At 45.1% G+C, this 144,179-nt stretch overlaps 1 protein-coding gene across 3 annotated transcripts; it reads left to right on the top strand.

Moving 5' to 3' along the window:
• Positions 1-44,568: 44,568 nt before the first annotated feature.
• On the top strand, positions 44,569-143,133 carry EEF1A1 (eukaryotic translation elongation factor 1 alpha 1). Of its 3 annotated transcripts, none has more exons than XM_078648057.1 (8): positions 44,569-44,691; positions 45,250-45,418; positions 88,642-88,821; positions 88,912-89,208; positions 93,323-93,473; positions 93,664-93,920; positions 94,857-95,091; positions 142,461-143,133. In XM_078648057.1, exons 2-8 carry the CDS (start codon positions 45,275-45,277, stop codon positions 142,583-142,585), a joined length of 1,389 nt encoding a protein of 462 aa, XP_078504183.1. In that variant the 5' UTR covers positions 44,569-44,691; positions 45,250-45,274; the 3' UTR covers positions 142,586-143,133. The 3 variants fall into 3 exon arrangements, with proteins under 3 accessions (XP_078504183.1, XP_078504185.1, XP_078504184.1); XM_078648059.1 differs by lacking the exon at positions 44,569-44,691 and adding an exon at positions 44,949-45,025; XM_078648058.1 differs by lacking the exon at positions 44,569-44,691 and adding an exon at positions 44,987-45,070.
• The last annotated feature ends 1,046 nt before the right edge of the window (positions 143,134-144,179 follow it).

Raw genomic sequence — 144,179 nt, 5'->3', positions numbered from 1 at the left:
AACTGAAGCGATTATGGGTTGGAACTGTTTTATTTTCTCCCGCTTCTCACAAAAAGAATGGGGTAGCCATTTTGATTCATAAACGCCTTCAATGTAAAGTACTTCTAGAGGAAAAGGATGATGAGGGGCGATGGGTTTTGGCTAAACTACGAATTAACAATATCCCAATTACCGTATTCAATGTTTATGGCCCTACATGTTTTGACCCCTCTTTTTGGCCCTCCGTTACAGCAAAATGTATCCAATATAAACATGACTCTTTCCTACTAGGTGGAGACTGTAATCAGATCGTTGACCCATTTTTAGACCGTAGATCCTCAGTTCGTTTTTCCCCTCACAAACCACATAAGCAATTCCTTGACACTATCACTCAAACTCATCTTGTGGACTCATGGAGACTCACACACCCAGATGTTATGGATTTCTCCTTTTTCTCTCCTCCTCATACCTCTTTCTCTCGTTTGGACTACATTTTTCTCTCTTCATCTCTCTCTCAACACCTTATTTCCTCCTCAATTGAACCTATAGTTATTTCTGATCATGCCCCTATTGTTACTGTTTTTGATCTCCTTCCTCCTACTCCTAAATCTTCTCGCTGGCGTTTTAACCCTTCTCTTCTTACTGATCCTCTTTTTTCTTCCTCTTTTCGTTCTTTTGCCTCTGAATTTTTTCATCTCAACTATACTCCTGATACCCCCCCTCATGTTCTTTGGGACTCTTTCAAGGCCACGGCCCGAGGTTTCATTATTGATTTTGTCTCTAGGAAAAAGAAACGATTCCTTCAAAAACGTACAATTACCCTTGCACATATTAAATCTCTGGAACATCAATTCTATACTTCTTCTACTAAGATTATGTCTCCTGAATTACTTAAGGCTAAGATTGATTTTAATAAGCTCACTACAGACTCTGCTTCCTCTTTTCTCCTTCGGAGCAGTGCCCGTTACTACGGAGGTCGCAATAAATCAGGCAAATTATTAGCCAACTATTTAAAGTCCCGTAAAGAACGCACTAACATTGATTCAATTTATTCTCCCTCTAATACTCTTCTTCATACCGACGCGGAAATTTTAGACCAATTTCATTCCTTTTATAAGAATTTATATACTCCGGAAAATCCTCCCACTCCGGAACTAATTCAATCTTATTTTGATAATTTACCTCAACCAGGTACCTCTCACCTTAATTTTTCAAAGGTCGATTCTGATCTCACTCTTTCGGAGCTTTCTTCTGCCCTATCCTCCCTCACTAAAGGCAAGACTCCAGGACCCGACGGCTTTCCGGTTGAATTTTATTTACACTTTTCAGACCTCCTCTTACCTAAACTTCTATCTCTCTTTCAGTCTTTTTGTTCTACTGGATCAGCCCAAGGTTCATTCCAGGACGCTACCATATGCCTTATTCCTAAAGATGGTAGAGACCCTAAGTTCTGTAAAAACTACCGACCTATATCCCTAGTCAATGTGGACTATAAAATTTTTGCAAAATTACTAGCGCTTCGCCTTGACCCGCTCCTTCCACATCTCATAGGGAAAGAACAATGTGGCTTCGTTAAGGGTCGCTTGACATCGGATAACTCTAGGCTCTTCCTTAATGTCTTAAGTAAAGCCCCTTCCCTATCAATCCCCCTTGCGGCCATTTCAGTAGACGCTGAGAAGGCCTTTGACCGGGTTGACTGGTCCTTTCTCATGGCCTCCCTAAAATGGCATGGCTTTCATCCTAAATTTATCTCTTTTGTTTCCTTGATTTATTCTATGCCCAAAGCCTCTGTTCTTGTTAATGGTCAACTCACTCCCCCATTCATACTTCAACGTGGTGTCCGTCAGGGCTGTCCTTTATCACCTCTTTTATTTATTTTGGCGCTTGAACCCTTCCTTACTTCCATACGTAACAATCCATCCATCTCGGGTTTCCCATATGGTACACAACATCTTAAACTTTCTGCATATGCAGATGATATTCTTTTATTTATTTCAGATCCAATCACCTCTGTCCCTTCTTTATTAAATGAATTTGAGAATTTTTCTTTGGTTTCGGGTTACAAAATAAATTCTGACAAAACAGAGATCCTTCCCTTAACTAAATTTTGCCTTCCCCACTTCTTCACGACCACTGGCTTTGCTTGGAATTCTACAAAAATTAAATATCTGGGTGTTCTTTTCTCTAACTCTATTTCTTCCTCTGTTCAACTCAATATGAATGCAGTTATATCCAGAATTGACTCCTTACTCAATTCATGGAACCCACTATTTCTCTCTTGGTGGGGCCGTCTCGACTCCATTAGGATGATGATTGCCCCCATTTTAATCTACTTATTATCCATGCTTCCCATTCGCATCCCACTCTCTTATTTCCGTCGCATTGACTCTGTTTTGTCCAAATTCCTTTGGAAACAGAAAAAAGCCCGCATATCTCTTTTACACCTACGTAAATCTAAACTTACTGGTGGCACCAACTTTCCAGACTTTCGCCTTTACCACACCTCCTTCTCACTTCGACAAGCCTCCCGCTGGTTATCTCAGGAACCCTCCCCTTTTTCTCCCCTCTGGCTTTCTGTGGAGCAGGAGTTATTGCTTCCATATTCTTTACAAGAAGTAATTCACTTTACTTCCAAAGCCCCATGCCTTAACCCTCTTCTATTCAAACATACTTCCTCTCTTCTCCGACCTTTAGTCTCCCCTACCTCGATGACACAGGACTCCTTCCTTCTATCGCCTATATGGTACAACTCACTTATATTGATCAATAACAGACCTATTGCTTGGCCCTCATGGAGAGCAAAGGGTATCATTTGGGTATATCATCTTTTTGATGGTTCATCCCCTCGCACCTTTCCTGAATTTCGCTCTCACTTCCATTGCCCTCCTACTTTTGCAAAGAAATTCCTTATCCTCATGGAAGCTATTCTGGATCGTTATTATTCTCTTCCTTCTGATGGACTTGCAGCTTCATCTTCACCTTTACTCGCCGTCCTGTCTACTATTCCTAAAGCTTCCCTCATTTACCGGTACTTCTCAGCCCCCAATCCAGATCGTCCCAAATCGAAATTGGAATTGTCCTGGGAAACAGACTTACACTCTTCATGGTCGACTACTCTCTGGGACAAAGTCTGGGCCAGATCCCTGAAGGTTTCCCGTACTGCCTCTCTTACTCAATCCCTCTTTTTCTTTTACCACAGACTATACCTTTCTCCTCTTTCTATTTCTCGCTTTCAATCTACTGCTGCATCTAATTGTTGGACCTGTAATGCCCCTTCTGCAGATCTTTTACACCTCTTCTTTTTCTGTCCCTCAACTCGTATTTTTTGGTCTCAGATATTCTCTCGCCTTTCTCGTATTTTTAACATTTCTATTCACTTTTCTACCTCCTTTGTATTTCTTGGTAGCCTTTCAGAAGATTTGGACCTCCCACCACATTCCCACGGTCTTTTTGATCTTATGCTCGCTCTTGCATTGCAACATATTGTCTCTAATTGGAAATCCTTGAACAAATTGTCCCTCAATTGCTGGTGGAATTTTGTATGTCAATCACATAGACTTGATGTTGCCTTTGCCTCCTCTTGCAAACCCTCCCGCAATGTTGAACTTTACTGGCTACCTCTTACTCTATACTTGGATCATTCTGCCAAAAAGACTTACTCTCCACTTTCTTCAGAGAATTTCAAACCCCCCTGAACGCATATACTCTTGCCTATGGTTTTTATGATGTTTTTTATGATATTTTCACTTTTACTATTGTGATTTAGCTTTATATTGGTTTCCAATATTACTTGTTCTTCATTCTAGTAAGTACTCCATATGATGTTTTCTACTGTACTTTTTATTGCTATCCATTGTATTTTTATCATTTTTCTTTCTCCATCCTCAAAGATAATAATATGTTTTCTCTCCCTCCCCCCTCCCCCTCTCCCCCCCCACATAATTCAAAATGCTTTGTTTTTTATTGTGATATTGGCTGCTTTTATTTAACTTTATCCCATCATATACTCCTTTTCTCCTATTTTGCTGATGTCACCTTTTTGTACTACTTGTTTTTCTTTAATAAAGCTTTCAAACTGAAAAAAAGAAATACTACTAGGGGTGATTATGTCATCCAACAGCGCTTTAAACACATAAGGACTCTGTAATGTTTCGTAGTACCAAAAATATCCAATGGGACATTATCCCAAGCAATTCAATCAGGGACAAGAAATGCAGAAATGTTCACAAGGGATATGTCTCGTCACACTTGTTGTGAAGAAGAATGAAGCTTCAGTACCTCAGCTACCAGTTCCACAACAGAGCATTCTGGGAGATCATGTCTATTTAGGAGCAAAAAGAAAACTGTGACAAATCCAATCCAAAGGAATAGGAAAAGTATTGAAATCGAAGTTCAAATATAGGACATGGAATCAGGTAATACTTTTTCAGCCAGAAAAGTGTGTGACGAATCTGAAGACAAATCTTCAATGTCGGAAAAGTAGCGAGAAGCAGTCAACAAAAACAGGAACCTTATGTGGTAAAGTAGAACTGGTAGACATCTCCAAAAGTGGTTGATATTAAACAACTACGTCAGACTGTAAACTCACAGTTGGTGTACATTCTGTGTTTGTAGTAGTAGTAACAGGAAGTAGTAAAACTTCAGAATCTAATGTCCCTAGACAGGGAGTGGCAATTCCTGTATTATTTAATGCCTGTAGAGGGATTGTCTACATGGTTGTGTACGGAGACATTATTCCAGGATTACTTGTGGCCTATTGTGTAGGATTAGTCACATGGTGTGGTTTGATGAGATCTATGGAAACAAACTGTTTGTTTTTATAACCAGCAAAATCACAGTTCTGGTACCTTGAATGCCAAGGTCTGCCACTGGTGATCTGTATGATCAGCCAAACTCCTGCTTGTCAGTAATCTTCTCTCAAACTAGATCCCCAAGTTTAGGAATCAAGCCAGGGGTTACTGGTTGCACCTTAATTTCTTCAGTGGCAGAACGTTTAGTAGTTTAATTTGAGCGCTCATCTCAGAAGTCTTGTAGTTCCTGAAAGACAGCGAAATGTTCATTGATGTCAACACTGAGCCAGGATTATAGAAATCTTAAATGTGCATCTGGAGGACAAGCAGGACCTGATAGGGGGTCCAGCCACCCAAGGATCTTCTAGGCAGATTATTTAAAGCTCTCTGGACTCCATACAAGTGATGGACCCAACTATGACATGCACTTAATACTCTACCTGTTACGGGCTGCTTTAAGTAATGGTTTTCCCTTTCCATTACCAAATTTCCCTTAGGATGATGGCTGAGGTTACCACGATATCCCAGTAAGCCTTAGAGGCAAACACTGTGCCCTGGTCCGAGTGGAATGCAGCTACTGCATATGTCCTGATAAAGGCTTGGAAATATTTGATAACAGTTTGAATGTCAGCGGATCATTGTGGCCACACCCACAGAAATCAAGAACATGAATCAACTGCCAATAAAATCCATTTAACCAAACCTTCTAAATTTAGAGTTCCGAAGTGAACCAGATAGACACAATTTAGAGGTTTGTTTGAGACTAAGAGATGTATCTGTGGGAGAGAGCTGTGTGGAACTTTGAATTTGCTGACAAAACACACAGATAAGCGCATGGCGTTCATTGTAGTAATGAATCTGTAGCCGCTACTCCTGCATGGGCTGCCGCGAATTCCGCCTGAGCAGCTATGATTAATTCTAGCCTGCGGTCTTGGTTTGGCATCACCCGATCCCCCACTCTAGGAATGCGAGCAAAACATATGTTTTGGGCAGTCAATAGATAGGAGTATTTTGCAGGATATGTGTGATTGAGTAATTGCAGCTACTACAGCAGTCTAAACTGCAGCCTTTGTGGCTTCATCAGCCAGTGAATTCCTGCAATGTGTATTTCAATATGCTGGTGACTCAGTGTATGAATTAGATGAGCCCATGACAAGCATTCTTTACAATGTGCCGCCCTTCCCCAAAGCAATATATGCTTGATTACATTTCCTTTAAAATCTCTGAATACATTCAAGCACCAATAATGTAAGTGCTCAATAAAAGACTGGGCATTGTATTACGAATCAAACACAATGAGTATGGGGAATTCGGGATTGGTATTCTCTAGTGCCAGAAATAAAGCTATGAGTTCAGCCAGCCCAGCTGTACAATCCCATAGGGATTGTGTAAAGGTTTTTTGAGGGTAGAATTCTCCATTCCTCATGACAATGTGTACTGCTGCACCTGTGTCGGAATATTTCTGTTTAGTTCAAACAGTGACCTGAGCTAAACCATTAGTATATACAATATAGACTGATCAAGAGGCAAAATGTTCCCTGGGCACGGGGTATTCTTATTTATATTGGAGAAATTCTTGCGTTTGTAAAGTGGTGTAAAAGACATAGTCAAGATCAATAGCTGTTAAGGGGGTGGCCTACTGAATGCATCTAGGATGTAAGGCTTTTGCATTAGGAATGCTGGACTTTGTTGCAGCCTCTGAAGGCTGTAATGGGAGTAACCACAATTATGCATTTGTCCTGAGCCAATGGTCTTTCCATTAGAACAGCTGTTTGAACTGCAGTCACTATTTTTTCGGTCGATGCAAAATGCATTTCAGCATTTGAATATAAATACAATTTATAAGCAATTGGTACAGTATTACCTTCATTAAAAGTGACATCTGTGTAGCCAGTGGATCCTACAATTATGTAGATCACCAAGTTTGTTGTGTTGACACGAGTGTGTAAGTGTCTGGATGCAAGCATGTCAGTTTGCAGTGCTCTCAGAATCTGTGTATGTTCTGATGTCCAGTGTGTACTGGAAAAGTCAGGATGGTTTCAATCATAAAACAGTTGCATAGTCTGGTATGTACGTTGTGCCATAATTCAGAAACCCTAAAAGTGATTATAGCTGTTTTATGATGTTTGGTGATTGTAAGAGGGCACATTCATCCAAGAAATGTTGTTTAAGGCTTTTGCCTTCATTTGACAACTGGTATCCCAAGAATAGGACACTGAGATAGGCAATTGTTGTTTTTTGGAAGTCTACCTCGTAGCCATGTTCAGCAAATCCCAAAACAATGCCATCTACTCTGCCTAGATAAATGTTTGTCATCGTCTGTGAGATATATGTCATCAACATAGGACAATGCTTCTGAGTCAATTTCATGTAACACTTATGTTACTCAGGCAGAAACAGACCTGGGCTGTTCTTATCCGCCTGAGGAAGTCAGCAGAATGTTTTCTGGACCACTAAAGTGGTGAACGCAGTTAAGTCCCTGCTTTCAGGTGCTATGTTTTGGCAAAAAAAAACTATAGTGGCTTTGTATTTTTTGTGCACTATGATCAATATTGCTGCGCTGTTTGGAATTTTGAATCGCAAAGGAGCATGTATGACTGTTTAAATGCCTGTAGTCTAAGACTGGGAGATAGGAATGATCTGGTTTCGCTATCGGAAACAAAGGAATGTTCATTGGAGAAATACAAGGCTTAGTTACACCTTGATATTATTTTTGTGTTAGAATTTCTCGTACTGGGCATTTAGCTTCATGCTTAATTGGGTATTGTGGTTGCACTTGCGGGCTGGACCTTATAGGTAGAATATGATAAGGTGAGTTTTATCCACGCTTACATGACTGTGGTATAATGCCAGGGCTTCTGCAAGAGCCCACTCTGGCATACGCTTGTTTGACAACTTCAGGAATAAGAACGGAGAAGGACGGTACTATTATATCTTCCCCTTGAGGGACTTTGCTAACCAATTCAGGTCGCCAAACCACTTCAGCCAAGAAAATATCATAAGCGCTGGTTACATTTTCCCAGAAAATTACTTTAATAGTATGCAGTATGTCATCCTCAATTTAGATTTCCAAATCATACACTCTGTTGGGTGGGCTAACCGGCTGATCTGGTGTTTGAACTAGAATACATTAATTAGTTGCACTTGCAGGAAGAGACTCTTGAAGATTCTGGTGAACTATCATTACCTCTACTGCGCTGTCTAGTAGTGTCAATGCCTACGTCTTGTTCAGAAGTAGCGTTCTCGATATGTGTGGCATATTTAGGGGAAATACCTGCCTCTTTCTTCTTTTGGAATTGGGGTTTTTGTTGTGGAAGATACTCTTCCATTTTTATGATGATATCAGACAAACATTGTTAGTCTTTTCTCAGTTTCACATACTCATCTTGTCTGCCCTCCAATTGTCCCCCCTCTCTAAGCGTTTGTCAGGTTCATCCTAAATGTGACAAGAAGTACGGGTCTATCTGGCTGTTTAATTGAATCACAGTTAAGAAAATGATACTGTTTTTCCATTGAACTCCATTTGTAGAGATCCACCCTGTGTTTTTATTTTTTCTTTCTTTATCTGTTTGGCCCAGAGTTTTTAAGGCTGTGATGTCTGTTTGGTGTTATCTTTTTCAGATTTACCCTTCAGCTGTGGCTTATTTGGTTTCGCTTCTAAATTAACTGAACCTATTGATGTATAGGTTTCATTAATGATTTTGGTAGTTTGCGCTCTTGGCTCACAGTGGGAATCTGTGTGAGACGCTGGCGTATTACCAATGCTACTGCCTCTTCTTTAATAGTACTTAACATAATTGAGACGACTGTGGCATAATTGCTAATTTTATCCCCAAATGCAGGGGCAGCCCAGCATTCATTTTGAATTTGTTTTAGCACTTTAGGCAAAACAGCAATTGAAGTAATACCGTGCGTTATGGTATAAATGGCAGCAAAGACAGTGCCCCACGTGGCACAGTTACTTACTGGGGGAACCATACCAAGTGGTAGGCACATTGTGAAAGTTTTATGGTTGTCTCGGGGTCGGGTATAGGGAAACACTGCTTCAAGCTGGTTTGTATTTTGTGCAATCCAGAACCAAATTTCCTCCCTTCTGGCAGGGATTTTACCCATAATTGCATTATAGTTACTGGTCTAATTGGATACAGCTAACTGTGGCTGCACGGCTTGAACAGCCCTCACTGGGGTTGCTGTTAGTGTTCCATAACAATCTGTGTTTAGCATCTGTTAAGTCTAACTAGACCTGTGTAAAGAGCAAGTAAGTTTGCAGCATTTAGTGGTGCTAATGTTGGGTAAGATGTATAGCTGGCTAGGACTGGACATTTTGCTCCCTCATTGCTGCTGAGGGGACCCAGTCTTACACTGTTTAGTGCATGTGGGAGAATATCTTATAACAAATGTTGATGTTCATGATATGTTAATGGTATTTCTAATTCTTCATAAGGCATATATTGGGCTGGTATTGCTGCTGGATTGTAGTTGTGAAATGTTTGTGTATTGTAGTCTGTTGCAGGAAAAGTGACCCATGAATAGAATACCTCTCTTTTGTACACTTCGTGGGCCTCAACCATGAAGGTAACATCTATCCCTGTAAGAGGGAGCACTTGTTGTTATACTAATGCTGTTAAAGCATGTCTGCAATTAATAGGAATTATTGCTGCTACCACCATATTCAATGACTTGAATAAAAAGAAGGGACAATACTATAGTGGGGTGATCCTTTTATAAAGATTCAAGCTTGCACAACCTATAGACAAAAATAGGTTTTCCTATCAAGCTAACCAGGATTAATCCCGAACACCACAGACATCTCCGCTTAAAGTGCAAAGGAGCCTTGGGCACATGCATGAACTATTCAAGATACCCATTAAATAAATACCTGGCCTAGAAAGTTGGTGGCAGTATGTCATACGGTTCCTATGAATTAAGGAGTCACATGCAGTGGAGGAGGAGGGTGTGATCCCAGAATTGGAGCTTCCTGCCAGAGCATGGAGCAGTGTTTCTTCCCATGGCCTGTTTCCAGAGGAAGTGGCGGAGAGGAGGGAAGAGAGAGAATTTAAGCTGCAGATGGTTAAATTGAGAAAGGAGGAAGCAGAAGAAAATCGCCTTTGGGGAAAGGAAAATCTTAACTGGCTCATGAACTGACGAACAGTGATGGTGGCAGCATACTCAAAGTACCTGAAAAAGAGAAAGAGGTTTGCATACCCAAGGATTTGGTGCCCCCTTATGTGGGGGGAGATTACTTGGAAAAATGTTTTTCTGCCTATGAGGTTGCACTGAGGGTTCACAAGGTACCTGAGGAACACTGGGGAGGGTGGGGATCTGTAGAAACACATGCCTACTGTGGGGAGTGACACACTTCTGACACTAGAGGTTGGGGACCAAACCAAGAATACCTCCATGAAAGCTACTTTACTGAGAAGTCCTACATAAGGTTCAGGGAAAGCAAGAAGCTCCCCAGCCAATCCTAGGTAGATTTTGTGGACTACTCCAGCAAGGCACTGAATGTTTGGGTGTGGGGCAAAAAGTTAATAATTATGTTGGGTTGTACAATTTAATTGTGAGAGAGCACATGCTCAGAATCTGTTTTACATAGTTGCAATAAGCACCTAGTTGACAGTAAGCTTACTGACCCCAGGAAGCTTGCTGAGGAGGCGGGCCTCTAGTCCAGTACCAGTGTGTTCAAGAAGGTACCTGGGAGGAACCCCAAGAAGGGTGGTTCAGGTTACATAGCAACAGGGTGAGGGGAAGGTTAAAGATGACCCACACTAATCCCATAGTAAGGGGGAGGAAAGAGTTCCCATGCCCATCTGAGAAACAGGGGATGGTTCTAGTGGCTGGTGGCCCAGGACGCCCACTTCCAACCCCACTGATTTGGGTTCTCCCAGTTAAGACACAATCAGGGGGACTCTGTGTCGGTCTAAAGAAATCACTCACAGGTGGGACCTCTACAGGGGTGACCAAAATATCCTTAGAGGTAAGTAGTCCGCAGGAGCAGGTCATGCCAAGATCTCCCTCCGTTGGGAGATACACTCAGAGGGTGAGTTGAAAATCCCTGAGGTTAGGTGTTATTTCCACCAGATGAAAGTGAATGGGGTCCCAGTCACTGCTCTGAGGGACACCAGGGCTAGCCAGACCATGGTAGTGAAAAAGCTAGTTACCCCAGAGCAGTACACCGACCAGGTGTGTAGGGTACACAGGCCCAAGGGCAGAGTTTCTGCCCTGTGGCCCTGGTATTCCTGAAACGGGGGAGGTGAACCAGAGGAGTGCATAGTTAGTCCCCACATGCCCATAGACTGTATTCTGGGAAATGAGTTGCCCCAGTGTCAAGAGAACTGAGAGGGGTGGCTACCAAGGGTGCATTGACAGTTCAGTTTTCTGGGGTTACCACTCCCAAGCAGACGATACGGGAGTCCAGGTGGAGGGGCAGAGTGAGAGAAGACTCAACCCTGTCTCCTGTTCAGCCTCAGGGTACAGACTTTGGGTTGATTGGTCAGTGTAAGGAACCCATCTAATGAACATGCAAACGAAAAGAATTACGGGCAATTTCCTCCAATCACAATGTTTAGAGTCACCGCAAAGGCTCATAATTCGATAAATGGGTCACCACCCACCCCTGAAACATTGCCAGCAAACCTAGCTAAAGATATCGAGGATGAGATGACCAGTGGATTCCCCCTCTCTGAAATAATGACCGCTGACATCCACCTCGTAAGCCCTAACAACTACAGCCTGGTCCTGAAGAGAACTATCAAACCAAACCAGTGGGACCTCTGGCGCCACAAAAGTGCAATGGTCTCAAGAGCCCACCCTGAGAGATCCCAGAAACAAAAGACCACATCATAACCTTGTTCCAACCACTTTACTGTTCAATAGGAAACAATTATATCCTCAATCTAGGCAACATTATAACGCTGCAGAAACAGATTTCAGACCTAGCCCGGGCAACCTCAGTCAACATCGAATACGTCAAATTTCTAAACATAAGCCATGGGCCCCAGAGAGACTCTACAATGGTCATCTGGAGCACAATGGACTTGGTAGACAAGATACAATGGGAAAGTAACCAGTTCCTCGCCGTGGTATAATCATGGAAAATATTTAGAACCAGGCTACCCACATCCACTTAGAAGGAAAGAAAGCAGCATGCCAGGAAAAGCAAACAGCCTGCCAAAGCCAAAACCATTCTCCATGCTGAAAAATTACCAAGGGGCATGTCCATCGAGTAAGGCAATAGCGAGTGCCTTGGAACCAGACTTACCTCATGAGCCAGCGCAGGAAAGGGCAGACGACCTGCAAGTCGAAGTGGATTGCAAGGCCACTTAATAAGCCACAACCAGCAAGGTAACCAGTGATAGCCAACGAGATGTCTTGGAACTAGTAACACCAACTCTCCAACTCTGCTCTTGGAACATTCACGGTCTAGACAGCAAACTCAAAGACCATGACCTTGTATCCTACCTTCAAACCTTCTCATTGGTTGCCCTACAGGAGACCTGGGTCCACAAACCAACCTATATCCCATGCTACTCACATTATGGAACTTCTGTGACTAAAAAATCAAAATATGAAATATGGACGCAACAAAGGGGGTCTAGCAATTTATCTGCCCACATCAATTAAGGTCAGCATAAAAAAGCAAACAGACTTTAACAACATCCAAATACTGCACTTAGCAATAAAAAAGGTGTGCAACAACCATAGGCTTCTCAATAACATTAGTAAATCATATACACCGCCAAACCGTAAAGATCACGAAGACATGCTCCTTAGCCTAAGGGCATCCCCTTCACACTCCCAGATCATATTCACAGGTGGCTTTAACACTTATCTACTAGGCTCTTCACCAATTAGTGCGATAATCAGACACACCTTCACCAACTAGTGAGATCCTTCAGGCACAAGAGCGCCAATAGGACATACCAACGCAGGCAGACACTGAGCTAGGGTGGACCAAAGGGGCTGACCCCTGCTTGCCAAACTGGAACATCTGGGCCTACCGTCCCTGAGCGGTCATTTGCAAGATGATTCTCCACCCACCATGTCTTTCTACTCCAGCTGAAGCAATTCCCTGATTGATTACACTTTCGGCTCTCTGCTGTTTTTGCAAGAAGTACAGTCCTTCAAATGGGGGAAAGATCAGAGAGTGACTACCTGCCCAAGGAGGTGGAACTTGCCCGTGAATACACCCTCTGCAGAGCCTCTGGGATCAACCTACACCCATGACCTAAGGAGGGTAAAAGGGTCAACAACCAACATAGACTATCTAGAACAGGAAGCTGAAAACCACTTTAAGTAGGCTCACAGTGATAGGAACTCTCTGTTACAAATGTGGGAAACATTTACAACATCCTTCTCCCAAGAATATGCCTCAAAAGCCAAACCCCACACAGCTAAAACACTAACAAGTCCCCCAGCACAAAGCCGGGACAAGTGTGCAAGCAGAGATGTACAAATTCTCAAAAGGGAGGTCAACGGGGCCCAGAGAGCAGAAAGACGGTTCCCTCTATTTGAAACTTTGACATCTGATCTCAGACGCAAGAAAATGGACCTAAAAAGGGCTGTTTGGTCCCAAAAGAGGGAAATTGCAGACAGCTTCTAGGCCATGCTCATCTGGAATGTAAAGCACCACAACGCAAATGCCTTCTGTCAATCTGTTAACACTCTGAAATACAAATCACCGTCACACCCAGGATCAAACCTGTCCAAACCAGCCTGGCCCTCCTGTCTCATCGCTCACTTTAACAACTACACAAATGCAGTTTATACATCTGGCTACCAAGGGGTAGCCTCAGGAGGTGAGCAAGGTCCCCCGACCCTTCACCCATCACCTAGGAGGAGGAGAAAACCCTAGATGAGGATATGGTGAACAGACATATAACTAAAGGCTGACTTGCAGGTTCTTCAGGCCCAAATGGAATTCCCCAGGCCATCTATAAGTCCAACCCAGAAAAGTGGGACGGATACGTGGCCCCTCTTTTCTTCCAGGCTCTGTCAGGTGCTACAATCCCAGCCTCCTGGAAAGGGTCTATCATTTTACCAACCTGTAAGGGCGGCAACAAGTCAAAACTTGAATACTACAGATTAATAGCCCTTATCAATAACAAGGCAAAATACCATGTTGGTGTTTTACTAGAACAACTCCTTGATTGGGCTAAAGCCACTTCAATCATCCTGATCAATCAGACAGGGGTCACAAATAAAAAACTGGAACTCAGACAAACATCATGACACTGATCCTGTTGCTTGAGGTCTCAAAATCAACCAATCAATCAATTTATCTACGTTTCATAGATTACAAAGCTACCTTTGATTTTGTTTTACGAATCCTGCTCTGGAGCAAGGTAAAGAACTGGGGTGCACCGCATCTAAGAGTACTTGAAAACCTATATACGGACTCTTTGGTAAAAATAAAACGGGGCAACTGGGATAATCTTTCTAGAGCTGTCTCGACATCCCAGGGACTTAAGCTGGGGTGTGTCTTGGCCTTGATGCTTTTTAATCTATTCCTGGCAGACCTCTCCCCAGCCCTACCATTGGTTAATTCTCATGCCCGAAACTCAGCATTATTCCTCTCTCAAACTTGCTGTATATTGATGACTTGGTTTTGTTGAACCGTACCACGGTGGGGATGCAGCACCTTCTGAATGCCACCCATAACTACTCATCTTAAAGAGGGTCTGACAATCAACACCAAGAAAACCAATATCATCAATTACTGCAGAAGAATAGGCAGTAAAATCAGCTGGTTCCTCGATTCCACAAAGGTCGAAGAAGTCACTGAATGCAAATACATCGATCTAACACTCTTTTTTTTTTATTGGATAATTTTCTCATTTTATGCAGACAAGTAGGAAGCAGAGCAGCTTATGACAAGATATAGCAAAAGCAAAGTAGCATATTATACAGTAATACAAAAAAAGGAAATATATACACATACTATGGAATAATAAGAAAAAAGCCATGACCAAAGACCATAAGATAACAAAGAAAGAAAAGAGAAACAAGAGAACAATGCCAAGCATTACACTTTGCTCCATTCCATTGCAGGTGCCCACATTTTCATTCCCATTCTCTTTTTCCTGCGACCCTTAGTCCTATATATAGCCAATTCTAAATTGTACTTGGCAAGTATCCCCGAGCGTCAAGTCTCGAAAGAGGGGGGGGGGGCAGCACTGATCCATTCGCGCGTGATACAAGAACGTGTAAGCACCATACAAATGAACAAAAAATTTTTCCTCTCTTCAGGAGCTACATCTGATGTTACCCCAATCAGTACCATTTCCCCGGTTATACACACTGTCGACTGCAACAAGATGGTCAAGAATTGTTGAATAGAGGAGAATAAATCTTTCAGCTTTGGACATGAGAAAAACATGTGTACGGCATCAGCTGCATATTCCCCACATCTGCTGCAAGTTGTACCCACCGTTGTCCCCCATTTTGAAATCTTACCGGGGGTATAATAAAGATCAAATAATGCCATATAATGTTGTGATCGTGATCTTCCTGTGAATAAAATTTCATTAGCTAGTCTGATTGATTCCTCTAGATTGACTGAATCCCGATCTAATTTTGCTGCCCATTTACTCTGATATACTCCCATATCGTCCGAACATGATGCCATCAGAGTTTTATAATATACTCCAATTGACGTTTTCCTAAACATACAATCAATAATAGAAATTCTCTTTAGGTGTGATTCTAATTTATTAATATAACTATGGATTTGCAAATGCTTGAAGTAATCAGAACTGGATAAATTATACTTTTCTTGAAGATCAGAAAAGGAGAGAAGAGATCCATCGCTGATTATATCACCTAACCATTGGATACCCTTCATACGTCATCGATACATCACATGATCGTAACAAAGTGATGGTAAAATGCCTGGTGTATTAAAAGGTGTATACGGCGTTACTTTTGGAATTCCTAAATGCCGCTTAATTAATCTCCATGCCGCATACGCTGATTTTAATATCTTAAATCTATTTTTTTTTTAAAGTAACTAGGCTCAATTGTTTTAATCAGGCAGCCCCTACAATCCACTCCCAGAGCAATTTCATAAATAGAGGGCGAGTGACTCTGGAATAGCCTTGCCTTTTCACCAATCACTAAAGGGGAGATATATTGTAGTACGGAGGCCAGATAGTAATACAAAAAATAAGGTATGCCCCAACCTCCTCTTTCCTTAGGCAAAATCATTTTTTTATACGCACGTCTATGTCGCTTGTAACTCCATAAGAACCTTGCAGACATTCTATCTAGCTGTTTAAAGTAGCTAGGAGGAAATTCAAGCGGTATAACGCGGAACATATATAAAAACTTGGGGAGAACCACCATTTTTAAAACATTGGCCCGACCTAATAGTGACAAATGGAAATGATCTATTCTTTCCAACATTGAGTTTGTCTTTTTCAGAACCGCTTTAAAATTTAATTCCGGAATATTAGATAATGGGAGTGCAATTTTACTGCCTAAATATGTGGCCTCTGTCACCGTTGTTATTTGTGAAGGAGGAGGAAGATCTTGCGCTAAGTATAATGTTTGTGTTTTTGAGATATTAAATTTATAGCCTGAAAAAATCCAAACTGAGTTGCTAAATCTTCTATTACTGGGATTGCCCTATGGATATCTGTCATTACTACTACAATGTCATCGGCATATGCCAATGCTCTATAGTTCATCTGGGAAACTTGAACTGGTTCTATGTTATCAGCGCTATTCAGTTTATTTAGGAATATATCAATATAAAGGGCAAGTAATAGCGGGGAACATGGACAACCTTGCCGTGTTCCCCGAAGAATCGGAAAAGAGACGGACTCCTGCCCTGCCAGTTTAATAGATGCTGTTGGAGAGACATATAACGCTTTCAACGCCAAAATCATCTTTGGACCAAAACCCTTCTTACCCAACACATCCCAAAGGTATGGCCATGCTACCCTGTCGAATGCCTTTTAGGCATCCAACAGGGTAATTCCCATAGCCGTCTTGGTTGCCTGGGCCCAGTCCAAGAGAGCAATAAACCGAGGAATATGATCTGTAGTGCCCCTATTAGGAATAAATCCATGCTGGAAATTTGAAACAATAGATGATATTATCCCAGATATCCTAGAGGCTAGGATCTTCAAATAGATCTTACTATCGCCATTAATTAAAGATATTGGCCTGTAAGAAGCCGGTAGAGTAGGTGACTTATCTCTCTTCAGAAAGGCCATAATTATTGAATGTCTCAATGACTTAGGTGCTATACCTTTCTGTGCTTCTAAGAATGTGAGTAGAAGATCTCGCTTCAATATATGTCGGAACATCCTGTAAAACTCTAATGGGATACCATCAGGTCCCGTGGCCTTTCCTAATGCGAGGGAGAGAATTGCAGCTTCTGTTTCCTCCGAGGTTATATCTTTCTCAAGAGATATAATCTGCTCTGCTACTAATTTAGTCATGGTTCTATTATCGATAAAGTCCAAGAAACTTTCTGATGAGTAATTGGTTATTTCCTCCTTATATATTTTACTATAGTACTGCCTAAAGACCTCCAAGATCTCATCTAGTTTTTCAAAACTTTGTCATGCCTGATCCTGAATACATTTTATCGAATTTGTAGCCTCCTTTTGACGGATTTTTTTAGCTAAAATTCGGCCTGTATTTTCTCCCACCTCGTAAACTTTCATCTGATTGACGGCTATCTGTTCTCCTAGTTTCTTTGCAAAATTCTCATATAACCTTGATTTATAGATAGCAAGATCTGATATTATATTTTCTGTGTCTTGGGAAAGCCTCATAGCTGTTATAAGCTTAAGTTCACATTCCTGCAACATCTTAAATTGTACTGCTATATGATCACAGGATTGTCTTTGCTTATTAATGGAATATGACAGCGTCTCCCCCCGTACCCCTGACTTAAACGCATCCCAAACCATTTGTGGTGAGGTGGATCCACGATTACATTCTAAAAAATCCTTGATCCATTTCCCCATATGTTCTATATAGCACGTATCCGCCAATAATTTCCGTTCGAACGTCCATGAATTTCGTGCAGGAACGCCTGTACATTCTGCCACGAATTCTATCATAATCGGGTTATGATCCGATATTATTTTAGGATAGATATAATAGTTGAGGTCCAGACTAGCTCTAAAAGTTATGAAGAAATATTCTAACGTACAAATTTCTGAGGAGGAGCTGAGAAGAACGTATATCCAGGGGCACCCATACTTTTAGCATGACCAACATCTACCAGGCCAAATTCCCTAACCAATCTTCTCAAAGCTTTAAAAACTTTGACTTTCCTGCCTGAGTATGCTGAATCACTAGTTATGTCAAACTGTCCCTCCAGATGAATATTTAAGTCTCCACATAATATAAACGGAGCAGGCCATCCGGCGTGCTCGATACTGAGAGAATTTTATATTTCTGGATCGTCCAAGTTTGGGCCATAAATAGCACAAATAGTCCAAAACTTATCCCCTATCCAAAATTCCGTAATCACCCACCTTCCAGTATTTAACCCACCTTCAGTATTTAACCGTTTGCAGCTTCCACTCCCCCTCTTCTTCAATATTGCTACTCCTCTAGTTGTAGAACCTTGTCTCGTGCAACCTACCACCTCCATACCCAGGTCCATGAGCAGATGTCTATTAATCCACGGTAAATGGGTATTTTGTAGACAAAGTATATCACATTTCATGGCCTGTATAATTTGTGCCGCCATTCCTCTTTTCTTTCTGTCATTTAATCCACAGATGTTCCATGAACAAATCCTAAGTTTAACCATTATCAAAGGTCAAATAATTTGACAAAAATGATCCATAACATGTTAAGTTTCCTCTATAAATCACACTGCTAATCTTCAAAATGCATATATGTTTATTCATCATCTTAATACGTCTACTTATTTTTATAAATTCTTCTCTGCTCTTGTTCTTGCCTGCCCCCCTCCCTCGTCCCACAACCCACCCTCGCCCACCCAAACTCTCACCCACAAAAGCCAAAGGGTCAGAATAGTCCCTCTATGTGATGGATAGAGAAGCATGGTGTGTCTCTCTATACGCATCCAGTCCCCCCGACGGCACAAAAAACAAACCAAAAAAGCAAGAGAAAAAGAGAGTAGAAGCGATTGCTCTAATCAGACACATACATTTTACATTCCTATTCTATACATACCCAATTCCCCTGTGTCATGTCATGAAAACAAAAACAGTCAATTAGAAAAGAGAGAGAAAAAAAACGATTAGAACGCCTCCCTGGATAATAAGAGCCTATCCCAACAGAGAAAGAAGATGATGTATAGGGAATAGTTCTGTATGATTATATTATATTCATAACTGTATTAAACTATCGATTACATAGAAGCCAGGTGCTCCTTAGCCCTACTCTCAGAAGTTAGAAATTGGGTTTTCTCCTTATAGATGACCTTGAGCTTGGCAGGATTAAGCAAAAATGCCTGTGCTCCATTGGCCTGGAAGAGAGGTATAAGCTGGCACAGTTGCCACCTTTGCTGTACTGTCACCTGACAATAGTCAGGTCTCACAAAAAATTCTATCCCTTTCCCCTTCCGCTTTCGATCAGGCCTAGCTAGGTCATACAGTGCTTCACGTGCAAGAACGTTATTCAAGCATATCAATATAGCTCTTGGCTTAGCATTCAAAGTTCCTCTAGTGTCTTTCTGATGAAATGGAAATCTATGAGCCCTTTGGACTTCTACGTCCCACTGCCACTGGGTTAACTCGGGGAATGCTTCTTTGAAGAGATCCGTAATATACTAGCGGATATTTTTCCCCTTGCTTACCTCCGGAATACCCAGGACACGTAAGTTGTTTCTTCTGGATCTGTTCTCCAAGTCAACCAGTTTCCAATCTATATCCTCCCGTAAAGTAATTAGAGAAGAAATCTGCGTCTTATGCCGAGTCATTTCATCTTCAATTGACGAAATTCTTCCTTCTGCCTTTACCACTCTAGAAACTGGTTCATTACATGTTTTTGCTACTCTTCGCACCGTATTTTGAAGCCTGCGAACCGCCCCTTGTCTTAGCAGATTTTCCACCTTAGTATCTTCACGATGCTGTAACATTGCTCGATAGATGGTTTCTAAAGTGACTTCAGAGACTGAGAGATCCTCAGCCAAATTTTTAGTGACTTCTGCAGTGTGATTCAGCATTGGTGATCCTGCATTTCCGGCACTGTCGAGCAACATAGGACGAAGATTATCACTCACAATTTTACACACTGTGCCTTCCTCAGGGGACCATTCCTCCTCTCTCCTTGATGGTGTAATGTCCTCATCATCATCATCTTCCTGCATAGAGCCTGTTGCGCTTACCAAGCTTCTATCATCCCTCCATTCTTCTTCACCCTCTATACTCTCAATCTCTAAAGCATTAGAGAGGTCTGACATTGAGTAAAAGTTGCCAGCAGAATCAATAGATTCTGTGTCTCCCATACCTTCTACCATATTAGTCATAGCTGAGGATCCTGCCTCTTCTAAGATTTCTACGGGAGTTATCTGCTCCTGAGATCCAACAAAACGCAGATTTCCAGGTTGATGATCTGGGGTGTCCCGTATATTTCTACTATGTAACGCCATTTCCAAGCCTGAGGATTCTACAGCTCTAGGATGTATTTGAGGAGCTGGAGCTGCATCATTATGCATCATGTTAGCACTTTCCCCCCCCCCCATTTAAGTTCTGAGTCATAGTTAAGTTATCAGGCATTTGTTGCTTACCTTTGGGTACGTTTTTCTTTTTGAACATCCCTGGGATTTTCGGGGTGGCCCCTGATCCCGTTCCCATTCTTCTGGGGTCTGTCTCAGGCATTGGCAACTTTGTTTAAGGGTCAATAGTCTCCGTAGCCGCTCCAGTGGTTTCATGCTGTATGGTGTTTTGCGCGGAAATGTTTCCCCCAGCAATGTCCGTGGCGGCCGCAACCGCTCGCGTCTGCGGTCTTGCCCCTTTAAACTGTGCGTTTGGATTAATATTATTTGGCGGCATCTCTGATTTCTCTCCCCGCCGACCAACACGCCAGTTAATCTGTTTCTCCGCGTTCACGGCACTCCCAGTACTCTCGGCGTTCACACCGTCCGAGCAGGGCGCCGCCTCCACCAAGCCGTATGATCCGGAAACAGCCCGCCTCGATCCTCCGCTAACCACACCTGTTGAGCTCCTGAAGGTGAGACCCGGGTAACACCAAATGCTGCGGGGGAGTCAATGGTGAAAACGAATCCAATCCGAGATCATCCCCGGTTACTAAGCCACGCTGACAAAAAGCGATGTCTTTCACGTTTAATTCTCAGGAGAAAACAAACTCGCCGTCAGGTAGGAGAGGAGCGAACAGAGGTAAGACATTCCACAGGCTGCTCACTCGAATGCGCACGCATCCGCCATCTTGCTTTCCGACATCGATCTAACATTCGACGAAAAAGGAAACTTCAAATCATACAGGGAGGAAATAAAGAGGAAAGTGTTTGCTCTGGCAGCGGACCCCAGTGTACTTTTCAGGAACCTGAATGGACTATAATTCAGCCCCATTTTGGAAGTAGCTAGGGCAAAGATTGTTCCCACTATGGCATATGGAAGCAAAGCCGTCATAGGGAGGGACTCAATTACTCTGGACCATACTGAATTAAAATCTACAGAGATATTTTTCAACTACACAGATACACTTCTGCCGCCCAGATCATGCTAGAACTCGGTCTAGCTAAACACACGATAGCCAGAAGCAAAGCATTCGTCAACATGTGCTATAGGATCCAGTCAGCCGAAAGGGACACCATATACCACAACATCTGGCTGGAAATCAATAACCCCTGTTCAGCAGCTGGAAAATATCTCAAAGATTGCATTGATCCGCTGCTCAGGCTAGTTCAGCTAGGGTCTGTGATGCCCACCATCGAGTCCTTTTGAAGGACAGCCAGAAAAATGTTGATACAAATTTCATCCCTAGAGGATCAGGCTTCTCTGGAGAGCAGCACCCCTGCATGGATGGGTCTAAATAGTTACACACTGCTCAAACCACAACCATACTTGGGGGGCAGCCATCAGCAGCCGGAACAAAGGAACCTTCTTAAAACATTGCCTTGGCGTCCTCCCTACAAATGTGCATGCAGCACCCTGGCTAAGGGCATCATGAGCAGTTCCCTGTAGGCTGTGTGGCCAACTAAAGGAAGACGCGATCCAAACACTTTCTGCCTCTGCAAGTCTACTTTAAATTTGTGCCGCCGCTGGTTCAAGGCCTGCTGGAACCAGGCTGGGGTCCGCTCCTGCAGGCAAGCAATAGTAGCATGTTTAAACTCTGTGGATCCTCGAGGAATATACTGAACAGTAAAATACCTAGAGGGAGTAGACCAGGCCTTAAAGAAAGTGCTTTACTAGTCTGCACAGCCAAGCCGCTGTGACCTCTGGTCTCCAACAGGGACTGGGCTAAAGCATCTTGCCCTTTAAACACTGCATTGGACCTGAATCTCCGGCTTACTCACATTCACCATTTGCACAGGTCTTCCCTTTGCACAATGCGCTTTTTCCACCCAAACAATTTTAATCCTAATTACCTGAAGTAGAGCTGTCAAAATGTCTCTTACATGTTATGGTGCCTCTTCTCGAATTGCATAAAACAGGATTCAATTTTATAGCAGGGACGCTGATTCATGAGCCTGGGGAAGTTCTTATTTTTTTATTTTATCAAACTCTGTGTCACTGTATTTCATATTGTAACAATTTTAATTAATCTAACAATAAAGCTTGTTAATTACTTACTGTGTAAGGGCACCAACCCTGAAATAGTGGGAGGTAGAGTGGAAGTAGAGTACAAAACACTCAGGGCTACTGCCCCTCACTCTGAGACAGCTCAGAGGTCAGAGAACTCTTAGGAGCCATAGGAAACTCCTTGCAAGCCTCAAAGGCTGGAAGAGAGGCCTACCCAATATCCCTGTTTAGGGGCCCCACCTACCCGTGGATGGCTCAGGCCTGGGTCCTCAAAAAAAGGAGAACCCCCCTAAATCCGGATATAAAGGAAGACAATTGCTCTAATCTATAATTCAAAACATCATCATTGTCCCACACAAGACCATTTATTTGAAAATCATATGTAAGTTTATTTTCAGAATAAGTTTCTTTTCATCAAATTCAATAATAATAAAGACAATACGGTATCTACAGACTATATTTACATTTAAGAACACACATCTACAGCCTACCCACTCGCCACTTCAGAAAAATCATCAATCACACTCAGTCAGACCATCATCAGTCATACCACTCCACACTATTTACAAAATCATGCACACACCACAAAAAGGAAAACCATTCCTATATACATATCATGATACAGTTGATATACAAAAGAAGGAGAGAAATACAGCCAAACAAAACAAAAAGCGCAGACGCGCGTTTCGGAACAGGACCGATATTATCCAATCCTTCTTCAGGGCGCAAATACATACATAGACATTTTTCAATAATATTTCAACATTTCATAATAATTATTTTCAATGCTTAGGTTAAAGTAATCATATGGAAGATGGAATCCAGGCTGCAGATTCACGTCACATCATTTGGTCAACTCCCATGTCCAAGGTCGGGATACACACAGAGGATGTACAACTATAACGGTATGCTTCTCCGGAAGCCACAGTGTCCGATCCAAAAGATAGAAGATCTAATTCCAAACAACGTTCCCCTCGAAAAATACGGTCTGTAATGGTGGAACAAAAACTCCCTACAGCTATTCTCCAATGGCGCCGGGCCTCAGGATCTGCCCTGGCAGGGCTGCTGGCCGGAACAGACTTTGGTCTGTAGAACTGTAGTTTAATCAACAACCTCCGAGGGGGAAGCCACGGGGAAGACGTTCCCGACGCGAGAATATTTGGCGCATCTCATCACACAATATCGTAGCGAAGCTCCGTTTCAACCGCCGATAAGGTCGAAGGCCTGGGTCCTGACACTGACAGCTGTCAGTGGCCTCTGTTGGTTACTGTCCTTATGGGCAGAATTTTCCTTGGTTTGGGGATAGAAGTTGAATCCAAGGGGTGGAATTTGCTACATCATTTTATTGACCATGGTCGTGCTGTCTGCCTACTGGGAAGCATTTGTGAGCAAGTTAAGGCTCGGTGTTGCACAGATAAGGGCCTCAGATGAGGAGATGGGTTCCCGGTGGGTCAGTTCAGTGGCTCAAGAAGAATAGACAAAGGGATCCAACTGAGTTCAGAGAGGCATAGAATTGACTGCAGAGGAGGGCCATTGTCCATGTTTTATCACGTGAGCAGGGATGTGCATCAAGGTATTGATTAGTCTCCTCTGGCTTAAGGCTGGAGAGGAGTCGTGTTGGAAATGACCCTTTCTGCAGGGTCACCCCCAGACTTTTTGCCTTCCTCCACCTTATTTTCTGAATTCGTTTTTTTGGCCTTAGGACTCTGAGCACTTTACCACTGCTACCCAGTGCTGAAGTGCATGTGCTGTAGTTGGTAGTATTGGCTCATACCCAATTGGGATACCAAATGTACTTGTAAGTCTCTAGTAAAGTGCACTACATGTGCCCAGGGCCTGTAAATTAAATGCTAATAGTGGGCCTGCAGCACTAAGACAGGGTGCACTAAACTACATGTATGGACATACTTGCATAAGCAGATATGCCCCTGTTCTGGCCAGTTCAATTACTGCCAGTACAAGTGACCATGAAAGCCATTTTAAGTACATGTGATGGACACTGGTCAAAAACGTGTTCCCAAGCTAAAAGATGGCTCCACTGAAACCGAAGATGTTTGGTATCAAACATCTTGTATTAATAAACTCACACTGATTCCAGTAATGATTTATTAATACATGCACCCAGAGGTCTCCTTAGAGGTGCCCCTGAAAACCTACCAACTACTAGCGTGCTGGCTGACTAGTACGGACAAGCCTGCAGCCACAGACGGTTTTCTAAACCCCAAGGGTGAGAGCCCATGCTCTCAGGAGGTCAGGAAAAACTCCTGCTCTGGTAGAGGGTGTTTTACACCCCCTCCAGCAGGATGACCTGTACATTAGCATTCTAAGGCAGGGAGCTTCAAAGAGCCCACCATCTTTGGTATGCAAATCTGGCTACCCTTAGAGATGAGAGGACGCCAACTCCCCAGACCAGGGCCCATTTGGTGCCTGGACGGCCAGTAAAATTAGTAGTCAGAGAGATGTGTTCACTCTCGGGCTAGTTTCACCCCGAAGCAGGACTACCTGATGTGGATACGAAAATTAAGACTGCCATCTTGGTGCTGTCTGAATTAAGAACAATGGGACAGGGTTATGCCCACTTTCCCCAGCAAGTGGTCATATAGGGGGCATAGTGACCCCTAGGGCTAAGTAGCCAATTGTCTACTACCCTACGCTCCACTAACACCCCTAAATCTTGTATTAAAGGGTACCACTGGTACCAGGATATCCGATCCTGTCAACCTGAAAGAAGATGGACACTGAAGAGCCACAAAAGCAAGAAAAGAGGAGCTGACTTGGGGACCTCATTTTGCTTTCCTGTTGGGACTGGACCCTCGCTGCTGTCAGTGTGCTGTTGCCATCCTGTGCGCTGCTCCTCCTGAAGCGCTACACCTCGCCGGACCCGCTTCGCTGTGCTCGCTCACTGCGGGAGTAGGTGCGAAGGAAGGGTTGGGTCTTGCAAGACTGTTGTGGGTGTGCTGTGAAGTCTCAGGGTTGCGAGCGGTTGGTACAGGGACTCCATCTCCCAGGAGTCCCTGTTAGCCAGACCCGAGACACCTGGGCCGCTCTCCCTGATTGACACGCCCCCACCAACGCTGCTAAAGACTCCGGACCTCCTAACCTGCGTGGGACCTCATTTTGCTTTCCTGTTGGGACTGTACCCTCGCTGCCGTCAGTGTGCTGTTGCCATCCTGTGCGCTGCTCCCCCGAAGCTCTACACCTCGCCGGAACCGCTTTGCGGGTCCCGCTTCGCTGTGCTCGCTCACTGCGGGAGTAGGTGCGAAGGAAGGGTTGGGTCCTGCAAGACTGTTGTGGGTGTGCTGTGAAGTCTCAGGGCTGCGAGCGGTTGGTACAGGGACTCCATCTCCCAGGAGTCCCTGTTAGCCAGACCCGAGACACCTGGGCAGCTCTCCCTGATTGACATGCCCCCACCAACGCTGCTAAAGACTCCGGACCTCCTAACCTGCGTGGGACCTCATTTTGCTTTCCTGTTGGGACTTAACCCTTGCTGCCGTCAGTGTGCTGTTGCCATCCTGTGCGCTGCTCCCCCTGAAGCGCTACACCTCGCCGGACCCGCTTCGCAGGTCCCGCTTCGCTGTGCTCGCTCACTGCGGGAGTAGGTGCGAAGGAAGGGTTGGGTCCTGCAAGACTGTTTTGGGTGTGCTGTGAAGTCTCAGGGCTGCGAGCGGTTGGTACAGGGACTCCATCTCCCAGGAGTCCCTGTTAGCCAGACCCGAGACACCTGGGCCGCTCTCCCTGATTGACACGCCCCCACCAACGCTGCTAAAGACTCCGGACCTCCTAACCTGCGTGGGACCTCATTTTGCTTTCCTGTTGGGACTGGACCCTCGCTGCCGTCAGTGTGCTGTTGCCATCCTATGCGCTGCTCCCCCTGAAGCGCTACACCTCACCGGACCCGCTTCGCAGGTCCCGCTTCGCTGTGCTCGCTCACTGCGGGAGTAGGTGCGAAGGAAGGGTTGGGTCCTGCAAGACTGTTGTGGGTGTGCTGTGAAGTCTCAGGGCTGCGAGCGGTTGGTACAGGGACTCCATCTCCCAGGAGTCCCTGTTAGCCAGACCCGAGACACCTGGGCCGCTCTCCCTGATTGACTCGCCCCCACCAACTAATTTCCCTATAACATCAAACCTCGTCACCGCTGCGCGGGAGCGTCCCGGGAGAAGCCCGGGACAAGGGCGGGGCCGCCTGCGGCCGTCAGAGGCCGGAAGAGACTGGACTGGGCCTAAGCTCTTGGTCGTTCGAGACTGTGGTGCACTTATCCGTATTGTGAGCCTACCCTGTCTGCCTTTGTTTCTATGTTAGTTGTTGGGGTACCTTTAGCTGATCAGCTGCCACCCATCTGTACACCCTATAAGAGTCTAGTGTTCGCGGTTTTCTCTATTTCCTCTCTCTGTCCCCGGTGAGGACGATGGAGTGCCGCGAAACTAGAAGCATGGCGGCGGCGGGTGGTAAAAAGCTGACCGGAACGTTAGATGATTTTATTGTTCGTACCAATTCCCTGATCGATCAGGGTATCGTCCTTATGGAAAGAAGGGTTTCCCAGGACCTCGCATCAGCCAGAAGATCGTCTTTGGGTCTCATTGGTTCTGCACGTGATGGAGCGAGATTCAGAAATGAATTACATTTCAGCTCGTGAAGTTACACTTCCATAATTAATTAATAATATTAATGATCTGTGCTGTATGTGTATTATTTCAACCTAGTTTTAAGTTACATACACGAGAAATTACATAAAGGGCTACTAACATGTGTGCTCATGAATGTGCATTATGTTGCATTTCCTTGTTTGTGAAAATAATAAATTAATCGTGTCTATTGTCATGTCAAAAATTAACTGCAGCTGTTTTAGAATAAATGGCATGTGCTTATTTTGCTTCCCTGTCTATGTGGTGTCACTCTATTCTCTATAGGTGCATAAAGAACCTTGCTGGATAATAAGAAGAATGGTAGATATAAAATGCTGCTTTAATTGTGCATTATAGCTAGGTAACTTAGACTAATAGGCTAATCATTAGCAATAGAGGGTGACAACAGAACAAACTGTATTTCTTTCATTGATTTCTCTTTTATGTTTGTTTATATAATAGTTATACTAATGAAGCTTAGAGATGGCTGCGGAAAAATAATCACTTTTTAAAAAAGTGACGCAAGCAAAGGTGGCGCAGAAAAATGACGCTTTTTGAAAAGAGGCCTATTGATGAAACCACCACAAGAGAAAATAATTCTGAAAAGGGTGAAAAGCCTAAGAGCTTTTATTTTGAAAGGTTTTGGAAAGAACTGCTAACAGATGACTCTGTGGAGAAATTTGCTAACGTGCCACGGAGCTCAGAACGGACAGGCTCAAGGTTGGAAGGAAGAGACGTGATAGATTTTCATTGCTTGAACTCCTTTCGCTACAAATTGTAGCAGCCTGAGGAAATGTTGCCAAGACTTCTGCATGAACAATGAACTAGTGAATTTGCCCGGACATGTGGAAAGGAGATGTCACAATTTACTGTGGCACGAGGTGGCTCAGCCAATGGAGAGCTAGTATTCATCTGCTGGAATGTGAAAAATAGTTAGCTCAGCTTATTTTAGGGTATAAGAATCAGACCAAACAGCAGACATTTGGCTTGCGCTCGAGATCCTAGAGGGACGTGTTATGCTGATGGACAACATATGTAAGGACAGGAGCTTTTTATTAAATACTTTATTTCTAGGTGATGAGGGTAGAGACAGTGAGATAGTTAGGATTTGGAAATGCTTAATTTTACTTATTTCTGTTAATGAATAATATTTCTAGAATTTTGCTCTCTTTATTGAACCCGGTAGGGAATCTGTTGGGCTGAAATCTGGGGCAGAAGTAGTTCAATCTGAGACCGCAAGATTACCCTTGAACATTCTTGATGATACCATGCTGGATAACCCTTTGGCCGATATCCTTGAAGACAGCATTATAACCGACAAGTCGGGAGTTGATAGAATTGAAGTTACAGATGGGGAGGAGGAGCTCATAGGTGGTATTATAACAAAAATTATTAAGACACTACTCGCTCCCTTAGAAGCTAGGCTTCATGGTATTGAAAAACTGCTTCATGATATACACAAGGATATAAGGTTTCAAGATAGCCTTTACGCCAACAGGGCAACTCATGCAACTGCTCCAGCTAGTAAACCCTGGTCTGCTGGTAAAAGTTCAGTAGTGGTCAAAAACAAGATACCCAAGAATCCGGTGTTGAACCGCCCTAACCTTGTGAGTAACAAAGAGAGCACTCAAACCCCAACATTAAATTAGCCCACTGACCAAGGTAACCCAAAAGGCCCTGTTACCCTTACCCCAAAACCCGACCCGGTCCCCTCCGATAAAACCATGACTCGGTTAAACATTCATCTACCACCGGATGCCTGTCCTTACGTGATCATTTTGACAGGGGTTACGGAATTAACCCCTCCAAATTCAGAAACTTTCCAGGCACTTAAAAATAAGGTATGCCACTGGTTGGCTAATAATTATCCCCTACCCTCAAATCTCTGTGGCAATATCTTAATGGTTGAGAGAACCCCCTGGGTGGGACATAACAGGAAAAGATTACAGGGGGATTGTTTAGTAGTGACTTTTGAAGATTCCCGCATTGTGGAATACATTTGTCGAGGGAATCCTCGTAATAATGGTACCCTAGTCACGGCCAGGCCTTTGTCCTATTTTTATATGCCCATTGAGCAACGGGACAATAGATGGAGTTGGCTAAAAGACCCCAATCATCACAGAGGAGTGAGGAGGCAAGAGGGGCCCAGGGACATGAATCCCTATAGTTGGGGTGGGGGCGGGGAGGAGGGGTGGAATCTAGTTCAGAGAAGAGGAGGAAGGCATAACTATGGCAATAGACATCACGCAGATAGTTTTTGGGGTAATGGTATGATCGTTGGTCATCCAAATAACTATACTCAAGCTCCCCATGCACCAGATTACCTCTGTAACATCCCAATGACGAACCAGTATGACTGCCTGTCCGACTTAGGTTGGGTGGATTGACAACAGGTGAGCACAGTATCGGGATATGATAACGGATGCAGGATTATCCCCGTTCCACCTGCAAAAGTGGCCCCGGAGATAGGGGTCCCGAGTGTGGACACTAGGGTATTAGCTCCGCTTGCCCGGGAGCTTGGTAAAGGCAGGGATTTAGTAATTAGCACAAATAGTCAATTAGTAGATAGGGAAGCTCCCAGAGGCATTAGAGACATAAAAGTGATAACCTGGAATATTGCTGGGCTTAGGAACAAAGTTGATGATCCTATTTGGAGGGAATTTATAGGTACTGGAGACATCATTGGCCTACAGGAGACCTGGGACACAAAGAACATATTTACCTTGGATGGCTATACAACCTATTCTCTCCCAGCAGTTACTACCACTAGGGGAAGAGCTAGGGGCGGGTTGGTAACCCTTGTGGCGGCTAACATTCTTGGAACACACACGATGATTGACTCAGGTTCCCCCTACTGTTTTGCAGTTCAAATCGCCTGTAAACGGGCATATAATGTTCTAATTGTACATTTTTATAACTCCTTTGATAGAGCCACCTCAACCAGCAACTTGACAGCGTTAAATTCCTTCTTTGCAGAATATAAGGAGCTGACGGAGTCTCAATGCTTTATAATATTACTGGGGGACTTTAATATTCATGGATGTCCAGATAACTGTCTGTCAAATGTTCTACTTGCCCCCATTGAACAAGGTGATATTCATTTTGAGCATACGGACCAGGGGATCCTATTAGAAAATACCCTGGCTGAAAATGGTTTGATGTTACCCACGGGGGATGAAGTGGATATACCCACTTTTAAGGGAAATGGCAGTGGGTCAACTATAGATTTTATTTTTATAAGCTCAACCCTGGGGAATAACATAGTAGGCTATCTTCCTGTTTGGTCTCACTTTAGCGATCACAACCCTGTCTTTCTCTGTGTTAGAGGCGTCCTTAGCACATCTGAGAGCTCACTGAACAGGGTTGATGAACAAGATATTCGGGAAACAGACCAGGCACGAAGGATTAAATGGTGTCAAATTGTACCTGAGGATTTTTTAAGTAACCTCTCCAATATTAGAGGGGAGGAGTTGCGAATATGTATGGATGAGGAAGCTGGGGACACAGAGGTAGTGGAGGCATATCAAAAGGTCTGTCACCAGGTTATGTGCGATTTAACGTGTTCTGGCAAAGTTAAAGACTCAGGGACAGTCGGCTGGTTTGATCATAACTGTTCAGTAGCCAATCGTAAACTGAAGGAGGCTTTAAAAAGCAAGCCAGTCGACAGACAAGGTGTGGCCCTCTTAAGGAAAGCATATAAAGTAGCAGTAGAACAGAGGAGACGGGAGATCAGGGAAGAAGCCTGGGCAGAATTAACCTCTATAGACGTGATAAAAAACAATGCCAAATTGTGGGCAGTGGTCAACCAACCGTATTTTGTTGACTCAAGTAACAATGTTTTAGACTGTGGCATTCAGGAAGACAAGTGGCTCATCCATTTTAAGTCAGTTTATGAACAGGTTGATGGTCCAACTCCGTTGACTAGTCATCCATATACCTTAGTGGTGAATGAGGGAGAGGTGGCTGAAGCCATCAGCAAAATGACAAGCAACAAGGCCCCTGGCCCTGATAGCGTACCAGCCGATCTTTTTAAATCTAACATAGCAATATGGTCTAAAGTTTTATCTAATGTATTCAATTGAATTTGTAAATTCGGTATCCCAACGACCTGGTCGCAATCGGTCATCGTACCTATTTTTTAAAAAGGTAATACAGGAGACCCGGGTAATTACCGCCCAATTTCCTTTATAGATTCTGCAGTGAAGGTTTTAGGCAGAGTGGTTCTGTGTAAATTAACTGATTGGCTTGAGGAAACGAATTCTTTGTCAGCATTACAGTATGGGTTTAGAAAGGGGCGCAGTACGATAGATCAGAGCCTCAACCTCCAATTGCTGATTGGAAAGTATACCATAGCAAAGCAAGGTTGCTTATATATAGCATTTATGGACCTGTCCTCTGCCTTTGACCGAGTGAACAGGTCCAAGCTATGGGGTCTGCTCTTAAAGATGGGCATCGATGAAAACATAGTATACTTTCTAGCCGATCTCCATAGGGACCTCACAGCCACAGTGAGATATGATCGTAAGGGGAATTGTACGGGTAAGATAGGTATAACCAACAGGGTCAGGCAAGGCTGTATTTTAGCCCCCTATTATTTACTTTATACATCAATGGGCTGGCCAGTGTGCTAGGAGCAGCTTGTAAGGATATTCCGAGGGCAGGCAAGTTTCCCCTTCCCGCTTTATTATTTGCGGATGATGCCGCTCTTTTAGCACGCACACCATTAGGGCTACAAAGTCTTTTAAACTCCTTTCATGAGTTCATGTCCTCCTTGGACCTTAGCGTCAATTACACCAAATCTCATGTTATGGCTGTGGGTACAAAGGGCAGGCGCAGGAAGCCGATGACACTCCACTGTAATGGGAATAAGTTATCGAGGATAACTAGATTCCCATATCTGGGGGTGGTTTTTGATGAAAGTTCCAACTGGCTTCCATAACTGTCTGAGAAAAGAAATGCTTTTGTTCGGTCCATTTTTACAGTTCTGGGCTTTTCCCGTAAATTAGGGGTAAAACCGCTACAGGCAGTGTTAAAGGTCTATGCCGCCAAATGTGTTTCCATAGCCATGTATGGCGCAGATCTATGGGGATTTAAGAACGTTAAGTTGTTACAGGTGGCAGAGGATAAGTTTTTGAAGTCCCTTTTATCGGTACCGCAATCAACCTCAGGTTTTATAGTGCATCAAGAATGTGGGGTGGAATACTTAGAAGACCGGATTGGCATCGCACCCCTACTAAAGTGGATGGCGGTCTGGATGAATTCGGAACTGGAGGTGAACCATGAGATCCTGAGGGACTGTCTCACTTTAGAACACTGGGAATCCATCCCATGGCTAAAATATGTAAAAAAACTTGCAGTCTCATTAGGCCGCCCAGAACTATTTGATGAGCCGTTTAAACTGGTTAAGGGAGACATGAAATTGGTTAAGATCACATATAGGCTGCATAAAGAGATGGATAGAGAAGGCCATGAGTTGACTAAACCAACTGTGAGAGCTCATCAGCTAGTTGTAACAACAGACCATGATTTGGAACCATATCTGAAGGTTGTTAACAATGCTAATCACAGATATCTACTAACTAAGATTAGGTTGAATAAATTTCATTTCCTTCTCTCTGGGCGCCCATGTTGGACTAAGATATCAGTATTAGAATTGTGTACCTGTGATGGACTTTCGATAATGGACACTGCTCACTTTATGTTCTTTTGTGGTTATTTTACGGATATCCGGAAAAAATGTATTGTACCTATACTAAAGGACAAAGGGTTTAGACAAGTCAAACCGGCTCTATTATATCTTCAACTACGGTCTAATACGTGGGAAATCGTTAACGTTGCTACATTTTTAACCATAGCCATGAGACTAAGGAAAAAATTAGTTAGTCTGAGATAACAGCTTTGCATGGTCTATTTTTAGAAGTTTGTTAATAATGAATTTATAACTGGATGATCTGTGTATGTTTTTTAAAAATGTGGTATTTGGTATCTATCTTGTACAGTTTTTATCCTTTTTACATATGTTTTTTTCTGTTAACCATATTGCAATTTGGTACCTCTGTCCCTCTTCTCTTGGTACTTTTGTATACTTTTGTGATGAACCGAATAAAGTATTTTTGACTGACTGACTTCGTGCCAACCCTGTTGTCCTGCCTGCTGTCCTCGACCTTTGCGCCAAAGATGACTTGTACCTCAGCTGCTGTACCTCCAAAAGCCCGGGAGGACTACCAACCCTTCTCCCAAAATCCAGTAACTCCGGTTGAGTAGCAGAGCTGTTCCCCTGCATCCTGCAGGCACCCTAGGAGAACTGTGAGGATTCTGTACCGCCGGAAAGCACCATTGCACCTGTGCCTCCTAGCCTGAGTTGAAGTGGCCCAACTGTGCCAATGTGGGCCCAAGACCCTCCTGAGACAAAGCCTAACTTGGGTTTGTCAACAGTGGATTTTCCAACACCGCCTTCAGCCTCTTTGTGCAGGCCTTCTCTACCGCGATTATCTCCACAGTGAAAACCCAACGCCTCTGGACTCCTCTGCACCCGGCCACCCTGGCCCGAGAAAAAGAGGACCAAAGGTGTCCCACATCCCTGAGCATCGCGAAATCTGAACCCGCTTTTCGGTTCAGTTGGATTAACCCCCCTGTCACAGTTTGCAGCATCTTTGTGACCAGACCGATCCAGATAGACTTACATGGGGCACCCAATGCTGGAAAGCTCCTCTGGACCTGACCGCCCTAGTGCTGCCCGAGGTGACCTATCGGAGCTGCTATGGACCTTACCCCGTGCTCATCTTAAGTACAGAAGATTGGTCCCATAAGTTGCTGTAAATTATCTGCCACCAACGTGTGCTGTCCTGGGGCAGCACACTCAGTGAAATACGACGTACGTGGCTGCTTCAAAGCGGCTCAGTTTTTCGCAGTGCAGGAGGCTTGCCGTCTGCACTTTAAAGAAGGGAGATGAATTCCCTGCAGACAGGTGCTGTGAGTGACTGTACCGGGTCTTGGAGGACAAATCATTGTGGGACAATGTTAATACAATGGCCTATAATGTGTATAACGAGATGTCGAAAATTGATCAGTTGGGGGCAAACCCAGGCTTGGCAAATCATGTTATGAATCTCCATACTAGATGTTTTGACCAGTTAAAGTCCCTTCTCACCCTCCCGTGCCGTAGTGCTTCTACCAAAGCTACCCCCTTGCCCCAAAAATGGTACAACAAAAAATGTAGGGAGGCACACTCGGACCTTATCTCAACTATTAAATCTAGGGACATGGCCGCAGTCAAGGCGGCTAGGCTCCAGTACAGAAAAATCCTCTGGGAAGCCAAACGGGAGTGGGAGGATAGGTTTTGGACAGATCTACTGGAGGCGTCCACCTCAAATAATCAAAAAAAGTTCTGGGATCTAGTTAAATGGGGGAAGGACCCGGACTCATCCACCCCGGCCAACCATGTACCCCTTGACGAATGGGTAACATTTTACTCTGCCCAATTTAGAGCTGAAGACCCCAAAGCTATAAAACCCCTGGTCAGGTTATCCCCGTTAAGTACCCTCGGGGAGAAACGAATTTTCTCAGCTCCAGAGGCCGAGCTGGCCCTGGGCCTGACCCTGCGAGGGAAAGCTCCTGGTATGGATCTGATACCGGCGGACCTATTTAAATCTAATCTAGCCTTATGGATCCCATACATAACCATGATTGCTAACTCCTTAGCTAATGGAGCCACGATCCCAAAATCATGGAAGGGTGATAAGTCTAAGCCAGGGAATTACCGTCCCATTAGTTTAATCGATTCCATACAAAAAATCATCGCACGCATGGTCTTGGGACGGGTCCAGGGCTGGATCGAAACAGAGGACATATTATCTCCCATGCAGGCGGGCTTTAGATCGGGAATAAGCACCATAGATCGGGTGTTTAGACTCTGCCTAATCTATTGGAAGGTGGTTTGGCTAGGCGGCGGTACCATCTTTGCTGCATTCATTGATCTAAAGTCCGCCTTCGATCTGGTGCCAAGGGACAAATTGTGGGGTGTGTTGGAAAACTTAGGATGTCCATCAGAACTTCTGGACCTCATCATGAGATTCCATGAGGATAACTACGCGAGGGTGAGGTGGGGAGGCCAGGGACAAGTGACGGAAACATTTCCCGTAACCAGAGGTGTCCGTCAGGGGTGCGTCCTGGCACCCACATTTTTCCTTTTATTTATCGATCAAGTGGTGAAATTCTTCATGGATACCCCCACCGACGCCCCAATGTTGGCAGGGACGAGATTCCCGCTTCTCATCTTCGCCGACGACACCTTACTCCTCTCTAGAACACGCAGCGGGCTCCAGCGGGCCTTGGACCGCTTCGAAGAGTTTTGTGCCATTAACAACTTGGTGGTAAATGTGGGGAAAACGAAATTCATGGTTTTTACTAGAAACCATCCAGTGCGGAGTTCTGTGAGGTTGAATGGAGTTGATCTCGAGCAAGTTGAGACTATGACCTACCTGGGGGTGACCCTTGACAGCCGCTTAAGATGGAAAGATCAAACCAACATCCAACATCTCAAGCTTGCACGTTTGTCTGGCTGTCTTATAAAAGAGCAAAAAGGATCTTCCACCAAGCGGGTTCTCCCTGCCCTTAGGATCTATGACGCCAAAATTACCACCGCTATTCTTTATGGCGCAGATCTTTGGGGCTATATGGACCTGCTTAACCTTTTTAAAACCCAATGTAAGTTCCTTCGGAACTTAGTAGGTCTCCCACAGTCTACCCCCTCAATCCCCCTTTGTCTGGACCTGGGGTGCCCTCCGATTAAGGAGATGGCTAGATTTAGGTTGGTGGCCCTGTGGAGACGGATATGGACCTCCCCTGACCTGTCTCTCTTCGCTAAAGAATTAGCTGAAGTCAGGTCAATTAGTGGGTCCGGAAAAATCCCATGGTTTTTAGCTGTGAAAACCATTCTCATTGACATGGGCTTGGAACAACTCTGGTCATCCCCCTCATCCAATGTTTTCCCCTCCAAACAAGAGTTCAAATCCCTGTATTGGGCCTCGATTCGCCTAAAAAGAGTCTCACTCTCTAGTAATGTCAGCCTTACAGGCAGGTTTCTAACTTTTAAGCTAGATCTTTCCCGAGAGCCCTATTGGGATGTAATAACTAAACCATTAGACAAGAAACTGTACCACCAATTCAGAGTGGGGTCATTGCCTTTGAACTCTTTTGTTAACAAATGGTCCACAGGGACATCTATCTACTGTAAAGGTTGCCCGGAACAGAGAGAATCAGAGGGACATTTTCTTTTTGCTTGTCCTAGATATATTGTACCCCGAAAGAGATGGTTAAAACCACTGTTCCAGAGATTCCCATTTAAATCATCAGCTGAAGCCATTTGGGCGCTAAAGACCAATACTTCCGAGCTCTTTGTTGTAAGCCTGGCTAAATATTTGGGCTGGGCCTGGTTTTTAAGGTTAAAACATATGTCTCCGTTGCCAGAGCCCACATGTAGTGTCTCGCAAAGTGACAAACCATGTACACTGTTGAAACTATCTGTTTCTTAGATTTTTCTATCTGCATCCATCAGGCAAGAAATGGTTTCCCGTTAATCGATTTGATTTGTACTGTACTGCTAAAATACCAACTGTTTTTTACTTACTCAGGTTTCTTCCTTATTGATATTTAATGCTTTTTTAAACGTATCTAGTTTTCGAGGCTTTGTATTTTTCTTTTTCTTTCGAAAAGTTTCCTTTCCTAAAGTTTTATGTGTGATTTATTATTGTATTTTAATGTGTCTTTTATGATTTGTTAAAAATCGAAATAAAGACTTGAAACCTGAAACCTGACTGTACCCACCTGCAGAGGAGTCCCAGGCAGGTCTATTGGACCTCCCTCCTCCGTCCAGAGAGCTACCTTCAGGAGGTGCACTGACAGTGTGACACCTTTTTATGGCGCACTGTGAGTATGCACCCTAAGGGCCTGTTAGCATTTGCCATATTATAGACATGGTTGCAAAGATAAAGAGATTCCCTGAGTTGCATGGGGCCATGCAAATTAGGGAAAGCCCTCTTATGATAATGCTGGTGCTACAGGTAATGCTATCCGTATTACAAAATGGACGCACATACGTCTGCTGCTCGTTCTGTAATACAACTGTGCCCCAAGGTCCACAAGCTGGCGCACACACCGTATGCACCACCGGGGCACAATGTATAATATGGCCCCCTGGTGTATAGAACCTGGTAAATCACAGAGCTTTGACTAAAGTTTTTTTATTATTACATTTTCTTAACATGACTCTGGTTCTAGATGCGCATGACAACAATGACATGAAATATATGGGTATTCATGAGCATTTCACAATTTTACATACGGGTTCAACCAAGTAATCCCAGACACGGTATTTAGTTACTCTTCTTTGAATTTACTCTTCTGCATTTCATTGCACAATTGTATTTGCTTTTCGGTTGTATTACAATAATGGATGTTTTCGTGGTGTTGTTTAAAACGACTGCATTTGACATTTAGTTATGGGTCGAAATGCTTATATTTCCCATTGAGTTGGCTGTGCAACAAAAAATATTATATATTGTAATTTAGTCAAGTATTCATTGCTGTTGTGTAGTCATTTGTAGAGCCCTATTAACAATTAAATTAGAGATACAGAAATTTGATTACATGTTTTATTTTTCTTTGTCGTAGAATCATAGGCTTACTTTAGCCATCTGACGAAGGGCAACCCCTGAAATGTATACTGACATAGGGTTATATAACTAAAAATGTTTTGATACGTCAATGGAACTGAAAAGATTTTAAAGTATACAAGATATGATACAGGACTCAAGAAGAAGAATTCTAGTGTTATTCTGAGTGTCCAACACTATTTGCCATTGCTGATTATAAGCTATGCAGCAGTATGCAATTAACCGGAATCTGGTTCAATATTTCTCTTCATATATATAAGCAACATGAAAACATGTCTCTTCCCTTTCCAGCATTAATCGAGCCTAGGACCTAAATAAGCCTGGTAAGTCTAGGTACAAATGTAAGGGGTGGGGTTTAGGCGGGTGAGGGCGGGGACAAAGAAGCAGTATATTCTTCAGCACTATGTATAAGGACTCTTTAGTTCTGTGAAAGTTAGTAGGAGACATCGATGGACCGATTCGGCGAACACGTCACGTCGCTTACTTGGTTGGGAGCCGATGGTGTGCAATCGCAGTCATGCGTAAGCGAATTTCTTATTCTGCATATGGTGCTGTGGTGTGGGTGCTCTGTTTGTTGTTACTTTAATGCAGTCTGTCCTTCGCTGTTGGTGGGCTGAGATAGTCTATAATATTATAGACTATCTATATTATTAATATCCCCTGTATTGGTTAAAGGAGCGTCTCTTCGTGCAATTGATCATCACAATGTGCTTTCAGAAATAATACAATTATGATTTGGGAGGCAAACGAATGTGCCAAAATTTCCCTTACAGAAATATGTATCCAAGTTGTACCTAGCTGTGTTGTTTTTTGCAGTTTTATACAGAGCGAACTTCGCTCAAGGGCATTAGAGCGCTTAAATGATTACCCAATAACATTACACATGTTATACGTATTTTAGCATAGGATTGTGCGTACAGTAACAGGCACTGTAGGATGCGCTCTAGTCTATGAGCGTGAACGCGATGACGCGTCACGCCATAGACAGGAGCGCGAGGCGCGCGCAGGCGCAGTAGGCGCAAATAGGAAGGCGCGAACGGGGAAACGGCAGTTGGCGACCGGAGCAGTCGCTGGGTAGACGCTCGGCGCCCTTATGCTCCAATAACTTGTTGTATATGGAAATAAATATAAAGCAACCTTTACCTACCTGGAGTCAGTGCATTGTGTGGGAGAAAGGAACATTACATTGGCGACGAGGCTGGGACCACGAACACCAGGCATTACAGTGGTCAGGAGAGACACTCCATGACAGCCCCACACCTCCAGCAGTAGGACAACAACGGAAAAAAAAGAAGAGCAGAGGGCGTGGCAGTAGCAGTAAAGTACGGGAACCACCCAATTCAGCTCCAACAACCAGGTCAGTGCTGGGCTAGGGAAGGAGAGCACAGCCAGCACCCTGGCAGCCAAAAGCATCGACCCCAAGACAGAGGAAGGGGCGCAAACTGACGACCCCACGCAGAATAGAAGGGATAGCACACCAGGCAGCCCCAGAGGGCAAGGGAACACGGCAGGGAGCGCAGGAGCATCCGGTGTACCCATTCAACACAGTGCCCAGGTGGTCGACCCCAGAGGTGAGGCTAAAATGGCAAATCAAGCGTCTGCTCTAATGGCCCCTGTCCCATTCCTGCCTAGACCAGGCGAACCACAGTTAAAATGGGAAGACTGGAAGGAGTATTTCCAAAACTATATTGAAGCACTCGAAGATGAAAACGAAGGGGCATTCACCCCGGAAAGGAAGAAGAGACTGTTACTCCACAACCTGGGCCCGGAAGGGGTAAGAGTGTTCAAGAATCTGGTGCCCAAGGAGAGGGGAGCGACTGAAACAGATGTGTTTAAAAACGCTCTGGATGACTTAGACAGCCATTACCGTCCAGCAGTTTGTGTCTCCATAGACAGGTATAATTTCCAACAGAGGAAGCAGGAGGCTGGTGAATCGATTGATGATTATGTGGCGGCGCTCCGACGCTTGGCCATCACGTGCCAGTATGGAGGTCTTCAGGAGGAGTATATCAAAGACCAAATCGTCATGCACACCACGTGCAGGTCTGTCCAGGACAAACTGTGGGCGCAGAGCGAGACGTCGCTTAAAGAAGTGGTAGCAATGGTCAAGAAGGCTGAGATGTCAAGACGCGGTGCAGAGGCAGCCAAACGTGAGAACGCACCGAGACAGTTGGTCAACAAGGTAGACGAGGCACCCCAGCCCGGCAAAACCAGGGGGGTGCATGGAGATCAGAGGAAGGACTCGAGATGGACAGGGAAGCAGACAGTCCGCCCTGGTCCCGACAACAAGTTTGCATGTTATAGATGTGGCAGCACAGCACATTCGGCGCAGGATAAACGCTGTCCCGCGTTCCGCGCCAGATGCTCGTTTTGCGGCCTGGTCGGCCATTTTGAGAAAGTCTGCCGCAAGAAGGGGAAGAAATCCACGGTCAAGTGCGTCGATGCGGCCACAGCGGATATCAGCGGGGAGGACGACCTGGATGACGACGACTTGGTGTTATGCATCGAGGACCAAGTACTTGAGGTGTCGGGAAAGCGAAGAGACAAGCCCCGCACGGACATGCTGATAGGTGGAGTGAAGGTACATGTGGCCGTCGACTCAGGATCACCTTGGACCATTGTGCAAAGATCCATATGGGAGGAAGACTTTGTGCCTGTGGTGGGGCCAGACCTATGGCCGCCGGACATCAGACCCATCTCGTACACGGAGAATGCCATTCCCCTGGTGGGGTGCCGAGACTTCACATTCGAATTCAGAGGGAGGTCAGCCACGTGCACCCTGTATATAGCAGAGAGAGGTCCTTCGGTGCTGGGGTGGAGAGACGCAGGAGATCTAGGGATCATACTCAACCCGGGAGGAAAAGAGCAGATTCTTTTGACAGACGAGTGGCCCCTCACGAGAGGTGAAGATTGGAAGTCAGCATACCCCAAAGTTTTTGATGGCTCAGTGGGAAAGCTGGACAAGTTCGTCCACAAAATGGTCCTCAAGGAGGGCGCAGTACCAGTGGTGCATAAAGTCAGGAACATTCCCATGTCTACCAGCGGAGCGGTACAACAGGAACTCCGGAGGCTGGAGGAGCACGGCGTCATAGAGCCGGTGGACAGTGCGGAGTGGCTATCCCCCTTGGTCGTGGTCAAGAAGCCAAATGGACAGGTTCGTCTCTGTGTTGACCTCCGCGAGCTCAACAAAAGTCTCATCGTGGAGAAGTTCCCTCTACCTAGAATCGAGGAGATGCTAGCCAAGACTAAAGGTGTGACCCACTTCTCCACCATAGACCTCACGTCTGCTTATTATCAGATTGAGCTGCATCCATCGAGCAGAAAGTACACCGCCTTCATTACTCCATTTGGGTGCTACCAGTTCCGGAGGATGCCCTTCGGCCTGGCATCCGCGGCGGCTGTCTTTCAGAAGCTCATGCATCGGATGTTCAAGGACATTCCTGGGGTACAGTACTTTCAGGATGATATCCTGGTGATGGGCTCTTCCAAAGGTGATCATGACAGGAAGTTGCAGAGAGTGCTGGAAGTGTTGCAGAACAAGGGGCTAACGGCGGAGTGGAGTAAATGCAAGATAGGGACCCATTCGGTGACCTACTTGGGCCATGAGATCAGCACGAGCGGAATTTCACCCAAAGAACGAAATGTAAAAGCCATAAAGGATGCGAAGGCTCCCAGCTCCAAGGAGGAAGTGCGGTCGTTCCTTGGAATGGCTGAGTATTATAGTAAGTTTGTGAGACACTTCGCCACCAGGACGTACAGATTGAGGCAACTCATCAGAGACAAGACCAAGTTTGAGTGGGACGCAGAAGCGCAATTGGAGTTTGACACAATCAAAGACTGCATCAGTCACGCTGTTCCATTGCAAGGGTTTGTCCCCTCGGGCCAGACCGTGGTGACCACAGATGCCAGTGATAAGGGCTTAGGGGCGGTTCTGGCACAAGTGAGGGACGATGGTGCCACTGAGACGATCTGCTTTGCTTCACGTGCGTTGTCCCCGACGGAGCAAAGGTACAGCGTAATTGAAAAGGAGATGCTGGCCGTCACCTGGGCCTTGGGCAGATTCAGGCAGTTCGTTTGGGGTACGAGATTCAAGCTGCAAACGGATCATAAACCCCTGATCAAAGTCTTAACTTCGTCGGGTCATGAGACAGCGACCCCGAGAATAGCCAAAATGACTCTGAAGCTGCTCGACTACACCTATGATGTTGAATACTTGCCGGGAACACAGAACAGGGTCGCGGATTATCTCAGCAGGGCTGCGGCGATGGAAGCGGCGCCGGAGGATGCCCTGGACAAGGAGGAGATGGTGGCATGCATGGAGGATCATGAGAGATCCATAAGTGTCCAAGAATGGGAGGCCGCCTATGATCAGGACATGGAAAAGGTGGAGATCAAGAGACATTTGACGTCAGGCTGGCCCGACAAAAGGAAGCTCACAGAAGGAGTACGGAGGTTCTATGAAATGAGGGAAGAACTGTCCCTGAGTAACTCGGGAGTGTTCATCTATAGGGGCGAAAGAGTAGTGCCGCCAGATTCACTGGTACCCAGATTGTTAACTCTACTACACGAGGGCCACTTAGGTATAGTAAAGACCAAAGCACGCGTCAAGCAAATGTATTGGTGGCCAGGCATGGATGTCCACATTGAGAGGCAAGTAAGAGAGTGCGGCCAATGCCAAGGCGCTGACAAAGTGCTTAGACCACTCCGACCGGCCATGGGGAAGTTTGACACACCACAGGGACCTTGGGAGAACGTGGCAATCGACATACTGGGCCCGGTACTGGACAGCAAAGGAGTGAACAAATATTTATGTGTAGTAATGGACAAGTATTCAAAATGGCCTGAGGTGGACATTCAAGAATCCATGGACACTGACACGATTTTGAGATTCCTGACGTCAGTTTTCTTAAGGGAAGGCATTCCTAAAACCATCCTCAGTGACAATGGCCCGCAGTTTGTCTCGGACAAATGGATTAGGTTCATGAGGAGAAATGGTATTGAATCTAAACACACGGCAGTGTATCATCCCGCATGCAACGGTCAAGTGGAGCGGTTCAACCGTGTACTGATGGGCTCCATACAGGCGGCCATCACGCAGGGAAAGGATTGGGAGACCGAGGTGATGAGTATGCTGTGGTCCTACAGGATCACCCCCACGGCGGTGGGGTACAGTCCATTTCAAGTGCTGAGAGGACGGCATCCGTTCACACGGGACAATGTAGTATGGAGGGAGAAGACCATCACCAGTAAATGGTCCCCTGCGGTGGTTCAGCACAATCTGGAAAAAGCTCAGAAGATCTATGCCGCAAATTATGACAAACGTCGAAATGTGAAAGGAACAGAGCTGCAGGAAGGAGAGTGGGTTAAGGTTAAACTCCCTACCCTTCAAAGGAAAGGTGACAGCAAATATAGTCGGCCTCTACAAGTCAAGGAGGTGCGAGGTAGAGCAGCCCTCCTCAGCGACGGCAGGGTGTGGTCCCAAGACCGCATGGCCAGAGTGAACAAGATAGTCGTATGGCCCAAGCTGGAGGAGACAGAGACACAGAGGAACTTCCACGAGACCACGCCTCCATCTGAGCAGGGTGAAGAGGTATTTCCCGAGGAAATAGGAGAGGACAGTGAGATAGAAAATCCCAGCGCAGGGGGCGCAGTCAGAGATGACACACCGACTGGAGTAATACAGAATGGAGATCGGAGAGATGGTTCGAGATCAGGCGGAGACAGAGAGGTGGAAGAGAACATGCCGGTAAGACACACCCGCAGTGGCAGGGCAGTGACAGTGCCCTCTAGATATAGAGACTTTGAAATGAGTGGACATTAACAATAGGTTGCCACACTGGCAGCTCAGCCAGAGAACATTGAGGGATCATGGACATACTTTAGAGTTTATAAAGTTAACTTTGTTCGTTGTTAAAAAGGGGGAGATATGTAGGATGCGCTCTAGTCTATGAGCGTGAACGCGATGACGCGTCACGCCATAGACAGGAGCGCGAGGCGCGCGCAGGCGCAGTAGGCGCAAATAGGAAGGCGCGAACGGGGAAACGGCAGTTGGCGACCGGAGCAGTCGCTGGGTAGACGCTCGGCGCCCTTATGCTCCAATAACTTGTTGTATATGGAAATAAATATAAAGCAACCTTTACCTACCTGGAGTCAGTGCATTGTGTGGGAGAAAGGAACATTACAGGCACGATTCTTCTTAAAAGCAATCTCAAACTAAGTACAGCTGTGGGTAGAGTGTAGTATGCGGTTTGAGATGGTGAAGTGTCAGCGAAGTGTTCTGACACCTTCGGGTAATGTCCGCGCTATATAAAAACGCATTAAATAAATGGGGGTAAGTGAGTGGGGCTAGTATGGAGAGGTGATGTGGGTCGTGCATCTATCGTGGAGGGTCTAGTACCAGTGACCGTCTGACTTGTGAGGAAAAGTCTTCATCCTGTCAGTGCTGGACTTTCGCTTCTACAGCTGGTGACGAGCTGAATTTGACACCGATCATGGTTATCCCTGGGCTGTCCGGTGGGTGTCGGCGTCTCCCAGGCACTCAGTCTCCTCACTAGACGCTTACAGTACCATAAGCAAAATGGCGAATGAGACTTCGAGACTTGTAAGGGCGTCCGTACACGGCGAAGAACCGGAATGTCGACGGGTATGTTCCCGCAGCGATCACCCTTTAATACGAATTGTCAGAATGTGCTTTTTGTTCTTTAGAGACCCGGGTGGTCGCACACCTGGTGTCGGTTTCCTCCACCTGTTGTCTCCCGCTCCTCCCCGGTGTCCCCTACTCCCGGCTCTGTCATATGCCCCCGCTCCCTTGCTCGGGAACATTCGGCGGAGCGTGACGTCAGCGGCGGGACCCGCCCGGCGCAAGGCTTTATAAGACAGGCGGCGCTCACGCACAGCCTTTCCCGTACCGAAGCGGTCTACATTTTGCAGGTGAGGGGAGGTGACCGTTAAATAGAGGGATGGGATATTTTATCAGCAAGCGTGACGGGCATCCTGTCAGGGCTCCAAGACTGGTTATTATGGGGAGGGATGATCGGTTACTTCTTATGCCTGCAGATACTGGTGGCAGGGATTTTGCCAGCTACTTTGCCCCGCCTCTTCCTTCAGTCTGAAGCTTAGGTGCTTTTCGGCGTTGTAAAATTACGAGATGTTGAAGAAGATGGTGAGGGGAGGGGATCGTGCAAAGGTGAACGTCACTGGATGGGTACCAGGCGTTAGCTGTCATGCCTTTTCCGCTATTCGCTTTGCGTTTCATGACCTGCGGGTGCGTGAACAGCCAGTGATATATATGTCTTTTGGTGTTGTCGTGGTGAGTTGTTAACGGTAATGAATGCTGGGGAAGTTCCGCACCTGATGGTGCGGCGGACCATGTAACTCCCGGGCACTATCGAAGATGGCGGCTTATTCGGTCCGACAGAACCTTTCGACAAAATGGAAGGTTGTGAGCCAGTCCCCGCCCTCGTTGATTCTCACTTTGTTTTATCGCAGGTAAATAAACACAGAAGCTGTCAACATGGGCAAGGAGAAGACGCACATCAACATCGTTGTCATTGGGCATGTCGACTCTGGCAAGTCCACCACCACTGGCCACCTAATCTACAAGTGTGGTGGTATCGACAAAAGGACCATCGAGAAGTTCGAGAAAGAGGCGGCTGAGGTGAGGACACAGTGTCACTTAAGTTTAAGCACATGCGTTTTTCTTCTTTTAGTGATCAAATAGAAATTCTACCACCCCTCCCTCTTAGTCTCTCACCTCTTTAGTAAGTATGCTTGTTTCCCCCGCTTGAGCTTTTCCTTTATCCCTAGAAATAACACCTTTTACCTTTTTGTGGTTAGCGTTCTACCCTTGCGTGAAAAAGCTGCACACTTCAACATTCAAATGTTGCTTATATTTAATCCCACATATTTCGCTCAAACCTCGTGGGAGCCTTCGGTCCAATTTATTGCGATCTTTTCTCTGTTAGTGACTACTCGGGTGTATTTCCATCTACTGTATCCGGCTTCCACTTTTAAATAAAAATTGTGATTGTGAACTTTGGATATGCTTTAGGGTCAGCATTGACTATTATTCTTCACCCGTGGGTATAACGTTTAGCTGCTCTTTAGCTTTTGAGACCTGTGTATTTTTCCATTGGAGTACCCATAAGGAAGTCTTGATTGTACCTGCTCTTAGGTACAAATGCATTGGGAAGCGTCGGAGATTAAACATACTGAAATTGCGCAGCGAGGCACCTGTTACGTTTGGTGGTAAAAAAGATAATTACGATATCGACTCCTGCAGTTTGAATAATCGAGGCTTCACCTCCATACGTGTTTAGCCATTGGACAGTTAACACGTTTGAAAAGGATTACACTTTTTCCATTTTTATGGTCTGGCTTGCTAGCGCAGCTGTTGTCAGACAGTTCTGTCTAGACTCACCAGAAGAGTGGCTTTGGCTTCACCCACATATTGGGAGTCAAGTATACATGTTTAGAATAAGCAGAAGTTCTGTGCTTCTACGAAAAACATCCTTGGCCTCCACACAGCTGTGATATCCAGCTGCCTGTGCTTGGACCTACAGGGGCACGTGCATACCTATCGTTCTCAGAAAAAAAAAAGTACGGTGGACTACTTCCCCTGCACGTTTATACTTCTCCTGCATGTCTATACCAGTTTCATTGCATGTAACAGTCCTGCGTGACAAACCCAGACACCAACCGTCCTGTGGTGTCACTGTGTTCCAGATCCTAGAGCAATACTTGAATGGTGTGCGCAGGAACACAAAAATATCCAGGAATTTTCTCTGTAGTATTCAAAAAAGTTCTTTATTGAGTATATTTCATAAATGTTTCATAAATCAGCCAACTCCTTTCGTTCTCAGAGAGAAGAACTTCATCAGGGCTTCTCAGGGTAATACCCTTCTTGAAGGAGAGAAATATATTGGGTTCTCATATGCTGTGAGTACAGCTGCTATCATGTACACCAAAGGAATCCCAGTTAAAAGTGAAAGTATCTTTAGCGAACGAACAAAGACTTATATTACGGTCACAAATTGGGTTGTATTGATGGGTCCAAGGAGGGTACCCCATATATCTGGATATGATATTTCTGAGTCAAATGAATCCAGTAAAGGGAAGTCACAATCGAAGCCACATAAAGAGGGAGTCCAGCGAAATTATAATCTGGGGCGAGTTTTGATATAATTGCCTGTGCAGGATAAGGTTTCGGACGCCTTTTGCATACTCGCGGGCCGGATCGTGGCCTTGTGTTAGTGCCCGCTTTTCACTTCGGAGGTATCGCCTCGAGCACCTTCAATACTTATTGGTTTCAAGACCCCACCCTTTTCAGACTTTTTGTGTACACCTGAGAATATCCCTTTTATGGAAACCTTGTCCTGGCTTGGATTGTGACTTCCCTTTACCGGATTCATTTGACTCAGAAATATCATATCCAGATATTTGGGGGAACCTCGTTGGACCCATCAATACAACCTGATTTGTGACCGTAATAGAAGTCTTTGTTCGTTCTCTAAAGATACTTTCCCTTTTAACTGGGATTCCTTTGGTGTACATGATAGCAGCTGTACTCACAGCATATGAGAACCCAATATATTTCTCTCCTTCAAGAAGGGTATTACCCTGAGAAGCCCTGATGAAGTTCTCTCTGAGAACGAATCACGTTGGTTGAACTGCGTGTTATTTATGAAACATTTATGAAATATACTCAATAAATAACATTTTTGAATACTACAGAGCAAATTCCTGGATATTTTTTTGTTCCTGCGCACACCATTCAAGTATACCCATCATCCTAATGTTATTAAAATGTCTTGGGTAACTAGATAATATACTTTACTTTACTTCCTCTGGCAGCATGGGACGGGTGGGAGAAGGGTGGTTATTAACCCCATGGCTGCTCAGCATATTCCCCTGCTGTGCTGAGAAATCGGAAATCCCACACAAGATGACGAGCTGGGCTCGTCATGAGCGTGCGAGGAGGCTACTTCACGACGAGCCCAGCTCGTCATGAGTGTGGAAGGGGTTAAGGTATATGGATTTTTAGGTTTGGCTTGACTGTGCATTCATAAGCCTGACCTATGGGCATTGTCAGTGCTTGTTTTCTAGTGCATTTCCTTTTAGTATTTCAATCTATTTGTGGGTGCTATTTTGCAGCAAGGGCATCATCAAGCGACTGGAAAGTGCCTGGGGTGATACAAGTGAAAGGGTGACAACACTAAAAGTACAGGAATTATTACGATTCAAATGTTCATTTTAGTTCAAGCCAAATTGATAGTACTATGGGGTTTATATATAAATTTGATATCCAACCTATTGGCTGGTGCCCCTATTCCACCTTCCTGGCATGTCGCTGAAATTGTGCCAATTTTTAAAAAAGGAGATAGATCTGTCCCACTGAATTATAGGCCTATCAGCCTTATTGACTCCCTTCAAAAAATCATTTGCAAGCAGGTCTTAGGGAGGGTCCAAAATTGGATAAGGGAAGCACAGATTTTAAGTGATTTTCAGGCAGGTTTTCGTTCTAAAATCAGTACGCTGGACCAGGTGTTTAGATTGATTTGTATTTATTTGAAGGAAGTGGTTGTAAAAGACGGAAGGCTTTATGTGGCTTTTGTGGATTTGCGCACAGCTTTCGATCTTGTTTCACAAAATAGACTACGGGAGGTGTTACTAGGGATGGGCATCCCCAAAAATATTTTAAACATTTTAATTCGATTGCACTCAGATAATTCTGCACAGGTTAGATGGGATGCCAATAGTCAAGTCTCTGAAACTTTTTCAGTTAAACGAGGAGTGAGCCAAGGGTGTGTGCTCGCTCCCACACACTTTACTTTATTTGTTTATCAAGTGGTAGAGTTTTTAGATAAAGATGACTGCAACGCCCCAAATATAGGGTTAGGTAGAGTCCCGGCATTGTTATTTACCAACAAACAACACGCTTAATTTCAAAATCACCCCAAGGATTGCAGCAACTTTTAACCGATTTTTTAAAAAAAGTTTTGTAAAGAAAGAGGTCTGAGCCTAAATGAGTCCAAGACCAAATTTATGATCTTTGACAAAGGTAAAAATGTAGCAAAGACCAGACCAATGTGGGCGGGTAGCACTAAAGTGCAGTAGGTTGAAGCTTTTGACTACTTGGGGATTCGACTTACTCCTTCAATTAGCTCGATCCCACAGGCAGAAAAAGCAAAACACCAACTAATTCAACAATGTGTCCACATAAGTAAGATACACAGGACAGTATCCAGGCAAATAGCCCCGCTCTTCACATCTACAATACTAAGGTTTTGGCGGGGTACTTTATGGGGAGGAACTTTGGGGTGTTTGTTCTTTGGCCTCTCTGTCCACATTTGAAAATCGATTCTTAAGATCGCTTGTAGATCTCCCTGCCAGTTCCCCTTTGATTCCGTTTTACTTTAACATTACTCACAAAACACTAAAGCATAAAGTAAGCTACAAAATAATATAATTCTGGGATAGACTATGGACAATAGACGAGCTGGATTCTTTCAGGATGCCCTAAGGGATCTTTTATGAATTCATCAGGCTGCATCTATAAGATGGTTTTCCCACTTGCGTGATCTACTTAGGAAACTGGGGATGGACAGTTTTTAGTCTAGCCCAGAAATCATGAGCAGTATCTCGAGAGACAAGCTAAAAAAGACGTACTGGGAAAAAAATTGTAAAATTGGAACTAATAGAACAGGCCTAATTAAAGCTTTTTTACCTTATAAACATGTCCCATGTTTTGAAACCGCAATAGATGAAATTACTCCTCCGTTGGCCCGCAAGCTTTTTTTGCAGTTAAATACAAGACCCTACTAACTAACTTTTTCTGCTCGAGATGTTCCACGTATCCTCCTGTAGTTGATTTATGTCCTGCGTGTAAATCTTCGGCAGAATCTATTGTTTATTTACTTTTTTTCTGTCCCCATTATGTACTACTGAGAAAAAAATGGATAATACCACTATGTAGAGCTGTTGGTCCAGGCCATTATCTTGAAATCCTGAGGCTGCTGTCTAAGGATACCCGTAGATTGATAGTCTTTGGTATTTATCGTTTTCTGCATGCTATGTGGGTTAGGCGGAGGAAGTTATTACTCTAATTCTTGCCTTTTTATCTATAAATGTATACTCATTGTATAATGAATCGCTGCAATGTCTACTGATCTTTTCTTAATGATTTAGTAATACTTTTTTTTGCTTTTTAAATGGAACCTGTGCTGTGAATTACTTTTTTGAATCTCTGAGATTGTAATAAAGTTTATATGATGATGATGATAGTACTATCAAGATATAAAGTACAGGATCCACTATGCAGTAAAACCTCCCAAAAAAAATCAGCTCCGTATAATCAAAGTTATTTCTAGGCATTAGAGGGCACTCAGTACAGTGCTTGCAATGAGAATAGCCTGGGCAGCTGCTTTGCAACTAATGTTAACAGGAACATTTTTCGGCAGTTCTATAGTCTTGTTATGGTTTGCAGTTTTTAAAATGTTTTCCTTGCTCTGTTTAACCCAACTTAAGGTCACAGATTGGTAGTGAGTAACTGTGTGGTTAGATTGGCAGTTAGAGTGGGCTGAGCAGAGAGGATGCTGGTCTTGACGGGTCGTTCTGCTAAGAAGCCTGTAATTTACTATCTGTGTATGTTTCTCATAATTCTAAAGTGCAAACGTTGCCAAAGGGCAGTTGATTGCAGTACAGGGTTAGGGCCGAACACAAAGACAACTAGTAATAGAAGAGGCAGATGGCTTTTGGATGGTTTATGCAGTAAATCTACAACCTGCTAAAATGCTTGACCTGGCTACCTGACTGCTGCTTAGAAAGATAGTGTTTTAAGTCCTTTCCAATATGTGCAAGTACCTGCTTGAGATCCCATTCTACCTGGAAAGAAGCAACTATACACATGTTGCATTTTTAAGTAATGGATGCCAGAAGAATACAAAAAGATCAGTGCACGTTGTCTTCTAGTCTCAACAGGTTCTTCTGAAGCCTTCCTCTGAGACGTCAATTCCTTAATCTTTTAAATATCCCCATGAACACCACACTCATTTTGAACAACATGCATTTGTGTGTTCCTCCTCGTTAGTGTTAACTTGAACACTAATGAAAAATGCCATGCTCTACATATTATTTGTAAGGAAGTAGTGTCCCCGCCCTCCAGATTTTATGGGTTGAAAAGATTTATGATTAAATATATCCAAAATATACAACTTTTGTTTTCTTCATAACTTTTTTTTGCAAGGTATATGCTTCTCACAAGTGGTGGTTTAGGTGGATTTCCCCACAATCCATGATGCAGAGCTAGGGGGAATTGAGCGTTTTTCTTTAGTGTGTCTTAAAATGTATAGTTGCCTGTGAATTAAGATTCCATTTGTTCGGCATCTGTATCACAAGACTAGACATCCTTTGTTCTATGTTAAATAACTGATGGAAGAATGATTTGCCACACAGGTTTTTGGTGTAGTACATGTCTGTTGTCGGTTAGTACAAACTTTCCATCCTTCTTAAGTGGGACAAAGTCTCTATTGTAGACAAATGATTGTGTACTTGGAGTGGCAACCAACACATACTTTGGGAAATTTAGTTCCAAAGTGATTTATTTGTAATTCAGTCTGGGTTTTGTGTAACAATGTATAGATTTCAAGACATTTAAATGAAATTGTTTCCCTATGACACAAAGGGAAGGTGGGGAAACTTAGTAAAAAAAAAAGCAGTAGCTGTAGGGATACCAGCATCACTGCTCTATTTTGATCTAGCTGCGTTTTTGTACTCTAATCTTCCCAAATGAAAGGAGTCATCTCCAAATATTTCAAACCTGAAACCCTTAGCACTCATTGTTTGTTTGCATAAATATTCTGGCTGGTATTTAGTAACCAGTAGGTTGGGTCACAGTCCAAGTTACTGTTTTCCACGGACCGGTTAAAGGCCCAACTTGCCTCTGAAGTTCTGTTTAGGCCAGAGAGAAAAATAATGGACTTCATTTTAGGTGCAGGAGGACTGTATCTTAAAATCTGCCAGCTACATTAGTCTTTCTGGAGTTGGTCACCTACAGCAATATATGGTGGCACCAACAGCGACTGATCTGTTTGAAGGAAAGGGTTGCTGATTTTAACTGGTCATCTTCCCGAATTTTATGGGCTAGAATGATGGTCAAACTCATCAAGATTAGGACTATTTCAAGCAAATGTGTCAGGATCCCGTCCTGGAGAATTTTGGCCAACTACATCCTAGTTCTGCTGGAGTGACAGTAGCAAGTAGAGACATAACAAGCATTTGCAATGCAATAGGTCTCGCATTTACGCAAGTTTAAGCTATTGGCATTGTAAATGACAATGGCAATTATTTTTGTTTTTAAAAATATAAATAATAGGCATTTTCATTTACCATATCAATAGCTTAAACTCGCGTAAGTCCGAGACCTGTTGCATTGTAAATGCTTGTTTGACTTGGAGTCCTTAGAAAACAATCGGTGATGGTACCACATACCTGCATGCTTCGTCCGGGAAGCGTTTCTTACTCCCAACTTAATTTAGAGGTGCAAACACATTACACCGAACTGTCACCCACAGGTGGCTATTGCATAATATGAAAACAGTTAGCAGTGTTAACTGGTGGGGTGGGAAATACAGCCCCAACTAGTGCAGGGTTCACGTGAGAGTAAAAAAAAAAAATATATATATATATATATATAAAACATATCCAGATTAATGTACCTAAACATGTCAATCAAATGTTTTTACTTAATAACACGCTTGCTGGTTAAATAGTGGATGTGGCAAACGGCAATCCAGACTTTTGAAAGTGCGTTTAAAGCTCTGGGGTCTCCAGGTGATCCTAGTGCTTCCTCGTTTGATTGGCTGAAATCTTGGCGCAGCACATTCATTCGGGTACAGTCTCTGCTTCCCTACGCCGCTCAGCCAGCCACAGGCCCTCCGCTAGCATTTTTAACAAGTAATAATACTCATAAAACTACGAAGTGCAATTATTAAAACCCAATTAATCAAACCATTAACCATGGTCCCGCCCACATAAAAGAGCGGAAAATTAATGTAAACTAACAGGCATTCTTCAACATAAATTGAAGCGCTTAATTCTCACATAAAAACAGATCGCATTACTGAGACAGACACTGACACAGTCTGACCTACTATTAAAGAAACAATTTACTTGTGATCGCTGATTTTACTTACACTACTAAGTCTTCTCACAGACATTTTCACGGGCCTGCTCTCAAGGTGAAAGACATGCTTGTCCTCAAGATAATCACCGTGCAATAGAATGACTATGCTTCCTTTAAACAGAAGAAATGAATCTCTACTTGCAGCTAACCACTGTCAAACTGCACTTCCTCAGTCTGCGTAAGACTTCAACTCCACTTCCCAGTGCAGCTCTGATTTGCTGTGCAACTCTCACACATATAAAAGGTTGCATGAGATAGGCTGCCTCTCCGTTACGTGTTTTCGCGACCAATACCGACATGTTCCTTGGCAGATCCTCTTGTCAGCTTGCATTTACATCAGGCGCTTAGTTTCACTGTTACCTTGAACACTTCAATTAAGATAAAAGGAATTATATGAACAGCGGAGCTGCAGGTTCAACTAATTTGTTTACCTTTTTAACTCATCATGTTTAAAAGACTGAATGAAAATTAATTTGCCTTCCCAGAGCTAGTTTCCTTGGTTCCACTGTTACTGATAATTATAAAAGGTGGAATAAAGCCGTTTTTGTTGTCATTGGAGCCCTCAAAGGAAAACCCTTTATTTTCAGCGCCTGCGTTTGACATGAAAGCCTTTATTTTTGACCAGCAAAACATTTTTTTCTACCGGGTTAAGTAGTTTAAAAACTCCTTCGAGTCACAAGAGGATTACACAATGCTTGTGAATCAGACACATCAGGCGATCCTTTCAATACGCAAGACGCCATTTAATGAAGTGGCAGTGAAAATAAAAGGCTGATTTGTTCTCCAGGGTACTGCCCATACCCCATCGCACTTACCTTTTAATATGCTGCAAAATGGTGCCGACTCACTCCGAGACTAAAGCACGGGTGCTGCTTTTTCAACAATCGTGTCACCCGCGCTTAACTGAAGTAAAGCGCTGGTGCCTCGATCATACCATTTTTGCGTGCTCTGCTCAGGGAGAGAGTCAGAGACAGAAGAATGTGGAAACAGTCTTCATTACGCTACCGCCACAACAGAGAGGACCAGATAGCAGATGAATATACACTGCCTGAAAGTAAACAACGTGAAAAGACGCAGCGCGCATGAGTTGCAACGCTAGGGAGTGGGCGGGGCCTAAGGGAGACAGGGCGGTTACCAACGCCATTTCCAAAGGATCCAGACAGAAAATCAACGACTATAGATCTCGCCAAGTGAGCAGCTTGCTCTGCAACGCAGGCGAGACCTAAAAAAGGCTGTGAACGATACAGGTTGACCCTTTTTGGTTTGTGATGGAAATGGTTTAACTTGTGGACCTGAATGTGCCTCTTGCTTCTCCTGGGTAGTTTGGTCAGAGCAGCATTTGGACTCCTGGGCAATTCCAGTTTCTTGAGCTGTCTTCATGGTGGTCTGTCTAGTCAGTTGGGTATCCCTTCCTTTGGATCAGGTCATTCCTGGTAGGTGAAGTATAGCTGTTCAAACAAGGGCATGTAGCTCTTCGGTTCAGCAGTAAGGAGATTCCATAATCTTCCTATACACTGTCTTTGTATGAAAGAAAGTACTTTAATCTCACAGTTGTATGCAATACTAGACAGCCCAAAAATGCTATGCTTAATTAGTGCTGCTGGTCACTATATGCTGTTGGCACTACATCCACCCCTCTCCCCCATTGTCCCCTCCCTGGGCGCTCACATGTTACTGGGTCCCCCTTGCTCTAACTTCAATCAGAAGTAGGGTGAATCTGTGGTTCTCCACGCTTGTGGAAAGCCATGGAGAACCAACATGTATCTGTTGCAGTCTGATGGGCTGGGCATGGGTCATAATCAGCAGCGTCTCCATGTAGTTGCCTTCTTGTAGCTGCTGTTCCATGGCCTATAATGATGTTCGAGGGTCATCTGAGGTGACCCAAAAGGTCTGATTTCAATATGGATTTAGTGAACCACCACCACTCCAATTATAAATTCATAACTGGGTCAGAAGTAAAGAAAACAAGCAATTGCTATGCAATAGGTCTCACAATTATGCGAGTTTGAGCTATTGGCATTGTAAACTACAATGGCTTTTTTTGTTGCTTTTTAAAATCTCAATAAGAGGCATTGTCATTTAGAATGCTAATAGCTTAAAGTCGCGTAAATGTGAGACCTATTGCATTGCAAATGCTTGTTAATATTCTGTAGAAGCGTGGTGGCAGAGAAGGGTTAGTAGGGATTTAATCCACAAGAAATGTAGCGGTGTAAAAAACTTTTGCTACCACATGCCCAATGTTTTTAAGCTATTCATGACTGTGCAAGTGTCAAAGGTTGTCAAGGTACACAAAAGATAACGTTAAAAATTGTCACAATACCATCACCAACCACAAATTTGGCACTAGGGGTGCCGGTGTATGTGTACACTAAAATAGCAAGTGCTTACATTGACTTGTCATTGTATGAACAATCAGTATATGGCCTGGCTGATGTTATGAAACAGCACTGTTATATGTTGTTGGTCTTTTTCTTGTATTTGTCTTTCCTTTCCACTACTACAAGAGTGAGTCACCGATGATGATGAATGGGTACACTGGCAATTGATAGCCAGAAGACCCCATTGGCGGTGCTACCATGAGGGGCTCACTCTTTTCTCCACATTTTTCCACAAAATTTGTGGTTGGTGATGGTATTGTGACAATTTTTAACGTTATCTTTTGTGTACCTTGACAGCCTTTGACACTTGCACAGTCATGAATAGCCTAAAAACATTGGGCATGTGGTAGTAAAAGTTTTTTACACCGCTACATTTCTTGTGTGTGAAATAAAGAGTAAGAGTGTCTGGAGGGACAGGCCATATTTTGTTCATTGCAGATTGAGTGGGGGGCGGCCTGAACCCTCTGTTCCCCCTGAGGCTCCAGTTAAGTGGATATAGTAGTAGGGATTTAGCCTGTATCAGCTCTGCTCCGGCAGGGTTAGAAAATACACCATTTCCAAATGCTCTGGGTGTGATTGCGCTGTGCAAAGTCTTCACACACCCGACCAACAGAAGCTCCTACCAATGACCACCTGTGTAGATTCCTCACACTGCTCACCACTGCAAACCTCTTACCGTGTTCACTAGTGCCAATTCTCCTACAGTCATTATGCTCATGCGTGCATGAAGTCTGCTATGAGGCTGATGAGGGAGAGTAAAAATGTACTTTTTATCTGATTTATCAGGAAGGGTGATGACTGAAATATGCTTTTAAGCAAAAGCCTAAAAGAAACACCTGTTTTTCTTTGTTCTCCTTTCATTATTATAGTTTTCTGTTTTACATTCTGTTATACATTATTCCTACCTTGTATCTGGTATTTCCCTGCACACCATTCCTACCTTTATTTCCTGTATTCCCTTACCTCATTGTATTCCAGAATGTATACTGTTCTAGTCTTCTCTAGACATTCTTAGTTGAGTCAGTTGCTCCTGACCAGCTCTTAAGTTAGGTGCACGAAGAGAAAGTTGTGTGCATGTTTCAGTTCGTCCTTTCCTGAAGATTATTGACGAATTGTCCGTGTGTGGAGAAAATGTTGTAATGCGTGGAGACAAATTTGTTCCCCCTGCTGACTCATGGACCAAACTTATTGCCATAGCACATGAAGGACATTTGGGGCAAACATTAACACAACAAAGGCTTAAATTGAACTTTTGGTGGCCAGGTATAGACTCCTCTGTTACTTCCTGGGTTGAGGATTGTCCTACTTGCAAAGTTGGTGAAAAGCGGTTGAAAGTTTCAGCAGGGTCTCAAAGTGGAGAGTTAGCGTTTCCCGAAGTCCCATGGCATACAATATGCCTGGATTTCATAGGTCCCATGAACGAATTACCAATTTCTCAGAGGTTTGCTATTGTTGTAGTGGACTGTTTTTCAAAGTGGTTATCTGTTGAGTTCTTGAAGGACATTACTACCGAAACGACTATAAAGTACTTGAGATCTTTATTTTTTGTGGAGTACTACACATTCCATTCCAACTGCCCCCTTCTCTTTCTAGAACATTGTCTGGACTCCCATTTCACGTTCAGCATTTCGTGCTATTATTCATGTCACTCTCTACATTGATCTCTCCCACCATTGATCTCTCCCACTTTCCTCAGCTGTGGCAAAAAATAAATTCTCTCCTCCCTCCTGTTTGTTGATCTACTTCACCTGCCAACCATGTCTCCTGTCTCTAGCCTGCCTCTACCTAGGTCCCGTTTCATACTAGCGGGCCAGAGTCCCCTTTGGTTACCACTCAGTGCCTCACCCAGAGCAAGCAATGATGACAGTGCCATCACAGTTGATTGGGCCTGCCACCTCTAGCTCTATAACATGTGTGTGAGTTGCAGAGACGGTTAGGAGGGAAACAGGAAACACAAATATGTCCAGAACTCTTAGCTTCCTGTGACCTTAATAAAATAGCAATTAGATATCTCATAAACGACAAATTGGACTCCATCTGTGGAGTTGTGGGAGCACCAGCCATAGGGCCTATTCAAGACACTTAGTTGGTTCAGAATGAGACCAATAGGCTGGGTCTTAAGGTCAAGAAGGGTGATAACATTAATGCAGGTCTAGCTATACTTCATTATTGCCTTGTAAATAAAGTGATAATTTCAGGCTACCACGCCCAGTGATAAAATGCCTCATGAGGGATGTCCTTCCATAAATGTGAGACAAGATCTCTCGTTACTATCCTGTGTAGCCATCAAGGTGTACCACCATGCTACTTCTGGGTCTTCTATGAACCAGGTCAAGATGGAGAGGGAACTGGAATGTCCCCGTTTTAGAGTGTCTAGTATAAAACTTGCTGCCTTTAAAAGTAAAATTTTAGCCTACCATACTGGTGTTCATAAAGGTAATACAAAACACTTCTTTTCGCACAATGGTTCGACCTCATACACTGCTGGGAATGTTCAATAATGTGCACAACAGTTAGTTGTGATTCTTAGGCAAAAGAGTCTAGCAAAAATTCAATCTGTAAAGTATCCTTAATAGAAAAATATAATAAATTGCTAGTAGTGTCTCAGTATTTTATCCCCCCCCCATTACTAAATGTACATTTTAGCAGGTACATGTATTTAAATAGAAATGCTGAGTTGGGCTATTTTCTCATTACCGGGGCGGGATGTCTCACAATGCTGACAGTTTAGGAGCCAAAGTCCTCCAACATAGGGTTTAAACTGGGAAGCATCTCCCCTAGGGGAAATAACTGTAATGTTTTAAGAGTGAAATATATTTAGAGCTGCTAACTATATAGAAGAATTGTAAAAAACATGTTTTCATTCTGGGGGTTGTAGACTATTCTTTTTTTAGGTCGAGCCTAGTGTTGCAGCACATGCCATGCTCGCTCTGCGAGACATGCTGTAGTAGGGTATGATGTAGAAGTGCTGTGGAAGCCTCCACCCATATTTTTCATTGGCTGGTGTCATTGTCCTTGGTAAATGCTGGCTTCCGATTGATAATGAGGCTTCTTAGTCTATCCTTGTTACTTTAACAATAGCTGCCGCCCCACGTCGCGAATGCTGTGTGGGACGGCAGCTATTGTTAAAGTGAAAGCGCAATGCAAATATAAAGAAGCAGTTGCCTTTGCGCAATGGCAACAGCTTGTTTTTATGGATGTATTTGGCTGGTGTGTGCCTCTGTTATGGCTGCTGCATTTCCGACGTAGGATGTGTTTTGTGTGAGATTTAAGAAAGCCCTGCGGCGGCTGCTGCTCGCCCTGGCCTTTGGAGTACCCAGGCTGCTGGGACAGGAGTACCGTGTCAGCTTGTTGACCTTCACCCTGCTGCTCACCCTCACCATATGGCTCTTCAAGCACCGCCGGGCACGCTTCTTGCACGAGACCAGCCTGGCCATGATCTACGGTAAGGGGTGGGAGCTGCCGGGGGCGTCTCTTCGCATTCAAACACTGCGTCTAGTGTCAGTGCAGTGCACCACGAAAGGGGCATCCACGGACCCATGTGTGATTGCGCTGAGATACTGCACTCGAAGGGGAAGTGGGGCAGGGTTCATAGGATAGTCCGGGTGGCGGTGCGGTGCATTGCACTACTGAAGGGTCCTTCACAGACTCAGTGGAAGGACACTGTTCTACTGCATTGCACTACTGGGGGAAGTGGGCGTGGGCCCACAGCACTGTCAAAGGTGGCGTTGCACTACTGAGGAACATCTACAGACTCTGATTGGGGGCACGGAGTCATTACTAAATGGATTTCACACAAGGCACCGGTAAATCCAGCATCCACACTTTGTTCCCAGATGGGTGGTTGGGGGGCGGGGGCCATATTCACGCTATTATGCGGCTGATTTGCACATACGCACGCACGCATGCTGCACCACACTGTCCCCCGGGGGTAGGGCATTGAAACATTTTATTGGATCTGGGGTGGAATCCACGCCACTGATAAAGAGGTCTCCGCCAACACTGCTAGCAAGGCTGTGCAGTGGGTGTGCTTCTCTCTCTGACGTCTTTACAAGAATGTTCACATTAGTGACACGGTGTGGCGTACATTCTAGGAGACCTGCATGAACTGTACCTTATATCCGGGAAAGTTTGTGCACTCAGAGCAAATTCAGCACAAACGTGACCAGACCCGTCGCATCTTGTGTCTGTATATGTGGAGGTGGTGTTCTACGACTGCTTCTGTGGGAGAGGTCTGTGACAACTTCAGAGGACAAAGTTGTCTTAGGCAGCCTCCTTTTATAGAGGCCTTTGAATGTGTTTCTGTTCGAGGAGGGGGTCGTGTGATAATTTGATTGCCCTCAGCAATTGTCAGTTGGACGGTGACCTTTCACCTCAAAGATCCGTAGCACCCTGGTCACAGACTGATGTTACCCAATTGGGCTCATGGATGGCGACCCTTCACCTCACACACCTTTCAGAATGCTGGGGCATTTGTATGGTGGTGTAACATAACAGGAACTATGATGTGCTCAGCTTGACCTTTCATCCCACAGACTGTCCATTGCATTTGGCTGTCAAATCAAATCGAGCTTTATTCGGTTGCAAGAAAAACAGCCATAAAAGCACAGTGTATTTCATGTACAAAATGTTCAGTAAAATACAATTTAAAAAGTTAAAAAGAGATTAGCAAAGCTCTGAAATATCATTAAAAAAAAAGATGACAAATTCAGGTTAGGTTCAAATTAGCACCACAAAATCGCATAATATTCCTTTCCACCCGTAAGAAAGCAGATAATTTTCTTCAGTTATTGCTGCTAACAGGAAAAATTCAAGAGGAATATATAAGGTGCTATAGGCATATAGAAAGAACGATGACATCAATAATAAAAGAAAACTATCCAATGCGATGTACCAAGAACGGGGGCATAGTGCGGCCAGATAGGGGTGTTCAGAGTCGAAAGGAACCACAGGTTTAGAACAAAAACACCCCGGGTTCACCCCAAGTTCAACCTATGCTTAACTACTAATTTCAGGAGTTTTACCAACAATCTGGCAAACGGTTCAACATCTAGGAAATGAAGGGCAAGAAATGCTGGGCTGCACCTACGTAGGCCCATGACTCTCAAAATTGGTAGTAGCCAAAGGTGCCTTAGATCCTGATAGAATTTACAAAACAATATTGTATGGATCGTAGTTTGAGGAGAGCTATCATCACTGGGGCAGGGTTGAAGAGGGTTTTTCCAAATGTTAATCTTAGGGAAAGTGACCAGATGGTGAAAGATGTTTAATCTAAATCTGGTTAACAAGAATCTTTCGTAGCCCGTAAAATTATAGGTTAAATAGGGCTGAACCGTGAACGATGTTTGTATTTGAAGTGAGTGCTGCACTTGCATTTGGCTGTCGCGTTCAGGACTATTGGACAGTTTCATTTCTGGTGCAAGTGTTTAGGGACATGCTCGGTGTCGACATTTTCAACGTTCAGTAGATTCGGCTTTTCATCCGTCTGGAGTCGATCACCTGGTCATAACTGAGCTGAGTAGTGCAGACAACCCTTATTTGTATATTTAGGCTATGAAGCCTTTCCTAAAATAGGCAGAGAAAATCAAGATTTTATTAATGACACGGAGGCGGATATTATACGAAAATCTATTTTATTATTGGAGTTCTCGTCAGCAAAAATAAGACTTTTTGTAACATCACAAGGAACCCGATATCAGTTATGCCTGCTGTGGGCCTATGCCTGAGAATCTGGAGCTGGGCGTTAGCCCCGGAAAAATACCTAGGGCATGTCACCTTTTTCTGTGGGTGCTTCAGCCAAGGGATTGACTGTCATCAGGCAGGCTATGCTTTCAGCTGGTTCATCACAACACCTCTCGGTGTCGTATTACCAGTCCCCGACAACAGAGCAGAAGATGCTGGCATTGACAGGTGTCAGTTAGGGATGTAGCTTCCACTGTAAGCACTATTTTCTTTAATAAGTTCCTCCAACTGCAGGCACAACATGCTTTCCTGCAACATTTACCGCTCCATGCGCGATTTCACTTTCCAAGCAGCCTGGGACAATGGCGGCCGCTTTTTTGAAGTGAAATAGGTCTCGCATTTGCAAGAGTCAGAGCTATTGGCATTAAAAATGACAATGCCTTTTGTTTATGTGTTAATTATCAAAACAGATAAAGAAAAGGCATTTTCATTTACAATGCCAATAGCTTAAACTCTCGCAAATGCGAGACCTATTGCATTACAAATGCTTGTTTTACATGAGGGTGGTCACAACATTAAAACGTTTGCAGATTACTTACTGTCCTACATAACCAGGGCCATGGATGCGACCTATATGTGGACTCAAATTAAAGCAACAATAGTGCGTCACATTCCAAAAACTAAAACCTTGTGAAAGCATAAGTTTGCAGTAATCTAGTCAAAGGTTATTTAGAGATGCTGTACTCAAAATATGTTGTAAAACTACAGGCAGCATGGGTTATGCTAGAATAATATGTAAATGGTTTGGTTGCCAACCCTTTAACAGTGTGATTTTCTTCATATATTTATGATATTTAATGCACGATGTCCTATTAAATTAACAAACACTACAATTATTTTAAATATTTGCATCGTTGTTTAAACTAGAACTGTTGTTGTCTTTTTAAACATTGATAAACTGTGCAGTCTCACTCAGTTAACGTGAAAAGGTTGGCCCTAAATCCACGCATGACTGCAGGGGGATGTGTTAAGAGCCTTGTATACAAATGTCATACATTCCCTCATACCGCTCCCACCTACACTGAGGCAGAGCCTGCTTGCATAAGCCCGGTCACCTACATTTACTGTAAACAATACACTACATTTGCAGGCTGCTTAGGGCTGCTATCTTCATGGAAGTACGCATCAGTGAGCACTCTTTGCCACTTACCTGTGGCTGTTATGCCTGGGTCACTCATTAGGAAATGCACATGCAGGAAGACATCTTCTGCACCACCTCCCCACTCCACACAACTTGTATTTGGCATAAATCATTTCCTCAGCATACTTGGCATCTATTGGCAAAATACCTAGACTATTAAGGCTACTCTCGAGCATGGGGATCCACATCCACAAACTACATCCTCAACGACAGTTAAGAAAAGAAGAGCATCTGATGTGTACAGAGCGCCATTTTAACTCTGAGTTCTTCAAGCGTAGACGGGTTCGGAAGATGGTGGGTTGCAAATGCAAATTCATTTTTCAGACCGTTAACGTCCATTGTGCAATTGTTATTTAAGATATTACGTATAGCGTATTTTTATTTTTGAAACTCACGTGCATTTTTGTAAGAAACACTATTTTCCACTTCCTGTAGTCATCAACCACGGGAACAGGATTTGTGGGTTGGGGCAAGAGAAATATGCAAATACTAGGTGTTTAACGTACATCTCGCTGGTATGTGCGGGTCTAAAAACTTCAGCGCCTTTCATCACGGTAACTCCTCTGCCCCACCCAGCACCCCTAGTGACAGATTTGGGATTCTTTACTAAACCGTCAAACATGGTTGAAGAAACAAGAATGCAATTAACTATATCTTTCCCTGGACACAGACAGTTTCGTTTGTGTGGTATTTCCTCCTCTTAGCCTTACCGCGGGAAGAATAATACGGTACACTAACAACAACAAGCGGTCGAGATTGTACCGGCACCTTTGTAAGAGAAAGCGCACACAGCGCGCTGAAAGTAAACAAAGCACGTCGTCCTGCTTCAAGTAGGACAAACTCAATAAAGAATATAGTGCTTACGGTGTAATAACCAAAGTAAAGGGGCCAGTAGCCTTGGGAGGAATCAAATGATGACACAGCCGTACTAAGGAGGGACTAACAAGCCTATTTAGGCATCTGAAGCCAGCATTTATGAAGGACAAAGACCCAAGCCAATGAAAAATATGGGCGAGGCTTCTCTCCGTACTGTACTATAACCAATCATCGCCAGAGCAGCGCTTGCGCCCTGACTGTAGGCTCCACCTAAAAAAAATTAGGACATGCATGATGTGCTCCACCAGGTCACGTGACCGATTCAGGGCCTTACATGGAAAGGCGTGTGCCTCACATGAGGCCAGCTCCAAAACATTTACACAGTTAGGGACGCTGGCATGGGACCCATGTCTGTGTACCAAACAGGAGACATTCCTGACCTAACATACCCATAGTAAACTTTCTTACGCCTACACCTAAAGCCTCTCAACAGTTTTACACCAAAGTTGGTGTGAAAATAGAAATGTAATCAGAAGGTGTGCTTTTGTATGTTTGGTATAAACCTGATCAATATTTTTAGAGCTACATGGCGGCTATAAAAATGTGCGATTGGGCTTTAAAGTATAAACACTTTGTATAAATCTTGGTGGTTATTAATCGTGAATGATTTGTGGCTCTGATCAGATACCCAGCGATTCCCGAATTTCAAGAAATTAATACGGTCAGATGGCGAACCCTAATCCCCAGTTGTCCCTTAAAGATATACGGTTCTAAAGTTGCAGATATGGATCTAAATGGTTTAATGGATGGCATTAGGAAAAAAATAGGTTTGATTCTATTCAATGAATCACATTTTTCAGGCTGCTAGCTAGTAAGTTATTGCAAAGCATAAATGTAACTGCTTTGTTCACAGCTGACATAACCTACACTTTAAATAGAAAGCTAGTTTATTTAGCTACTCTTAAGGTCTAAAACAGGCAGATTTGGTTAGCATGCACCACATTACTAAAATTCATGAATTTTATATTTCCTCATACAAGGTTTTGTCAAGTTTTTAAAAATACTTTTTAGGGAACAAAAATCCATGTTTTTTGTCTTGCAAGAGCACTGTTGTCCAGCCTGTCACCGACCTGTCCCTCCCCATCTCAGTTCTTCTGTGATAAAATTGATAAAATAACTTTTTAAAAAACTTCCGTTTGTACCTGTGCTTGCCTCTAAAACCCATCCATCAGTCTACCAGCCAAGCTATTATTTGATTTCCCTTTTCTCACTCCTTCCAAAAATTGTGCCTTAGTGCTTGATTTCAAAGCTGGTTCTCCACTTTACACCTTTGATCTCCTTTGATTCATAGAATTCCACCTGCAGTCAGCCCTGGTTTCTCTAACGTCTGCATAGTATCCATCCCTGAGACTGAAACCGTTTAGTTCTACTTCATTCCTCACTTTCCCACCAAAATTCTTGGAAAAACATCAACTCTTACTTAGTGTTCCATATCAACCTTCTCTTTTGTGCCTTAACAATCAAACTTTTGGTCCCCACACAGAACAAAATCAGTGACTTTCAGTTGCAGACTAGGTCAAGATGGGATATATCTGGATGGTGGGACTGCCTTGATCTGTCTGCTGCCTTTAATAATGTGTTGGATTCCATCCGATTAACACTTGTTACATATTCTAAAGAGTTCCGGCCTGGGTTTCTCAATTACTTGTTCTCAGGAAATGAACTAAAACTTTCTTTTGCTAAAATCTGAGACTATGGTGCTCCTTTTGGGAGGTACACAGTTTATCTGGTCTTTAGTATGGTGGCTTCCAGTTGTGGGATGCCTGTAGACTCTGACTCTTTTAATCTGGGATTTCATTTTAGTTCTGCTTTGTCTTTCTCTTTGCAATTCCAGAAAGTTGCCTCCAACTGATGGTGTTAAATATTCATTCAGAAAGCTGTGGCCCAGGCCCTCATTCATTATTGAAACATGGAAAATCTTTGTGTCTGAGCCTCTGGCTATTTCATTAATCGACTCCAACTGGTCCAGAATGCTGAGGCATCTTCTCTCCTGTCTTGCTCGTTACTCCACGGTTTCCTTTTACGAGAGCTACACTGGCTCCCAGTCAATAAACGTATTGCTTTTTGAGGCCCTACGTTTTTGTCATTCAGCCTTGTATGGCTTTTGCCTCGAGTACATTCAACAGGAAATAAAGATTCATAGACTGGCATGCTGCATATGCTCTCTGATATTGAATGTTTTCTTGGTCCCCAAGATCTGTAAGCACATAGTAGTATGTGCCTCCAAACTTTCCTGAAAAATCTTGTTTTCTAGTATTCCTGGAAGAAAAAAATGAAAACCATATTCTTTACTTCTGGTAGCTCTTTAGAGTCTCTTTCGTGTATCGTGCTGCCTAGTACCCAGGGTGTGGAATACCTATAGCCCAACGCCCTGGACATATTTCAAAGCCATATGCTTGGTCCATAAGGCATTATATGGCTGAGGGGCAGCTGATTTTCGGATTTATTTTCTCCTGGTATACTCCCATGAGAAACCTCAGATCCACAAACATGGGTCTCATCTGTATCTCTAAAATTCGTAGAGTCAGATAGGGAGGTAGGAGCCTATCACACTGTGAAGCCAAGCTGTGGAACCAGCTGCCTATCACCATGAGACAACTATCGAATAGGCAGATTTTTAGGAAATTGTTAAAAACTTGGCTGTTCCCCGCGATCTAAGGTCTGGTATAGCTGTTGCAGTCCCTCTATCTCACCTCTCAGCGCCAAGACGCCTCCGCATTCGAGCGCTTTAAAAAACGCTATCCTATTCTATATTGTTTGCAGTCAAGGGTAACAAGTTTTCAAGTTCATTTTATCCTTGGGACAAGTAGGCCCAACCCCCTGCAGCACAAACCCTTTAGCTGCCAGTTTGCAGTACCAAATTATGGATCAGGAAAGGTCACTGTCTGCAGTAAAGGTTAATGCTGTTCAAACTTGTATTCATGGTTCATTAATTGAAAGCCTTTATTGTTAGGGTGAGGGCTTCAAGTAAATGTTGTAAGCTCTGACTGCACTACTGAAAGTAATTCCAGTATAAAAATGTGTACACATGTTTTAAAAATTTAGCAATATGAGGCTAAGTATAATGCTCCCAGAATGTTCTCTGATTTGATACACATATTTGCAGAAGTTTGAAAGCAGAATCGATGATTCTTTGCTTTCAAAATAACATGTTCATAAAGAAATGAAAGCAGGAAAGACGAGCATTGGCATAGCTAATATGTCACGCTTTTGGGACCTTATAAGTGTTTAGTCATGCAACAGTTGATGTTGTTGCGCCAAGGATATTGTGCTTCATAACTAAGTACTTATAAGGTTCCAAAAGTGAGATGTATTGGCTATGCCAATGCTTGTTTTGTAATCTTTCCGTATGTAAGCAGCAGGGTATACTAAATGCAAAAAGTAAGCATTCTGTTATTTAATCAATAAGAAACTGTATTGCTGGCGTCAAAATATAATTCTTAGATGTGGTGGTACACTTTCTGCTCTGAGTTCCGAGCAGCAATGTTTTTGAAGCACTGAAGCTCTGTAAATATTGCTGTTATTTTGTATGTTATGTACAGAAGCGGGTCTGATGAAATATGAGATTTAGGATGACAACCCACTGATTATTCACAGTGTTCTATACTTCAGTGTTCAGTCATAAATGAGGGCACACCAGAGTATTGCTCGGGTGTTCTAGTCACAAACAAAGATAGTTTCATGTGAAAAGGTGTTGCTTATGAGTTCCATACGCCACTGGTTATGCCTGATGCCGCTGCGTCACTGCAGCTTCCATTATAAAAGTAACCAAAGAGCAGTTCAGAGTAATTTGACAATCCAAGCAGTGGCGTAGCAAGGTCAGGTGGTACCCGGTGCAGCAAATTTCTGGTCACCCCATGCTTGACAAAATGGCAAAAATATGTGTTTAAAACACATATTTATGCCATTTTGTCCCCCCCTCCGTGATGACAGCCGGGGCGGCCTGTACCCACCGCACCCCCATTCCTCGCCACTGGATCCAAGTCTCTTGTGTTTTTGGGGCCATGCAATTTGTGAAGAAGAGCAGTATCTAGAAATTGGAATAGGGACCTCACACAGGTCTGATGGTGCAAGTGTTTTTTTTTTTTACATAAAATAATATATTTTCATCATCATGTAGTAATATTACAACTGAAAACATGAGTCTGTCTTTATCCGTACAGTCAACTGGAGATTTCTTCCCTGATCTATGGATCACGTGCAAAGCCAAATATGCGAATTCACCATCTGTACAACAGCTAACCTAGTAATCCAGGAGTGTGTACATTAATTTCTGAATGTATCAAATTATATATATGTTTAATAGAGCAGAATAGACTATGTAAATTAAAAAATGTACATATTGTAAAATGCTTTTCTCTCCATCTCATTCTCTGAAGCAAGATAGTAAGTGATGTAAAAAAAAAAACTTTTCTAAAGTTACTTGAGTGCAGTGTTTTTTATGCTTTCTCCATCAAACTTTTATTTTGCTGTCCCCCAAACTGTTGAATATGTTTTGCTTAGAAAAATTATTCAAGGTCTGAAAGTTACTATTCTGTGCAGTGCTCCTTTTTCTGTTATTTGATTTAGGGCAGACAGAGCTGTAGGGAGCGTTGAGCGATTTGCAGATCAAAGCATGGTGTGATGAGCTCTGGGCAGTGTTTGGAGCCCAGTAGAACCAGAATACACTTTCTATTAAGTTCTTGGAAGTATCCATCTTCAGGTGCCCTCAAAGTGAATAATCTGCCTTGCGAGGGGCAAGCAAAGGAGCTCTGGCCGTAAGAAATATTGTGTGATCTTCCTACTTGTTTGCAATCTACAAATATATGTGGCCATGTTAAACTGGACAAAGATGATCCAGAGGATGTTGTTGATGTAAAAGTCAAAAGAAACTAGTGGTAGATTAACACCTTCAGTAAATGTGTTATTACATTTTAAGGCGCTATCCTAAAGGAATAGTGTGCAATAGCGGGAAATTATCTGCTGACCATTGCTCTAAACATGGATTCAACTTTGGGAGCTCTGCCATGACCATAACAAGCGGTACAAAAGGAGGTGGTGATGGACGGAGCATCTGAACCAATCAAACACTCACACCCAGTCAACAGATCTGGGTTTAATCCATCACCGTTCTTTAGCCCACTCTGCCACCCCAGTTCAGTTATGGCCATATGCAAATCAGTCTGACCCTGTGCCTCATGGGAACAGTCCAGCCTGAACTGCCAAACCATGCCTTCCCTGGACCGGAAACAAGCCTCCTTGGACCGGTTTCTGGCATTTCAGCCGTCTACAGCCAGGCTTGCTTGAATCCAGTGGCCAAGTGAGCAAGGGACTCACGTCTGAGCATACCCTGCCAACTTATGGCGAACAAATCGGTACAAAAGGGGGTGGTGATGGACGGATCATCTGAACCAATCAAACACTCGCACCCAGTCAAAAGATCTGGGTTTAATCCATCACCGTTCTTTAGCCCACTCTACCACCCCAGTTCAGACATGGCCATATGCAAATCAGTCTGACCCTGTGCCTCATGGGAACAGTCCAGCCCGAACTGCCAAGCCATGCCTTCCCTGGACCGGAAACAAGCTTCCTAGGACCGGTTTCTGGCATTAAAGCCGTCTTCAGCCCCGTCCATCACCATCCCCTTTTGTACCTCTTTGTTCGCCATAAGTTGTCAGGGTATGCTCAGACGTGAGTCGCTTGCTCACTTTGCCACTGGATTCAAGCAAGCCTGACTGAAGTCAATATTGCAAGATCTCTGGGTTTGGGAGAGGATTGGATTTGGGAGGGGGGCAATTTTAAGGCAGGCAGCAAAAAATATCAGTGCATTGCTGGGTTGAGTAGCAGGGCTGGGTTGTGTGGCCAATTCACCGCAGGCGACCAACCCTCCCAATGCATGCAAAAATTTAGAGCTGAAGTTGGAAGGAAGAGCTCGCTTTAGCCCAAGTCCTGCACAAAACCAAATGTGAGTTGTGGGTAAGAAGGGGGTGGTCCATTTAAAAAAAAAAAATAATCTTTGAGATTTTTTGGGATGGGAAAGGGGGAGCTTTGAGCCCCTTATGACCCACCCCATTCCACCATTGAAGAGAGTGAGAACTTGCTAATGACCAGTTACAATTCTTGCAAGCTCTTCAAATGGAAATAAAGTTAATATAAAATTCCAGCTCTGGAGATTTTTTTTTTTTTTAGATAAAATAAATCCCCCTCCCCCCCTAAAATCATCCATCTGTAACGCTAACTAGTCCTGCAACTGAGCTGAATGGCACTACACCAATTTTCACCATAGTATCATTCCACATTTGGTTTGTTTCCATTCAGCATTTTTGTCCTGCAGTGGAGAGCAGAGATTTGTATGGGAATTATTATGGACAAAGTCCTCAGGAGTATATTGTCACAAGTATCAATGTATACTGTCTGCTGAATGTGATGTTGTATGCATTAGATTTTTTTTGTTTTTGAACCTCTGTTAAAATCACAATTTAAATTATGTATTAAAAAAGCAAAAACTTTCTGATGTATTAAAAAAAAAAAACTTTTTGACTTGTCTTTTAATTTTAGCTGCTTGACAAATCTGCACAAAATGTTGCCATGCCGAACCCAATCCAGATAAGCTTTGTTGGAAAGCTTCATGCAGGTTGCATCTAACTGTGTCAGTTATTAGCAAAACGCAACCCTTTTTAATGAAAACTCTGGCCATACCAGTACTGCACACTGGCTATTACCCATGTGTGATATATATATATATATATATATATATATATATATATATATATATATATGTGTGTGTGTGTGTGTTCACAGAAAATATATATAAAAAATACAGTTGGGCTGAGAGTGCCCCCTGCAGAGGCCTGGGTGTAAAATTCCCCTCTGGCCGTTGAGCTTTTCCCACTCTGTGCTCTGCGTAGATCGCAGAGTTTTTCCTCCAAGTGTGAAAAATCGTACGCTAGACCACACTCTGCAAGATTTCCCAGCACTGGCAGTCACGGCAGGTCGCTGCTGCTCATGTTGAGAAACCTGCTGCTCATGTTGAGGAAGCTGCCACTCGAGTAGAACATATACTCTAGGCAGAAAGAAGCTGTGCCCTCTTGCAAAGTCCTGGCGCTAAAAATCGGCGCAACTTGCTCCATTCCACTGCATGTGGAGCGTGGTTGGTTTTTCAGCACTTTGTGGTGTTCCGCATAGGGGAACTTCATGAACTCAGCCCAAGCCTACCCCTGCCATGATTCTTCCCCTAGTGTCATGCGAATCTAGTGGGTGTGTGAAGGACTTAACCTGACCTTCACATGAGTGGATTCCTGGACCCGCCCTCTGGTATGGAGGGGAGTAAACAAATAAGGTGGACTACTGTTCAAGTGACAGGTTTATCATGCAGAGCAGTGGTGGCAGGGTACTGTGTTTTGTGACTGTAGCTGTGACTAGCCCTTCTTAGGTTGAGCCTTCAGACACAACGACCTATTGTATCTTTAAAAAAACTCTAAACGTGGTCTTTAATGGCACCGCCCACTACTTACCCTTCGGCGGCATCCATATCACTTTTTGCTGCCCTCTAAATCGGATGCATTTGCAAGGCGTTACTGCGTTACTTCCTTTTATGAAGAGCATGGGCAAAGTACAGATTGATTTAAGTTAATTAGTGCCCATCCACTGCTCATGTTGAGGCAACAACACCCTACCACCCCCACCAGCCAAAGCCCTCCATTTTGAGCCATTAATGCACCACTGTAGGATGGCTTCAGGAAGTGCTGTTTTCAGCCAGTAGCAGTAAACCTGCGACCTGTGTACTTTTATTGTTCCCATTACAAATCCCGACATATTGACTGTGTTGCACTTGCTTAAAACTAACAGGTTACCCTGTTGGTAGAACCAACTGTATCTGTGACCTGGTAATTTCATGCAGTTAAAACTTGCCAAGAATGCATCACATTGACATGTTCACGGTGACCGCTGCTGGTTTGTAATCGTGCCACTCTACACCCCCACTATAATCTCCCCTACTCCTCTCTTTCCCAATCATCCCCAACTCCAATCTAGTCTGCCCCACTCTACCCCACGCCAATCTACCTGCGCTCTACCCCACTCCATTGTATCCCATTTCAATCTACACCACTCTACCCCCACAGAACCCCACTCCACTGCAATCTACCCTGTTCAACTTTAGATGATCTTGAGGGAAATCCTGGATCACTTTTCAGTAGCTACAATAGCAATTACTGGAGATTTCAATGATAATCTCTTTACCGATACAAGGGTCCCAGCCTGAGATAACATGCCAGACACAGTCTTTAACATTCCTCTACCCATGTGTGAAGCAAAGATTGCCAACAACCACCTTAAAAATAGATATTTGCTAAGCTTCTTTATCTACCTTGGGGTTCGCACACTCAGTGGAAGGTTTTCCACTGATCAGCCAATTAGACCCACATTTGTCTTTTCACAAACTAACATATTTTGTTTTACTTTATAGCACGATTCCTTTTTCCAGTGTAAGAGCTTTCAAATAATTTGTAAGGAAGAAATCGATTATCACCAGCAGCAAGTATCCTTACAGTTTAATTATACTCGCTTTAATACAGAGAATCCTGTCTATCCAAATCTCCTTTTCACTGTTTGATAGAGCTCTATAAAGTGGCACAATGACAACCAGCCAAACCTTCTTTAATTGGGTTATCAAGACTTCATATTTGAGGTTTAAGCAACACCTATCAGGAGATGCAGATCTGCCTTTTGACTGGGACCAAGTTCTGAGGCAAACTTTAACCTTTCTGTCCATGAGAGGTAACATAGAAGCACTGCCCAGATTTAATAATATAGAGAGATAACTCCAGATAGCGAAAACAAAACATCGAAGAGGCTCAAGAAACCTAAAAAACTCCAGAGTCGGAAAGTCACAATGCACAGATTAAAAACTGCAAAAAGGAGTACTGGACTGAATTGAAACGGATACAACAGAACGAATGTGTAACTGCCCCATTGGAGCTGCACACCGCGATCAAGACAAATAACTTTAAGTTGGTCTGGCACATCATTGGTCACAGTATTGGAAATTACAGCCCTGATAACGATCACTTAATGTAATTTAAGGCATGGCTGACCCATTCCGGGCCTTTATGGAGAAATTAGCTTACCTGGACTTTACTGGTTTATCTAAATACCACTCTACAAATATCTAGCTAGACAAGAAATAAAACTGCTCCTTTAAGAATCCCACCCATCAAGATTTCCAATCAATGTGACCTGTGGGCATCTTTTATATATACTTTTTACAGAATTTCTTGGATCCGGCAAATTGCTGCATCCTGGCAAGGAGCCATTGTACAGCCGGTCCCCAAAAAAGAGGATCAAGTGGTCCCAAATAATTACTGAATCAAAACTCTGCTTGACTCCAAAGCGAAGCTATTTGGCAAACATCTATTGAATGCATTATATGCTTGGGCAATGGAATCCAACCTATCACCAGTGCAGCAGTCCGGATCCAGGCAAACCAGATCGACCACAGACATGGTCAGTTTAAAACTTCTTATTGATAAAACCTAACAAAGGGATCACCAACTTATACATATTTTGTTGATTACTTATAAGCGTTGGATTTGGTCAGCACATCAAAGTTATGGGAAAAGCTACGTAACTGGGGCATTAATCAAACACTACTACACTTTTTTTGGTTTTGTTGTACAAAAAAACCTGGTTTCAAATTGAAGTAACCAGCAATACGCTTCCTCTAAGATGTCCACCAACAACAGTCTTAACCCCTTCGACGCTCATGATGAGCTCAGCTCGTCATGAGTTACGCCTGTCGTACGCTCATGACGAGCTGAGCTCGTCATGATACGCGGGTTTTCGCAAAAGTCAGCGCACAGCGGGAAAACCCGCAGCGCGCATGGGGTTAAAGAAGGCTGTATTTCTGCACCTCTTTCCACATTATACATATTGTATCATTGTCATTGGGAGAATGACAGTGGACTTGCACCAAAATTTAAAAAGCAGTTCATAACCTACTTAGTCTAAGCTAATGATATTATAGTTTCATCACTTACCCCTAGTCGCCTCCAAAACCATTTAAGGAAATTGGAATAATTTTATCATATTAATTATCTATGGATAATTTCTGATAAGACTAAAATATTATTAATCAGGAAGCCCAGAAAAGTTGTAAGGTGGCTAAAAAAATTGTGTTTCCCTTTTAAGAAGTAAAATTATGACTATCTTGGGGGGTCACTGTTACTAACACGTTTTCTTGGTCTGCACACCATGCAAACAGATTGAAGAAAGTGTTCATTATTACTAAGTCAGTGAAGAGATTTTCTAGCAATTACGGCGGGATTACACAGGCACTTAACATTGGGATCAATTTCAAATTAATTATATTAATATTATATGGCTCCATAGTCTTTGATTCAACATTTACTATCTTAAATCAAATCTACAGTAATGAGATAAAATCCTTACTATCCTTATGGCTGTCAACACCCAAGACAAAACTTAGACTGAAACTCGCTTTACCATCTCTGATAAGCCGGCATCACTTGACCAAGTATCTGTGACTGTCTAGTTCTACAACGAGTCCAGCCTCTGTCAATAACTTTGCAAAACATTTTTTTTCTGCCCTAAATGTCTTGGCTCTTTTAGTGGAAACGCTTGATATGTGACCCTATAAACACGAATAGCAGATCGGAGCGTATTAAAATCAAAAGATTTCTGCCTATACCATGGATTTTTATTCACACGCAACTGAAGGATATCTCTCATCAAACTTGGCACCATCATTTAAACTTTCGCTTGTTTCTCATTCTGCTACCTCAGTTAAATGGTGTGTTTGTGTGTGTGTGTGTGTATATGTGTGTATGTATATATATATATATATATATATATATATATGTATATATATATAAATATATACTAGCAGCCCGTCCCGACGTTGTCCGACATGAAAGCAGAATGTCTTTAATGGTTTGGGTAGGTAATAATACTGTATTTTAAAACCTTAACACGCTCCAGCCGCGAACGTGTTTGTCCGCTGTAGCAGACGCCACTGCAATATGTACCTTAACACGCTCCAGCCGCGAACGTGTTTGTCCGCTGTAGCCGACGCCACTGCAATATGCACCTTAACACACTCCAGCCGTGACCGCGTTTGTCCGCTGTAGCTGACGCCACTGCAATATGTGAACTGTGTCCGCTCCAACCGCAAACGTTTTTTTCCGCTCCAGCCGGCACGTATGTGTTCGCTCCATCCCCGAACGTGTTTGTCTGCTCCCGCCTATGGCACTTAGATGCACAACATCGTGTCAACGTCCAACGCCCACAACAATGCTAAAGGACACGCCCACTCGTATTGGAACGCTAGTCCCACACAGAACGCTTCTCGCAAGCGGTATAATCCCGCAGTCTTTTGCCGAATGCCGCACCCATCGCGTTACAGCACAACGCACACGCCCACAACGGACTACTTTGCACAAAACGTTCTTTTCCCCTTCTAATACATATTTTGGGCTGCTGGATAGCCTATGTCCATCTGCTGATACTGTTGTTTGCAATGCTGTATTGGGTGTTCCGATTGGCGCTGTGGTTCCAGAGTTTACCCGCCTCAAAGGTTTGGGCTCTCTCTTTATTATATTAGTGTATATATATATATGTATATATATATATATATATATATATATATATATATATATATATATATATATAATCTCTCAAAACAACAGAGTTGCCCAATACAGAGAAGCCTCACAAGTAGGTTCAAGTAGTGTTTTATTGGGAGCAGATTTTGCAAGCGCTGGGCAGGATTCTTCACCCAAAAGTTCAAAATGTCTGACGCCTCTGAAGAAGTGCGCTTTGCGCACGAAACGCGTCAGGCATTTTGAACTTTTGGGTGAAGAATCCTGCCCAGCGCTTGCAAAATCTGCTCCCAATAAAACACTACTTGAACCTACCTGTGAGGCTTCTCTGTATTGGGCAACTCTGTTGTTTGGATTTGACCGGCCAGCCCAGGTCGGGGAGGAGCCCTGCCATTACTATGTGGACCCGTGCTGTGTCGATAGAGGCAGCACTCGAAGGGAGGAAGGCTGTGGGGAGAAGTGACACGATGCAGGACGGTGTGGTTGGAAGCCTTCCCATCCCACTGTGGCTTTAATTTTTGGATCCATTTCGCTGCTGCAAACGAACTCACTGGAGCAAATAATTTTTGAACTACTGGTCCCAGAATGCTCGAGGGGAGTTAACGCTCGTAGAGCATGACGGAGCAGTTAAAAAGATATGATGACGAGCAGCAGCAAATCACTTTTGCCTCTGAAGAAGTGCGCTTTGCGCACGAAACGCGTCAGGCATTTTGAACTTTTGGGTGAAGAATCCTGCCCAGCGCTTGCAAAATCTGCTCCCAATAAAACACTACTTGAACCTACCTGTGAGGCTTCTCTGTATTGGGCAACTCTGTTGTTTGGATATATATATATATATATATATCTATATATATATATATATAGATATATATATATATATATATCAACACACTCCACCAGCGTCGTCTTTCTCGTACTCTCAGAAAGAAATAACACAGGAGCCGTGGCCTCAATAAATGGTGCAGATTTAATGCAGATACAACGTCCTACGCGTTTCGGAGTAAGCCTACTCCTTCATCACGGGCCCGTGATGAAGGAGTAGGCTTACTCCGAAACGCGTAGGACGTTGTATCTGCATTAAATCTGCACCATTTATTGAGGCCACGGCTCCTGTGTTATTTCTTTCTGAGAGTACGAGAAAGACGACGCTGGTGGAGTGGGTTGAATTTTGGGGGTGGCTACCCCTGCCGTGAGCCCGCCGACACAGAGGCAAAGGTTCAGCCAAAAGTCTGTGTTTATATATATATATATAGATATATACAAAAAAGGAGAAAACTCTGAGTAGTTCTCAAGTTTAGGTGGAAAGCAGCTCCTGTTAGAGTACTATCAACACCTGCAACACTCTAGATCTGCTCACCTCAAATGTCTGTTTTCCATCAAAGTCTTTAAGCATAGGATTAGCACAGTGCCATCCATGCCAAGATAGAAAAGGACAAAGTCTTTTGCCATTTCTACAGCAAAGTATTTAAAAGTATAGGACTAGCACAGTGCTGGCTTTGCCAAGCTGTAAAATGACAAAAAGCCATTTATCACTCCAGGCACAGTATCACTGCTTTGAATTGGTAAAATACCAAGTCAAGCCAACCTGAAATGAGTAAAAGCAACCCCTGACACAGTGTTTCGCTCTAATTAGAGCTCTTCAGAGAGGTATAGCTTTGTCCAGACACAAGGGAGCACCCAGTATAAGTCAAAACAAAACCCTTTCAGGCTTAGAGTGATGCATACATTATACAGAAAAGGAGGAGAGAACTCTGGGTAGGTCTCAAGTGTAGGTGGAAAGCAGCTCCTGTAAGAGCACTCCACACCAGCAACATTCTAGATCTGCTCACCTCAAATGTCTGTTTTTCTATCAAAGTCTTTAAGCTAAGGATTAGCACAGTGCCATCCATGCCAAGATAAACAAGCATTTGTAGTGCAATAGGTCTCGCAATTACGTGAGTTTGAGATACTAGCATTGTAAATAATGCCTTTTTTCTGTTTTTCTTCTTAAAACCTAAATAAAAGGCATCGTCATTTACAATGCCAATAGCTTAAAGTGGCGTAAATGCGAGACCTATTGCATTGCAAATACTTGTTTCATCTTGTGCCTACTGCTCCACTGGAGTATTGTCCTTTAAATTGTGTTCTTCCACTGCTCACTTTAGGGACCTACTTTTTTATTTTGATTTAAGTACTCCATGAGAGTGCATGCCTTTTCCAGCCGTCTTCCTTATTTACTTCTCTTGACTTGCCCCCCCTCGAGTGACGTTTTGCGCTCTCTCCACATATTCATTGTCACATGCTTTGCCCCGTGCTGCTTTCTCACTCGTGTGCCTCTTGTCCCTGCTCCACTATTGTCTTTGCCCATTTGCTCTTCCCACGCTCCAAGTTGCTCTCTTTCCCATTGCTTCTCCTCCCCACCGCAACCTCATTGTTGCTTCTGTCACGTGCGCTGTTGCCTCCCCATTCTGCACCCTCCTCTCTTGTTCGCTGCATCCAAACCCTTCTTGCTTCCCCACCTCGACCCTCTGTGTTACTTGCTCCGACACTTCATTAAAAATCGCTCACATCATTCTGTAGGAGTGAGCATGATGATGTGTACACCTACAAAATAACGCAACTACTGCATCATAACATTTTTGGTTTTACATGTTTAGTGCCTTATGCTGCAAAGTTTTGGGGATGCACTACAGATTGATAAAAATCATTGGCAAAGTCAATCCCAAAGGGGAGACCTGTTGGCCTTCCCAGAGCTGGTTTCTATTTGGGCTCTGATTTAGTATTTTTGCTCAACAGACGACTTCCCAATTTGCACTATAAAATGCCATGCCTTAGTCTTTTCGGTGCAGCCTACGTATTGTAGGACCACCTAACTCCTTGTCAAGGCATTAGGCTATCTAGGAGGCCTGCTTAAAATCTTAACAGCTGTTACCCAAGCAAAAAGGCAGGATGTCTTGTTGCACTTAAGTTAGTTATGAAAACTGCAGAGCAGGACGAATCATCTCCATATCACTGATTAGAACATTGTAATGTTAGGAGCTCCATGGAAAACAATGGAGTGCTCCGGGCTTATAGTGGCTGGTATAAGCCTGGAGCTCCAACATTCCAATGTTTGTTTGTTCACAGCTCTGGCTGTGAACAAAGGCTTCAGGGACCCGGAGGGGATTCCAATCCCCTCACGCTCCTCTAAAGCTTTGTTTTATTTGTTAGAACATTCTGCCACTTGAGGGCAGAATGTTCTAATAGCCTTCTAGTCCTTGGTAGCTGGGCTATACGGCTATTAAAGTCCCTCTCCCTTGTTAAAGGCTCTCGCTGAAACGCTGGAGAGGGCCTTTAATAGCCGTAAGGCTATATTATGACAGACAGCTCGTGCTGTGCTGAATTTGGACAACTGTAATGCAGGCACATTTCAGTCAAATAAATGCATCATCACTGTCATTGTTGATATTGAGTTTGATCAATGTGATCAACTCCAAAATTACAGCATGCTTGTACTTGGGCTGAAATGTGAAGCGTGATCTGCATTACCCATGTTTGTCTTCTGGTTACTTGATCCAGCTTTAGTGGCTAAATGACTTTCATCTTTCTAACAAAAGGTCATCGCAGTATTTATATTATGTTACAACCTCTGTGAATGGCAATTAGTGGCTCAAGCTCAAAAGACACATACAGCATGCCACAAAAAGGAAGGAGGCTGGAGATCCATGCCAATTTCCCTGTCCGACTGGCTAGACCTGTTCCTTTCTGTAGAAGGTATCTCATATGCGGTCTACAAGAAGAAGTGCCAGGAACATGGGCTTGAAAACACTCTAAAGGGGACTAGGCTGAACTAGTTTGAATACAGTTGGAGGGAAAGCTAGGCGTTCCCATGTACAAAGATGTCCCTGGGCATCTTGGATGTTAGTCCACTAGGGACTATGGGAGATTTGTCAGTAGGCAGAAAGGTTACGTTGCAGTGAGATGTGTGGGACACATTTTGGATGACCTACCAATGTATACCAGTCCTTTTTAAAAACATTTGCTTGACACACCTATCAGTTGCAAAAAGTCCTTCTAACATTTGATATGGGAACTCGGAGTTTGTGCCACCCCTGGATTGAACCTGGGCTTCCAGGACTAGAATACAGAACTACGAGGGCCGGTTTTGTGGCTAGCATCCCAGGAGTACTTGGTCCTGCATATGTTGGGACTTGGGAAGGCTGCTTACTGGACAGGCCACATTCAGGGACTGGAAAGCCTCTGGAACCTGACAAATGTGCTCATCAGAAAATCCTTGAACTAAGAAGACCGAGCTTGGTAGAACCAGTTATTAAGAAGAAGCACCTAAGCTGGGTTTTGGTTAAACTGCTGAATCCGCATTAACATCCACATCAAGCCCTAGATAATTTTTTTACTCCGGTTGTTGAACCAGCATCATGCTTCAGCCTCAGAAAAGCGTCTTCACTTAGTTGTCCTATCACAGTCATACTGGCCGCTCACAGAACCTCAACATTCAAGTTCACCATATTCGAATTTAGCGCTACAGATGAAGGCCTTGTTACAAGTGACCAGTAAAATCCAATGGGCCCGGGTAAAGGGAGCCCAAATCTCTGTGTGAAACTCCAGGGGAAACAAGGGGAGGTCGGTATAGAAACAGTCTGTTCCATGGAAATCCAAAGTGGAGTAAAAAGGAGGCTTTTAACAGGCTGCCTATAACGAGAGCCGGAGTGTTTGGTCAAAGCACATCCAGCTTCAATCTTTTTTTAAAGAAATATTTTATTGGTGTCATAAAATACAATCTATCGCCAACGGGTGCCAAAGTACATGCTACATTCCATCATGTCACTATAAAGGTTCATCTTTCACATTTGAATCAAATGAACATCACAGTTCGGAAAAGACCTGTATGTGGTTGATCAGGTCCATTGCTGTTCTATCCCCTTTACCCCCATCCAGCTAATCCCGATCTCCCATTCCACCCAGAATTCAGCTTCAAGCTTGCCTGGATAGGCTCTGCACTATGGTTTATCTGTAGTTCGTTCAACTACTTCCACACAGATGCTTTGACGCCTTCAAACCAAAGGTTCAACAACTTTGAGCCTGTGTCGACTAGCTGCAAGCCAGGGTGTCCCCAACTTGGAGCCACCTGCAGCACAGTTAGATAAAGCCTCTGAGACCACCAATAGCTGGCTCGATTTTCCAGATTTTGAAACGCTGAGAATCAGGAGGGGACACCCATCTTATTAAAACATTTTTGAAACGTACAGCCAGAGACTGTGCGTTTCTGATTTGTTACATAGATAACGTTTGTCTCTCTTTGACTCATAGATTTACAACTCTTGAAGTGCAATCTCATGTACTCATTATTAATTTAAAAAATCTTTTCCCAAACTTTGTGCAGACCTAAAGTTCTTTATTTCATGTAATCTGATGTGCTGCTACACAAAGAATCTCATATTTTTATTCCATGGGCGATTCGACTTCTCTGAATAAGCCAACAAAGATGTATCAAAGAATATTCTGGGAAATGCGTTCATCTCTGGAATGGCGACTGGGCATGCCAAACACAGTCCATCTCTCACAGGTATGGTATATTATAATAGCATATCCATGCAATTAAAACTAAACCAAACCAAAGCGGTTTACGTTGCTACTCTGCAAATGACTTCTCAAACATCCCACTGAGGCACAGTAGTTCAGTAACTTTTCTTAGAAACAATAAAACATTAAAAGAATACAGTCCGGACAGTGCGACTGGCTTTAGCCAGTGTCTAACCCAGGGTGGTGTGGAGTGCAAAAAAACGATGGATTTAGGCCCAGATCCTTGTACTGGGATGAATGTATGACATTGTTCTACATTCTGTCCATCAACTGTGTTTTTTGCAATTTTCACCCCGAGTGGGCTGGGTATGCTCAGACGTGAGTCCCATGCTCTCCACACCACTGGAGTCAAGCTATCCAGGCTGATGAAGGCTGATAGCCAGAAACCGGTCCTTGGATGCTTGATTCCGGTCTGGGAAAGACATGGCTTGGTAGTTCAGACTGGACTGTTCCCATGAGGCACAGGGTCAGAGCTGATTTGCATATAGCCAGTTTCCAACCCAGGGTGGTGTGGAGTGCAACAAAATGATGGATTTAGGCCCAGATCCTTGTACTGGGATGAATGTATGACATTGTTCTACATTGTGTCCATCAACTGTGTTTTTTGCAATTTTCACCCCGAGTGGGCTAGGTATGCTCGGATGTGAGTCCCATGCTCTCCACACCACTGGAGTCAAGCTATCCAGGCTGATGAAGGCTGATAGCCAGAAACCGGTCCTTGGATGCTTGATTCCGGTGTGGGAAAGACATGGCTTGGTAGTTCGGACTGGACTGTTCCCATGAGGCACAGGGTCAGAGCTGATTTGCATATAGCCAGTGTCTAACCCAGGGTGGTGTGGAGTGCAAAAAAATGATGGATTTAGGCCCAGATCCTTGTACTGGGATGAATGTATGACATTGTTCTACATTCTGTCCATCAACTGTGTTTTTTGCAATTTTCACCCCGAGTGGGCTGGGTATGGTCAGACATGAGTCCCATGCTCTCCACACCACTGGAGTCAAGCTATCCAGGCTGATGAACGCTGATAGCCAGAAACTGGTCCTTGGATGCTTGATTCCGGTCTGGGAAAGACATGGCTTGGTAGTTCGGACTGGACTGTTCCTCAAAGGCACAGGGTCAGAGCTGATTTGCATATAGCCAGTGTATAATCCAGGGTGGTGTGGAGTGCAAAAAAAACGATGGATTTAGGCCCAGATCCGTGTACTGGGATGAATGTATGACATTGTTCTACATTCTGTCCATCAACTGTGTTTTTTGCTATTTTCTTAAAGGCAGATACGTATTGTGCAACCTGTAAACGTCGCTGTCATGTAAGCCACCAAAGAAAACGCCACTGCCTATTCAAATTATAAAGCTCTATTTGCGCCTACATTTGACAATGGTAATTCGCTGGACATAGGCATCCAGGTTTACCTACTAGACCGTGTCGAGGAAATCCAAAACGTGGTTGTAGATCTGGCCAGCAGATTAAGAAAAATGGTGCTCTCTATCAAGTTCCTCCTCTTCTAGGCCATCAGACTGCTCTTGAATGTGCATCGTGACCGCCGCGGGGACTTGGATCAAGGGCATAAAGGCGCCCCCTGAAATTAATGCACGCGTTATGATGGAGGTGGCTCTTTCAGTCCAAGACCTATGAGTATTTGTGCAATATGCGAATCTCGGGGGAACTTCATTATATTAGTAGGGAGCCTCCATCATTTCGCGCTACGTCATTGGCTGTGTACCTATTTAAAAGTAACACGGACTGGGTGTTCATTTAAAAGTGCCAGTGAGATCTCACGAACTTTCTGAAAAAGAAAGGCAGCTTTAGGGTCACGACAACAGAGAATAGAGGTCTTTAGGAAACACTGACTCGTGTCTATTTTTCATGTTATTATGTGCTTTTAGTTTACAAACGTTTTTTTTCTGGCAAGGGGTGTCTGGCTACACCCCTTCACGATAGGGTGACCAGGCGTAGGCCCCGTGCATGAATGAATCCTGTTGCATCTCCAACAATGTTTCTACTGTTGCTTCCATGCGCCATCTTGTGGTCAGTAGGCGCATAACGAGAGAGCAAAGCAAATGGATAATAGCAAGCTCTCGCCATTGCGCAAAGGAGACGACGCCATGCGCGTGCCTATCGACTGTCCGGGCGCGCACATGGTTTGTCTCCCTTCTCAAACCAAAGCGATGACAATAGAGACTTGCCAGTGAAGCAGCTGCGCTCCGTTTGGCTAGCGCGACCTAAAAAGGACAAAGTCTTTTGCCATTTCTACAGCAAAGTTTTTAAGCATAGGACTAGCACAGTGCTGTCCTTGCCAAGCTGTAAAATGACAAAAGCCATTTATCACTCCAGGAACAGTATTACAGCTAAGTAAGCACTAAATAAATGCAATTACGATACAATACAATTGGCATGCCAATAGCCAGACCCTCCAGCATTTCGCGATTTCACGATTCACAAAATAATCGCGAAATCGGCTGAAAGCCGCGATAGCCGCGATATTGACTATTTCGGCCGCAAAAAACAGGTCTCCTGGCAGACATAAAAAATTATGCCTTTTAATTGGCTGTACGCGCATACGTCACTACGTGAACTGCGCTGTACAACCGTAATAGCAGGAAACAGGAGAGCGCCCGTATCTGAATTACAAAGAAGGGGCATTGGTTGCTGACTTTGTTAGTGCCGTCGGCGCCATTGAGCATTTAAATCCTAAAGGAGGCAGCGCCAAACAAGAACAACCATATCTTATTGTGAGTTAGCAAGCCAATCCTATTTATCAAAAAAGCATACCATGCAGCCATGTGTGTTTACGGTTGAACATAAACACGAGATGTTCATTAAACGCGCATACCGGCAGCTGCCAACCCGGTTCAATTGCAGCCCACTGCGCCGCACACTTATAAAGGGGATCATATTGTTTCACTTCCATTCCATGGAAGTGGTGGAAGGTCAGAGGTTGCCTGCTCGGTTCTCTGCGCGGATTTGTATTATTTCGCAGCCGCTGCAAGCAGGAAGGACGTGTTTTGGTGAACTCTCCCATAGGTAAAGCAAGCGCCCGCCAGCTTAGACCTCTTGCGCAGAGAGAGCTACATTTATTTTCCCATCTTCGCAGAAGTCGCACGTTTGCCTGTAGAGATGGTATTCCATAATCTTTTCATTCCTTTATCTGTTTCCGAACTTCGAGTCTGTCACTGCCTGTTAAGCAGGGCTTGTACTTGAGTAGTTTAGAGCTACGTGTGTCCTTCTCCTACCTATGTTTCCAGTTCTTTTCTGATTTTTCCTATACTCTTTTGCGATCAATCTTCATATAGCACATAATAGCAAAAGCAAAACAAGTGAACATTTAAAGCCACGCCCATTGACATGGGCAACACATGGCCATTTTATTTTTCTAGAGGAGCAAGAGGAGCATGTGAAATGCGTACATTTTACGGCACTAAAAATTTCTATTCACCTGTCATTTCAGAGACTGCTGTTTTATCAACATACATATTTAGGACTTCCGCACTGCTTATGTGCTTTCTGTGGGTATTGCAATGTCAGTTACTAAGTTTATTTTAGCCTGCACGCTTAGGCAAAATAAACGGAGCTGGCTAATTTGTGGTGGTGTCTAATGTACATCTGATTCAATCAAACCAACTTCAGACGCCGCACACTGAGCCAGTAATGTGTGTACCCACACGGGCAGCTTAAAACCACCACGAATGTGTATGCTCTGTTTAGCAAATCATAATTCTGGAGAGAGTTACAGTGGCCAGCTGCACTTGCTAAAAGATGATGACTATAAAAACATTACCAGGCAAGAGACTCTGTGGTTACTTCGAAAATGCATGCACCTCTGTCAAACACAACCACAAAATAGATGGTATTTTTCTTGCATTACAGGAGAGGGTCTGAGCAATAATCAGTTAATGGGGCGGGATATGCAGGTAGTAGTTTGAGGCGGAAAGGTCTTTTAGCGCAGGTGTAAATCTTCACGTGTTTGCGAATGAAGTGGGAGTGCATTTCACGTGGCCCAATACAACCAATGCTTCTACATGCAGAATTGGAGTAACTTTGTTGACACACTGAGGCACCCAAGTTCTGCTGGACAGTTATGTCGCCATTTGCACACGAGTTAGTCACAGCCTAGAGAAATATACTTTCACATCATTCTACCATCACCATTATAAAAGTTACAATATGCAGATGCAGACCAGTGGTAAAGAAAATGACACTGCGCATACGAGGGCAGGCTGGAAACCGATAGCCCACTCCATTGCACTGCACATACGAAGGCAGGCTGCAGACCAACAGCACAGCCCCAGGCACTGTATAGAACAGGGCAGACAGCAGGCAAATAGCTTACTCCATGGCACTGTACATACAAGGAAAGGCAGCAGACCAATAGGACAGCCCATGGCACAGCACAATTGCAGACAGGCTGCCTACAAACAACACTGCTCATGGCGATGCACATATGAAGACAGGCTGCAGACCAGTAGCACAGATCATGGCACTGCATATGCAAGGACACGCCGAGAAGTACCTAGGAGGCACTTTTTGAACCCCCTCCTCCCACACCAAAAAAAAAGCTTGGAGAGGCTGGTGCCACAGAAATATATATTGGAAGGATAGGGGTTCGAATACAAATTCTATGGTAGACCGCACACACCGTCTGAACAATGCTGTGGGTGGCGTCATTGGAGGGTACCACAAGGCGACACTGCTAGAGCACCCTCACAGGGGATGACACGCTGGTAGCCCAGTCCTAGGCGCTGCCTCCCCCCACTTGTGTAATGCACTGTACAGACCCTACAGGATTTGAGGCTGAAAATGAATGATTATGCGTAAAATTAAGTGCCGCAAAAATGCCGCTAAATTTCCATATTTGTGCCGCTAAATTTGCAAACCCACGCCGCTATATCCTGGGGGGTCTGAATAGCCCTTGCATGAGTGAGACCTGTTGATGTTTCCAATGCTTTTTATTGTCTGGCTTGACAGTGTAGCTGTCACTAGACACTGAGCATTACTTGATAGGGGCTTTGGCTCCGCCCACATGTTGGGTACCAGGAGTATATGTCTCAATTTGGCAAAAGTTGTGTTTCTACACATTGCTTGCCCTCTACAGAGCTGTGATAATTTTGTTTATCTAGCTGCTTAAGCTTAAACTTTCAGGGGCACACACATGACATTGTAATGCTATTAAAGTGTTTTCAATACCTTGATCATTTTATGTCTGAAATCGGCTGCTTCTCCATCGTTGCACAGCCTTTGTTGAATTCAAGAACATTGAGAAAACTTTTCTGTTTTTAGTCTGCACACTTGCTTGTGCTGGTTGAGCGCCAAGATATACGTATTATTTGCTGCGCTTTACCAAGTTCGCTTAACACAGCAGCAAAATTGGGAGGAGGGCAGTCAGTACTCTACATGAATTTTTAGGTCTAGCTTCGTTTTAACCTACACAAATATTATTCTAAGGTACTTTGCTTCTGTACAAAAACATATTCATTCCCAAGCTATTTACTTGTATTGCTTCACAAAGAAGGAAACACGTTCCTGCAGGCATCAGACTGACTCCATACCTGAACTGGGTGAGACTGTAAACCTAGGATTTTCCTGAGGCACTGAACACAGAGACTGAATGTGAGGACAGTCTGCGCCGGAGCATTGAGATGCACTTCAATCCCCCAGAGTCGGAGGCCGCCTTATATTCGCATTAGAGGGAACACCAAAAGTGTGGGGGGGGGGGGGACAAGATTGTCGAGACTACAAAGCGCAGGAGCCCTAGTGCCCAGACAATAATTGTGCCTGTTTTTGGTTGCTGTATTACATTAAGTGTTGAAAGTAAGGTACTTTAATCCCACTTTATTGTGCTTCTGGTAACGGAGTGCTGAGCTTGTCTACGCACACACACACTATCTCCCTGAAAAGTCTTTGACTGCTCACCATCGCTCCCACTGCTGAATCCAGTGCTGATTGGGTTGTACCTGGTTCCGCTTGAAGAGCCATAGAAGGACTGGCCCCGTAACAGCTGAGGGAAATCACCTCAGCCCCCATAGCAGAGGCCAAGTAGCCCCTGCCTGCTCTTAAGCCTCCCACACATCCAAATGGTGTCTGACAAAGTCCCATTCATCCCCCAAAAAAACAACACAGTTAAAGTGTTGTTATGGTTACGAATGAATGCAGATAAAACACATACATTCTCAATTTATGACTGGCTCCACAATCTGTAACTCATACAAATCAGTGGACTTTGAGTCTGGCCTGTGAGGCCAATTGCAAAACGTACTTTTTCTTTTAACCACATCGATGCTCGATGAGTTCCAGCCCTGTGCTGGAATATGCAAAAACCCATTATTCATGACGAGCTGGGCTCGTCATGAGCGTGCTGGGAGGCTACTGCATGACGAGCCCAGCTCGTCATGAGTGTGGAAGGGGTTAATCTGAAGCGTGTACCTTTGGGATCCACCCCACTTGATCCAGGAGGCAGGTGTGGCATTCTAACCCTGCCCCTTAAGTAACTTCTTTCTCCCTCCCTCCAGAACACGGGGACTGGCTCATCCCTGTGTTTTGCAATGGTAGTCACAATAGATTTTTTCTCTTTGGACAGCAGGAAAAAAAGCTCCATCATTCACTCAAAATGTATTTTAACTTAAATATGCGCCTGCAAGTGGTTGTGAACCTTTTTGCAGACTAACAGTCAAGATATCTCTGTTTAATCTTTTCAAGTCCTCACCAAAAATATTTGCCTTGAAAACAAATGTCTAAGTGAAGATACTTCTTGAGTAAAATTCTACTTCATAACAATTTTGGTGTAATTATCTGTAGTAAAACGTAAGAAAAGGCACAAGGTTTGCCATGCTGAACCCAAAGTGGGCAAGTGTGTTTTGGGACGAGGGATTTTGAATTTTGTGCTGAGGATACATTGAATGGCACCAATCATAATGCCTTCTGCGTGGAAATTCTGACCCAACCATAACTATAGATGTTACACTTACTGATTTTTGCTAATCAAAAAATGTTGCTTCGAATATGGGTTTTTCGTAGTTTTACTATATGCAAAAAAATTGTTTTTCTGGGGCTGTCTGTATATGGTTTATAAATTCGGAGTATCGCCATTATGGTAATGCATGGCCATTATGCTAACTTACTCCTTCCTGACTTCTTCATAGTTCTCCCGGTCATCCTTCCTCAAAGGGGCTGCTTACTTGTCTGTTTAGTAAGAGTCCTTACTCACTGAATCCTGAGGAGAACGGATACCGGTAGGTTGGCCTCTAGATTATAGGTATAGAGATCCTTGCACCAAAATACGCACTGCCTCTGATATTCCATAGATCTTAGGTCTATGCTAGGGCCGCAAATTGACAGCTGGGCGTGAGATGTGAAGGTTAATCTTGAGGCAGCAAACAAAGTGCTTCATCTGCCTCTCCCTTAATGGCGTCCATCTATCCCACTTGTACGTGTGTGTTTCTCTGATTGCCTTTTATTTTCTCATCTCACTCTTTACTGTTCAAAGTTGCCATCCAAGTGGAATGGAATAGTTCTTTTTTATAACATTAATGGGCTGCCTCACTGCTTTCTTCACAACAAAACGATCAGTCAAGTTGGATGTTATAAATCCAAAAGGAAGGAAAAAGGACAGAAAGAAAGTAAGGATAACCTTTATGAAACATGGTGTTTCCTAGAACAAAAGAGTAGCAGCAACATAAGTCCTGGTACTGACCTCTGATTTGAAGTGTGCTACACCATGCAGAACGCCTTCTCCTCTGCTTCAAATAGTTAACTTGTTTCACCAGTCGCAAAAGTGATTTTAATAAGTGGAAGAGTCCAATTTTTTCTGTGCATTATCATCCGAATTTAAAATACTGTATCCAGCCTCGTGACTGGAAACTGTTGGGGGGTGTGGGGGTTAAATCCCTCATCCCTTACGGGAGAACTAGCGCTAGAGCTTGATAGTATTTTGCTTTCCTTTAAGTCTGTTTATATGATATATGGTAGTAGGTAGATTTCTTTTTTTCATCCACCCCTTATGGACTGGTGGCAGAATAACCTCTGACACTAGTTCAGGTCTGGTAAATGAGTTTCGACTGGCTGGTTTACTTTCTGTACAGCAGTACAGGTGCTAAATAAACCTTGAGGCCGATGTAGCAAGTTAACATCTCCTCTCTGCTTTACATTACTTCTTCGGAACTTCTGGGAAAATGTTTTCTTTACACCTGCATCACGTAAGTTTCTTAATGGAAATGGTGGGTGGTAGTAGATAGAACAAATTTTGTTCCCATATTCTATAAGCAAGTCATGATTTGTATTATTTACTAGTATACTACTGTCTGGTTTGATTAAACTCTGAAGCATACTTAGGAGGAGTACTTGTAGTTACGATTGGCTGCAGCTGAACAGGTGTAGTTAAGAACTTCATTCGTTATTTTACTTTTTGCAGATGGGCAAAGGATCTTTCAAATACGCATGGGTTTTGGACAAACTGAAAGCAGAGCGTGAGCGTGGTATCACTATTGACATCTCTCTGTGGAAATTTGAGACCAGCAAATATTATGTTACCATTATTGATGCTCCGGGGCACAGGGATTTCATTAAGAACATGATCACTGGCACGTCTCAGGTGAGTTGAAAAGTATTTCTGTAGAATGGATATGAAGTGATGTTCCCAATGTGTTTCATTAAGCATTAGGATCTCTTGCTCTTTCTTTAGGCTGACTGTGCTGTCCTGATTGTTGCTGCTGGCGTTGGTGAATTTGAAGCTGGTATCTCTAAGAATGGGCAGACTCGTGAGCATGCCCTTCTGGCCTATACTCTGGGAGTGAAGCAACTGATTGTTGGTGTCAACAAGATGGACTCGACAGAACCACCATACAGTCAGAAGAGATATGAGGAGATTGTCAAGGAAGTTAGTACATACATCAAGAAAATTGGATACAATCCAGATACAGTAGCCTTTGTACCAATTTCGGGCTGGAATGGTGACAACATGCTTGAGCCCAGTGCAAATGTAAGTGCTTTTTTTTTTTCTTTTCCTCATTCGCCTCTAATCCCAGACAACTAGGAGACTGGTAAACTGCCACTGATGCTCAGTTACGAGACGTAGGCCAGTGAGGTGCAAACCCCGCATCGGTTACCCACCTACCAGTGGCAGACAAACCACCTTCCTGTTGCTGACCTCTCGATGTCGAGGCGAGGGTGGTCAGACTCTCTTCTGATTACTTTAAACCGTTGACTCTTGCTGTGAGCCTTTTTGCCATTGGAGACCGATACTGAAGAGACGCAACACAGCCTAACACAGTCTGAGAGCTTCCTGTGAGGCTTAATCATAGGATCAAGGGATTATCTAAATGATCTTAACTACGCAGAATAGATAATTGCTATTTAACCAGGATATCCATTTATCAGGCAATCCTAAATAACTTTCTTCCTGCTGTTTCCCAGTCTGGCTAAATCAGTTTTAGAGATTTTATACAAAGAGGAGAGCCAGTCTGTGTGCGTGTAGGGTATATTCTCAGCCCATCTTTTGCATATTTTGCGTCTGGCCAGCAGAATGGCATAGAATAAAAAACTTCTGCTCGAGCCAGTGATTTCACTCGATATCCCAACGATGATGAGCCTGAGGGAGATACATACTGGGCACCCTAGAATACCCATGAGCGTGATTTCTACTTTCTTCCAGAATTCAGAGGTAGCTGGACAATCCCAGATCATATCTGTGCCTGGTGCACTTTCCATGTGGCACGTTTTACAACTGGCAGGGGGGCCCTTATGTGTGGTAAAATACTGATTTCTTCTGAGCCAGGCTGTTTTCACAACTGTAAACAGGGTGTTAAAGGAAGTTTGCCATAATACTGCCCCGTCCATACCCGGAAAAGAATCTTCCCATATTTCCTCGGCTAATCTAAAATCACCATCAATGGTCTCTTCAATGGACCAGTAGAAGAATGATACTTCTTTCTTTCCTACTGGCTTCTGTACCAAATGTTCTTCCAGAATGTTGCCCACACCTATAGGTTTATTACAACTTTGGAACCAACTCTTTAGTTGTAAATATTTAAATCTAGACATGTCCTCCTCCATTTTCTCATCAAATGATGCCCTACCCTTTTTAATGTCTACCTACGCCCCCTAGCTGATGTCGTCCGCCCATTCGGGGTGAAAATTGTCACCTACGCGGACGACACGCAGCTAGTGGTAGCACTGGACCCCCCCCTGAACTCTCATCACAGATTACATATCTGCCTTGAAGCCGTCGCTGCTTGGATGTCTAGCTCTTGTCTCAAACTTAACGGGGACAAAACAGAGATAATGCTCCTTGGAAATAACATCTCGAAATCCATCAATCCCATCTGGCCTCTCTGCTTAGGAAGCCCCCCGCAACCCAAGGAGCAAATCAAGAGCTTAGGCATCTGGCTCGACCACACTCTAACCTTCAACTACCAAGCCACCAAGCTTGCTGCCACCTGCTTCGGGCTGATGAGACTTCTCCGCAAAATCCTCCCCCTCCTTCCGTTCCATTCAAGACGGATTATGGTTCAAGGCCTGATCCTCTCCCGTCTCGATTGTGGAAACGCCCTATATCTGGGGGCCCCACAATCTACACTTAACAGACTCCAGGTCATTCAAAACTGTGCGGCAAGAATCCTCCTGGATATCCCCCGCCGAACTTCAGTCAGAGCCAGACTGAAGGATCTTCACTGGCTCCCGGTGAGATCCAGAATTGAATTTAAGAGCATGTGCATCGCACACCGATCCTACTGGGGTACAGGCCCCTCTATTAACTCCCCCCTGATGAAAGCCTATCTACCCTCCCGCCCACTCAGGTCTACAACCTCCCACCTCGCCTCAGTACCACGCATTAGGAAGGCCAGATGTGGAGGCCGCTCGCTTTCTTACAACCTGGCTAGGATCTGGAACTCCCTTCCCCTCCCTATCAGATCAGAACCTAACCTTCTCACCTTCCGTAAACTATTAAAAACTTGGCTCTTCAGCAAAATTCCAATCTAACTTTTCACTCAGCTTCTCTTACTCCAGCCTCTCCAGCCCAACTCACTCTTTTCTATAGCGCTGGGACGCCCCTGGGTAGCCAACGCGCTTTACAAATCATCAATTCATTCAATTCAGGGCAAAATTGTTCCTTCAGAGACCAAATCTCCCCATACCAGGAACCCAGCTGTTTTAAGGGGAGCTGCCAATTTATCCTTCAAACAACTTCGCGCCCCCGGGCTATAACCACAAAGGAGCCAAACTTGAGCAGTACTTTAGGGCCGTGGATTTTTAAATTCTGGCCTAAATTCGAGCTGCACTCAATAATACCTTCAACCTTATTTTCTTAAACTTTTGGTCGCCATATTAAAAAACTAAGCCCTCACGAGATAACCCTACTTGATCTAACATTGCTAAAAACAATTTCCCCCTTTCTGATGAATCTGGGCATTTTAGTAGCATTCTAGAATGTGTTAACTGAAAGGCCCAAGCGTAATAATGAATATCTGGGAGTGCGAGATCACCTTTTTCTCTCCTGCGTCTCCGCTTTTTCCACGCTATTCTTGTCACTTTATAGGCCCACATGAATGAGTTAATAGATTTCTGGAATTTATCTATAACCTGCTTCTCAAAGTATAGTGGAATGGTATTAAAGAGAAAGGTGGCTTTTGGTAGAATTACCATTTGAATTAAATTCATTCTACCCATAATGGTAAAAGGGAAGGTGTGCCCAGGACTTCATGAGTTTTTGACATTCTCTCGAGATGTTTAAAAGATTAGTCTCTGCAATCTTGTTAATGTCCTGGACAATCTTCACTCCCAGATATCGCATCTCAGTTTTACCCTGATGTCGACACCCCAGTAAATTCCATGTCATAATTTCAGTTTTGTCTGCATTGATTTCATACCCCGAGACCTGACCAAAATCCTGCGCTAAACGGATGATATGAGGAAAAGATGACTCCAGGTTGGATGACAAAATCAATATATCGCCTGCATACAGGGCTACTTTCTTCTCCCAAACTCCACTCTTAAATGATAAAATCTCTGTCTCTTCCCTGAGACATTGCGCAAATGGTTCTATGTACATATTGAATAAGAGTGGGGAGAGGGGGCAGCCCTGTCTGGTTCCTCTTTTGATTTTAAAAGGTCTGGTTAGATTTCCATTGAGCACAAGCCTCGCTGAAGGGTCACTATACATAAGGCTAATGGTTAGGCAGAATTTTGGCCCAAAATTAAACTTCTCGAGCACAGCCGCTAAGTAATTCTAATTGACCATGTCAAATGCCTTAGTGGCATCTAGGGTCATTGCTGTCAGAGGGAGTGGAAAAGTAGAAGCAAAATCGATGGCACCTATAAAATCGTGGGTGAGGTCAAAAATATTTCTGCGTTACAAAAAACCCTTTTGGTCTGCATGCAGCAGACCTCCTGCTACTGCACCCAGCCTATCTGCCAATATTCTGGAAAATGTCTTGTAGTCATTATTTAGAAGAGAAATAGGTCTGTATGACCTACATTTAGTTGGAGATTTACCTGGCTTTAAGATCAGTATTATATTGCCTTCGCTCCATGAAGTGGGAGGTCTAACCCCTTCTTCCAAGATTTTGTTAAAGAGAGTTGTCATGAATGGAATTATTGTCTCTCCTAAAGTTCTATATAATTCCATAGGAAGGTTATCCGGCCCAGCAACCTTGCCTATCTTACAAGTTGATAACGCCTTCCGAACCTCCTTTTGTGAAATCTCAAGCTCTAAAATCTCTCGCTGAGCTGATTCTATGGGGATGAGATTAATCTGGTTTAGCCATTCGCGTGCTCTTGTGCTATCTACATCGTTATCTTCATTATATAGGTCTTTGAAAAAAGTTAAGAAGTCTTCTCCTATCTCTTCGTCATTGCTTGTAGACGAGTTCGTATGCACGTCAGCAAATGTAAGTACTGTCTGAGTGGAATGAAAAGTACAGATTTCTAGAGGGAGGTGTGGAGGTAATGTTGGATTTGCCCCAATCCTTTGAATTTGTTATGCTTCCTTGATTATACCAGAAATAATGGTTTGTGCAGGGCATATAAACAAATATAGTGTTAATGGCTTAAAATTACTGAATGCAGTAATTTGTTGTACACAAACTGTTTTGCAGATGCCTTGGTTCAAGGGGTGGAAGGTAACCCGCAAAGAAAATAATGCTAGTGGCACTACACTTCTTGAAGCGCTGGATTCCATCCTCCCACCAAGTCGTCCTACTGACAAGCCTCTGCGCCTTCCTCTTCAGGATGTCTATAAAATTGGTGGTAAGTAGAGTGGAAGGCAATGTTTAACGATAATTTGCAATGCTGCCTAAATGCAGCATACATCTGCCCAGTAAATTGGCTTGATGGATATATGTGATGGTCATGTTTATGAATTCTCTGGTTATAGCCTGGTCTTTAAGTGTTTAGCATGGGCAACAATAATCACGCCAATGGTCTGTCCTTCTTTAAGGTATTGGAACAGTACCAGTAGGTCGGGTGGAGACCGGAGTTCTGAAACCAGGCATGGTTGTTACCTTTGCACCTGTCAATGTTACAACTGAAGTAAAATCGGTTGAAATGCATCATGAAGCTCTTACTGAAGCCTTACCTGGGGACAATGTCGGATTCAATGTGAAAAATGTGTCTGTAAAGGATGTGCGTCGTGGCAACGTTGCCGGTGACAGCAAAAATGATCCACCAATGGAAGCTGCTGGTTTTACTGCGCAGGTATTGGACCATTTGAAGGTTTTCTGAAGTATAGGCTTGGGTTTCATACGCTTTAGAGCTTTAAATTGCTAAAGTCAAAATTATCTTCAATATTGGCACTTAATTTGACATTGTGCTTAGTTCACCAATTGCCATCCTCCACCTCTCTGGTATCCTGCCTCCCTATGTCCTCCATATCTCTAGTATGTATGAGGAAAAGTGTGGTAGCTCCACCCCTCCCAAAAAAGCATAAACCCATGCTTTCAAATTATTTCAGTGGCAGAATTCTTAATCTGTAATGGTTCCCAACTGTAACTCGTTACTGAGAATCAGCAAGTCTTTCCTCCCCGACCTCCACAATACAGGTGCCTCGTGTCAGTCTTGCTAGACTAAGTCAGTGTAAATTTGGGAGCTCTATTGCACAAGCCATTAGTTTGAAACCAGGTGCTGTGTAATGTTTTAAACAGCCAGCTTTGGTAGTTTTTTTTCAGGATCATACATGCAAGCATAGTATATTTGCGTTTTATACCCCTTGTGCTTAACTTCCCTTGTAGTTAAGGATCATTCTTCAGCATCGCATAACATTTAAATTGTAATAAAATCTGAATCATCACATACAAATACTGCTGGCCCTTACACAATTGGATTCCATCATTCAAGCAGGCATTTCCTTTCTCCAGATAAGAAAATTAAGATGCTCATTTTGCAAATTTGACTAGTACGCAGATGCAATTTTTATTACAAGATATCCAACCATGAAGGTGAAACTGTGAAAGTTAGCTAAGATGAAGAAAGAATAATTATTGGGAAACGTTTTCACTGTGGAAGGTCTGTTATTTTAATTGGATTATTGATAAGCTGAAATTGCACGTCATAACGTTTGTACTACACGGTGGAAGCATGGTAATTGACCTAGTTGTGTGGCTTTACTAAAGTACTTTACCCCTTTCCAAACAGGTTATCATCCTAAACCACCCAGGTCAGATTGGTGCAGGCTATGCTCCTGTATTGGATTGCCATACAGCTCACATTGCTTGCAAGTTTGCAGAATTAAAGGAGAAAATCGATCGCCGATCTGGTAAGAAACTGGAAGATAACCCTAAATCCTTGAAATCCGGAGATGCAGCAATAGTGGACATGATTCCTGGCAAACCAATGTGTGTTGAGAGCTTCTCAGACTACCCACCCCTTGGTAAGTTTTCTGTCGATACATTTTTTCGTGTTCGTCTGTTGTGAAATTGTCCATGCAAAAGGTACTAATTTCCCATCTGGTAGGGAATCATTGGAATTCCAGTTTGCATGTGGAACTGAAAGTTACTTAAATAAAACTAAACACAGAATCTTTGGTGGTGGCCTTGTCCTCGGAGAGTTGGCCTGAAAGCAGAAGCATTCTTTCCCTGAGTTGGAGAGCTCTGTTCAAAGATAGTCTGTGTCAAGACTTTCTTGGAGCTTCAGCAACCTGCAGTGGAGTCAAATTATGTCAAATTAATCCTACAGTCCCCCTTCTGCGCAGCTTTCATTTTCATAGTTTTGAGATTAGACACCTACAGAAACGCAGTTACTTAAGTAGACTTACAAATTATGTCTTTCAAGTTGGAACTGTTTTTTCAGTTCGGGGTTAACATTCTGGCTAAAGTCAATTCCTAATGTATGTTCTGTCACTGGATTCTCTCTAATATCCATAAGCACTAGAATATCTCCACACTTATCGGAACACCATTTCAAACATTAAGAGGAAATGAAAACATGCCTGCCTTGAAGAGGCAACATTTTTGTACTGACTTGGTTTGGGCTTTTAAAAAGTAGATCTAATTAGCCAAATTATTTACCTGTGCATTTTACTACAATCACTACTGAACTACCCCTTTTGTAAAACAAACCACACAAAAAACCCAAATGAGGACAGTGTAAATCAGTGGGCTGGACACACACAGTTCCAAATTAGGGCACTTTATGTTTAAGAACTGCAGAACCAGGCATCTTTCCATCATGCAACGCACAGTGTGTGTGAGGCAGTTTATTTTACCAGTTCACCAGAGAAGGATCCCCGAACGCTGTTGACTTTCTGAGGCGTTTTGGCTGAACCACTGTATTTTTCATTATGTTCTTTGGTTTGACTTGACATCCTAACATTGCCTTTACTCTACTGCAATTCTGTTTTACAGGAGTTGCTACGTTTCCCTCTTTTGTCTGAGGTGTATCGCTTCATACATTTCTTTGCAATGCCAGCTCTTTTGCTATACGTCTGCTATGGATGTAAGAAATCCTGGTAGGATAAATGCTAGGTTTGTGTCGTCTGTCTCCCAGATGTTCACTCAATCAAGAGATATAGGATCTGTCTAGGGATGCCTTACATATGCCTTGGGGGAAGGGTCTTCTTCAGGACAAAACATGAAGAAATATACTGCTCTGCTGTGTGTTCAACCACTTCCTGAGCGTCCTTTTCAGCCCTGGTGTGACCAGATCTGATTTACCTATAGGCCCATCGGGCCAATAAAGTCTACTTTTAGCATTTCAGGAGTCCGCATCTGGTGGGTCCTTTTTGGTGAGATCTTTTTCTGTATCGTGATGCACAGAGGGTCAGATGCCACCTTCCAGTTAAGTTAAGATCCTGGAGACCCATCTTGAATGTTTAGATAACCACTGGAACGACAATTTGCTGAAGAGCTTCCACCCGCTTTATTAGTGGAGGAATGCACAACCATAGAGATCACTAGTACCTCCATCTGTGCTTTCTCCGCTGCTCTGCAGAGGTGAAAAATTACCTATGCTGCATCCAGCTCCAAGAACACCCACAAAAGTAGAAGATACATGGCCATCATGTTACTCTTTAAGTTGAACCTTGAAAGAGCAGGATTAAAAAAAGGCAGTTACTCTAGGCACTGTGGACAGGCGTTCAGACAGATCTTCCAGATACAGATCTGTTAGGCCTCTGAGAAGACCTTCATCTTCTTCAGTTGTCTGATTTGAGTGGTCTCTTTCAAGTCCCTAGGCTCACCACAGCCTACACACTCTGCGGTAAAGTGGTGGTTTTCCTGACAGTGACAAATGGAGCAGCTCCGAAGCGAATATTGAAACTGCTACGCCTGTATACAAGACGTCAATAATTTTCAAGATGTCACTTCAGAAACCTTAACCCCTTCGCTGCTAGGACTTTTTCCCTCCTGTGCTAAGCCTTTTTTTGGCTATTAGGGGTAGTGCGTGCTTAGGCCCCTGTAGCTTTTTGAACACATAAGGTATCCACGCCGATTTTGCGCCCTTTTCTTCCAACATCATGGGGATTCTAAAGATACCCAGGGTTTGTGGATTCCCTTGGAGGGGTCCCAGAAATTGAGCAAAATACAGAAAGTTTAGTTTTTTTCAGATAAATTGGAAGAAGGGCTGCAAATGAAAGCCTCTGGGGTTTTCCTTGAAAATGTTATCATAAAAGGGGTTGTAGGGCTGAAATCACCATTTTCCCAGCTTTTAGGGAATGAATGTCTTTTGTCAGAGAACCAACAGTTTTCACACAGTTTTGTCATTTTTCTGGGACATAAACTATTTTTGCTATTTTTAGTGCTTTCAACCTCCTTCCAGTTAATGGTAAAAATGAGTATGAAAGCAATAATGGATCTTGGAAAGCTATACATTTTAGAAAAGTAGTCAAAATTCTGAATTCAGAAAGGGGTCATTTGTCTAAATGCATGAAGGTTTCTTTATAGAAACTAACAGTTAAATTAAGGAAAAATTGAAAAATAGTTGAAAAAAACAGCCTTTTGTGTCAATGTTTTCACCTGTAACTTCTTGTAATTATGACTGCTCTTTGAAAGCAATATACCGTTACATCCACTGGACCTTCCTGGTTGTTGGGATATATAGGACTTGTAGGTTCACCAAGAACCCGACGAACCCAGAGCCAAAAACTGAGTAGCAACTAGGAATGGTATTTTATTATGTACTGGGTATAGTGCAGTTATCCAGTATTGGGGTATCTTTCATAGATTCACATGCCTGAATCATTCCCCGTCGCCGAGGCGGGAGTCCCACGGTATATAAAAAAGCAGTGCCAAAAGTAAATTACAGTAGTAGGCCCAATGACAAGGCCTGAAGCCTAGATTGTAGTAACCTACCTACCTCATTATGCTAAAAAGACCAAAGTCTTTGCTCCAACCAATCAGCTTACAGCACCCTCTAGAACCCTCTCTGCAGAGCCAGTTCTCCTCAGATTTTCACCGCACGTCGTGTGGAAGGGAGTCTCCCTGAGTCTTTTCTCTAAGCTTCAGGATGTCTGACAAGAAGGCCTTGTTTAGACCTTGCAGAACATGCGAGAAGAAAAGGGTCTATGTTGATGACCAACATAAGGACTACATTTATTGCCTTTATCCTAAACATGAGGTAAAAAATTGTAAGATCTGCCTCACCTTCCCTTCTAAGGCTCTAAGGGATAGGGAGGCCAGAGTCCTTTTATGGCTAAAATCCTCTTCTACTGATGATGAAGACAGAGCCTCTACCTCCAGTAAGAGAGCGAAATCTCAAGAGGATTATCCAAGTGAGGGGAGAAAACATGTTAAAACCTCCCACTCCACTTCAGGCTCTTCACAGAGATCTCCATCTTCCATCTCTGGAGCCTCAGCTCTCAAGGAATCTTCAAGGTTAACCGTGAGTAAGAGCTCTTCTGTCTCCTCACCTGTGACTACCATCTCAACTTCTACTTCTTCAACGGCTATGATCTCTACTACAGACATCACCTTCCTATCCTGTCTACTAGAATCTGCATTGTGGCTAAAAGAACTCTCGTTGACGACCCGCCGACGTCAGCCTCGTCGACGAAGAAGCACTCGTTGACAAAGAAGCCCTCCTCGACTAAGTCATCTACGGTACCGTTGACGACTGTCTTGTCGACGAAGAAGCAAGGTCCATCGACGTGGAGCCCATCGACGACGAGTCCGTCGTCGATTTTCCCGTCGACGTTGAGTCCATCGACAGCGGCCCTGTCGACGTCGAGTGCCGCCGTCGAGTCCATCAACGGCGGTCCCGTCGACGGCGAGTCCATCAACGGCGGTCCCGTCGACATCGAGTCCATCGACGGCGGTCCCGTCAACGTCGATGTCGTCGACGATGAACCTGTTGTCGACGACTGTGTCAGTACATCTATCAAAGTCACCATTATCACTGTTAGAATTATCACCGGTGTCATCAAGACCAATAGATACTGCTTCAGTTAAGCCTTTAACTGCGAAACAGGCTTTTTCTACACCACTTTCTTCAAAAACCTTTCAATTAGTATCATACCAGAGACAGCAAGAATCTTACATCTCGCCACTTATGCCCTCTCATCTGCTAGAGACTTATGCTGATGACGAAGAGGAGGATTTTGAGGATGATGACAAGGAGGGAGCTTTCGGAATAGCTCATCATCCCTCAGAATTAAATATTAAATGCCAGGAGGATGATAAAGAAGAGGATACTTATTCCGGACATTATTATCAGGAGGACATTGTAGTACCTCATCATAAAGAATACCGGAGGCAGTCTCAGGGGCCAGTCATTTACCACCAAGCCTCATCCAAGATTTACAGGCTATGCTGGCAGACTATAAACAACGTTTTCCACCTCAACAGGTCGTGCCTCCAGCCCAACCTGCTGTCCTCGTTCCTCAACCTGAGGTTCCACCGCCCAGGTCTCTGGTCACGGAAACTCCACAACCTGCTTTGCCTACACAGACCCCTGACACTTCTTCGGATGAAGAAGTAGAGGAAGTAAAGTTACCTAATAATCCTCCGTTGGATCCGTGGGATGACTGTTATTCCCATGCCGTCTCCACCAACCCCACAATTTTCAGACTCACCGCCTGAAGACATAGGAGGATTCCATAATCTCATACAGTGAGCTGCAACTAGATTCCAGTTGCCGGTAACAGTGGAGCAGACAGAATGTTTTCTTCATGATTTTAAAGAAGAAACTAGGAAGGTGTCGAGCCATTCCTATTATAGATTATATCTGGAAAGAATGTGTCAAAGTGATGAAAAACCCTGCTTCTGTGCCGGCCGTGTTACCAAGGATTGATAAAAAATATCGCGCTCCTCTCACTAGTCCTGCATGCCTCATTGGACACCCGCGGCCGGATACGGTCATCTCACAGGCCGCGCAACAAAGATCGAAAAACCCAGCCACCCCCATCACTACACCACCGGATAAGGAGGGGCGTAGTTTGGACCTTATTGGTAAAAAAAAATCCACCATGGCTGCTGCCTCGATCAGAGCTGCAAATATTTTGGCGATTATAGGGTGCTATGATCGCCAAATGTGGTCCGAGACGGCTGGTATGATTAATCTAATCAGAGGATAAAAGACAGGAGGCACGCAAGATCTTATTAGAGGGGGAACGTGCAGCTGCAGAAACCATCAACTGCGCTTTGGATATTGCAAATACGAACTTTAGACAGCTGGCAGGAGCTGCAGTTCTCAGACGACAGGGCTGGCTAAAGGCTTACACCTTTAGGCCTGAAGTCCAACTAAAGTTCCTGGACATGGCTTATGACGGAGAGTCTCTATTTGGGAAACACATCGACGAGGCTCTCCAGGCAATCAAGACGGATACTGACACCGCAAGATCCCTAGGTTCATTACAGTATAAAACAGTATCTTTTAGAGGTGCTAGAGGACGTGGATACTCCTAGAGGAAACTACTACCAACAAGGCAGACAATATCCGGCAAAATTATCAGTCTTCTTATCGCCAGTCCGGAACAGCTAGTATCTCTCGCCAAGGCAGACGAAAGCGCACAAACAATCAAGGGCGAGACACTCACAGAAAACCGTGAGATCAGCCGGGCGCCAACCTTATTTCCTTCCCTCCCTGTGGGCGCGAAGATATCTGCCTTTCAAGAACAGTGGAAGCGGATTACATCCGATCAGTGGGTACTGGACTTAGTTCAACATGGTCACACCCTGGAGTTTGTCACCATACCACCAATAACTCCGCCCAGGGGTCCCCCTCCCCCTCGTCTTCACTTATTGTTCAAGGAAGTTCATTCAATGCTCCTCAAGAACGCTATAGAAAAAGTTCCAGTACATCAGAGGCGGACAGGATTCTATTCCCGTTTTTTCCTCATAAAAAAGAAATCAGGGAAGTGGCGACCGGTCCTGGACCTGCGCAATCTCAACAAATATCTCAAGAAGCAGGGTTTCCGCATGATCACTCTTTCAGAAATTTTAAATTGCCTCAACGAGGGAGATTTTATGGCTTATTTGGACATGGAAGACGCATACTTCCACATCCCAATTCATCCAAAACATCGACAGTATCTCCGTTTCACTGTGGCTGGCGCCCATTATCAGTTCAAAGTATTCCCATTTGGCATCAAGTCGGCTCGAAGGATTTTTACAAAGTGCCTGGCCCCGGTAGCGGCAGCACTAAGCTCATCAGCGATCCAGGTTTTCCCGTACTTGGACGACTGGCTAGTCAAAGGTCCATCAAAATGCAGGGTGCAGAACGACATAACAGTGTGCCGCAATCTCTTTGCATCTCTAGGTATCACTGTCAACGAAAAGAAGTGTCAATTGGTTCCGAAAAGAATCCTACTTTTCCTAGGAGCTTGTCTGGGCACGATACAATGCAAGGCATTCTTGTCTCAAGAAAGGCAGCTCCGTTTACATGCATTGGCCATAAAGCTATACAAAAGAAAGTCACTTTCTGTTTGTCTCTTCGCTTCACTTCTGGGAATGTGTTCTTCGGCCATAAATCTCATTCCGCTGGCACGTCTCAAAATGCGGCCTCTACAGGAGGAGCTACATCTTCAATGGCAACAAGCGACAGGCTCCTTCGAGGTCATTATCAAAGTCACCCCACGCATAGTGGATGCTCTTCAATGGTGGACACAACTACACAATCTAAGACAAGGACTCACATTCTTGCAAACTCCTCCAGACTTCGTCCTGACGACGGATGCGTCCATGGAGGGCTGGGGAGGCCATCTCCAAGACTTGCAGGTGCAAGGCAAATGGTCTCAGAAACACAAGAAATGCCACACTAACAGTCTAGAATTGAGAGCCATCTTCCTATCTCTACAAGCGTTCCTCCCCAGAATCGCGGGGTCTTCAGTCCTGGTCCGAACGGACAATACCACCAGCATGTTTTATGTAAACAAACAGGGAGGGACAAGGTCAGATACACTATCAAAAGAGGCTCAAGAGTTATGGGAATGGCTGGTGCTTCATAACATAACTCTCAAGGCGCAACATGTCAGAGGTCTGCACAATACCCTGGCAGACAAACTAAGCAGATCGTTGTCGGATTGCCACGAGTGGGAGCTGAACAACACGCAATTGATCAACGTGTTTCAGACTTGGGGCAAACCAACGTTGGACTTATTTGCGACCCCGCAGAACAAGAAATGCCGGTATTGCGCCAGCAGATACACTCAACAGGGATCAAGAGGGAATGCCCTGTCCATGCTATGGTCAGGGATATATGCTTCTCTTCCAGGGATCCTCATCAATAGTCATAAGCACTGAATATTCCCGCCCATGTGCGGGACCCCGGAAACAATATAAAAATATATATGTAAAAACACCAATGCAGCCCTAAAACCATGGCTAGAAAATGTAAACACTTGTATATGTACAGTGGAGAAGTGTGGCTCACTGGTTAGAGCAGGCAGACCCTGGAGCAGAGGTCAGACCCGGGACCAGGGTTCAATTCCCGACGCGGCAGGGTCTTGAGCTCAAATGTCCACGGACTCGATAATTCTCGCTCCGGTGCCTGCCCTAATCATGGGTTCTCACTCTGCAACTCTGGGCATTAAGCTTGCTTAATCTCCACAACGGCCCCCCCGCGGCGGGATGCCTGGCTTTCACCTTGGGGATGTCCTGTAGGGGCTATCTCACAGGGAAAAGCCAGGACGGGTTCCCAAGGCAAGCGCCGAGATGCCTCCGGGTGATTCGAGCGCTATATAAGAACATACAAAAAAAAAAAAAAAAAATTAGAAAGGAAGCAAAAAACACATTAGGTCAAATAGTCCTTGAACTTTGTGTTTTAATGAGTAAAAACACTCATAAATCCTGAAAATTGCTCATAAAAGACATTGTCAGCCATAAGCTGCATTGAAAAGTAATAACACAGAAACTGAAAGCATTTTCAGCTAAAAACTGGCACCGTGCCTTTTAGGCAGGCATGAACCCAGGCTTCCCATCATGCCTCAGGGGTAACAGTTAGGTCAGTTGTTCTTTCCGGCTCCTTCAGTCAGGACCCTGGTTAAACAGCTCCCACCTTTATTTTGACTTTCTGTCAAAAATATTTGGTGATTTCCTTCAATTTTTGTTTTAACTCGACGGCTTTTGGCCTTTTGGGCTCAAAAAAAGGTTAATTTTTTGTCAAAATGCCTTCGCTTTTTGACCCCTGCCCTTCCTGTGGGAAGAAGGCGGCTAGGACTGATACACATCCTGTGGGTACCCTCGGTCTTCCTGACTCTCATTCTGCAGAAAACTGTGATCACTGCAAGTCCTTGTCAAGTAGAACTCTCAAGGACAGAGAAAAAAATCAGAATTTATGGACTTTCTGAGAGAGGTAGGTCTCCAAAGAGACAGAAAAAGCGGAGGACGCGGTCGACGTCAAGAGATGTCCCGACTTGCTCTCCTTCGGCGTCGGGATCGGCGTCGAAGGTTCAACCGACGACGAGTCAACTCCCCTCGACGGTGAAGTCTTCAGCGTCAAGAGTCAAGGTAACTCCGCTGCCGTCAACCAGGCGATGTGCAGCGTCGAGAGAGAGATCGCCGTTGGAGCATAGCAGCTCGATGTCGAAACCTCTGCCGTCGAGGACTGGACCTGAGGCTTCGACGGCGGAGGTTTCGACGTCGAGCTGCTATGCTCCAACGGCGAAGCCTCCGTCGACGCCTAGTCATCTGCGTTCGTCGAGGCATCCTCCGTCGGCATCCCATCATTGGCGCTCGACATAGAGGCATCCTCCGTCGGCGCCATGTCATCGGCGATCGACGTCGAGGCACCCTCCGTCATCGCCAGGCCATCGGCGATCGACATCGAGGCACCCTCCGTCGCCGTCTGGCCGTCGACGTCGAGACATCCTCTGTCGGCGTCTCACCATCGACGCTCGACGTCGAGCCCCTCTCCGTCGTCGACAGGACATCGACGTTCGACGTCGAGACATCCATCACAGTCCAGTCGAGGGCATTCAGCGTCCAGGCATCCTCCATCGGCGTATAGTGATCGGCGCTCGACGTCGAAAAGGCCTCTGTCGACCTCACCTCACCGGCGTTCGACCTTGAGACATGGGACTCCAGTGCAGTCTCCACAGGTTCACCATTCCTCGGCACAGCCTCAGCCAGTGGTGGCGCAGCACACCGAGACGTCGAGTCGGTCGGCTCCGTCTTCGAGTCATGGGCCTACATCTCAGATGTCCTCAAGAACAGCTTCAGCTGCGGAAGGTGACCAGAGCTCTCCAGTGAGCATCAGTCACGCTGCCAAGAGGAAGAGAACACCAGAACATCGTGGTTCTCGCAGTCGTACAAGATCCCTGGCTTCTCCTGTGAGCCTGTCTTCCTCATCAGGCTCATCTTCCGGTCCTGATGTGATCATTTATACATCAGGCAGCGAGGGATCAAGGAGTTCTCCTTCACCTCTTCCACATGGGCAAAAGGATGTAACACCTGCACGCTCTCCAGTGAGGGACCCCGCACAGAAGTCTCCTGCCATCAGACTGTCGCCGCGATGGTATAGGCCACTACATCACTGGGCTACAGACAAGGAGACAGCGACTCGAATGCAGCAGCCGATCTCAAGGCCTAGAGAACGGTCACGCTCTCCGGTGAGGCCCAGAGAAAGATCACGCTCCCCGGTTCGCCATAGGGAAAGGTCACGCTCCAGGATGCGATCCACCAGGCATAGATCAAGATCTAGGAGCAGAAGGAGAGAACGAAGATCTCCCACTACCTCTTCTTCTCTGACACGCTCCCATAGAGACTACTCGCCCACTCTGACGGACTCCCCAACATCAAGGGTATCTCCGATCGATGATATCTTCACCTTTCAGGACATACTGGGTAGAGGGGCTCTGAAACTGGGAATGCCCTTAACAACTCCGCAGGTCAAGACCTCAGTGATTTTTGAAACACTGCATCACAGGTCTGCACCCAAACAAACCCCTTTTGCCGTTAGTGCCTGGGATTATAGATCTCGTGATGGAGGTATTCCTCACTCCAGCAACGATCAAAGCGGCTCCGGCGAGGATCCTTTAGAAATATAGGGACCCTCTGTTTCTCAGAGCTGATCCGCCCCCGGACTCAGTAATCATCGCAGCAGCGAAGAAGTCCAGTGCGGTCTCCTCTTCCGCCACTGTACCTCCGGACAAGGACAGCAAGACACAAGATTCATGGGGGAGACGAGTCTGTAGTACTTCAGCATCCTTTCTCAAAGTTTCCAACGCGGAAGCCCTTTTGGGGCGTTACGATAGGTCCCTGTGGGATTCTCTACAGCGTTTTGTGGAGAAGCTCCCTCAAAAAGATCGTAAGGACTTTGAGGAGATCCTTCTGGAGACAAGTCAAGTCTCCAACCAAGTTATAAGTGCCGCAGCGGACGGGGCTACCCTGGCGGTGCATGGATATGCCCATGGAATATCAGCAAGGAGATCATCCTGGTTGCGCCTAACGGCTTTAAAACCAGAAGCTCAGGCGCGCATCTTGAACTTGCCCTTTTCAGGGACTTCATTGTTAGGAGCGAGCAAGGACGAAGAGATGCAGCGCATGAAAGCAGAGCTGGACACTCTCAAAGCGGTAGGGCTTGAGAAGAAAAAGGAGTTCAAAAAGAAATATCACTCCTTCAACAAGGGCTCTTCAAAACAGCGGGTTCAAACCCCTCACTGGCAGAAGAGTCAAGACCAGCAGGGACAGCAAAAGTCCCAGTATAGAGGAAAGCGTAATTCCAGAGGAGGAGGGAATCAACGCCAGGGCAACAATACCGGCAAAGCCCAGTCAAAGCAATGAGTCTTTCCTTCCCCCAGCGCCGTGGACCACTCCAGTGGGGGGAAGCCTTGCGGGTCATTTGAAAGAGTGGCAAAGCATCACAAAAGACAGATGGGTGTTTTCTACACTTCAGAATGGATACTGTCTTCGTTTCAGTCATCGGCCTCCACCTGTTCCCCCGATGGCAACATCGAATCATCAGTTACACCTTCTGCAAAAAAAAGTGGCCACTCTCCTCGAAGTCAGCCATCGAGAGAGTGCCAGTGTCTCAAAGGGGAAAAGGAGTGTACTCCCGATATTTTCTGGTAAGAAAAAAGGGCCAAAAGGCAGAATACAGACTCATTCTGGACTTGCGAACTCTCAATCTGCGCGTCAAAAAGGAAAGATTTCGCATGTTGGCGCTTCACCAAATATATCCACATCTCAGAAGGGGAGATTGGTTGTGTTGGCTGGACCTTCAAGATGCCTACTTTCATGTTCCGATACACCCCAGTCACAGAAGATTTCTTCGGTTCCGGGTGGGGACCTCCCACTATCAGTTCAAAGTCCTGCCGTTTGGGTTGAAGTCGGCTCCCCGGGTGTTCACGAAGTGTGTTGCAGTGGTGGCAGCCGCTCTACGCCGCAGAGGGGTCTTCGTATACCCATACCTGGACGATTGGCTGTTGAAAAGTCCTTCCCCAGACTTGCATCGAGCTCTGCCAGCGACTAGGGCTACATGTCAACTTCGGAAAATCAGTCTCTCAGCCCACCCAGAAGATTCACTTCCTAGGAGCTCTGATAGACTCCGCGGTAGGAAAAGTGTTTCCTTCGGAGGAGAGACAGTTTTCGATCACCCAGAAATGTCAGCTGGTACTTAGCAACAAGGCTCAGAAAGTGCGCCGGATTGCCTCCCTGCTAGGGTCGATGGCATCAGGCATCTTCCTGGTCCCGAATGCCAGACTTCAAATGGGTCCTCTTCAGCAGGATCTGGAGGACAAGTGGGACCAACAATCTGCTCTCTGGGATGATCACATCACTCTCTCAGACGCAGCTCGAGCTTCCATTCCATGGTGGACCAAAATGCAAAATATGCAGGTGGGAGTTCTGTTCCATCAACCTCCCCCTGTACAGACCCTGATCACGGATGCTTCTCTTCTGGGTTGGGGAGCACACATGGGTCAACTACAGGTGCAAGGTCTGTGGTCTCACAAAGAAAGTACCTACCACATCAACATGCTGGAGTTGAGAGCAGTCCACCTAGCTCTCAAGGCGTTCCTTCCCTCGATTCACGAAGCTTCAGTACTAGTACAGACGGATAACACCACCACAATGTACTACTTGAACAAGCAGGGGGGAACACGCTCGCGAACTCTGTCGGAAGCACAACGAATCTGGCATTGGCTTCTGGCTCGCAAGTAGTCCATCACAGCAGTCCACCTCCCAGGAGAGCAGAATGTGAGGGCGGACGCTCTAAGCCGTCATTTCGACGACAGGGAGGATTGGGTCCTCCATGACGCAGTGGTAGAATACATTTTTCAATCCTGGGGTTGTCCCACCATAGACCTGTTCGCGGATGACAAACACCAAATGCCGAGACTTCGCCTCCAGGTTCTACCGGCCAAGATCGAGAGGGAATGCTCTTTTGATCGACTGGTATGGGGAATTTGTGTATGCTTTTCCACCCCTTCCGTTGATCCCGAAGGTGTTGAATAAGCTAACACACTCGTGCACAACGATGATCCTCATCGCCCCAGTCTGGCCGAGGCAATGGTGGTACACGGACCTACTTCACCTGTCAGTGACTCCTCACAAGAGGCTACCATGCAGGCCGGACCTATTGTCCAAGATGAATGGGAGGATCCACCATCCCAACCTTCCGTCACTGAGCTTGGCAGCATGGCTCCTGAGGTCATACAATACGGCCATCTAGGGCTGCCAGAGGACTGCATGTTCATCCTGAAAGAGGCAAGACGTCCCTCCACAAGACATTCTTATGCATGCAAGTGGAAGCGATTCTATATGTGGTGTATACAGAATGATCATAATCCGGTTCAATGTCAGGAAGAAGCAGTTCTTCCTTATTTGTTATATCTGGCTAAAGCAGGTTTAAAGTTTAATTCCATCAAGGTGCACCTAGCTGCTATAACAGCTTATAGGAGGTCACCTTCTCAAACCTCTTTTTTCCAGTTGCCCTCTGTCAAGGACTTCCTGCAAGGGTTGAAAAAAGTGTACCCTCCAGTGCGTCCTCCTTCTTCTCCCTGGGAGTTGAACCTGGTGCTATCGAAGCGAATGGGTCCGCCTTTTGAACCCATTTATAAAGCTACTTTACAACATCTTTCCTGGAAAGCAGCTTTTTTGGTGGCAATCACGTCAGCTCGTAGGGTGAGCGAGATTCAAGCTCTCTGTCCCTCCGAACCCTATACAGTGTTCCATTTGAATAGAGTGGTGCTTCGGACGCATCCATCTTTTCTCCCTGAAGTGGTGTCAGATTTTCATGTAAATCAGATCATTTCTCTGCCCACTTTCTTTCCCAATCCCTCTACTCCAGCTGAGAGGGCTCTGCATTTTTTAGACCTGAAAAGGACAGGTCATGCTGCCTCGAAATGTTCTATTTCAAGATGGATCGTTTCATGTATTAAACTTGCTTACCAGCTAGCGCAGAAGCCCCTGGGGTTTTCTTCCAAAGCGCATTCCACCAGACTGCGGCTTTCCTCAATAATGTCCCCATGTCTGAGATCTGTAAGGCGGCGACCTGGAGGTCCGTCCATACATTTACCAGACATTACTGTCTTGATTCTGACACAAGAGCAGAAACCCAGGTAGACCAGGCCTCCTTGCGGAATCTGTTTAACAGCTACTTTTGGGCTGTTATGATTGGTCTTTTTAAGTTGGGTCATGTACTTCTCATTTACCTGCAGGTGGTTGATGGGCTTGCTATTCTATTCAGTGCTTATGACTATTGAGGAGGATTCCCTGGAGGAGAAGGATAAGTTACTTACCTGTAATCCTAGTTCTCTTCCAGGGGTATCCTCATCAAAGTCATAAGCAACCCACCCGCCTCCCCAGGTAAATGAGAGCGATACATCTCTGGATTGTAGTTTAGCCCTGACTTCAGGGTTATGCAAAGAACAACTGACCTAACTGTCACCCCTGAGGCATGATGGGAAGCCTGGGGTCATGGCTGCCTTAAAGGCACGGTGCAAGTTTTTAGCTGAAAATGCTTTCAGTTTCTGTGTTATTACTTTTCAATGCAGCTTATTTCAGGATTTATGAGTGTTTTTACTCATTAAAACAAGTTCAAAAACTATTTGACCTTATGTGTTTTTTGTTTCCTTTCTAATTGCTGTACATATACAAGTGTTTACATTGTCTAGCCTTGGTTTTAGCGCTGCATTGGTGTGAGAAAAATGATATATGTATTTACATATATTTGGAGCGAAATATGTGTTTTTACATATATATTTTTATATTGTTTCCGGGGTCCCGCACATGGGCGGGAATATTCAGTGCTTAGGACTTTGATGAGGATACCCCTGGAAGAGAACTAGGATTACAGTTAAGTAACTTATCCTTACACCTTTCCTCCGATCCCACTGATTCCGCGAGTGTTGCGCAAGATGAAAGTGGAGAGCTGCCGTCTCCTTCTAATTGCTCCCAGATGGCCCCGTCAATATTGGTTTCAGGAGCTCATGTTGCTGTCACAGAAGCCTCCGATCAAGCTTCTACCGGCTCCAACACTACTGTCACGCAACGGGGGTCAGATACTTCACCAGACCCTCAATCTCTGAAATTGCACGCATGGCTCCTAACGTCTTAGAATTTCAACACCTACAAATTCCTCAAGACTGCCCGGACATCTTGAAGAAAGCACGAGCCCAGAGCACGTTGAAGACTTATCGTCTCAAATGGAAGCGTTTCTGCTCCTAGTGTACTTCAAACTCTTTACACCCTATCGAAGCTCAAACGGAAAAAAATTCTTCCTTATCTTTTACATTTTACGCTCGCTCTGGTCTTACTTTCTCGTCGATAAAAGTCCATTTAGCGGCTGTATCCAGGTTCAGGAAAGTGGCGGACACTCTATAACTATGCTCTTCATCGCTAATAAAACAATTCATGAGAGGTCTTTTCTGGACTTATCCTCCAATTAAACAAATGGTTTCCAGCGCGTCCTGCGCTTCCTGATGACGTCGGCGTGCGCTGACATCAGGAAGCAAATCCAATCATTCTTTCTTCCCCTTCAACAATTTGGGTTAACACTGCTCCTAAACCAACTCCACTGGCATCTGTGTTCAGGTAGGTTTTCCCAGTTATCTCAAAATGTCCCAGCAAAGGAGCTCCCATGATACAGTCTTTGATTCTTTTGTATGCATCTTCACACACATCATCCCATGCAAATACCACATCTTTCTTCATTTGTAACCTTAACCGCTACCGCGTTTTCCCGCTGTGCGCTGGAATTTCAAAAATGAGCTGTTTATGACAAAGCCAGCTCGTCATCCGCGTAGCGCAGGTAACGCCCATGACGAGCTGGCTTTGTCATCAGCGCTGAAGGGGTTAAAGGCCCACAGTCTCTGTAAAGTTTCTTACAAATTTTGAGCAGTATTAGGCCAACCCAAGGAAAGACTTCAGTTGATCTTTGCTTTCCGGGCGTGGTGCTTCTTTTATCCCTTGAACAATGCTTTGTTTGGGTTGTATACCATCACCTGATATAGTATGTCCTAAATATGTGACACATCCCTTTCTAAATTGGCATTTCTCACGCTTGACTTTCAGCCCATAATCTTCCAAACGCTTCATCACCTTCTCTAACCGCTCATCATGGTGCAATTCATTTTTTCCTGCTATCATAATATCGTCTTGGAAGTACCAGACATTTTCTAAACCTTCAAATATCTTTGTTATTACCCTTTAAAAAACTGCAGATGCCTGGCCGAAAGGCATTTTCAAACATCGATATGCCCACAAAGGAAGTTAAATGCCTATATGAGTCATCATGTAGCGATGTGACAGAAATAATTGTACCTGTTTATGGTGAAGAATACACTAACACTTGCAAGATTGGTGCTAAAGATGAAGGGAAAGCCTAAGGTGCAAAAATGGAAAGTGATGGAAAACTTGAGAAACCGCATTGCACTGTCAATTTAAATGATTTTCAGGTAAAAGTGTTGGTGGATTCTGGGAGTATGTACACCCTAGTGTCAAATGATGCATTATCCAAGGAACAATAGAATGATTGGTCTGACCCTGATATAAAAGCAGTCGGGTATGGAGGTAAGAAAATAGACATACTAGCAATGAAATGGATGAACATCTCATTCATGGCACAAGTAGTCTATGGGCGAATATACTTAACCAATTACGGCTCTAATCTTTTGGGTTGGCGCCACCAAAAAGACCTTGGTATAATGTTAAATCCAAATGCCGAAAATACTGTCATTGTGTCATTGCCTGAAAGTCGTTATGTAAGTTCTGTGGATACATTTGAGGAATGGATTGCAAAGAGATTTCCACAGGTCCTTAATAATAATAATAATCCACATTTGTAAAGCGCACAATCACCCGTAAGGGTCTCTAGGCGCTGGGGGCCGTCGGGAAGATTAAGCAAGCTATTGCCCAGAGCCACATGGTGCTGGGCTACCCTGCCACCGGAGCCCGGGATCGAACCCTGATCCCCAGATTCCAGCGTCAGTCGCCCTGGCCGCGGCGCCACACCTCTCCTTAATGATAAGTTGGGTTTATTAAAGGGATTCTGCCACAAAATAATCCTTAAAAAAGGTGCTGTTCCGGTCGTGCACAAGGTGCGCAATGTGCCTCTTATGATGAGGGAACCCTTGCAAGCTGAACTGGACAAGCTGTTATGTCAAGGAACAATCAAGCCATTTGAATCATCCGAATGGTTGGCTCCGATCGTCGTAGCTCCTAAGGAGGGTGGCAAGATTAGATTATGTATTGACTTGAGGGATTTGAATCGGAATATTTGGGTTGATAGGCAACCACTTCCCAATATTTCAGAAATGCTGTCAGCTATGTCAGGAGGAAAGGTTTTTTAGGTTGTCGATATGACAGCCGTGAAACTAGATTAAAGAAGACAGCCCCTGTTGGGGCTGCTGTGAGCTGCTGCACACTTGCTGGGTTCTTCCTTAGAGCTCCCGTTCTTAAATACTTTTGAAGAGCTTGTGCAGTGCTTTGGGGCCAACGGGCCTACTCATGCCCCCTTGGAGGTGTGTACTGGGGGCCAGGCCTGGCATTCGGGGGACCTATCCCAGAGCACAGCTGCTGGCATCCTCCTCTACATGCTGTGCATATATCACTGCTTGCCTGATTGTTGGATGGCCACTTCTGTGCGAGTGACTAGTGCACCACTGGTACTGGAAGCTTCGAGCTGGAGGGGGGTTAGCTTTAACTTGGCTTCAGATCCTTCCTTGATTAATCACACCAGCAAGTTCCCTCACATCCATTGGTCACCGCAGCCCTGCGTTCCCTAATGACTATCACGATCTGGTTGATGTGTAGAGGAGGAGACGTCCCACGCTGAAGGAGGTTACATAAATCTCCATAGTAAATGCCTCGTGGTTCAGGTTAGACCTATGGCCTGGCTCCCCTGAGCAGAGACAGTGGAACAGCTCCCATGCACCTTCTCAAACTGTGCCCCTGTGCACCTCTTGCTCAAGCTACCAGATTCTCAGCACTTTGCTTTCATCCCTAAGGCTCCTCAAGACACGCTTTAAAAACTCTGTAATCACCTTAAAATGCTAGAGAAGATGATCGGCACATTGGACTCAGATTACGCCCTCACTCAGGACAAACACACACCTTATGCAAAATTAAATCAAAGAGCAGTGAATTTATGTAATTTGCTGCTAATGAAAACCAACATGAAGGGCTTGAGAGGCAAGGCTTTCACATATGAGGGTGAGCGACCTTGCAGGACATTGCACTGCGACTGCATCCCCAGGTGAATCGTACGACGTAACAGTTGCATGCTGAGACTATGAATACCCTGTATGAGGTGACCACATAATATCAGATTTCCATGCATACTATGCCCAACTGTATACTCCTCTGGAGTCTCACGCCGAAGTGCTCACAGACCTCCTGGATAGGGGTACCCTGTTCTGGCTTGATGGGGGCTTACGTCTGTACCTTGTTGCCCCACTGACAGAAGAGATCACAACAGTCATATCAAAGTTAACCATGTGTAATGCGCCCTATGGGTGACTAGCTTCCAAGTGAATTTGACAAAGCCTTTGCTGATCTATTAGCACCATGAGTTGCGTGAGTCTATGAAGAAGCTTGTAATAATGAGGCCCTTCCCCAAATCCTTGCGCCTGTCCATTATGATTACGTTTTTAAAACCCAGCAAGCCTTTTTTCCTTTGCTAGTCATACCCGTCCCTCTCCATCAATGGTGATTCAAAAGCACTTGCCAAAGTTCTGGCCAACAGATGGTTACTACTAGTACCTGAAATGGTGTGCCCACATCAGGCCGGCATTATTCCCAGCAGATCGAAGTCACACATTCTAAGATGCATCTTTGCTCTGATGCACCAATTGGACCCTAATCTTCAGGCTGCTTCCGTCTTTCTGTATGCTCCGAAGGCTTTCTGACTACTTATACAGGGGCCTGGCTTAGTTGGGAATCCCACCTAGTTTCCTTGGTTGAAGCGGGCTCATTTTACATAATCCCTCATCCAGAATACACCTGAATTAACTCCTTTCTGCTCACTATTCTCTCCCACATTTATTTGGCCTTCACTTGAGCTGCTTGCTGCAGTCACTTCGCAGTGCCATGCGCTTATAGCCGCCGTGACCCTAGCAGTCATCTAGACCCTGTCATATGTGAAATCACAACAGTTTGGCATTTGTCTGGCATCTCAATTGATTGATTCAAATCCCCAATGTTTTTCCTGACCTCTGACACCCATTCATTGGAATTTCCCCTCCCATGGTGCAACTCTATGTTTATGGCTCAATCCAGACAGATAACTGTTATCTCTGAGAACTATGGTACTGGCATGTCTAGAATAGGGGATAGAGTGAAGCGCTGACGTATGCTGCCTCAGTCAGGCAAAATTTCTCTCCAGTGGAAATGGTTCTTTTGTCCCAGTTACTCTACCTCTTCATTAATATTCCTATACCCCTGAAGCAACATTTTTTCCAACCACTTAAATCTTGCATGATTAACCTTTCTTGGCCAAGAAGCCTAAGGCTTAAATGGAAGATGCAGACGTTGCCATACAACCAGATGTTGTGCTCTATCTTTGCGCGCAAGCACAATTTGCATTCTATTGGCTCCATCTACCCCCTTCATTGCCCACGTTGCTGTGAAGAGGGATATACTAGCACATCTGACACAGGTGACTGCGTACCCACTCACCCCGCAGCCACACAGAGATCAGTTATACAACTTGTACACAACTAGAGAGGACAAAATCTGTAGATGCTCATGCATCATCTGATAACCTCACTCACCACTGACCTTTTCCCTGAGGCAGGTTCTTTCCCTGTTCTCTCATTAAAGGGCAAATATATTTCAGCAAGCCTATACTAACGCCTATACTACAAACTCCGCGGTTTGTTGGGCAGCCTTTCCCTACTTTCAACAGGAACCTAAATCATGTGCAACACTGTCACTGCTTCTCACTTTAGCCTCATACACATGTTCCATGATATCCTGGAGTGAGGACTTGGGGTGCTGGGATGGGAGATTGGTTACATTGTCTACTGTCCTACATTTATACACTTACTATGCTGTAATATTTGGCCATCTATTGAGGATACACAGACTCTTGAGTTGCTGTGGGATTACTAGCATCAGGGGGTTTATTTTGCTTGGTATTTCTGTTTGACATCCTATGTGTCTTTTGAAAACTCAAAAAGATAAAACAATAATACTCCCACAGTGGTATTTAAAGCACTACCAGCAAATCAATGATACTCTCACTCTCATCTCTTCCCAGCACCCTGGTGGGAGGGAAGACTGCCAAATACTTCTCTTCATGTTATGAACATGATGGGTCCCCATTTGAACCAAATTCATAAGGTAAACCTGGACTATATTTCGCGAAAAGTTGCCTTTCTGGTAGCTATAACACCCGTCAAGAGGGGTGAGTGAGTTTCAAGCTGTGTTTGAAGGAACCACATCTGGTCTCTTAGGACAAGGTTTATTTATGGATGTTACTGCTCTAAGTTTCCATCTCATGGAAAAACAGCTACCATTTCTCCCATGCGAGATATGCCTATTCAGGATATTTGTAAGGCTGCAACCTAAAGGTCTGTTCACACTTGCATATTACTGTATATACTGATTCCAGAACAGATACTCTAGATGGTCAGGAATTGTATTTGCTCTGCAATGATGATTGGTACCCTTCTCATGGCATTTGCCTTAATTCAATTTTTTTTGCTTGCTGCCTCTAATTGTTTATGGATATCAGGAGATTCAATTGAAATCAGCAGATTCAATTGAATGGAACATTGTTTACCTCTCCTAGTTATGTTTATTCTCTCTTAACCCATAAGCGACCCTCCCACCACCCCATTTTCCAAGGACGTTTAAAAGATTAGTTTAGCCAAGTATTCACTTTATCTCCTTTAAAATAAACTGCCTGATATACCCCACTCTGCATATCAGGAAGTTATCTTGGCTCTGAAGCCATGAATATTGCAGTGTTTTAATTTAGCACTGTGGATGCCCATTTTATTGAAGGCTACATTTTACCTAATCCTGGGTTTAAAGAAAAGGTAGTATTTTCAGCCAAATGTATTGTTAATTAAGTTGGCTAAGTGCAATTACTTATTACGCACCAAAAAAGTAGTAGCAAATGAGGCCTCCTTTATGCATGTTTCACTTAAATATTTATAATGGTACCCTTGGAAAAACACACCTGCACGGAGATGTTAAATGGTATCCCATGACAAACTAAGATTACAGGTAATCAAAGTTTCCTTCCAGCAGTGTGGACATGACCGTGCAACATGTTTTTGGTTATCCGTTCTTAGCTGGTTGTCTAATCATATGCTGTTCATACAATGGAACAGAGCTGACCCTGCAAGCCATAAAGCTGCTCCTACATTTTAAGCTCGCATTCCCAAACTACTGGTGTATTTACTTGTCTACTTGCTAGTCTGAAGTTGTAACTGCGTCAAGGAAACTGAATTGATGCATTCTGACTGATTAAAATTGTACCTCCAGATAAATGTGTTCTACCGAAGAGTAGCAGTGACAGCCTTTCTGCAATCCTGTCACGGTGAGATCGACAAAGGTTCTTGTTTTCATGGCACAGCTCTTATTTATTAACCCTCTTCCCAACTACTGAATCATGAACACTGTTAGACCTGGCTTCATTGGCGTGAGTCTCCCTTCCAATTTGACGGATTTCCTCCTCTGTTTTGATACATTTTTGCTGGATTTATGCTTTGGGCACTGGGCCACTGCTAATCAGTGCCACAGTGCAAATGCTCCCTATTTTAAATTAATGTACTAATTGGTTATTCTATGATTGGGTTATTTGATTTATCTGTCAGCCCCTAGTACAGTGCACCATGTGGTGAGGGCTTGTAAATCAAATGCTGCTAATGGGCTTGCAGCACTGGTTGTGCCACCCACAGAAGCAGCTTGTAAAGTGTGTCTCAGGCCTGCCATTGCAAGGCCTGTGTGCAGTCTAGCACTGCCATGTCGACTTGGGCAAGTGCACCCACTTGCCAGTCCCTAAACCTTCCCTTTGCTTCATGTTAGACACCCCTTTGGTAGGCCCAATGGCAGTGTGCATTGTAAGTATAAGGCAGAACATGCTCTGATGTGTGTAGCATGTTCTAATAGTGAATTACAGCCATTTTGGTTTTTCACTATTGAAGGCTATCTGTGCTCCATAGGTTAGAATGGGCAGTTGGATTACATTCCTATAATCCTAACTGACTCGGGGAACATAGTAGAAATTCAAATGTAGTATTCCTGAACTCAGAATAATAAAATACATCTTTTAGTAAAGTTGGTTTTAATATTCTGTCTTTGAAAATACCACTTTTAGAAATAAGGTATTTTCTTGCCTAACTATCCAGGCCTGCCTCTGCTGGGTTGTGTATTCCTTCTCTGGGTTTGTGAGTGATAGGGCTGGGGGATTCCAGGAGACAGGCTGGGGCAGCACAGTGGTGAATAGAGAGATCTGCATCTAGATGGGAGGGAGGAGTTGCACCTGGAACCTGAAAAGGGCTGGGCCTTCCCTCTACAATGCTGGCTCCACCCCCTGCGGCTTGTCTGATGTCTCTGCCCTGCACTGTGAAAGGAGAGGAGGAATCATGTCCCCAGAGTGCTCCAGAGCTGTATCTTCCCTCCCCTGTGCTGGCTCTACCTCCTGTGCGGTGGCTGATGTCTCTGCCCTGCACAGTGAAAGGAAGAAGAGAGTCATGTAAACAGAGTGCACAGGAACTGGTTTGGACTAGGCAGAGGCCTCTCTGCCTTCAGAGAACAAAAGATTTTGGGGTTTAAATATTGGGACTCTGATCCCAAGAAATTAGATCATTTCTGGACAAGAAACCTTTCTACCAAGGAGAAGAACCAAGGAAGCTGCAGAAGTTGTTCTGCCAGTGTGCTGTTTGCTGGGTTGGCCTGCAGTGGTTGCTTCATTGCCAAGGGAAAGGAGAAGGAACTTTGTAAGGACTTTCATCTGCAGAATATTCTCCAAGGGCTTGAACTGTGCTTGCCTCCTGCTGAAGTCTCTGGGACAAAAGACTTCATCTCCAGCTCCCTCCTGAATTTCCTTGCTGGGAATTCTGACTCCAGTCGCTTGCGTGCCGCTGGGAGATGGAAGCGCGATGCATCGAGAAGAAGCGTGTCGCCACCGCAGCTGAAATCATCGCAACGCCCGAGAAGCGAGCCTTCATCGCATCTCACTGGAAGCGCGTGTTCATCGAAGCGGTCTGCTGTCGCATCACCGGAGAAGCATGACGCCATCGAGAGAGTCGCCATCGCATCACTGGAGAAGCGTGTCGCAGGGCCCGTCACAGCTCCAAACTACAGAGTTGTCGCAAGGCTGCCAGGGCGTCATAGTCATCGCATTGCCGCATCAAGGGCGCCATCTTCTCGCATCGCAACCGGATCGTTGCATCGCATCAAGGCGCCATCTTGTGCACCGCAACAGGCCCGCAGGCCGAGAATCTACGTATCACCTCCGCACCGGTAAGGCTCACGACGAGTCCCCTACTCTGCGCAAGCATTGAGGAAGAACGCAACCGTTCCCCCGGGTCACGGAACAGACGCATCTCCCCTTTTGCGAGCCTTTTGTTCACTTTGCGTTGCGCATCCAGGTACTTTGTTGAGAACTTTGTCGCATTTACCAACAACTTGAACTAAGAGACTTTAATCCTCTTTTAAGTAATCTTAAGTGTAGTATTGTGGATTTTTGTCGTTTGAGGTCTTGTGTTTAAGTCTATAAAACCTTTGTTGTGTCCATCTGTAGTGTCTTCACTGTATTACTGTGTACATTCACAAATGCTTCACACACTGCCTCTGAGATAAGCCTGTCTGCTCGTGCCAAGCAACCAAGGGGGTGAGCAGGGGTTATTAAGGCGTGTAATACCCTTATCCTGACTTAGAAGTAAGGGTCCCTATTTGGACAATGGTGAATACCTTTGCCAACTAGAGACCCCCAGATCTAACGAACACTTTCCAAACCCTGGACCATAAAGTAAGGAGCTCCTTGTAACCTATCTGCTGTTTAAAGAAGCTATTAAGCTTGAGCTTGCTGACATAATGGTGCTACTTAAGAGAATGTATTTTTCCAGTCTCCAGCCACAGTGCAGAGAGCTGCGAGGAACCATGCTCCCTCCTTTGTAAAGTCCACAATCATCCCTGCCGTCCTCACACTGTTGCTCCATCTTGCTATTTCTTATGCCCATAGAAAGCACTATCCACTTCAGACTTGCTGTTTGTAGGCCTAAGTACTGAACTGAGTCTGATCTGATAATAGAGAATTCCTAAAATAGTGTAGCAATAGTGTTGGGGCAAAGAGATTATGTGCCTTTTTTCGTAAGGGGGAGACCTTTTCTTAGGATGAGAACCCTCACTTACCCATGGGTGACTTGCTTCATCATAGGTTTCCCTCCTCACACCAGGGCTGCAAGAGATCGCAGAATAAAGACATTTGGTCTCCCAGACAGTTGGAATCATTTTGCAACTTCGCCCCCCCTGTAGCTGCTGTGTAACCACATGTGCCATGATGGACTGGCATCCTCCCCAGGGTGTGTCCAATATCATTGCATTTGTCCATTGGAAAACAGCAAATTAAACAAGCATTGACAAAGCCAATATTCCCTGCTATGTTAGAGCTATTGGCTTTGCCACTGTCTTTTATCCATGTTACAAAACACACAAAAATGGACAGAATGCGAAACAAAATAAAAATTCACCCCCAGTCAATAGAGTTAAATCCATTGTTCTTTTGCTCACCATGCCACCCCAGTTTAGACCCGGCCATATGCAAATCAGTCTTGACCCTGCTCCTCATGGGAACAGGCCAAGCCAGGTCCTCCCTGGACCAGAAACAAGCACCCCTCTGACACCAGTGGAGATAAAGGAAGCCATATGAGGCATGCAATCTGGCAGTGCCCCGGACCCTAGGGGACTCCTGATCGGTTTATTCAAATGTACGGCAAGGAAAGCCTCTAACCACCTCCCAGACATTGGGAGGTATTATTGAGCTGTCCAGTTGGTTGTCATCCACAACTGATTTTTGCAAACCAGAGGGAGCCCTCTCTGAGGGGATAGAGCATTCTTGTGGGGGGGGGGGGGTTGATATGTGCCCACCATGCCCAGCCTGTGAAGAATAAAGAAGATCAATAGATTCTCCAGTATTGGGGTGTCTTTCATAGATTCACATGCCTGAATCATTCCCCGTCGTCGGAGTGGGAATCCCACGGTACATAAAAAAAGCAATAATATGCCTATAACAAACCAAAACCTTGGTAATAACCAACCAGGAAGTAAAGTAGCCCTAAGCCACTGTGTAAAAAACTTCCACACCTATGACTATCCTAGTCATTTTGTATTGACAAAACTGCAGCCAATCAGGTGACAGCACCCTCTAGAATGTTCTCCCCAGAGGCTCAGGCTCTCAGATTTTCTACCGCACGTCGTGTGAAGGGAGTCTCCCTGCGCTCTGCTCAGTACTTCACAACTTGTTGGTTTTTTCCTACTTGAAGATGTCATCTTCTAAATCCCTCTTCAGACCTTGTGAATATTGTGGAAAGCTTAGGCTGTTTAAAGAAGATCCCCACAAGAAATGTCTTTATTGTCTGTATCCAGACCATGAGGTAAAGGAGTGTAAGATCTGCAGAACCTTTCCTCAGAAGACCCTCAGAGACAGGGAAGGTTGTCTTCTCCTGTGGCTTCAGAAGATCAAGGACCAGGATAACCCCCTTTCTGAGGTAGGAAGTATAGCCTCGGGGTCAACTATGTCCTCCAGAAAGAGGAAAGCTGAGGTAGAGATAACTTCTCCTGGAGCAAAGGTGTTGAACAGCCCAATCCTCCAAGGATTCTGGCGTGCCTTCGGCTTCTACTTAAAAAAGGCATCTCCACCTTCAAAATCTGGACCGGGAACGCCCCCGAGAAAGTCTGGAAAGTCTTCATCTTCCAAGAGACTATCTCAAAAAATGTTACCTCAGAAAATGACATTGTCGACGACTGCTTCTCCGTCGACGATTATCGCACGCAGAGGACACCCACCGGGCTATAGTCTGTTTAGATACACTGTATCTAAACAGACTATAGCCCGATGGGTGTCCTCCGCGATTAGCCTGTGTCACCAGCAAGCGGGAAGACCTCTACAATCTTTGCCAAGAGCGCATTCTACAAGAGCGGTCTCCTCTTCTACCGCTCTCTTCGCTGGTGTGCCTCTCCATCAGATTTGCAGAGCAGCAACTTGGTCCAGCAGGCATACCTTCACCAAACATTACTGTTTGGACACTGCAAGTGATGCAGATACTTCGGTGGGAAGAGCAGTTCTACGCAATCGTTTCAAATAAGGTGAGCCTCTGTTCTCCCTCCTCCTCTTTGCTCTTTTTTAGACGCTGATTCTTATATGTTAGTCTCTTTCGCTAAGCATGCATGTATACTGTGATATGAGCAGCGTATAATGAGCATGATGTTTTGTACTGCTATCTACTCTTATTCAGACATGTGAATCTTTGAAAGACACCCCAATACTGGAGAAGAACAATAGTTACTTACCTGTAATCTGTGGTTCTCCAGTATTGGTGTCTTTCATAGATTCACATGCACCCGCCCACCTCCCCTCAGAGGCTCTTTCAGGCGATTATGTTGCTTTCACTCCTGTGCGAAAAAATCTGAGAGCCTGAGCCTCTGGGGAGAACATTCTAGTGGGTTCTGTCGCCTGATTGGCTGCAGTTTGGTCTATACAACATGACTAGGATAGTCATAGGTGTGGAAGTTTTTTGCACTGTAGCTTAGGGCTACTTTACTTCCTGGTCGGTTATTACCAAGGTTTTGGTTTCTTATAGGCATATTATTGCTTTTTTATGTACCGTGGGACTCCCACTTCGACGACGGGGAATGATTCAGGCATGTGAATCTATGAAAGACACCAATACTGGAGAACCACAGGTTACAGGTAAGTAACTATTGTTCTTCTTGAGTAGGGAAGCTATGATTCTGGTCATTCTTGCCTTGGTGATCTCTCGTCTGGAGTACGCCAACTCATCGTATGTTGGCATTCCAGCATACCAACTGAGGCGCCTCCAACTGGTTAAGAACCAGGCGGCCAGGCTGATTTTTCATCAGCCTAAATGGCACCATGTCAGTCCACTTATGAAAAGCCTTCACTGGCTTCCAGTGATTAAGCGCTGTGCGTTTAAGATGGGTTGCACCATTTTTAAAGCACTACATTACAACGGTCCGGCTTTCATCTCGCTCGTCTTCATCGCTACATTCCCTCTCAAGACCTCAGATCCTTCCATTTGAACTTGTTGGTAATTCCATCATCCAAACAGAAGAAGTACAGCGGATTAAGGTTCTCAGTTCTTGCTCCACAATTTTGGAATTCTCTCCCGGTTGAGATAAGGTCTCTGACCTCTTTAGCCCAGTTCAGGATACAGCTAAAGACCTGGTTGTTCATCCAAGCATTCACTTACTAAGAGAATTCTCTATCACTGCCTTGATCCTCACTTGAGCGGCATGAAACCGTTGGTGTACGCGCTCTTAATAAATGCTTTGAACATAACAAGAATGGTATCCTCCAATGAAGAAAAGGCCTCACAATATATATTTCTACTTTTATACTTCTACAGAAAAATATTATGGGGCATTCGAGAAAAGGGTAGAAAAGAGATGTCAGAAGATGCAAGAAGTTTTGAACAGATAAATAACCACAGCTTTTTTTAGTTTTTACATTGATCGCAACTTATGAATAGGCAAGCAAGATATTGCAAAACAAGATCTATAGAGCTTTGATATCTAGATCTCCAGTCAGGCCATGTGCAGGAAAAGGGTCCCAATGGGAGTGAGATTTAATAGAGTTAGAGGAGTACTAGAATACACCGAGAGCAGGCTAAAATTCAGCAGACACATTGAGGATGGTACATGATCACAACCCTTTGTCAAGGATGTTACATGTATCTCAAAATTAATACATTGTGATCTTACATTTTTTAATATGGAAAATAAAGAGATAGGAAATTGCAAACTTTTGCAGAAGTCTTAACGAAATTAACAGCGCACACTGGCTCAACAACGTTTTTACCAGCCTTTTTTTGTGCTTATTCTGCACACTTACATCTAATTGTTCATGCCATACCTTACTTTTTACCTCCTTTTTACCTCCTCTGTTCCCAACCTATTACCTACTCTTGCTGGTTCAGCCCCCTCTTATATCACTCCCCCCCTGCATTATCTCCTCTTCACCTCTCCCCAAGTATCTTGCCTTCTCTGATTCTGCCACTCTCCCATCTTTCCGCTCAATGCACTACTACTCCTTTCCGCTCATCTTCCCACCCAGCCTCTTGCCTTCTCATGCCACAACTTTTTTTACTTGTCTGTCCTCATTATATAAACCTCTCCTTTTCCCCCAGCCTTTTCCTGCTGGTTCTGCCCCCCTTACATACATACACATTTTGCTTCAATGTACTGCTTTTTACCACTCTTCTCTCCCTAACCTCTTGCCTTGTTCTCCTCCTTTACATCCATCTCTCGCGTTCCACCCTCCAAACGTTTTTTTATATTTTTGCATGGATTCTGCCCCTCCTTACATTGCATTCTATTATAGATGGGCAAAGCACTGAAAACTCTAGCTGTAGTCCTGGCTCTGCTTAAGGTCCTAATGGACCTTGGGACCAAAATGAGCTGAGTTTTCACAGGAGGCTCTAAGTTCACAATACCATTATCAGGGCAGGAGCAGGAATGTTAGTCACGCTTTAAAACCCTCTCACTTTTACTAACTACATCTCATTGCAGTGATTTAATCTGATGTACTAAGATAAAACACCTTTGGTATAGTAAAGAAATGTGCATTTTTTAATGTTAATGCCTCCCTTACCTCCACGCTAGGTGAGTAATGCCCGTGGTGTTGAGACATGATTCTTTTGTTGTGAGCCCAACAGGACACGCTGCTTTTTATTCATGCGTTGTGAGCGCTCGCTTCACACTTTCTTCCCTGTGATAAAAACAATAGTGCCATGACACTAAATTGTGCCATACATACACGCAGTATAATAGAATCCATCCCCTTAATTTTTTGTTCTAAAAATGCAGCCCATGACATCAGAAACAGCCAAGGCCTATAGATGAGGCTCGGCCGTTCGGGACGACTGGGGAGGGCACAGAAGGAAAAGGACTTTGTCTCTTTCTTCTTGCCCAGAGACGAGGACAGTGTCAACTTAAACTTTGCTGCTGCCAGCTGCCCCCTCTCTATTTCTTCCTCTTATTCCCTCTCTTTCTGTCTCCCTCCACCTCACTTGCTGAAAACCTTGACTTCAAGAAACAACTCTTACCTTGTAATTTCTCTCCTTTCCTTCATCCGTTCCCCTTTGAAATGGATCCAAAAAAGAAAGAAATTTTTCCTGGAAATGTAGTGCAACCTCGGGACGAAGGGTAAAAAAAGTTAGAAATAACTAAATAAAACAAGGCAGAGTGGTTGCAAAGTGACCAGTTGGTTTTATTCACACTTGTACACATTAGCGCCACCCTACAGAGTTTGCCAGTCAAGCGCTACTTTAGTTTTCTTGTCTTTCTTTGAACAACATTGTTTTCCCCTGGTGGGAAAGTGCACCATTCCTGGAGGTATCGCAATACCTGGTTTATGCGTGGAGTGGGAAAACGTTTAATGTGATCCTTATAAGCTGTTTTTCTTATTTTCGTTCATAAAATGTGTACCGTGGCTCTGTGTTCAGGGGTGTGGTCTTTTGTAAACCATACTGCTTACGTTTTGTAAGGAAATAAGTAATGGACATTGCAACAGGTCCCTGTAGTCATGTCCTTAACTTTTCAGATAAAAACAGTCATTTATTTCTGAATAATGAGTGTTAAAGTGATGAAAAAGCAATGTTGTTCCTGCTTTTTCACATGCCTTACTTAATCTTGCATTTCCTATGAGTGTTTGGTTTTTCCAGGATGTTATTACTTTTTGTTTTTCAGGCAGCATATTACTCTTGTCTAGCACATAGTTTGAATTGAGTCACATTCAGGTGCTTATAGCGGGCACAATTTGGTTGTAGCTGAAGGCAGTACGAGTTTCTCTCGGTGAGACAGTATAGTGTTTGGGGAGGGGGGGGAGAGATGTGGCACTATGGCCAGAGCTTCCGAATTTGGAACTGGGGAACAAGGTTCAGCCTTCATGACTAATCCACCAGACCACCCTCCTGAAGAAGTACATTCCCATGCTAGACCTTAGAAGCCCTGGTGTCTTAGCATCAGCAGGAAGACCCCTAGCGATAAGTGTAGGTTAACCTTGAAGACCTGTCCACCACAATGCATACTAAGGTTCATCTCTGGTCTTGCGGGCAGGCCTACAAATCAGCACACCCTAGAGCAACAGCGACTGTCACTAAGGTCACAGGACTCTTGAAGCCAGTCCGCCTCACCCATTGATACCTCTGTTGGCCTTGTTTCAGCAGTAGTAGTGCAACTCACCAGGAACCGGCAATCCAGGATTTGCATGCACACCAAACTAAGTTTAAAAACAGTCTCTCTGCTTCATGAACAAGCACTTTTTAGGGCGAGCCCTCGTGATGCACTGCGCAGCAGTGCTCGCGCAGGCGAGCCGTTATGTAGGGGTTTTCAAAAAGCACCTGGAAATTCCACACAGCTCGTGCGTGTTCATTTCCTAGGTCCATTTTGATTGGGCTTTGATGTGCGTGTTGTTTTTTAACAGAACACGCAATAGGCCATAGGCGGTCGCGTAGCTCCGCCCATGGCCTATTGGTGTCTGTTACGCGCACCAAAGCCCATATGTCTTCAATTATCGTACAGACAGGGACGCGATAATCGAAGACGTATGCCTGCAGTGGCGCGCGCGCACCACTCACAGGCTTTTTTTCCTTTTCTATAGCGAGCGCTTTTAGTGCTGCTTGTTTGTTCTTGGTATCCTTTCAAGCTGGCAGTTCTCTTTTTGCACAAGAGACCCCCGGTACCCCCTTTATTCATGTAAGAGCTTTACACTGTTACACTTTTAGTCAGTCACTGCCTGCCCGCGGAAGGAGTCCTGAAGCATAACAAACAACGGCCGTCTAAAGACTGTGCCCGGCTCTCAAGATGAAATATGCACCCCGAGGCACACTGTCGAGACCGTAAGGACCGTGAGAGCAGTCCAAGAGCAGAGGGAAGCCCAAAGTAGGGTGCGAGTACACTGTGTGCAGGTCTGTGGACCCTGTCCACACCAGCTCCTGCCCAGAGGATGCAGAAGTGCTGTGAGGCCTCCGCAGCTCCGCCTTTCACCTGCGATGCGACCTCGACGCAGACAGTGCATGCCTCAGCAGCTCCGCCTTTCACCTGCGCAGAGATCTCAATGCAGACAATGTTCACCTGGGCAGAGATCTCGACGCAGACACTGCAGGCCTCAGCAGCTCCACTGACACTGCCAGCCTCAGCAGCTCCGCCTTTCACCTGCACCGCGACCTCAACGCAGACCGTGCAGGGCTCAGCAGCTCTGTCTTGCACCTGCGCTGAGACCTCAACGCAGGCCTCAGCAGCTCCGCCTTTCACCTGCGACGAGATCTCGACACAGGCACTACATACCTCAGCAGCTCCGCCTTTCACCACCGCCGAGATCTCGAAGCTGAACTGTTCCTTTCTTGAACACCACTCTTGGTCGAAGCAGTTCTCTTGAGTTTCAGAATACACACCCTGGCATACACCGATCAGCGCAGCGGAAGGGGCAGAGGGGCGTGCGGGGAGAAAGGAAGTATTCAGCCCTCTGGGCGCCGACGTCAGTTATGGAAGTCTGTTATTACAGTTCACAGACCCTCGCGTCCCCTCGAGCCACACACAGCACCACCGCAAGCATTCTGCTTAAGCGACTCTGACTGCGTCTTTTCGTAATTGCTCTCGTTATCTTCCCACCACCTTTGCTGAAAGTACCCGGTGACACCAGGCGAAATGCGAGGTGAATCTGCACTGCTGTACAGCCACCTCTCCCCCCCCCCCCCCCCCTGACTTAATTTGACTGTTTAAACTGGAAAGGCCGAGGGGTGCTGCCCCCTACTACACCATCATGGACTTTATGCAAATGGGGCAATTGCGAGCAGTCCTTTAGCCAGTGCTTAATTTAGGCCGGGGGTGTTTCGGCACCACTACTTAAATGTTAATGACAATATGTGGTGCAAGCTGCAGCGGCCTCCTGAGGAGAGCGCTGGCACTTAATTTCTTTTACAAATGAAGTACTGCCATTCGCCCGTCTATTGCCCCAATGAGTTCAATCAAAATATATATGTCCTACCCCCCCACCCCTCTTTTAACACCGTAACTGTCATTAATTGGAGTGCACCGAAAACTGTGAGTGTTGGCACTCTGCCATTACCAAGGAATTTACCCCAACCTCTTTATCTTAGAGCAACAACTTGTTCCCAGACTCGAAGTTAAAGGATTCACGTATTCCTTGACCGTACAGAGCTATGTATTCACAAACTAACTTTACACCTGTGTTTGCCTGATGAAAGAAAGAGTGAGACGCACAGTGTGAGCGTGTGCACCTTCTCCGTGTGATCTTGGTTCCCCGTACATAGCTCTGCAGACACGGTCACACAGCTAGTCCCTCACTGCCTGCCTACGGAAGGAGTCCTGAAGCATAACAAACCACCGCCTGTCTGAAGACTGTGCCCGGCTCTCAAGATGAAATGTGCACCCGAGGCATCACTGTGGAGACCTTAAGAGCAAGACCGTGAGAGCAGTCCACGAGCAGAGGGAAGCCCAAAGTAGGGTGCGAGTAGACTGTGTGCAGGTCTGTGGACCCTGTCCACACCAGCTCCTGCCAGAGGATGCAGAAGTGCTGTGAGGCCTCAGCAGCTCCACCTTTCACCTGCGCTGCGACCTCGACGCAGACAGTGCATGCCTCAGCAGCTCCGCCTTTCACCTGCGCAGTGATCACTAAGCAGGCACTATTCACCTAGGCAGAGATCTCGATGCAGGCCTCAGCAGCTCCGCTGACACTGCCAGCCTCAGCAGCTCTGCCTTGCACCTGCGCTGAGACCTCAACGCAGACCGAGCAGGCCTCCGCAGCTCCGCCTTTCACCTGCGCCGAGATCTCGACGCAGACACTGCAGACCTCAACAGCTCCGCCTTTCACCTCCGCCGAGATCACGACGCTGAACTGTCCCTTTCTCAAACACCGCTTTCTTGGTCGGGGTACAGCACCTCTCCCTGTGTCAGAGTAGAGGCCATTATACCGAACGAGTACCTCAGTAAGTTCAGCCAACAGCTTCGCAGGAAATCATGATTTCACTAGAACGGGAACTGTGAAGCATTAAAATAAATACAAATAAAATCATATAATGTGAGCTATTCATTGTTGGGAAAATCCTAGTCATATAATGTGAGCAGTACATTTTGTAGATGGAAACCCACGTTCGAGCATTTCCACCTGTGTTTCTCTAAAGAAAGAAAGAGTGAGACACACAGTGTGAGCGTGTGCATTCTTCTCCTTGTGATCTTGGTTCCCCATGCATAGCTCTGCAGACACTGTCACACAGCTAGTCACTCACTGCCTGGCCGCGGAAGGAGTCCTGAAGCATAACAAACAACGGCCCGTCTGAAGGCTGTGCCCGGCTCTCGAGATAAAATGTGCACCCCGAGGCATCACTGTGGAGACCTTAAGGACCGTGAGAGCAGTCCACGAGCAGAGGGAAGCCCAAAGTAGGGTGCGAGTAGACTGTGCAGGTTTGTGGACCCTGTCCACACCAGCTCCTGCCCCGAGGATGCAGAAGTGCTGTGAGGCCTCAGCAGCTCCGCCTTTCACCTACGCAGCGATCTCAATGCACAGTGCATGTCTCAGCAGCTCCGCCTTTCACCTGTGCAGAGATCTCAATGCAGACAATGTTCACCTGGGCAGAGATCTCGATGCAGACACTGCAGGCTTCAGCAGCTCCGCCTTTCAACTGCGCCGTGACCTCGACGCAGACACTGCACACCTCAGCAGCTCCACCTTTCACCACCACCGAAATCTCGACGCTGAACTGTTCCTTTCTCGAACACCGCTCTCATTACTTTTCTTATATAATGAATGCACCCGCGCTTAGTCTTTCACATGTGAGACAGATGGAAGTGCTGCTGGAGGGTGGACTATTCTCCCCCTGCGGGGGTGTATACACAGCGCCCGGCGCATTTACCGCAAGGCCTTTTTAGGTCTCGGACCTAAAGGCTGCGCTTGCGCAGTCTGGGGTCGGAGAATTAATGTCCCTTAGTAGCGCTTTGGAACCCGCCTCCCTGTCCTGTCTCTCCTCCATTGGCTGGCTTCCTAAACGGAGGCCAGCCATTGGAGGAGAGATGCGTCACTCCGATTTAGCCCCGTCTTTTTCGGATTTGGGGGCGTAAGTTTTGCTGTTCTTTAGACAGTGAAGTCATGCGTCACTCAAAACAGCAAAACCACGCCCCCGATTCCGAAAAATTCGGAAGCCTGCAGCCCCCATTTTCTTTCCCCCGCAGTGAAGGTGAGCCTCGAGCCTCTGCCCCCGTTTGTGCCGTTTTTAGTGCTCCCGCACCCCATTTTGTGCCGTTGTTCGGTCCCTACTTGTGCTCACAATCAACTTCCATGCCTACAATGTCCGTGCTGAGCCTGGGAGGAGAGCAGACCCGGCGAAGGACCCCCGCCAAAACACCGCCTGCCGCAACGCTGTTGCCATTTCTCCAGTTAAAGCGTGCTACCGCGCCCCCTTTCCCCTACATGCAGCAGGTAACGAGACCACCATTATCTCATTTTCTAATAATCCCAGCAGCCCGGAATGGCTCTGGGCCAGTGACTGGGGTGGTGGTGCCGAGGCAGGGTTCTCTGCCTCTGGCGCCTCTGTGTTCTGTCTCGCGCCGCGGTGGCTCGTGACCCTCCCAGCCATGGCCTCACCCTCCGTGATGGTTTCTGTGCCTGACACCGCCTGGGCTGAGTCGTCTCTAGAGCAGAGCCTGACGACCAGCACCGCCTCCGCAGTGCTGCCCCCAGCCCGCTCCCCCATCTCCCAGTGTATTATCTGTCCTGTCCCACGCTCCATGTTCCGCGTTCCTGCACTTTTTCTCCCTTTCTTTCTCCCCTCTCAGTCCTCACTCTGTGTTACTTCGCCCTCTAGTTGTGATTCTTACCCGCTTCCCCTCCTCTCTCTTGCCACGTCAGTTTCTCGCGCTTTTGTCCAACATTTCTACAATTCTCAATTTCTCTCCCTCTCTCTAGTTTGTGCCGTTCTTAGTGCCCCTGCCCCCGTTTCTGCCGGTGTTTCTTGCCTCTGACTCCCTGTTTCTGCACCCCTTCCCTCCGCCCGCAGCTCTCCGCTCTCGCACCCCTTCCCTCTAGCCACATTTATTTTAACTCCTCCCACGCTCCCTCCCCGCAAACTCTCTTGCCTCAGGGAATTCAGCAACTCCTGCCTGCCCTGTTTCCCAACCTCACACCTGCACCTTGCCCCTCCACCCGCGGGAGATGTGTTTGCATTCCTCACGAATATACCTGCTCCGGGGCTCCTCTGTTCCCCTTTCCTCTACCTGCTCAATCTCCCTTACTTCATCGTTACTTTTTCCTAGACTCCTATCTGCCTGTTGTCTCGTCCGTCCCTCTGCCACTGCCTGCTCTGCTCCTGTAGCTCCTTGCCTGCTCCGGCTTCCCTCTTCCTACCTCTCTGCCTGCTCCCTCGTGCGTTATCTTTCTGCCTGCTCCGGCTCCTCCTGTCTCTCTTCTTACCTCTCTGCCTGCTCCGGCTCGTGCCTCTCTGCTTGTAAGGTCCCGTTTCTCTGCTTCTGCTTGTCCGCGGCGGGGCTCCAAAGATTGGGTCCAGATGTGCGCTAGCTGCAGGAGGGGTTCGCCTCCCGTCCACCCCTCAGAAGGAGTAGTTTCTGTTCTGTAACTCCAGTTCTGTAGTAGGGGTATCTCTGTTATAGTCATAATCTAGGGAATAGTCCCGCCCATGTGCGTGGACCCCGGCAATCAAAAATAATCTCTTAAGTTGTCAAAAAATTGCAGAACTGCAAAGACACTTAAGAGAAAATTTAAAGACAAATAATGCAGCCTATATCCACAGGCTACACTGTCCAGTACTTCAACTAGAAATTCCACCAAAAATCCACAAACAGCAAAGCCTGTCCAGATTTCCCTTGCTTTTACTGCAAAAACCCCTCAGAAATGATAGAGAGGAAGGCCTGGACAGACAAGCCCCATAGGCTGCCATTATGTGGCTTAAACAGGATACTGTGCCTTTAAGGAAACCTTCTAGAACCTTATCCCAGAATGCATAGCAGGTCCCACTGACTTCAGTTCTTTTTGAAGGCGTAAAAACGCCAGACCTGTAGCATTAATTACATGAACAATTCTCCACCGGGGAGGAGGGCGGGCGCTTATGACTAGAACAGAGATACCCCTACTACAGAACTGGAGTTACAGAACAGAAACTACTCCTTCTGTAGTAGGGGATCTCTGTGTATAGTCATAATCTAGTGAATAGAATGGCAAGCCCATCCCCACACCAAAGCGGCGGTGGAGAAAAAACATGATGCCACTACTGTGCGAACAAATTCCGCAGCGAAGCCTGCCCAACCTGAGCGTCTGCCCTGGCATCAGAGTCCAGGCAGTAATGCTTAGCAAAGGTATGAACCGACTTCCAAGTGGCGGCCTTGCAGATTTCTGCAATGGGCACATTACGGAGCAAGGCTGTCGTGGCAGCTTTGCCCCTGGTGGAATGAGCCTTAGGCTTACCTCCTAAGGTCTTATTAGCTTTTTGGTAACACAATTGAATGCAGGACACAATCCACCTAGAAATGGACTGCTTAGAGGTAGCAAGACCCGTCCTGACTGATCCATAATTGACAAACAATTGGTCTGACCTACGAATATCTTTGGTCTTATCCAGATAAAATTTCAACACCCTCCTAACATCCAGGGAATGCAAAGAACGTTCCGCCGGAGAGGAAGGATTCTGAAAAAACGTAGGTAAAGTTATGGTCTGGTTGACATGAAAATCAGAAATAACCTTGGGAAGAAATTTAGGGTGAGTACGCATCACAACCTTAGCAGCATGAAATACAGTATAAGGTTCAGTACAACACAACGCCTGAATTTCACTCACCCTGCGGGCCGATGTAATGGCCACGAGGAACGCCGCCTTCCAGGACAGGTGCTGCAACGAAGCCTTGTGAATGGGTTCAAAAGGCTCCTTCATCAATCTGGACAGCACCACATTCAATTCCCATGAAGGCGAGGGAAGCCTGACAGGAGGGAACACCTTCTTCAATCCTTCCAGAAAGTCTTTGATCACAGGGATCTGGAAAAAAGAAGTCTGTGAAGGGCATTTCCTGTAGGCAGTCAATGCAGCAAGATGAACCCTAATGGAATGAACATTAAGGCCAGACTGCGCCAAATGTAAAAGGTAAGGAAGGATGACATCTTCCTTGCAGGTCGTAGGGTCATGGTTCCTAGACTGGCACCAGATACAAAACCTCTTCCACTTGTAAGCATATGAAGTCCTAGTGGAAGGTCTCTTAGACTCCTTCAGTATGTCCATGCAATCCGCGGGCAGATTCAGATGTCCATACTGCACTATCTCAGGAGCCATGCCGCCAAACTCAAAGACGAGAGGCTGGGGTGCAACATCCGCCCCCCGAACTTCGTGAGAAGGTCCGGCCTGCACGGCAACCGAATGTGAGGAAGGAGAGAACGGTGAAGCAGGTCCGTGAACCACCACTGCCTGGGCCACTCCGGGGCAATGAGAATCATCCGAGCCCTGGACCGGGCCAGCTTGATGAGTACCGCCGGAATCAGGGGAATGGGAGGAAAAGCGTACAGAAAGCTGTTCGACCAGCTGATCCATAGCGCATTCCCCAGCGACCCCGGCTGGTAGTACCTGGAGGCGAAGTCTCGGCATTTGCTGTTTTCGGCGGTGGCGAACAGATCTACGTCTGGAGTTCCCCACCTTGCGAAGACTTCTCCCAGCACTTCGTCGTTTATGACCCATTCGTGGTTTTCCTGAATGAGTCTGCTGAGTTCGTCCGCCTGAACATTCTGCACACCTGGCAGATGGGTAGCCGTGACCGTCAGTCCTCTGGCCAGGAGCCAGTGCCAGATCGCCTGCGCCTCCTGTGACAGAGTGCGGGATCTCGAGCCCCCCTGCTTGTTGAGGTAGTACATCGTGGTAGTGTTGTCCGTTTGCACAAGCAGGGAGCTGGTCTGGAAGGACGGAAGAAAGGCCTTCAGCGCCAAGTGAACGGCTCTGAGTTCCAGGAAGTTGATGTGATACGTGGCCTCCACTGGTGACCACGTTCCCTGAATCTGTAAAGTCCCGGAGTGCGCTCCCCATCCCAGGAGAGAAGCATCCGTCACGACAGTCTGCGTGGGAATGTCCTTGTGAAAAGGAACCCCTCTGAGGAGATTCTCCGCTGAACACCACCACTTCAGAGACTGAAGAGCATGCAGAGACAGTCGTATCCTGTCGTCCCAGGATCCTGTCCTCTGATCCCACTGGTCCTCCAAGCACTCCTGCAGCGGTCTCATGTGCAGTCGTGCGTGCGGCGTCAGGAAGATACAAGAGGCCATCGAACCCAGTAGAGAAGACACCGTCCTCACTGTTGTAGATGGAGTCGACATAAGAGCCTGAGCCTTCCGAAGGAGAGATAATCGTCGCTCTTCCGAAGGAGACACGCTTGCTGACAGCGTATCGATGGAGGCTCCCAAGTACTGTATGCATTGGACCGGAGTCGGGACCGACTTGGCCATGTTGATGTGCAACCCCAGCTTGTCCAAGAGAACGCACGTCTTCTGGAAGTGTGCTCGCGCTTCCGAGAAGGAGGATGCCTTGATCAACCAATCGTCCAGGTACGGGTAGACAAACACCTTGTTCTTCCGCAGGTGCGCCGCCACCACCGCCATGCACTTCGAGAATGTTCTCGGCGCAGACTTCAGTCCGAATGGGAGTACTGTGTACTGATAATGATTGGTGCCGACTTGGAACCGCAGGAACTTCCTGTGTTTGCGCGCAATGGGCACATGGAAGTATGCATCCTGTAGGTCTATGGCACAGAGCCAGTCCCCTTGTTGCAACTGAGGATAAATCTGATGCAACGACAGCATGCGAAACTTTTCCCTGCGAATCCACTTGTTTGCCTGTCGCAAGTCCAGAATGGGCCTGAACTCGTTCTTGTCCTTCTTGCGAACCAGGAAGAACCGGGAGTACAGGCCTCGTCCCCTCTGGGACAGAGGCACGTCTTCTATCGCCCTTTTCCTTAACAGGGTATCGGCCTCCACCTGGAGCTCGAGCAGCTGAAACCGCGAGCTGACCGGAGGAATCGATGGAGGCGGGCTGGTGAACCGAAGACTGTATCCATTGCAAACAATATTCAGCACCCACTTGTCCTGAGTAATTTTTCTCCACTCTGCCGGAAAAAATTGGATGCTTCCCCCTACCGGAGTGGGTAACGGATCCGGGGGAAGTAAGTTCCTAGGGCCTAGACCCAGCCTGGCCCTTGGGCGTTGGAGCCGACTGCTGGCCTCCCCTGCCCCTCTGGCGTTTCTGGAACGGCTTACGGAACTGCTGTTGCTGTTGCGAATGTCCCGAAGCCTGGCCACGTCCACGGCCTTGTCCACCGGACCGCCGTTGGAATGAGCGGTACGGCTTCTTCGTCTCCTTAGGCTTCTCGAGGCCCACCGCCGTGAGCGTCTCGGCCTCCGCCTTCATGCGGGCCATCTCGTCGTCCGCATGCTGTCCAAAAAGAGACTTGCCGGAGAACGGCAGGTTGGCCACCCTCTGCTGTGCGTCCGGTTTCAGGGACGTAAGACGGAGCCAGGCGTGGCGCCTCTGGTTGACCCCATGGCAAAAACCATGAGCAGCCAACAGGGAAGAGTCCGCTGCCGCACTGATGATCTGGTTGGCCACCAGCATCCCTTCACTCAGCACTTCCTGAAAATCCTCACGCTGTTCACGAGGCAAGTGCTCCGCAAACCGCTCCAGGGAGTCCCAGAGGGAGCGGGCGTACCGACCCAGCAGAGCCGTGGCACTCGCAGCCTTCATGGAGGTGGCGGCAGTTCCACAGACCTTTCTCCCTGCCGAATCCATCCACCTGGACTCCTTATCCGGGGGAACCGTGGATGACGGAGCGGAGGCATGTTGTTTGCGTGCCGCCGTCACAATGACGGAGTCCGGAGGTGGTTCCGCTCTCAGAAAAGCCGGGTCCGAGTCCGGGGCCCGGTACTTCCTCAGCAACCTAGATGGTGCCGCCTTTGTCACCGCTGGGGTGAGGAAAAGGTCCATAGCTGGTTCCTCCAGGCCCGGTACCAGAGGAAGGAGAGGGCGAGACGAGTGTTTTTGGTGCAACGTCTCAAAGATTACGGACGTCTTCGGCGTGGGCACTGTCAGGGGAATGCCCAGCTTCGCAGCGCCCCTCAAGAGGACATCCTGGAACGCCACCAGGTCATCAATTGGGGACACCCTCGTATCCGGTGATCCCGACAGGGTAGGAGAACGATCCCTGGAGCCAGAGGATCCCGTGCGGGAGCGAGACTCGCGCCTCCTATGGCGGCGTCTCGACCGCGAGGACGATCTGTGCCGCGACCTGTCCCGTCTCCCAGAGCGAGAGCGAGACCTGCCAGTCCGTGGCCTCCCCACCGGTTTCCGTGGTGGAGTCTTCCTCGGAGCCTCCTTGGGCGCAGGTTTCGGGGTCCCCTTAGGAGGTACAGGCAAAAACGGCAGCGAAGTGGACCTCGGAGGAGGAACTTCCGGCTGCGGTGCCGGCCCACGCGGAGGAACCGGTGGAGGTGGGTCGTCCGCTGGAAGTGGAGGCAGCGTCGGCGGGTCCTCTCGAGGCAGAGGAGGAGGAGGAGGAGGAGTGACCGCCCTCGGACCAGGTGTATGCGTCGACCGAGGCCGAGAAGGAGTGTACACCGCAGAGTACACCGTGCCCTGTGATCCTTTAGGCGAAGAGGGCTGAGAGCCCGCCCCTTCAGCCGGAGACCGCTTCCTCTTGCGTCCCCCGCTGGAAGCAGCGTGACTCCTGGGACTAGAATCCCTCTTGCGACGCTTCGGAGAGCCTGACCGACTCCTAGACGTCGACCTCCGTCTGCTCGACGTCGAGCGTCGCTTTTCCGGCGTCAAAGGGCGTTTCCTTGACTCCGGCGTCGAACGCCGCCTCCGCGACGTCGACCTCTCCTTCCTCGGCGTCGAACGCCGATCCCTCGACGTCAAGCGCCGATCCCTCGACGTCGACCTCTTTCTTCTCGACGTCGACCTCTTTCTTCTCGACGTCGACCTCTCTCTCCTCGACGTCGCACGTCTCCTCGACGCCGAACGGTCCTTCCTCGACGATGAGCGCCGCCGACGTCGTCTGGATGTTCTCGACGTCGAGGATCCCCTCGACGTCGACCGGCGGTGTCGCCTCGACGGCGAGCGCCGATGTCTACGACGTCGGTAAGAAGCCCTCGACGTCGACGCCGAAGACGACGTCGACAGCGGCTTCGTCCGCGGTGGCTTCGACGTCGAGTCGTCCCGATGTCTCGTCCCGGAGCCCCGGGGAGAAGGGGAGCACACCGCCGTCATCCCTCTCGACGTCATCGTCGAGGCTATCGACGTCGACGGAGACCGGGATCGCTTGCTGGGCTTCCTGCCTCTGGGGAGCCCCCCAGAGGCCTCAGCAGAGGCAGAGGGAACCTTCCCTGACTGCCCAGACCCACCTGCAGCCTGCAGGCGCCTCTCCTCAAGGCCAGACAGCCTGATCTTCGCCCTTTCCTTCAGAGTGCGAGTTGTAAACTGCTGGCAGATGACACACTCCTCAGGGACATGATCTTCAGGGAGGCAGACGATGCAGACATCATGGGGATCACCTCTGGCCTTCTTCCTCTCACATGCTGGACACTTCACAAAGAGTCCAGGCATTTTAGAGCCCTAAAACACCTGAAGCAGCACACAGAAGAGAAGAGAAAGCCAAGAAAGTAAACTGCAACACTTTTAGTATACAAAAGTGCCAAAACATGCAATAACCCCTTGAAACAAGGGAGAGCTCAATGCCAGGGTCCTGTAAGCAGGAGCCGGAAAAAAGAACTGAAGTCAGTGGGACCTGCTATGCATTCTGGGATACTGGGAGAAGGTTCTAGAAGGTTTCCTTAAAGGCACAGTATCCTGTTTAAGCCACATAATGGCAGCCTATGGGGCTTGTCTGTCCAGGCCTTCCTCTCTATCATTTCTGAGGGGTTTTTGCAGTAAAAGCAAGGGAAATCTGGACAGGCTTTGCTGTTTGTGGATTTTTGGTGGAATTTCTAGTTGAAGTACTGGACAGTGTAGCCTGTGGATATAGGCTGCATTATTTGTCTTTAAATTTTCTCTTAAGTGTCTTTGCAGTTCTGCAATTTTTTGACAACTTAAGAGATTATTTTTGATTGCCGGGGTCCACGCACATGGGCGGGACTATTCCCTAGATTATGACTATACACAGAGATCCCCTACTACAGAACCTAGCCAGCCTCCCCCGCCACAGTCTCTGTCCTCTGGCCCGACTCGCCTCTTCCATCCCTCCCACCCCCCACTGCTGCTCTAGGGGCATTCCTCACGAGACAGTGCATCATATAGGGTGAACATAGGATAACATCAAGTGACGCGGGATACATCACAGTGCAGAAGCGAATAGAAGGGGTTAGAAGTAACACATCGACGCAGGACAGAGAGGCGCACAGTATTGTAACATTTACATAGCGCTTACTACCCCTGTGAGGCGCCGAAGTGCTCGCTCGCATTAGTGCAGGCTGCCCTTGTAGGGCGTGTGGTTGGAAGTATGTTAATTTTGTTTTCAACCTATGTAGAAAGTGGTTCCATGTCGATCTTGATGATCACTGAGAGATTTGGCTATCATGTTATGGGACACACCAGGAAGTGTGAGATATAGGTGTGCAGTGTATGCTTGGCAGTAAGGTGGGTGTGCAGTGTATGGTTGGCAGTAAGGTGAGTGTGCAGGGTATGGTTGGCAGTAAGGTGGGTGTGCAGTGTATGATTGGCAGTAAGGTGAGTGTGCAGTGTATGGTTGGCGGTAAGGTGGGTGTGCGGTATATGGCTGGCAGTAAGGTGGGTGTGCAGTGTATGATTGGCAGTAGGGTGTGTGTGCGGTATATGGTTGGCGGTAAGATGGGTGTGCAGTGTATGGTTGGCAGTAAGGTGGGTGTGCAGTGTATGGGTGGCAGTATGACCAGCAATATTTGCGGTTACACTGTATTAATCGCAAGTAGCAATTCTTTGCTTTGAGCTTCAGAAGGCACGTCTCCACCTTCGAAGCGGTGTAATTAAGAGAGGCAAGCAGACAACCTTTACCCAATATCTGGCGCTCCATGTAGCGACCTCAGAAAGAAGGAAGCCTGAGTCTGCCGTTCCAGAATTCGATCTCGGTGCCCAGCAGCATGCGTTCAGCTCACTGAGCTGCCCTGCTGGGAATTGAAACATCGTTCACTCATAAACCAAATGTGATAGGAATGCAGTTTCCATAATCTTAAAATGCCACCCCCTTCATCCGCAGCCATATTTATAATATGAAATTTCGATGCAGCTAAATATTTTCCTTTTTTAGTCACAAGTTGTAGGTTTGTGTTTAGGGTTTGGATTGTCATTAATGGTTGTGTGCATCTGTTTGTCATGGCGTGGCGGTCATGCACTCGTCAGTGGGGTTGTTTGTGAAAAGGTTGCTGCTGTGCTAGAAAATAGCACGGCTTAGGACAGCTAAAACTCAGGGACATGAACGTCTGGTATTGCAGTCGTGGTGTAATTAGGGCCTTCGCAGAAATATATTTTTGACAGTAGAACGTGATGCAATCCTTTTTTTGTAGTTTGGGGTCACCCGTTCAAAATGCCCGCTTATTGTCTTCATTCCTCAAATGCTGAGGTGGCAAAAGCAAGAAACCTAATATGAACATTCAGACTATCCCAAAACAATTTATAGCACACTAAACTTAACCTGAAAATTGCAAGATGCGATATTTATTATTATGACATCGTTCACTAAATTCCAAGAAATGGAAGAAGGGATGTACAGATGCTTCAATTGAAAGGTTTAACAAAAAAATGCTTTAGTGAGTATTGGAGTATTTCATAAAGAGAAAAAAAAGCTTTTTAAATGAGAAGATATGTAACTCATTATTGAATAACCTTCAAAGGATGTTAAAAGCTCAGAACGCACCAACTCATCCATCTGGGCCCTGGATATCCCCAAAGGAAAATAACCTTTTTATTTTATAATAAAATGGAAGAAAAATGGGGTGTCTTTGGAATGCCATTTTTTGCTTGCTCTTTGAAGCTCTCTGGTATTTTTGATCCGGTGTCGCCCCTCTCTGCTTTTGACAGCATGTTAAAAGTCGAGTGGAGTGGTTGTTTTGGTAAACTGTGATCCGGATTTCAGCACTTCAAATCCCAGTCCGGCCTCTGTTTCCCCTTAAAGCCCCATTAACTAACTTGGGCTTTGACTCTTCGCTGTGGTGCCCTGGTCCTTCCTCACCTCCTGTTTGGGGTTTTGGGAATGTGTTTTGAGGAGATCACTTTACAAAAGGCGCTGCAGCCTCTGAGGGATCCCTCTAACCCAAGGCCTGCTCCCAAGTGACAGCACTCTCTCTCGATAGAGGCAGGCCAAAGCGGGCCCTCCAACTCCCAGGGGTGCTCCCCTCCCGCTGTCCGTGTCTTTTTCCCGCCCCCTCCCGCTGCTCTCGTTTCTCTTGTGCCTGGAGAGTTTGGCGGTGTACCAGGAAACTGTTGCCTTTTATGCCAGGTCCATGATGGGCAGTGGAACGAGCGCTAATGAGCCTGGGATAGATTGTTCTTGTTTCTCCTGACAGCTTATGTGTGCTGATCAGCGGCATGAGAGGTAAGTGCCGGTCTTGGGGTGGGAGGTATTTGTAGCATGTTTGTTTGTTGCTTACTGTTAGCATGCATTCCACATCACTCTCAAACACACTACCTCACAACTTTACTCTCTCTCTATCTCACTAGCTCACTCTCTCTCTATCTCACTACCTCTCTATTTCTATCTCACACTCTCACTACCTCACTATATCACGACTCACTCCCTCAAAAAATCACTACATCACTCTCTCACTAACTCACTCTCTATCTCACTACCTCACAACTTCACTCTCTCTCTAACTCACTACCTCACTCTCTCTCACTACCTCACTCTCTCTCTTTCCATCACACTAAGTCACTTTCACTCTCTCTTTCACTACCTCACAAACTCACTCACTGTTTCTATCTCACTACCTCAGAACATCCCTCTCCCTCATTACCTCACTCTTTCACTACCTCACTCTCTATCTACCTCTCTCACTACATAACTCTCTCTACCTCACTACTCCTCTCTATCTATCTCACTACCTCACTATCTCACAACTTCTCTCTCTCAAAACATCACTACCTCACTCTCTAGCTCACAACTTCACTCTCTCTCTCTCTAACTCACTACCTCAATCACTCTCTATCTCACTACCTCACTCTTTCTATCTCACTAACTCACTTTCACTCTTTCACTACCTCTCTCTCTATCTCACTACATCACAACATGCTTATATCTCAATACCTCACAACATCCCTCTCCCTCACTACCTCACTCTCTCACTACCTCACTCTCTCTCTATTTCAATACCTCACTCTCTCTCTCTACCTCACTCTCTCTCTGCTAATGCAATAGGTATCACATATGCAAAAAAAAAGCTAATGCCAATAGAAATGACAATGCCATTTATTTAGGGATACAAAAAAGATTAAAAAAAATAATGAGCGATACCAATAGCTCTACCTATATTATTGCAGAGACCATTGCATTGTAAATGCTTGTTTAGGCTGCCTCAGAGGCTTTCCCGCCTCTGCCCACAGCGGATTGTCGGGTCTCGTGTGTCCGGGCGCCCATGCCAGTCATTAGTAGTGATATCACTTTCTTGGCACACTTAATCTCGTTCTGACTTACCATAGCGTTCACAAACGCCGATTTATATGGTTGACTTCCACAACATGTAATGTTAAAAAAAAATCTGTTTTATGATCCCACACATTACTGATTTGGAAATGATTGTCCCTTAATTTTCGCCTGCTAAACCTCCATCCACTCAAGTGCAAATCAAAATGGTAATTAAATTCCGTAATTTGTATCCAACTCTCTTAACGGTTCAAAGATTTTGGCATTTGCGGAAATCGTATATCATCACACGAATAATATAAGCAGAGTTTTACATCATTAAAGTTTATTTTAACATGCATTACCTCGCGCTTCACCATCTTTTTACACCTCTGCAAAAGATCTTTCAAGATATGACACCCTGCAATCTTTTCACTCCAATGTGAGATTCTCAGCAAGTAAAGGATGCTCTAAGACGACAGTTTAAACAAATGCCTGCAGCTGTACCCGTTTCTCTTCTGACCGTGTGGAACCACATGCACAACCACACACACAAAACCACACACACATAAATACACACAACCACAGCTACACAAACACAAATACACAACCACACGCGCAACCACACTCACAACCACATACACACACAACCACACACACACAACCACACACACACACACAACCACACACACACACACACACACAACCACACGCACACAACCACACGCATAACTACAACCACACAGCATCAGTGCACAATTTCTACAGGCACACACACCACCAGCCATCAGTGCACACATCAATTGTTAACGCATCCACATTTAACTATTGTAGCAATCGCAGTATGGCGCACTTTACTTTTAAACATATTCATTTAAAGAGCAGCATGCCACCATTGCTACAAAAATAAATACACATTTTTTGGGCCTACAATTTATAGACTTTTGTTGCAATTGGTGTTGCAATATTTAGCAATGCCAATAGGTCAAACTTAATTAATGCGAGACCTATTGCATTGTAAATGCTTGTTACATTTGATGCCTGCTTTGGGGGCCACTGTAGTTACGCAGCAATGGAGGACAAAATTATGTTGCTATGTTAACTAAATTATGCTGCAGAAAAGGGCTGCAGCGTAATGCGGTACATTTTCTAATACGTTATCATTTGGACATGTTAACCTATACTAACAATCTCTGCAAAGATTTTTGCCTCCTTAGTACCAGTGTAACAGACAAATGCAGCAGTGAGAAAGGTGACCAGTCAACCTTTGCAAAGGGCCTTCCACTTCGCGCAGCACAAGTCACATTTTTTAGTAACTTTTGATCTGTTTGAGCTACAACCAATTTTTTTTAATCGTCCGATTATGCAGCAAATGTTTATGTGACAAATATGGCAGAGCCATGATTATGTTGAAAACTTTTGCAAACTAGGATATTCTGCTATTCATGTTCCAACTGCTCTAGTGAAAAAAGGGAGAAGTGGTGATGACAAACTGCATGGCTCTGAGACAAATGTCTTGCAATTCCACTTTTAAGCATATTTGGGATGTTCTGCGATTAGAAACATATCCCACTTTGTGAATTTAATGTCAGTAACTCATATTAAACCTTAAACATGTGTATCCATTGGTTGCATTAAATAAATAAGCTGTAACTGGTCAGTGACAGGCCAAACAGATACTAAAAACTGAGATGCTTTGGTCTTTCTGGCAACACCTTTGACTCCGCCCACAGACCCAATCTTCAGGTTATTCCCGCCCTCTGATTCTCCGCCTACAGTTCCCCTACTTTTTTCGACCACTGAATACACGTCATATTTATTTCTGAATAGAGTGAAATACTGAAAGGAGACTGCTGGGTAAAACTTGAAGCCAAACAATGCGTATGCATACTACCTTTTTTCCTGTACCAAAGTACTTTTTCTTGTGAAGCTTATTTTGAATGCATTAAATCAAACTTTTTTTGTAAATTGGTTTCTGCATCTTCTTTAAAGTATAAGCTGAGTAACGGATGTCATGATCTTATTATTACTTTGGTATTGTGTAATAGTTCGCTGCACAAATCCTATTTTATAGTCCTTTTTTCAATTATTTTTTCAGGTCGTTTTGCTGTGCGTGATATGAGGCAGACTGTTGCTGTAGGTGTCATAAAGGCAGTTGAAAAGAAGGCTGCAGGAGCTGGCAAGGTCACAAAATCAGCCCAGAAGGCCTCTAAAGGCAAATGAATATTCAGGACATCATCACCAACCATCCGATTTTCGACACACAGTGGAAAAATGGCCTCTGAACTATTTGTCACCATTAGCTATTTAAGTTCAGTAGTAAAAGACTGGTTAATGATTAGAATGCATCGTAAAAGCTTCCGAAGGAAAGGAATATTTGTGGACCAGTTTTGTGTCAGCTTAGATTTCCAGAATTGGCAAACTAATTAATGGGAACAATGACCGAAATATGTTGCATAATTTGAGGCCATTTAAAATAGTTATGCAGAACCTGTAATGTTTGGTGCTGATGTTCTACTGAATCAACCAGGAACAGGAACCATGTGGTATTCATTGATGTAGGTTTTATCTATTTCTAAATCCAACTTGTTCCTTTTTTTTCTTTACAGTGGCATTAAAATGCTAAATGTATTTCAAGTGTTTTATTAGGTTACTTGTGCCATTTACATTCAACATAGAATTACATATTCAGTGGCTGTAACTTGTTCACTAATCTGCTTTAGACTTCATGCTGTTTTTTTAATTGAAATAAAAATGAATACCACTGTGAATGCATTGTAGTTAAAGTACTTACATGATAGGATGTTTTGTTGGTTAATAATTTGTGAGGTCGTTGCTCGTAACTTGAATGTGGGAGACAAAGTAGAAAACGCACACTGCTCTTCCAGGGGATACTCATTAATAGTTATAAGCACTGAATTATCTCCGCCCATGAGCGGGAACCCGGAACACATAACAATATTCATATATATGTGTAAATATATCAAAAAGTACATAGTTCTAAACTAAATATACACATATACATGTATAATAACCATAATATGCAGCCTAACATATATACATAGGCTAATAAAGCCAAACTTAAACACGTTCTGAAGCATGAAAATATGCTGTATATAAATGCAATAAACAGGCATGAGCCTAAAATGCATTTCATAACCATGAAAACCTTTTATTTTCATCAAAGAACCTGTTGTAAACAGTTATTAGCCTAAAAGGCTGCATATGAAAAAATATCTGTGTACAGAAAATCAGACTGGCACCCTGCCTTTAAGGCCCCAGAGAATCTGCACACTTTGCCTTTAAGGCCTCTAGGAGAACTCTGTTCCCATCATGCACCACAGGTGACATTTAGGTCAAGTTCTTTTTTCCGGCTTGTTCTGTGAGGAACCTAGAACTTGAGCTCTGCTAATTTTGGCAGTTTTTCTGTCAGAAGTTGTTTTTTTCTTGTCTTTTTGACAATTTACTACTCTGGTGGTGGTTTAATACCTTTTTCTGACTAAACTGTTGGTGTTTTTTAGTCAGAATGCCACCTTTATTTTACAAATGTCCTTCCTGTGGGAAGATGTCAAAAACGGACCCACACTCTGTTTGTGTGGTTTGTCTTCCAGCTTCTCATAAGGTGGAAGATTGTTATCACTGCCTCAACCTTTCTAGTAGGACTTTAAGAGAAAGGGAGAAAATGAGGTTGCTGGGCCTTCTGGAGAGAGAAAGCCGTGGTGACAAGGGCCCCAAGAGCTTGGTATCATCTGCTAAGCCATCTTCTGAACACAAACGTCGAAGAACAGCTTCTCCTGAAGGTAGAACTCAGAAACAT

This window comes from Lissotriton helveticus, chromosome 6 (genome assembly GCF_964261635.1).
Source record: "Lissotriton helveticus chromosome 6, aLisHel1.1, whole genome shotgun sequence".
NCBI lineage: Eukaryota > Metazoa > Chordata > Amphibia > Caudata > Salamandridae > Lissotriton > Lissotriton helveticus.
The sequence above is the reverse complement of the archived record's forward strand: the minus strand, read 5'-3'. Positions and strand labels throughout refer to the sequence as shown.

Excerpts from the sequence above, each read along its gene's own strand:
- EEF1A1 (XM_078648057.1), top strand. The coding sequence starts at position 45,275 with ATGGGCAAGGAGAAGACGCACATCAACATCGTTGTCATTGGGCATGTC. Across the intron at positions 45,419-88,641 it reads TCGAGAAAGAGGCGGCTGAG|ATGGGCAAAGGATCTTTCAA; the intron begins GTGAGGACACAG and ends TACTTTTTGCAG. Across the intron at positions 95,092-142,460 it reads CTCAGACTACCCACCCCTTG|GTCGTTTTGCTGTGCGTGAT; the intron begins GTAAGTTTTCTG and ends TTATTTTTTCAG.